The sequence below is a fragment of the Neofelis nebulosa genome, chromosome X (assembly GCF_028018385.1).
Source record: "Neofelis nebulosa isolate mNeoNeb1 chromosome X, mNeoNeb1.pri, whole genome shotgun sequence".
NCBI classification, from domain to species: domain Eukaryota; kingdom Metazoa; phylum Chordata; class Mammalia; order Carnivora; family Felidae; genus Neofelis; species Neofelis nebulosa.
In genome coordinates, this window is record NC_080800.1 from 97,861,798 (window position 1) to 98,003,222 (window position 141,425).

The 141,425-nt window shown below is 49.0% G+C and overlaps 3 protein-coding genes, 3 long non-coding RNA genes, 1 other non-coding gene and 1 pseudogene across 10 annotated transcripts in view; 4 read left to right on the forward strand and 4 right to left on the reverse strand.

The window, feature by feature from the left end:
- Window positions 1-2,033: 2,033 nt before the first annotated feature.
- Window positions 2,034-2,137, forward strand: LOC131503310 (U6 spliceosomal RNA). Its single transcript, XR_009257403.1, has one exon. It is a non-coding gene; the product is annotated as a U6 spliceosomal RNA (small nuclear RNA).
- Window positions 2,138-34,870: 32,733 nt separating this feature from the next.
- On the reverse strand, window positions 34,871-35,917 carry LOC131502610 (large ribosomal subunit protein eL34-like; annotated as a pseudogene).
- A 25,346-nt stretch (window positions 35,918-61,263) lies between these two features.
- Window positions 61,264-67,381, reverse strand: LOC131503044 (uncharacterized). Of its 3 annotated transcripts, XR_009257296.1 has the most exons (4): window positions 67,363-67,381; window positions 66,526-66,658; window positions 63,698-64,030; window positions 61,264-61,725 (listed from the first exon to the last, which is right to left on the reverse strand). It is a non-coding gene; the product is annotated as an uncharacterized LOC131503044 (long non-coding RNA). The 3 variants fall into 3 exon arrangements; XR_009257295.1 differs by lacking the exon at window positions 67,363-67,381 and having other exon boundaries at window positions 63,698-63,903; window positions 66,526-66,851; XR_009257294.1 differs by lacking the exon at window positions 67,363-67,381 and having other exon boundaries at window positions 66,526-66,851.
- SLC25A43 (solute carrier family 25 member 43) lies at window positions 67,093-102,094 on the forward strand. Of its 2 annotated transcripts, XM_058714377.1 has the most exons (5): window positions 67,093-67,367; window positions 75,449-75,690; window positions 78,288-78,460; window positions 98,836-98,970; window positions 99,801-102,094. In XM_058714377.1, exons 1-5 carry the CDS (start codon window positions 67,093-67,095, stop codon window positions 99,999-100,001), a joined length of 1,026 nt encoding a protein of 341 aa, XP_058570360.1. In that variant the 3' UTR covers window positions 100,002-102,094. The 2 variants fall into 2 exon arrangements, with proteins under 2 accessions (XP_058570360.1, XP_058570361.1); XM_058714378.1 differs by lacking the exons at window positions 98,836-98,970; window positions 99,801-102,094 and adding an exon at window positions 83,451-84,926.
- A 9,149-nt stretch (window positions 102,095-111,243) lies between these two features.
- Window positions 111,244-114,399, forward strand: SLC25A5 (solute carrier family 25 member 5). The gene is made up of 4 exons (XM_058714379.1): window positions 111,244-111,442; window positions 112,485-112,971; window positions 113,186-113,326; window positions 113,991-114,399. Exons 1-4 carry the CDS (start codon window positions 111,332-111,334, stop codon window positions 114,146-114,148), a joined length of 897 nt encoding a protein of 298 aa, XP_058570362.1. The 5' UTR covers window positions 111,244-111,331; the 3' UTR covers window positions 114,149-114,399.
- Window positions 114,400-117,674: 3,275 nt separating this feature from the next.
- Window positions 117,675-120,742, reverse strand: LOC131502740 (uncharacterized). Its single transcript, XR_009257153.1, has 2 exons — window positions 120,639-120,742; window positions 117,675-120,135 (listed from the first exon to the last, which is right to left on the reverse strand). It is a non-coding gene; the product is annotated as an uncharacterized LOC131502740 (long non-coding RNA).
- Window positions 120,743-136,767: 16,025 nt separating this feature from the next.
- Window positions 136,768-141,425, forward strand: part of LOC131502349 (uncharacterized) — a 7,447-nt gene continuing 2,789 nt past the window's right edge. Inside the window, exons 1-2 of the long non-coding RNA XR_009257018.1 lie at window positions 136,768-137,218; window positions 138,016-138,102. This is a non-coding gene — a long non-coding RNA (uncharacterized LOC131502349). The remainder of the gene's footprint in view (window positions 137,219-138,015; window positions 138,103-141,425) is intronic.
- Window positions 141,010-141,425, reverse strand: part of STEEP1 (STING1 ER exit protein 1) — a 57,489-nt gene continuing 57,073 nt past the window's right edge. Inside the window, exon 9 of the transcript XR_009257016.1 lies at window positions 141,010-141,240. The gene's annotated coding sequence lies outside the window, so the exon portion shown is untranslated. The remainder of the gene's footprint in view (window positions 141,241-141,425) is intronic.

The following is a 141,425-nucleotide window of genomic DNA, read 5'->3' on the forward strand; positions in this document are numbered from 1 at the left end:
GCTCTGTGGGGACAGCTCGGAGCCTGGAGCCTGCTTTGGATTCTGTGACTCCCTCTCTCTCTGCCCCTCCCCCACTCATGCTCTGTCTCTGTCTCTCTCTCTCTCTCAAACATAAATAAAAACATTTAAAAAACATTTTTAATAATTAATTCTGGGAGCGCCTGGGTGGTTCAATTGGTTAAGCGTCCAACTTCAGCTTGAGTCATGATCTCACAATTCATGAGTTCGAGCCCCACATTGGGTGCCATGCTGACAGTGTGGGCCTGCTTGGGATTCTCTCTCTCCCGTTCTCTCTCTGCTTCTCCCCTATGCACGCACATGCTCTCTCTCTCTCTCAATATAAATAAATAAATTTAAAAATATATATATATATATATCCCCCAAATAATAAATAAATAAATAAAATAATGAATTCTGGGGTGCCCATGTGGCTCAGTAGGTTAAGCGTCCGACTCTTGATTTCGGCTCAGGTCATGATCTCCCGGTTTGTGAGTTTGAGCCCCACATCAGGCTCTGTGCTGACAGCACTGAGCCTATTTGGAATTCTCTCTCTCTCCCTCTCTCTCTCTGCCCCTCCCTCGCTCACACGCTCTCTGCCTGCCAAAACAAACAAATAAACTTTAAAAAATAAGAAAAGATAAAATAATTCAAACAATATAGGCCAAAGGTGGAAAATACTTCCCCACTGTCAGTCTCATTCAGAATCAAGAAAATGGGCCTGAGGGCTTAAGGATGGATCGCTAAGGAAATACGAGCCTCGGCTTTACTATCCCTTACTCAGCTGGGAAACCCCAAATACACATGTGTAAAAGAGCGTTTTTGTGCTGCTTAGGTTTGTTCTCGTTCATCGGGTTTCTTTTTGCCAAATCAAGCTCCCCAGAACATCTTCCTCAGAGTCACCTTGAGACGCTTAATAAAAAAATGCATTCAGACCTGCTGAATCCGAGCCCAGGATTGGAGACTTGGAACCTACATTTTAACCAGCATCCCTTGTCCCCAAGAGAGCCTGATGTACCCTCATATTTGAGAACCACTGATGTGAGCCAGCGGTAAAATTGCTGAAACAGACCAGGCCGAAGATGAAGCCTTATAATAGGCCTGGAGACTATCCTTTGGGAACTATTAATCATTAATCAGGGCCCCCTGGGCAGACTGGATTAACCAGTTCCTAATCCCCCCTCCTCGTCTTGGAGACCAGTCACTATTGTGTCGCTCCCACAAATAACATCTTGAAAGTCCTCAGCTAACATTTTGCCAGATTTCACTTGCTCCCTACTGCCGCTGCCCAGACCTAGCATTCTAGGAAACCGATCAAAGGTAACGAAACTAGTCTGACAGGGTTTGTTCTCAGGGAACTCGTACTGGGTCCAGTGAACAGAAACCATGCTTCAAACATAATCCATTTTGGGGCGCCTGGGTGGCTCAGTCGGTTAAGCGTCCGACTTCAGCTCAGGTCACGATCTCGAGGTCCATGAGTTCGAGCCCCGCGTCGGGCTCTGGGCTGATGGCTCAGAGCCTGGAGCCTGCTTCCGATTCTGGGTCTCCCTCTCTCTCTCTGCCCCTCCCCCGTTCATGCTCTGTCTCTCTCTGTCCCAAAAATAAATAAACGTTAAAAAAAACAAACAAACAAACAAAAAACATAATCCATTTTAGATTGTCTCCTGGAATCAACATCAAGTTTACCGATCTGTCCACGGCCGCTTCTTTCCGGTTTTGAAAACCCACGATCACATTTGCCTGTCTTCAGGCTTCTGGCACCTCTCCTACTCTCCACACTGATGAAAACAACTGTATCCCCAAGAGTGGTCTCAAGGTCTCATTTGCAGGCACTCCCAGGGCTCTGACAGAGGCAATTTGTCCAGACCAGAGACTTGAACCTGGTTACAACAATGAAATACTCTGCAAGACCATTCGAACCGCTTTTTCCACCCTGGGCTTTTCTTTCCTTAGCGCCGCAGCATCACCTGGGATCTTGTTAGAAATGCACGTTCCTGGGCCCCACCCAGACCGACCAAATCAGAATTTCCATTTTAAGTGACCGCGTTGGCAAGACACTGAAGTTGGGATCGATGCAGAGAAGATTAGCATGGCCCAGTGCAAGGCTGACACGCAAATTCATGGAGCAGTCCATTTTTTTTTTTTTTTCAAAGAATCTCCAGGGGCGCCTGGGTGGCTCAGTTGGTTAAGCGTCCGCCTTTGGCTCAGGTCATGATCTCATGGTCTGTGGGTTCGAGCCCCGCATCAGGCTCTGTGCTGACAGCTCAGAGCCTGGAGCCTGCTTCGGATTCTGTCTCCCTCTCTCTCTGCCCCTCCCCACTCATAATCTGTTTCTCTCTCCATCTCTCTCTCCCTCCGAAATAAATAAACATTTAAAAAAAAAAAAAGGAAAGGAAAGCACTGGGCTAGACTTTGAGTATGAAAATTTCTCCTTGAAAGAAAATACAGGTGTAAAGTGACAGCCGGGGGGGTGGGGAGCTCTGGTCTGTCTTTATCATCCATCACTATGTCTTTGTCAAGTGCATGCTTTCCTCCATTGTCTTCTAGCCCTTAACTTATGAAAAGCTCCTTCTGTTGCCCTTACTATGTGGTGTTAAGTCTTGTGAACGCCGTTGTTACAGGTCTATACCAGCCTCCCGCATGTGTCATTGGCCTTGCGTGCTCCTTTCCAAATCTAACCTGCTAAGAACTGACGGTAAGGGATGTTTCCTCATCGAGAAGCTGCAAGGCACAGGGGCGCCTGGGTGGCTCCGTCAGTTGAGGGTCCAACTCTTGATTTCAGCTCAGGTCGTGATCTCACGGTTAGTTCATGAGATCGAGCCCCACATCAGGCTCTGTGCTGACAGTGCAGAGCCTGCTTGGGATTCTCTCTCTGCCCACCCCCCACCCCTACCCTGTTTGCGTGCTTCCTCTCTCTCTCCCTCTCTCTCTCTCAAAATAAATAAATACTTAAAAAAAAAAGAAGAAGAAGAAGCCACAAGGCACAATAATTCTCTGCGTACAAAAATCCGTTGGAGCCCAGACAACACACAAGCCAAAAGGAGTTGCTATGTTTCTCTTTCTGCATAAGCCCTCAAGCAACCTTTAGACTATCAAGTGTCCTGAAAACTGGCCCCTGGAGGATCTTGTTATTTATTCCAGAACAGGAGACTATGCCACCTGCTACTCTCGGCAAGTTACCTACGGTTCTTAGTTAAGTATCTGTGCAAGAGTAAGACCCCACATGGCTCTCCAGCGCCCCACCCCATACCATTTACTTCTGGGAGCCCCGCCCTCCTTGCCCACACTCTTCCAGCGTCCGACTGGTCCATATCTTCTGCTTGCAAAGCTCCTTACAGAAATCTGATTGCTTACTGTCCGTAATGAAATACCAGCGTCCATGCTAACTGTGCCTTCTGTAGCGCCTCCGGGATTAGAAGGGTATCTTCCCCAGTTCGTGCCGCACGCACTCTGTCACATGGGTTTTGCCCTAAGCCTGCTTTTGTTCAGTCTCTCAAAGCCTCCGTGGGCGGGCCCAGCAGCACATGGTTTCTCATTTGCTTGACCACCGAAGCTACAGGTCTGGAAAAGGAATCGACCCCATAGTCCCCCCTTACAGCTTCTCTTCTCTTCTTCTAGCCCTTCTCGCCACCAAGAGCTCTTTCCGTCTCTCACGGTGACGGAGCAAATGAGCCCACAAAAAGGGATCGATGCAAATAGACACTGATGTGTGCTTGGGGGAGAGAGAGGAGGAAGAGAAATTGTACACTTTCGGAGTGACAGGCCTCCCGTTAAGTCATGCAAAAGCGCCGTTATCGCTGCAATTGGTTAATCTCCCCACATTTAGGGAATTTCCCAGAGAGCTTTCTTTCTTTCTTTCTTTCGAGTTTAGTTTTTTGAGAGAGCTCAAGCGGGGGAGGGGCAGAGAGAGGGGGACCGAGGATCCGAAGCAGGATCTGCGCTGCCAGCAGCGAGGTCGGATCCCACATCAGATGTGGGACTCGAACTCGCGAACCGCGAGATCACGACCTGAGCCGAAGTCGGACACTCAGCCGACTGTGCCACACAGGTGCCTCCCCCCCCCCCCCAGATAGCTTTCTGATTATTGATTTCTAATTTAACTCTTTTATGGTCGGTGACACTTCTTCACGGCCCAGCATAAGGTTTCTCACGGTGAACGCTCCGCACTTGAAAGCGATGTGTGTTTTGCTATTGCGGGGGGGGGGGCGAGACCTGTCAGTATCCATTAGGACAAGGTAATTGACGGCGTCTTAATGATTGTCTACGTGTTCTACTGATTACTGAGAAAGGAGTATTAAAGTCTCCAAGTGTAATTGTGGATTTCTCTCTTTCTCCTCTAAATTCTACCAGTTTCTACTCCACATATTTTGCAACTCCGTTTCTAGGCACGTACACATTTAGCATCGTGCCTTCTTATGCATTGGCCCTTTCATCATTACAAAATATCCCTCTATATCTCTGGCAATACTCCTTGCATTAAATTCACTTTATCTGACGTTAATATATATGATATATATAATAATATATATAATTATCTCCTATATTTTATATAGATATATACGCATACATATGGTATATATATCTAAAATAACATAGGGGCGCCTGGGTGGCTCAGTCGGTTGAGCGTCCGACTTCGGCTCAGGTCACGATCTCGCGGTCCGTGGGTTCGAGCCCCGCGTCGGGCTCTGGGCTGACGGCTCGGAGCCTGGAGCCTGCTTCCGATTCTGTGTCTCTCTTTCTCTCTGCCCCTCCCCTGCTTGCACTCTCTCTCTCTCTCTCTCTCTCTCTCTCAAAAATAAACATTAAAAAAAATTTTTTTTTCCAAAAAAAAAAAAAAGAGTATGTCTGTATAAGTGCAAGGCCAGGAACATTTAGGAGATACTATTGCAGTATTTACCTAGGACCCACCTAGGACCATCCCCCCAAGATAGGACCATCAAAATAAGCAAATAACAGTAACGAGAGCTATCCTTTATTGAGTGTGGACTGTAGGCCAGGCAGTGTTGGAAGGGTTTTACAGACAAAACGTCATAGAATCCTCGCCCCAACTCTATGATGTAAGGGCCATTACTGTCGATGAAGAAACAGCCACAGAGTGGTTAATGAATGTATTCCATGACATGAAGTTATAGTAGAATTTACATCCAGGTTCTTCTGACTTTGCTGCCCTAAATTTTTTTACTTTTTATTCTGAAAATTTTCAAATGCATACAAAAGTATGCAATAAATATTTCAGCGTATTTTCTCATGGGACGCTCTTTAAAAGCATAACCACGGGGCGCCTGGGTGGCTCAGTCGGTTAAGCGTCCCACTTCGGCTCAGGTCATAATCTCGCGGTCAGTGAGGTCAAGCCCCGTGTCGGACTCTGTGCTGACAGCTCGGAGCCTGGAGCCTGTTTCAGATTCTGTGTCTCCCTCTCTCTGACCCTCCCCCGTTCATGCTCCGTCTCTCTCCGTCTCAAAAATAAATAAACGTTAAAAAATAAAATTAAATAAATAAATAAAAGCATAACCACAATATTGTTATCACACCAAAAAATACTAACAGTGATCCCTCAACATCATCGAAGAGTCAGTCAGTATTTAAATATCCCTGATAGTTGCTTAAATGTTTACAGATTTTTTGTTGTTCACATCAGTATCCCCGTATTGCAATCAATTGCTATATCTTTTGAGTCTCTTTTAATCGCTAGGCCCCTCTGGCATTTCTTTGTTTTTCCCATTGGAATTTATTAATGCAGATGTGAGCTAGTTTTCCTGTAAAGTCTCCCACTGTCCATGGATTTTGGTGATTATATCCCGATAGTGTTTTTCAAGTAAACTGTTAGATCTAGAGACTTGTGAAAACCCGGGTTTGATTTCTCGGCAAGACGGTTTCATAGGTGATGCTGTGTTCTTTCATCAGAAGTGCGTAATATCTGACCGTCTCTCTACCGGCGATGTCCACAGACACGAGCGAATCATTGCCCAGATCCGTTGTTTCATTAGAGACTGCCAATGGTGATAGTCTGTCATTCCTTCTTCACTCATTAGCTGGAGTACCTCTATAAAGAAAAACTTCCCAGTATCAAGTTTTTAGTTACGCTGAGATAAAATCTGTATAGAAAATACTACAGTCGCTCCCTTGCTGGTAGACATCTCCATATACATAGACCTCAAGCTTGGGTTCCCCATGGTTATAATCACAACTTCAGCTTTTCTTTCCAAAGCGTGCGTTCCATGCTAGTGTGTCTGGGGCCAGCCTTGACTACAGGGAAATTGGGAGAAAAGTTGAAAAATATATAAAGTATTGGGGCACCTGGGTGGCTCAGCTGGTTAAGCATCCGACTCTTGATTTCAGCTCGGGTCATGAGCTCATTGAGGCGGGCTCTGTGCTGACAGTGTGGTTCCTGCTTGGGATTCTCTCTCTCTCTCCCCCCTGCCTCTGCCTCTCTTTCTCTCTCTCTCTCTCTCTCTCTCTCTCTCAAAATAAATAAATAAACGTTAAAAATAAAATGAAATCTTTAAAATATATATAACTTTAAAATATATATATATTATATAAATCTTTAAAATATATATATAAAGAATCAATCCAGGCAAGGCAACATCTATTTATATGGAAGTCCAGAAAGAAGGAAAAAAAAAACAAGAGGGGAAGAAGTAATTTTAAAAAAAGAAGAAAATTGTGAAAAAACTGACAGCTTTCCTCCTAAGCTCAGGAACACGACAGGGATGTCCACTCTCGCCACTGTTATTCAACATAGTGTTGGAAGTCTTAGCCTCAGCAGACAACACAAAGAAATAAAAGGCATCCAAATCGTCAAGGAGGAAGTCAAACTTTCACTCTTCCCAGAAGACATGATACTCTATATGGAAAACCAAAAGATTCCACCAAAAAACCGGTAGAACTGATTCATGAATTCAGCAAAGTCACAGGATATAAAATCAAGGCAGAGGAATCAGTTGCATTCCTATACACCAACAATGAAGAGACAGAAAGAGAAATCAAGGAATCAGTCCCATTTATAATTGCACCAAAAAACATAAAATACCCAGGAATAAACCTAACCAAAGAGGTGAAAAATCTATGCACTGAAAACTATAGAAAGCTCATGAAAGAAATTGAGGAAAACACCCAAAAATGGAAAATATTCCATGCTCCTGGATAGGAAGAACAAATATTGTTGCAATGTCAATACTGCCCAAAGCAATCTACATATTCAATGCGATCCCTATCAAAATAACACCAGCATTCTACACAGAGCTAGAACAGATAATCCTAAATTTGTATGGAACCAGAAAAGACCCTGAATAGCCAAAGCAATCTTGAAAAAGAAAACCAAAGTGGGAGGCATCACAATCCCGGACTTCAAACTATACTGCAAAGCTGCAATCATCAAGACAGTGTGGTACTGGCACAAGAACAGACAGATCAATGGAACAGGATAGAGAACCCAGAAATGGACCCACAAACGTATGGCCAACTAATCTTTGACAAAGCAGGAAAGAATATCCAACGGAATAAAGACAGTCTCTTCAGCAAATGGTGTTGGGAAAACTGGATGGCGACGTGCAGAAGAATGAACCTGGACCACTTTCTTACTCCAGACACAAAAATAAACTCAAAATGGATGAAAGACCTCAATGTAAGACAGGAAGCCATCCAAATCCTCAAGGAGAAAGCAGGCAAAAACCTCTTTGATCTTGGTCGCAGCAACTTCTTACTCAACACGTCTCCAGAGGCAAGGGAAAGAAAAGCAAAAATGAACTATTGGGACCTCATCAAAATAAAAAGCTTCTGCACAGCGAAGGAAACAATCAGCAAAACTAAAAGGCAACCGACGGAATGGGAGAAGATATTTGCAAATGACATATCAGATAAAGGGTTAGTATCCAAAATCTATAAGGAACTTATCAAACTCAACACCCAAAAACAAATAATCCAGTGAAGACATGGGCAAAAGACACGAATAGACACTTTTTCAAAGACATCCAAAAGGCTAACAAACACATGAAAAAATGCTCCACGTCACTCATCATCAGGGAAATATAAATCAAAACCACAATGAGATACCACCTCACACTTGTCAGAATGGCTAAAAGTAACAACTCAGGCAACAACAGGTGTTGGCGAGGATGCGGGGAAAGAGGGATGCTGTTGCATTGCTGGTGGGAATGCAAACTGGAGCAGCCACTCTGGAGAATAGTATGGAGGTTCCTCAAAAAATTAAAACTAGAACTACCCTATGACCCAGCAATTGCACTACTACGCATTTATCCACGGGATACAGGGGTGCTGTTTCGAAGGGGCACATGCACCCCCATGTTTATAGCAGCACTATCGACAATAGCCAAAGTATGGAAAGAGCCCAAATGTCCGCCAATGGATGAATAGATAAAGAAGATGTGCTCTATATGTGTGTGTATACACACACACACACACACACACACACACAATGGAGTATCACTCAGCAACCAAAAAGAATGAACTCTTGCCATTTGCAACAACACGGATGGAACTGGAGTGTATTATGCTAAGCAAAATAAGTCAGTCAGAGAAAGACAAATATCATATGACTTCACTCATAGGAGGACTTTAAGAGACAAAAGAGATGAACATAAGGGAAGGGAAGCAAAAACAATATGAAAACAGGGATGTGGACAAAACACAAGAGACCCCTAAATACAGAGAACAAACTGAGGGTTGCTGGAGGGGTCATGGGTGGGGGGATGGGCTAAATGGGCAAGAGGTATTAAGGAGGACACTCGTTGGGATGCGCACTGGGTATTATATGTAGGGGATGAATCACTGGATTCTACTCCTGAAATCATTATTGCACGATATGCTAACTGACTTGGATGTAAATTTAAAAGTAAATTTTAAAAAAAAGAAGAAACTTTTTCATAACTAGAAGCAAGATTTTAGTTTGAAAAGACCACTGAGTGGCAAGTAGAATGAAAGAAAAGAAGATTGGCCTCTAATAATACATTCTTGTGAAATCTTAAGATATTGACCATAAAGGGAGGATCCTTAAAGCTTCTAGAAGGGAAAAAAAAAAGCCTATCTACAAAGAAATAAGAATCCTCATTGGCAACACTTCGATGCAAAAAACAAAAACAAAAACCCCACGAGAATAATATCAGTAAAGATTGAGGGAAAATTACTTTGAACCTACAATTCTATATTTGTTAAATAGAAGAACAAAAAGAAACATTTTTAGACATGAGATAATTCAGAAATTTTACCTCCTGGTTGTCTTCTCTGAAAAAATTAACTAGAGGATATACTCCAACCATCAAAAAAAGAGGTCCAAGAAAAAGGAAGTCATGGGATCCAAGAAGCAGAGACACTAACCCAGGAACACGATGAAAAAAAACTAAGATAGCAGCCATTGAGGGAGGCTTTGAGTCAGTACATATCTGTGCATTTGACAAGCCATCTAATCAAACAACGGGAAGATAGCAGCAATATGGTGACAGAGAACCAGATATCTTTGGGCAACAACAACACAAAGAAGGATAATCAGTAACTCGAAGGAAAACGAACTTCTTCAAAAAGTCACCATCCACATATAAAACAATCTAGAATGTGGCATGACTAACAATTGATATTGGGAGTAATTTACTTTCGGAGAAGCTCCTGCCCTCAAAGAACTCACGTTGTGGGGAGGGGTGGGGTAAGCAATAAACAGGTGCTCTTCTCCTAAAAAAGACATGGTCGTTTTGGCCCTCTTGGCCCTCTTGGCCAGATTCCCTTTGTGCAGTGAGCAACCTGCACAACTGTACACAGCAGGCCTATAGAGATTCAACAGTAAAAAAGAGCTAGGTCACTAACCGGAAGCATTCTAGGTCACCCCAGGAAGGCCCATGGGACATCTACACTTGCCAATAATCGTATGTAGCTCTCCTCCTACACAATCTGCTCACCTGCCCCAATTACAGATTTAGGGCCACTCCCTGGGCCCAATCACCTTCCCAGAGATTATGAACCCTGCCACCTTCACATCTAGCTTCTCCCTTTCCGTGCATATCCACCTCGTCCTTCATCATGCCTTACTAGACCCAGCTGGCCTCAACCCCACCCAACACCCCACCCTGCACCCTACACCCTTAGGATCCAACGTTACAAAATTAGAAACCCAGAGACAAAATATAGGAAATTTTGGAGCGAGCCACTGCCTCTCATACTCATCTTACTCCACCGCATTTAGCAGGCAAGGGAGTGAAAGGAAGTCCAATGTGGGACTCGAGCTCATGAACCGTGAGATCATGACCTGAGCCAAAACCAAGAGTCGGATGCTTCACTGACTGAGCCACCCAGGTGCCCTGAAATTTTTTTAATGTTTATTTATTTTTGAGAGAGAGAGAGCGATGGCGAGATTGGCGGAGGGGCAGAGAGACGGGGGGGGGGGGGGGGGGGGACAGAAGATCTGAAGCCAGCTGACCGCACCGAGCCCTATGCGAGGCTCGAACTCGCGAACTGTGAGGTCGTGACCTGAGCCGAAGTCGGACACGCAACCGACTGAGCCGCCCGGGCGCCCCCCACAGAGCTTCCTTTTAAAACATTACATTCAATTTAAAGAAAAGATACTGGGAGCTCGGGCTCCTGAGTCGAACTGTCTGGGTTCAACTCTTCTCCATCACTTCCCAACTGAACTACAAAAAGGCCATCTGGTGTCACAGAAAACACAGACGGTCTGGACGCTTTGCCCAGCTTTAAATCCCCGCTCTCCCCCCTCACCGGCCGATCACCAGTGACCGGCAGCCCTTATGGCTTGTTTTCTCATCTTCGAGATGAGCGATAGAATCTTTACCTCGCGGCGTTGCTGCGGAGCTCACGTGAGAACGTGTACGGCCCGGCCCATAGTAAGTGCTCACTAAATGTCAGGCACCCTCAGTATTATTCCATTATGTGTCCCTTTCTCGTGCCCTGACAAGGGGGAGGGAAGAGGGCCGTGCTCTGCATAATCATGCAAGCACCGTCTCCTCGGTGAGCTAGGGAAGGAAGTCAGGCAAATTCTTGTCTCCCATATGGATTCAGGCTGCACCGTCTCGGAGAATCTGGTTTGCCTGGAAGAGATTTATGTGCGGTATTTATGTTTCGTCCAGCTGAGAACCATTGCATACCGGGAACAACAGGACAGTGTGGGTCTCTCTGTGACTCCCACTGATAGGGAACACTGGACGGGGATGACGTTTGGAGTGCCAACGCCCACCCCAGCCTGTCCTGCTGGCCGCCCCAAAGCGACGTGTCAGGCTGCAGAACTAAGACTGGGGCCAATGTGCCCAAGGGGGAGGGAGATTACACAGTCAATTTTACCCATTGTTTTCTCTATTACCTCTAGCTTTTTTTTTTTTTTTTTTTTTTGCAAGAGAAAGCATGTAAGCCCACGCACGGGCACACCCGCACACACACACACACACACACACACAGGCATGGGGAAGGGGGAAGAGACAGAGAGAGAGACAGAGAGAGAGAGAATGAGAATCTCAAGTAGGGTCCACGCCCCAATGCATTGGGAGCCCAACTTGGGGCTCGATCTCATGACTGTGAGATCATGAGCTGAGCCAAAACCAAGAGCCGGACGCTTAACCAACTGAGCCACCCAGACGACCTGCCTCTAGCTTTTGAATTATGCTTAAAGAGTCTTTCTTTGCACCAAGGTTAAAGGGGAATGTGCTCGGGTTACCTGTCTGGCTCAGTCAGAGGGAACATTTGACTCTTGATCTCAGGGTTGTGAGTTCGAGCCCCACACTAGGCATAGAGATTACTTAAAATAAATGAGTCATTTTTAAAGAGGGGGGGAAGTACCCCTGCTTTCTTTTTTCTAATGTTTTTATTATTTATTTTTGAGAGAGAGGGGGAAGTGGGGGAGGGGCAGAAAGGGAGGGGGCAGAGAGTCTGAATCGGGCTCCTTGATGACAGCCGAGACCCCAACCTGGGGCTCAAACTCACAAACCATGAGAGCATGACCTGAGCCGAAGTCAGATGCTGAAATGACTGAGCCACACAGGTGCCCCCCCACCACGTCTTCTTTTCATATTCGTAAGGTTTCATATCTTACGTTTGGATCTTTGATCCGCTGAGAGTTTAACTCCTGTATATGGTGTGAAAGTCGCATCTAACTTTGTGTTTTTCCACATGGCTAGTCCATACATCCAGAATCATTTATTTAAAAATCCATTTTTGTGCACCCTGGCCCAAGTCCAGTGCCGTGTGTTTATTCTTTTTTTTTTTTTTTAAAGTAAACTCTACGCCCCAAGTGGGGCTCGAACTTGCAATCCTGAGATCAAGAGCCCCATGCTCGGGGTTCCTGGGTGGCTGTCGGTTGAGTGTTGGACTCTTGATTTTGCCTCAGGTCATGATCTAACGGTTCCTGGGTTCGAGCCCCGCATCAGGCTCTGTGCTGCCAATGCAGAACCTACTTGGGATTCTCTCTTCTTTTCTCTCTGCCCCTCCCCTGCTCTCTCTCTCTCTCTCTCTCAAAATAAATAAATAACAACTTTAAAAAAAAGAGAGAGAGTCACTTGCTCTATCCACTGAGCCGGCCAGGCACCCCATATGTTTATTCTTTAAAAACTCTAGTGATAAGTAATCATATGTGGAATGTGAGAAACTGAACAGAAGACCGTGGGGGAAGGGAAGGGGGAAAAATACTTTCAAACAGAAGGGAGACAAACCGTAAGAGACTCTTAAACACAGTGAACAAACTGAGGGTGAATGGGGTTCGGGGGGGAGGGGGAAATGGGTGACGGGCATGGAGGAGGGCGCCTGTTGGGATGAGCACTGGGTGTTGTATGGAAGCGACGAATCGCGGGAATCTAGTCCTGAAGCCAAGAGCGCACTGTCAACGCTGTGTGTTAGCTAACTTGACAATAAATTCTATTTAAAAAAATAAATAAAAGCAAAGACACGAAGAAAGAAAGAAAAGAAAACAGTCTGGCGATAAGTAAAACAAAAAAGCAAACAAAAAACAAACCAAAAATCAGCAACAAAAATATCTCCCTACCAAATCACATCCTTTCCTCATGGATACGCACTCTCACTCTCTCTCCTCTCTCTCTTACAAGAGTGAGATTTTATACATGCCGTTTTTATCACGGACACCTTTATTCACACTGTTTTGGCCCCCATTCCTAGATATAATTAACAGCCTATAATTAACTGTATAATTAACATACACACGCGGGCTGTTTTTATTCGTTTAACAAAAACGGGATCACATTACATAATATTTCTCAGCAACCCATCTTTTCCTACTTAACACTTTTTTAAAAAATTTTTCTTTAACGTGTATTTATTTTTGAGAGAGACAGAGACAGAATGCGAGTGGGTTAGGGGCAGGGAGAGAGGGAGACACAGAAGCCGAAGCGGGCTCCGGGCTCCGAGCCGTCAGCCCAGAGCCCGACGCGGGGCTCGAACTCACGAGCCGTGAGATCATGACCTGAGCCGAAGTCGGACGCCCAACCGACTGCGCCACCCAGGCGCCCCCTACTTAATACTTTAAGGAATCTCTCTAAGTCAGCTGGTATGGACCCAATTCTTCCTTTTTAATGGCTAACATTCAGTGATGTGGATATGCCAGCTTTCTATGCCATTAAGCACTGAGGGGCATTGATTTTCTTTCCCTTTTTTCTCTACTGTAAACTGAGATCCTTGGACACGCATAGGAGTGTGTTTGTTCCCGGGTACCCTTCGCGTTAAACTCTTCTGTACTGCTTGGATTGTTACCATAAGCAACTATCGATTTATTTAAAACAAAACAAACCTGGGGCGCCTGGGGGGCTCAGTCGGTTGAGCAGCCGACTTCGGCTCAGGTCACGATCTCAGGGTTCGTGAGTTCCAGCCCCGCGTCGGGCTCTGGGCTGACGGCTCGGAGCCCGGAGCCTGCTTCGGATTCTGGGTCTCCCTCTGCCCCTCCCCTGCTCATGCTCTGTCTCTCTCTCTCTCTCTCTCCTTCAAGAATAAATAAATAAAAACATGAAAACAAATTAAAACAAAACAAAATGCACCAGCGCGCAGAGCTTCCTGAGTACTCTGCTCAATGCCCCAAGAATTACGAGTTTTTCCAGTCTGCCTGGTGGGAACAAGCATGATCTCCCTCTAATCATTGCAGATGGTTCTTTCCCCGGCCTCGGGCAGTTTTCGCACACGTATGTGCTACTCAGGAGATTCTCTCTCAGTGCAGCTCTTTCCTGTCCGGCGTCCTGTCCCCCCTTCATCTCTCTGGACTCTCCGCTCTGTCTCCTTGACTCGGGGGGTGGGGGGGTACCAAGCTCTGCCTCGGTTCTCTGCCGTATGTCGCAGCCTGAAGCTTTCACGAGGAAGTAAGGCTAAGGCGATTCTAGGGCCTTGTCTGATTCCCGTCTCGCTGGGATCACTGTCCTTCCTTGGCGAATGTTCTGTGTCTGAAAAAAAAACAATGGTATTTCGTGTACTTTTGTCTGTTTGTATTTATTGCTTCATGCAGGAGGGTGAATCCGGGACCTGTTATCTCATCTTCGCTCCGGACACATCAACCCCCCGGTATTTTCTCAGCCGGTAAAACAGAGGCCAAGAGCCCCAGCTGGCTTGCCCAAGGTCCTGCTAGAAAATGGAGGAGCCAGGGGCGCCCCGGGGGGGGCTCAGTCAGCGGAGCATCCGACTTGGTTTCGGCTCGGGTCATGATCTCACGGTCCGTGAGTTCAAGCCCCGAGTAGGGCTCTAGGCTGACAGTGCGGATCCTGCTTGGGATTCTTTCTTTCTCTCTCTCTCTCTCTCTCTCTCTGCTCCTCCCCTGCTCGCTCGCTCTCTCTCTCTCTCAAAATAGACACATAAATATTTTTTAAAAAAGGAAAAAAAGATGGGCATCATGCCCTGACTGAGAAGGACAGTAAAGGCAGGACACTGTCTCCACGTGGCCCTTGTTCAAATGCACTCACAACCTCGGAGGGTCCTTGGCTCTAAGAAAAGCCTGAGCCTTGGGGGTAGGGAAAGGAAACAGATGTCGCTTCCGGCCAGAGGGCAGACCTAGATGGCCTCTCGTGTGATGGAAGTCGTCTGGTGAGGAAGGTGTGGAAGAGGACACTCCCATTTCCTACCAGGTGCCATGACCAGGGCTGCCTCCACTGTCACATAGCAGAGACAAAGCTCCCGGGTAGATGGTTTTTCCTGGGAAATCAGAGGCTTCCTGCTTTCTTTACCTCCATGCGGTCCCCATCTAATCTTTTTTCAAAGCTTTCAACAAGACCTTCGCTACTCACTTTAGAGAAGATACCACATCGTTTTCTTCGACTTTGTTTAAAATGAAAATCCGAGTTAGTTAACGCACAGCGTAATAAGGCCTTCAAGAGTGGAATTTAGTCATTCATCACTGACATACGACACCCCGTGCTCATCCCAACAAGTGCCCTCCTTAATGCCCGTCACCCATCTAGCCCATCCCCCCACCCACCCACCTCCCCTCCAGCAGCCCTCAGTTTGCTCTCTGTAACAGTCTCTTGGGGCGCCTGGGTGGCTCAGTCGGTTGATCGTCCCATTTGGGCTCAGGTCATGATCTCACGGTTCATGAGTTTGAGCCCCCACGCCGGGCTCTGTGCTGACAGTTCAGAGCCTGGAGCTTGCTTTGAATTCTGAGTCTCCCTCTCTCTCTGCCTCTTCCCCACTCGTGCTCGCTCTCTCTCTCTCTCAAAAATAAACATTAAACATTTTTTTAATTTTGGGGCGCCTGGGTGGCTCAGTCGGTTGAGCGTCCGACATCGACTCAGGTCATGATCTCACGGTCTGTGGGTTCGAGCCCCACATCGGGCTCTGTGCTGACAGCCCAGAGCCTGGAGCCTGCTTCTGATCCTGTGTCTCCCTCTCTCTCTGCCTCTCCCCCATTTTCACTTTGTCTCACTCTGTCTCTCAAAAATAAATAAATGTGGGGCTCCTGGGTGGCTCAGTCGGTTAGGCGGCCGACTTCGGCTGAGGTCATGATCTCACGGTCCGTGAGTTCGAGCTCCGCGTCGGGCTCTGTGCTGACAGCTCAGAGCCTGGAGCCTGCTTCGGATTCTGTGCCTCCCTCTCTCTGACCCTCCCCTGTTCATTCTCCGTCTCTCCCTGTCTCAAAAATAAATAAAACTTTAAAAAAAAATTCAAAAATAAATAAATAATTTTTTTTTAATTTTAATAATAAAAAAGAGTCTTTCGGGGGGACAGGTCATGATCTCATGGTTTGTGGGATCGAGCTCCACCTCGGGCTCTGTGCTGACAGCACGGAGCCTGCCTGGGATTCCCTCCTTCTCTCTCTGCCCCTCCCCCACCTCAATAAATAAACAAACTTAAAAAGAGCCTCTCACAGGGGAAGGGAAGGAAAGATGTCACGTTATGAGACACACACACGCATGTTCCTAGGTCATGGCAAGCTGGGCTGTCCACTGGAAGCTGCAGGACAAGCACTCTAGCCCCTAGTCATTCAGCCCTTCTCTGAGCGTGGATTCAGGGCCTACTACCTGCCTGGAGTGGTGTTAGGGGGTGGGGACTCACAGGTGCTTGAGATCCACGGCCTGTCCCAGTTCATGGTCTAGAAGGGAAGACAGACCCTTGGATGATGACGACACAAGACGGCCAGTTCTACAACGGCATGAGAGCACTTTGTGCTATGGCATGGGAGAGAGAATTATCAGAGGGGCGGGGGGGGGGGGGTGAGGGAGGTGGGTTGGCACCTGGGAAGGTGCTGGAGAGGACGCATTTCAGCTGGGTCCTGAAGGGTCACCGGGAGTTTACCTGGCCGTAAAGCGGGGGAGGGGGAGGTCTCTGCAGGCGAAAGCAGCAGCCTGAACAGTGGCAGAGATGGGTGTGTGTGTGTGTGTGTGTGTGTGTGTGTACCTACCCAGGGAATGAAATGAAATGGCTGGAGGAGAGCACAGCAGACTGGGGCCATGAAAACCACACCTTAAGGGGTTTTTCCTTTACCCTGAAAAGTGGATCTTCCGGGGGCCCCCCAGGTGGCTCAGTCAGTTAAGCGTCCATGACTTCCGCTCAGGTCATGATCTCACGGATCATGGGTTCGAGCCCCGCGTCGGGCTCTGTGCTGACAGCTCAGAGCCTGGAGCCTGCTTCGGATTCTGCGTCTTCCTCTCTCTCTGCCCCCTCCCCCACTCACGCTCTGTCTCTCTCTCTGTCTCTCAAAAATAAATAAACATTAAAACATTTTGGAAAAAGAAAGAAAAGTGGATCTTCTGCCTCCCAAACAGATACTGCTTTCTGCCCCCCTTCTCACCCCCACTTGCCTGGGCGGTGCCCTCCCGTTCTCTTCACCTCTTATGCAAACTTGGCACCTTTATTGGTGAAATCGTGCACTTACACAGCCGCCGAATCTCTTGGTGGTGGGGGGGGGGGGTCTCCCAGCAAAGCAGTGCGGCGTCTCTTTACCGGCCTCCTTTATACCCCATTGCTTGTTGCGACCTGAAACCCAAAGATGCTGAAAGCGAGCCTCCCCACCATCACGCCTGCGCCTTGCGGGCTTTGGCCAAGACCTCTGGGAGTCAGGCCCCTCCCAAATGCATACGGCGTCAGTGTTCTGCCACATTTGCCAAGACTCGAGGTCACACTCAATACCGCGATTCTCACTAATTCCTTTTTGTTTTGGAAAATACAATTATTTTCATTAAAGTATGTTATTCATAGTAACATGTGATACATCTGTTATTTTTTCCGTTTCCCAGTTGTAGTAAATATCAATAGACAGAACTCACCTAAGCCAAAGTTCTTTAGGTTCCCGTACCTATAATTTTTATACATGTCAAGAAGTCCCGAGGTGCCTGGGTGGCTCCATCGGTTAAGCGTCTGACCCTCGATCTCGGCTCTGGTCAGGATCTCACAGTTCGTGGGTTTGAGTCCCCCTTAGGGCTCTGCGCTGATGGCACGGAGCCTGCTTAAGATTCTGTCTCTCTTTGCCCCTCCCCTGCTCTCTCTCTCTCTCTTTCTCTCAAGAAAAATCAGGGTGGTAGTTACTCTGGGGGAAGAAGGAGGGCGGTGGTTTAGGGGGAATCATGAGGAACATGAAGACACTGAGTGCTGTTAACATGTGTGTTCAACTGGCAATTCACTGATGTTTTATATACCTTTCTGTACGTGTGTTTTGCTTGCGTTTTGGTTTTTTTTTTAAACAGATTTTATTTTTTTAATGTTTATGTATTTATTTTGGGAGACAGAGAGAGAGAGCGTGAGCAGGGGAAGGGCAGAGAGAATCCCAAGCAGGCTCCGTGCCATCAGCACAGAGCCGGATGCGGGGCTCGATCCCACGGACCGTGAGATTATGACCGCCGTTTGACAGCTCCTCTGGACTAATGGGCATCTCCCACTTACCACGGGCGAGCCGAACGCTCCCCTCCCTTCTTCCTTCTGATTCCTCGGGCCCCAAACTCTCTTCCTGTCCCCCCGTGTACCCGGTGGCAGCTTTACCCGAAGCTAGTGTAGTTTTCGCTTCAGGGACCCTCGTGTTCCAAGGGCCTGGAAAAATCACCAGGAACACGTTCACCCCAACTTTCCTTCCATTGCATTTGCCCTTGTGCCGAGCGGTCGCCGAGCGGCCGCGGACGTTCTGGGGATCTTGCTCACGTAAAGTTGAGTTGGGCGTCCGCTTAGCTGAGCTTCGGCGAGATCCACTTATGTGCCTTGCCATCACTTCCCGGTGTCGTGACAGAAGAGCGGAGGTCCAGAAGTCATAGTGTGATAGGAATCCGTCCTGTGGTACTTGGCACCGAGGTACAGAGAGAGCCGAGGCGGACACGGCCGGAAGCTACTCTGCAGAAAATTCTCTCCAAAGCCTAGAACTGCACGCAGAGGACTGGGTTCTCATCGCCGCCTGAAGGAGAAAGAACTTTCTCCCTCGTTAAAAATACACTGGGTGATGTGGCACCCACGGTTATAAGTGCGGCCTACCCTTTATTTCTTGTTTGATGGAAATCGCGTTTGGTAGAATTGACCGGAATCCCTGTGTTTGCAGAGCACAAACCGGTGGCTGTGCTAAGGCGCTGAGTGTGTGCGTGTGAAGTCACACGTTTGTTTGCCGAATCCCAGCATACCGAATCATGGCCTAAAAGAGCTGATCCTTCTTGTCCTCGCAAAGTCTGCCTGGGTCATTGTGATTTTTTTTTTTTTCTCCCTGTAAATGCATACGCACTTCTGTCCTTACAATAGGGGCCCTTTTATCCTTGGGATGCGTTCCAAGACAACCCCCCCCCCCGCCCCGCCCCAGCGGCTGCCTGAAACCACAGAACTGAACCTTAGATGTCCTCTGTCTCTCCTATACATGCCCGCCTATAGCAAAGTTTAATTTGCAAATCAGGCCCAGTAAGAGGCCCAGTAAGAGGCGAACAGCGGCTAATACTAAAATAGAGCAATTATAAAAATGTACTGGAATAAAGGTTACGTGAATGTGTTCTCTCTCTCTCAAAATATCTTCCTGGACCGCACCCCGCCTTCTCGCGATGATGTGAGATGATAAAATGCCTACGTGACGAGATGAGGGGAGGGGAACGACGTGGGCCCCTGTGACAACGTGTTAGGCCACTGCTGACCTTCTGACGCCACGTCAGATAGGGGAGCATCTGCTTCTGGGCCTCGGGTGACCGCGGGTAACTGAAACTGGAAAGTGAAACTGTGCGTAAGGTGGAGGGGCTGCTATAATTATATATTAAAAGAAGAAGAAGAAGAAGGGGAAGAAGGAGAAGGAGAAGAGAAGGAGAAGGAGGAGAAGGAGAAGGAGAAGAGAAGGAGAAGGAGAAGGAGAAGGAGAAGGAGAAGGAGAAGGAGAAGGAGAAGGAGAAGGAGAAGAAGGAGGAGGAGGAGGAAGCAGCCTGGGGCACCGGGGTGGCTCAGTCGGTTAAGCATTTGACTTCGGCTCAGGTCACGATCTCGCAGTTTGTGGCTTCAAGCCTCGCATTGGGCTCTGTGTGAACAGCTCAGAGCCCGGAGCCTGCTTCGGAGTCTGTGTCTCCCTCTCTCTCTGCCCCTCCCCCACTCGTGCTCTGTCTCTCTCTCTCTCTCAAAAAGAAATAAACCTAAAAAAAACAAATACGTAAAAATAAAAAAAGAAGGCCCCACAAATCATATAAGCTTCAGGCTCTGCATGTAGAGTATGGCCCTGCTCACACTCTATATCCAACCAGCAAGTCCTGATGGCTTTACTTTCGAAATACGTTCATATTCCAACCCGTTCTCGTCACCCGGACGGCTACTACTCCAGCTCAAGCCGCCGTCACCTCCCCCTCGGATCTCCACACTAGCCTCCCGACCAATCTCCCTACGTACCCCCCCATCGCCCCACGTCCCCCCGCCCCCCTGCCGTCTATTCTCAACCACAGCGGAGAGATCTTTTGATGACATTAATGAGATCATGTGAGTATTCTGCTCAAACCCCTCCAACAGCTTCACATCCCAACTCCGAGAAAAGCAAGCTGTGAAAAGCGGCCTACCCACCCCTTCGTGATCGGGCCGCCAGGGGCCAAGTTCCACGATGCATCCCCTCACTCGCTCCACTCCAGCCACGCCGTCCTCCTCGCTGTTCCTCAAACACACCCCCACAAAATTTCCCCCTCGTGCTTCTTCCTCCCCCTAGAAAGTTCTTCCTCCAGACACCCCCCGTGGATGTTTCTCTCCCCTCCTGCAAGTCTTTGCTTAATTGCCACCCTCTCAACGAGGCTCACCTCCTCCCCGTTAAACGTTTCACCTCTGCACCCTCTTTGCACTCCTGGTTCCTCCTACTTTGCTCTCTACTGTTTCTTCTTATGTTCCCTAACGCTTATCACTTTCTAAAACGCTGGACAGTTGGCTTATTTATTGTATTTATCATTCTCACCTCCCTCCTCCTTCTAGAATGCAAGCTCACACACGCAGGCGTCTATTTTACTCACTGCTATATCCTCAGCACTTAGAGAAATGCCTGGCACCTAGTAGGCACCGAATAAATATTTGCTGAATGGTGGGCGCCTGGGTGGCTCAGTCGGTTCAACGTCCGACTTTTGGTTTCGGCTCAGGTCACGATCTCACGGTGGGTGGCTCTGTGCTGACAGGGTGGACCCTGCTTGGGATTCTCTCTCTCCCTCTCTCTCAGTCCCTCCCCTGCTCATGCTCGCTCTCTCTCAAAATAAATAAACAAACTTAAAAAAAAATAAAACAGAATCAGTCTAGGGGGCACCTGGGTGGCTCAGTCGGTTAAGCGTCTAGTTCTTGATTTCCACTCAGGTCACGATTTCGCGGCTCGTGAGTTCGAGCCCTACGTCGGGCTCTGTGTTGACGGCGCAGAGCCTGCTTGGGATTCTCTCTCTCCCTCTCTCTTTGCCCCTCCCCCACTCACACATGCACTCTCACTCTCTCAAAATAAATAAACTTTAAAAATAAATAAGTAAGTAAATATTTGTTGAATGAATGGATAAATGAATCAAGAGGATCCCAGCCAGAGGGAACAGCAGGTGCAAAGGTCCAGGGATGAAAATGTGTGTGGCTTATTCAAGGAACTCAAGGAAGTCCTCAGGAGAAAGATGAAGAGTGGCTCCAGTGGAGTCAGGCAAGGCAGACGGGAAGTAGGGGGTGAAGGACGCTATAGTCCAGAAAAAGGATATGGCACCTCAGAGCCAGGAAAATGCACTGAAGGGCTACTCACACCAAGGGAGAGGTGTGATCATAGTTTTGTTTTGTTTTTTTTTTTTTTGCGTCATCGTTGGCCGTTCTATAGGAAATGGATCAAGGTGGTGGTGGGGTGGGCGCGGGGGTGAGGGTTGAGGACTGGAGGCAGAGACACCAGTTGAGAGGCTTTGGGAGCAGTGCAGGCAAGAGGCGAGGGTCTCAGACTAATTTCGGCAGTGACGGTGGAGCTGGAGAGAGAGAGAGAGAGTGGAAAGGTCTTTTATGTGGGACGTAGACTCGGAAAGCTCTGACGTTGAGCCAAAGGGAGAAGGGCTTTTGATGAGAGGACCGTGGTCATCTGTGCTGGCTGTTGCCAGGACTGCGAAGCACCTGTTGGACTTAGTGACAGAGAAAGAGTTGGCAACCTTGTCAAGAGCATTTCCATGAAATGGCGACGGTCACAAGTCCACTTGCAGCACAAGTGACGAGCGGGGGTCTGAGGAAGCGGATGCCTGTCTACGTGTCCGCAAAGCACCCGACGCCTAGTAGGCTCTCGATACTTTCCTCCCGCCTTTCCCCGTAGTTTTTTTAGGTAAGCTCTACACCCAACATGGGGCTCGAACTCACGACCCCCAAGATCAAGAGTCACGTGCTCTACCGCCCGCGCCGGCCGGGGTGCCCTCTCCTTTCCCTGTATCAACGATGTTGCGTATCTGCAACAGTATTGCTGATTAAAGTCTCGGTAAAGGAAAAATGAAAATGATCCCAGCTCGTCAAATATTTACTGTTCCTTGGGCACTGGGTTTCTTAAGGTAGAATATTAAATTCAAATATTAACGAGGAAAACAGCTGGTGCTGAATATTCAAGCTCCCAGAGGAAGCCATTAATGAATCACTTTTAAAGCTGGACAGGTTCACGCTTAATCTGTTCAAGGAAGAGGAACGCAGTCATTTCTCAATTATTGTTTTATAAAATGAATATAAATTTCCGATTAGTCTGTTTCTGAAATGGAAACAGACTTTTAGCATTATAATAATGAATGTTTGTTATAGGAAATTCAGGCATTAACCTGGTGTATAAAGAAGAAAGGGGATACAGAGTTTCAGCGTTGCAAGATGAAGAATGTTCTGCGGAGGACGGTGGTGATAGTTGCATAGCAATATGAACGTACTTCATGTCAATCAACCGCACACTTAAAAATAGCTAAAATGGCAAATTGTGGGTTATATATATTTTACTCTTTAAAAAATAAACCATTTTTTTAAAAAAGAGTTAAAACGGCAAATTGTATGTTACGCTTATTTTACAATTTAAAAAATAAACCTTTTTTTTATTTTAAATTTTTTTTTTCAACAGTTTTTATTTATTTTTGGGACAGAGAGAGACAGAGCATGAACGGGGGAGGGGCAGAGAGAGAGGGAGACACAGAATCGGAAACAGGCTCCAGGCTCCGAGCCATCAGCCCAGAGCCTGACGCGGGGCTCGAACTCACGGACCGCGAGATCGTGACCTGGCTGAAGTCGGACGCTTAACCGACTGCGCCACCCAGGCGCCCCATAAACCTTTTTTTTTTAAAGAAGGGGATGGTTGGGGTGCCTGGGGGGCTCAGTCGGTTAAGTGTCTGACTTTGGCTCAGGTCACGATCTCGCGGTCCGTGGGTTCGAGCCCCGCGTCGGGCTCTGCGCTGACAGCTCGGAGCCCGGAGCCTGCTTCGGAGTCTGTGTCTCCCTCTCTCTCTGCCCCTACCCCGCTCGCGCTCTGTCTCTCTCTGTCTCTTGAAAATAAACAAACATTTAAAAAAAAAAAAAAGAAGGGGATGGTTATGGGGAGAGGGGGGCTGGGACGGATAAAATGGATGATAGATAATGAAGAGAGCACTTGTTGGGAGGAGCACAGGGTGATGTATGGAAGTGTTGCATCACTACACGTCCACCCGAAACTAATACAACACGGTGTGTTCACTAACTGACAGGAAAACACAAACTTAGAAAAATAAGAATGGGAAGATCACCCCCTAATGCACTGTGTAGGTTAGCATATTCATTATTCACTCACTATTCATTCATTCATTCAACAGATATTTATGGAATGCCTGCTCTACGCCGAGCATATGTCTAAGTGCTGAGAATATATTCATGGACAAAACAGCGTCCTTCCCCCCGTGGAGCTTACTTCTAATGGGGGAGGAAGAAAACAAACAGGGGAGAATGTCCTATGTCAGATGGTGGTAAATGATACAGAGAACACTAAGGCAGAGAAAAGGAGAAACAGAGTGATGAAGAGGTGGTAATTTTACACAAGGAAGGCCTCGTTGATGAGGTGACGTTTGAGCAAGGAGCTGAAACCAGAGCGTTCCAGGCAGCAGGAATAGCCAAGGCCAAGATCCTAAGGCAGAAGAAGGTTCGGCATGCTCAAGGAACAACAAAAAAGCCCGGGTGGCTGGAAGAGAGTCAATTAGGGATAGAGGAGTAAGAAAGGAACTCACAGAGAGGTGAGGAGGGGCACAGATCACGTGGGTCTCAGAAGAACCCTACAGGGCTTTGAAGTTTCCTCTGGGGGAGGATGGAAATCCCTCCAGAGTTTGAGCAGAGGAGGAACCTGACACCTTTTCAGGTTAAAAAAAAAAAAAAAAATCAGTCTGGCTGCCGCGTTGAGGTTAGACTCAAAGAGGGCAAGGCAAGAAGTAAGGAGGAAAATTAGGCTATTGCAATAATCCAGGTGGAAGTCATGGCGGCTGAGACCAACAGGGTGGCCATGAAGACCGTGAGAAGGGCTCAGACTGTACGTATATGGAAGGCGCAGCCAAAGGCATTTGCAGGACTAGACATAGGCGGGGGTAGATCTACGCTTTGTGTGGCCTAACGCTTATATAATTTGGGGGGCTCTCTCTTAAGAAGAAGGTACACGGGCACCTGGGTGGCTCAGTGGGTTAAGCGTCCAGCTCTTGGTTTCTGCTCAGGGCATAACCTCAGGGTTCCTGGGACTAAGCCTTGTGTGGGGCACTGACAGTGTGGAGCCTGCTTGGGATTCTCTCTCTCTCCCTCTCTCTCTCTCTCTCTGCCCCTCCCTAGCTTATGCGTTCTCACCCTCCCCCTCTCCCTGTCTCTCTTTCTCAAAATAAGTAAATGCCCTTAAAAATTTAAAAACGAGACAAAGCACGGACTGCCTGGGTGGCTCAGTTGGTTGAGCGTCCAACTCTTGGTTTAGGCTTAGGTCATGGTCTCGTCCTTTGCGGGTTCAGGCTCTGCACTGACAACACGGGGCCTCCCTGGGATTCTCTCTCCCTCTCGCTCTGCCCTGCCCCCACTCTCTCTCTCTCTCTCTCTCAAAATAAATAAATAAATAAACTCAAAAAAAAGGTCCAAAATTAGCTACAAAAGTGATTATCTATTTCATTTTTTTTCAATATATGAAGTTTATTGTCAAATTGGTTTCTGAATATCTATTTCAAACGAGACTAGAAGTCACAGTGTATTACAAATTTATAAAACCTGACAAATTCAACACACATCAGAAATTCAGAAAATAATATTAACTTCCCGACACGCCCCTACAAGGCCTTTTGCCTATCTTGCCAATTGCGTGCCATTTATTCACCTGTCCATACGACAATCTTACAATATTGTCTACAAAAGAATAGAAAGATAATTCTCTCCTCTAGCATGGCTGACCAAAATTTGCGTTTTATGATTGATACTTCAATTTCATTTTTATTGCTGGTGGAGTATTTAATTGCCATTGTGACAATAAGACAGGTTTTGACAGGCTAGCCTTTCTCTCGGTTTACATACTTCGCTTCCTCCCTATCATATATTTTTTTTTAAATGTTTTTTATTTTTTTTATTTTTGAGAGACAGACTGCAAGGAGGGGAGGAGAAGAGAGAGAGGGAGACACAGAATCCAAAGCAGGCTCCAGGCTCCGAGCTGTCAGCACAGAGCCCGATGCGGGGCTTGAACCCATGAACCGTGAGATCACGACCTGAGCCGAAGTCGGACGTTCAACCGACTGAGCCACCCAGGCGCCCCCTCCCTATCATATTTAAATTCTTGTTCATTAAAAACTTGCCCAAAACACACCTTTTGGGATGAGCACTGGGTGTTGTATGGAAACCAATTTGACAGTAAATTTCATATATTAAAAAATAAAAAAAAATTAAAAAAAAATTAAAAAAAAAAAACTTGCCCAAAACAGGGGCATCTGGGTGGCTCAGTTGGTTGAGCATCCAACTCTTATCTTGGCTCAGGTCAATATCAAGCGATCCAGCCCCACGTTGGGCTCTGCCCTGGGCACGGAGCCTGCTTAAGATTCTCCCTCCCTCTCCCTCCCTCTCCCCCTCTCCTGCTTGCGCGCTCTCTCTCAAACAAAAAAAAAAAAAAATTAACAAATAAATACATAAATAATTTTTTAAAATTGCCAAAACCACAAAATTGATCTGAAAATAAAGCATTTAGGGGCGCCTGGCTGGCTCAGCCGGTTAAGCGTCCGACTTCAGCTCAGGTCATGATCTCGCGGTTCACAAGTTCGAGCCCCCCCCCCCCCCCCCCGGGCTCTGTGCTGACAGCTTGGCCCCCGGAGCCTGCTTCGGAATCTGTGTCTCCCTCTCCCTCGGCCCCTCCCCCGCTCGTGCTCTGTCTCTTCCTCTCAAAAATAAACATTAAAAGTTGTTTGCGTGAGAAACAGGAAAATAAAGCATTTATACAGGCAATTAGAATGCATTTACAAATTGACACTGCATTGTAGTGAGCTATGGGTTGCATACTCAAATACTCTTAATATTGCATACACTGATTTATTGACTCATGTGTTTAGGCTTTCTGTGACTGCAACACTGTTTCCTCGGGCTAGTCCGCTGTGCCCGTGACACTTTGGTGTCCCATTTCGTCTGCGAGTGCCAGGCTCCATCAGAGCAAGTTGAGTCAGATACACTAGAATATGATCCCATATGTTACGGTGCACAAAACATGCAAATACACACATAGAGAAACTCACCATTTGCAGTACCGCGACAGACTTGTGCTCTGCAAACACCGGGTTTTGGATAAGTTCTAGTCCACAGGCTTCGCGCAAAAAATGTGCTGTAGCCACTGTGGAAAACGGTATGGCGTTTCCTCAAACACTTGAGAGAAGAACTACCACACGATCTAGCGATCCCACTTCTAAGAGTATATCCAAAAGAACTGAAATCAGGATCTCAAAGCACCCTCATTCACCACAGCCAAGATATGGAAACACCGTAAATGTCCACGGATGGGTGGATAAACAAAATGTGATATGTGCACACAATGGAACATTATTCAGCCTTAAAGAAGGAAATCCTGGGCGCCGGGGTGGCTTGGTCCGTTGAGCGCCTGACTCTGGCTCGGGTCGTGATCTCACAGTTCGTGAGTTCGAGCCCCACGTTGGGCTCTTTGCTGACAAGCATGAGGCGGAGTGTGCTAGGGATTCTCTCTCGCCCCCTCTCTCTGCCCCTCCCCCACTAGCACACAGGTGCACCGGCGCGCGCACGTGGACGCTCTCTCAAAAATAAATAAACCTTAAAAAAGAGAAGGAAACCCTTTCATGGGCTACAACATGGAAGAACCTTGACATGATGCCAAGTGAAATGAGTCAATCACAGAAAGGCAAATACTGCATGTTCCAACTTACATGAGGCCATCTAAACTAGTCAAACTCAGAAGCAGAGTGGAAGGGTGACTGTCAGGGACTGAGAGAGCGGATAATGGGGAGTTACCGTTCAATGGGGATAAAGTTGCAGTTGTACAAGAGGGATTAATTCTAGAGACCTCCTGTACGACACAGTGCCCGTAGTCAACAATAATGTGTTGCACGCTTAAAACTTTATTAGGAGGGTAGAGCTCCAGTCCGTTAGGCATCTGACTTCCGCTCGTGAGTTCAAGGTAAGAGGTTCGTGAGTTCAAGCCCTGCGACTGACTCCGTGCTGACAGCTCGGAGCCTGGAGCCTGCTTCGGATCCTGGGTCTCTCTCTCTCTCTCTCTCTCTCTCTCTCTCTCCGCCACAAGTGAGGGCAAGCCGTGTGAATATGTCTGATCAAACCCAAAATAAATGTAAACCTAGTTCAACCTCCCCTTTGTAGGACTCAAAATGCCCACAGCCGCCCAATGCCAACCCCGCCACAAGAGCAAGAATGACGGAGGGGAAGTTGGAGGGGAAGGAGACAGCTGTCCGAACTGACTGCAATTACTTATTAATTACTATTAAATTAAAAATGTTTGCCTACGGCAAATTTTACAAAAGGCACGTGGTCACGTGATCCCGCCGTTAGGGCCTCGGAAGAAGGGGCCGCAAATGCGGAACCTCTGACGTTTAAGCTTCGTGAACTTCACAGCGAACTTGGTGCTAGACGTGGAGCATGACAGAAAGAAAGAAAGGAGTCGGACTTGGCGCCCGGGTGTTTGGCCTGAGCAACAGGATGAACGGAGTTACCATTTACTGAGATACTATAGAAGGTGAAGAGAAGTTTTGGGGGTGAAAACCGGAAGTTTGGTTTGGGGAGAGGAGAAGCTTAAGATGTCTGCTGGCTAAGAGGAGCTACCGGGTAGGCAGAGATAGGAGTCTGGAGTTCGTGGGAGGGGGCCATCAGGGAGACAACAGCCCAGGGACTGTATCTGAAGCTGTGAGATCGGATCTGGAGTAAAGAAAGAGAGGCAGGAACGAGGTGGACCAGGATGGGGCCCTGGGAAACGCTCTCGGTGGGGAATTTGGCGAATAAGGAAGCTAAGAAGCCAATGGGGGCCAAAAAAAACCCTAAGAGAGGGCGGGGTCCTGGAAACCAAGTGAAAAAAGTGTTTCAAAGCAGGAGTGTTCAAATCTTTCAAGTAACGTGAGCACCGAGAATGAACCATTTCAGCCAGGATTGAACGTCCGCGTCAGTGATGATGGAGAACTTACCATGAGTTGTCTAGAGTGAGACAAGAAGATGGAAGGAGCAGAATCACAGACGTTCATCACACTTGGTGTTTGAAGACCTGCTTCTCTCAGTAAAAGCTCTTGGCATTACTCCCTATCAGCCCACACAGATCAACTGTATTGTTATTTTTAATATAATTTATTGTCAAATTGGCTCACATACAAATGTATACTGTGCTCTTGGTTTTGGGGGTAGATTCCCATGGTTCATCGCTTCCATACAACACCCAGAGCTCATCCCAACAAGTGCCCTCCTCAATGCCCATCACCCATTTTCCCCTCTCCCCCGCCCCCCTACTTTATTATTTTTTTTTAGTTATTTAGTGCAGGAGAGCCTGGCTGGCTCAGTCAGTGGAGTGTGCGACTCTTGATCTTGAGGTTGTAAGTTCGAGCCCCACGTTGGGTGTAGCGATTACTTAGAAATAATTTCTTTTTTTGGGGGGCGCCTGGGTGGCTCAGTCGGTTGAGCGTCCGACTTTGGCTCAGGTCACGATCTCGCGGTCCGTGAGTTCGAGCCCCGCGTCAGGCTCTGGGCTGATGGCTCAGAGCCTGGAGTCTGTTTCAGATTCTGTGTCTCCCTCTCTCTCTGCCCCTCCCCCGTTCATGCTCTGTCTCTCTCTGTCTCAAAAATAAATAAATGTTAAAAAAAAAATTAAAAAAAAAAATAATTTCTTTTTTTAAATCTTAAAAAAAAAAAAAGTTGTTTAGTGTAAGGATTCCTATATTTGTCCAGCTCGCCTTTGATGGGCAGTTAGGCCGTTAATCTTGGCGATTATAAATAATGCCTCAATGAATATCTTTGAACATACTTTTTTCTGCACGTGCAAAATATGCCTCTAAAATAGATTTCTGAATTCTGAAATTGCTAAATAAAGAGTATGCACATTTTCAGTTTTGATGCATATTGCCAAATTGCCCTTGATTGACTTTCTCATCAGTCATATATGAGAACTGCCCTTTCCTCACACCTTTAAAAGCATCGGATACTAATAATGTTTCCATCTTTGCTACTCTGATAGGTTTTTAAAATAGCAACGTTATTTTATTTTGCATGCCTTTGATCACCAGTAAAGTAGAAGAGCTTTTCATGTTTATTTCCGTTTGTATTTCTTCTTTTGTGTGACAACCGAGGCCTCTGTCCTTTTTTCTCTTTGAGCATCTGTCCTCTTTTTATTCCAATCATTTTGTCAGAAATGCTTCATATATGTTGCAAATATTTTCCCCCAAATGTTGTTTGACTTGCAACGTTATTTATGGTGGTTTTATAGAGTTTGGTTTTTTTCCTACATGGTCTAAGCTGTCATTGTTTTCTTTTAATGGTTGCTGCTTTCCCTATCACAGCTGATTGTTTTTTAACAAGAGCCACAGAAATAGATTTTAAGATTATTAACCCAAGGCTTAGAGAGAACACGTTCTCTTTTCATAGCTAATCAGACATCTGCAATGGGGACAAAATTGCCCCTCCCCACCCCCAACCTCAATCAAGACGTTTCTCTTTATATTATTGGCAAAAACTACTGCCTAATTGAGACTTCTGCGTATTCAATGAATGTCTGTGTATTTGGCCTCACAATGCCCAGGGGCTAATAGGACCATGTGCTTTCTCTAACAAACACGAGAACAGACATGAGTAAGACAGCCTATTATGGGCTTTTTCAGGCCTTTTGTAAAATACAACATTTGCAGCGTGCAAATTACATAAAATGGCAATAATGTGGTTTTCTAGGTGTGAATGCATTTCAGTTCATTCCATTTATAAAGCAGACTTGAAATAAAATAATGCCATTACAAATTTTTTTTTTTTTTTTTAGGCATGAGTTATCTTTAAAGCTCTTTAGGTGACATGTTTTTGCCTTACGTGGGTTAGAAACCACCACTGGTCCATTAAATGTGGTTTCCACATATGTGAATATTTTAATTTCATTTAGTGTCGAGTTTTTCTTTAAATTCCAGTTAGTTAACATATGGTGTACTATTGGTTTCCGGAGTAGAATTCAGTGATCGATCACTTACAGATGACACCCGGTGCTCATCACGTGTGCCCTCCTTAATGCCCATCACCCATTTAGCCCATCCCCCACCCACCTCCCCTTAGTGTGTTCTCTGTAGTTCAGAGTCTCTTATGGTTGGCCTCCCTCTCCGTTTTGATTTTCTTCCTTCCTCTATGTTCATCTGTCTTGTTTCTTGAATTCCACATAGGAGTGGAATCATGTGGTATTTGTTTTTCTCGGACTGACTGATTTCCCTTACCATACTACCCTCTAGTTCCATCCACGTCGTTGCAAATGGCAAGATTTCATTCTTTTTAACGGCCGAGTAATATTCCATTGTGCATACATGTACCACTTCTTTACCCATTCATCAGTCCATGGACATTTGGGCTCTTTCCATAGTTTGGCTCTTGTCCATAGCACTGCTATAAACATTGGGGTGCATATGCCCCTTCGAATCAGCATTTTTGCATCCTTTGGAGACATACCTACCAGCGCAATTGCTGGGGGGTAGAGTAGTTCTATTGTAAGCAAGTTGAACTTTCTTTACACCTGAAAGCTGACGAAAAAGAGTTTCGGCATGAACTAAATTATTATAACAATTTTCTTAATGCTTGACAGGCAGCTCAAAAAAGCGCTGTCAGCTACACAGAGAATAAAGAGCCCTCGATCTTGTTTCTTTCCCAAGGTAGCCCAAGGTGTTTGAGAGGTAAATTTTGAATTCAGGAAGTGTCCAGAGTCAGGGAAACTAAATGGAGCATGCGGACTTCAATCACTCCAAAAAAAAAAGTTGACAAAATCTTTGAGACCACCAGAAACTGTGAAGTTGTTAAAATATCAGAATGCAGGGGCGCCTGGGTGGCTCGTCGGTTAAGCGTCCGACTTCGGCTCAGGTCATGATCTCACAGTCTGTGAGTTCAAGCCCCGCGTCAGGCTCTGTGCTGACGGCTCAGAGCCTGGAGCCTGTTTCCGATTCTGTGTCTCCCTCTCTCTCTGCTCCTCCCCTGTTCATGCTCTGTCTCTCTGTGTCTCAAAAATAAATAAACGTTAAAAAAAAAATTAAAAAAAAAATATCAGAATGCAGAAACAGATACTCCAAGCACTCCTGTTAAGGAAGCAAAAGCCGGAGAAAGAATACTCTCTATTTTAAATGTTTTCCTCATACCTATCAGAGACAGCTGCTGATGAGATTATCATATAAAATTGATGATCAGAATTTATAATAGAAGACATTATCCCACAATAGTAATAAAACCCATAAAATATCTAGGATTAAGCAAAAAAAAAAAAAAAATGACCAGGAGGACCTCTATAAGAAAGAAACTATAGGGGGCGCCTGGGTGGCTCAGTCGGTTGAGCGCCGACTTCGGCTCAGGTCACGATCTCGCGGTCCGTGAGTTCGAGCCCCGCATCGGGCCCCTGTGCTGACAGCTCAGAGCCCGGAGCCTGTTTCGGATTCTGTGTCTCCCTCTTTCTGACCCTCCCCCATTCATGCTCTGTCTCTCTCTGTCTCAAAAATAAATAAACGTTAAAAAAAAAAAAGAAAGAAACTATAAAACTTCTATGGGACGTAAAATAAGACTTTAACAGGAAGACTCAACATTTTAACATTGTCAGTTCTCCATAAATTAATCTAGAAATCTAACACGCACACAATGAAAATTCTAGAAAGAAATTCGCAGAAGGGAGAGATGGGGAACTCGACAAAATGATCATAAAAATACATTAAAATTTAGAAAAGGACGGTAATAAGTAGGGATTAAGCCTATCAGACAGTAAAGGGTATTATCAAGCCACACTATTTCAAGAAGTGTGATGCAGAAATTGACAAGAATTGGCGATTTAAAGGATCAGAATGGAGTATAGAAACAGACTCAAATATATGGGAGGAGAACATAGTACTATATGATAAAGTTGATATGCATTCATTCAACAAATACTTATCGAGCCATATGTGATGCAGACATGCAACACTCAAAATTTCTGTCTTAAGTGGAGTTTAAATTCTCATGGAGAAAAAAAACCACAATAAATAAAATCTGTAGGACAGCAGTGATCAGTGCTATTGAGAAAACTCAGGCAGGAATCGGTGATGGGAGTTGGAAGGATTGTGATTTTCAACAGAGTGGTCATCTCTGAGAAGGTGACATTTCAGCACAGACCAGGAGGTGAAGGCACGGGCCATGTAGACATCTGGGGAAAGAGCAGACCAGGATTTTTCAACCTGGGCGATATTGACAGTTGGCAAGATAATTCTTCGTTGTAGGGGAGGCTGTGGTGTGAACTGTACAATGTTTCGCAGCACCGCCTGGCCTCGACCCACTGCATGCTCCCCCAGGGTGTGACAACCAACACTGTCTCCAGGGGCGCCTGGCTGGCTCAGTCGGCGGAGCGTGTGACTCTTGATCTCGGGGTCGTGAGTTCGAGCCCCACGTTGGGCATAGAGCCTACTTAAAAAATAAAATAAAATTTAAAAACATGTCTCCAAACATCCCCAAATGTCACCTGGGGAGCAGAATGGCCCCTGAATGAGAGCCTCTGCGTTGGAGGGAACAGTGAGGGCAAAGGTTTTGAGTGGCTGGCATGTTAAAGCAACAGCAAGGGAGCCACTGTGACAGGAGTGGAGTGAACATGGGTCGGGGATCCAGGTGGGGAGGGATGCTGGGAGGAGAGCCAGTAGAATATGAGGTAACATTTCCGAGGGAGCAGTCGATGGCAGATGGCACAGGGTCTTGTAAGGCACTGTGATGACTGAATCTCTTACGCGGGATGAGACGAAAAAGCCATCGGAGGATTTTGTGCCAAGAAATGATTTGATGTTTGGGGCGCCTGGGTGGCTCCGTCGGTTAAGTGTCCGGCTCTTGATCTGGGCTCAGTCATGATCTCACGGTTCATGAGTTCAAGCCCCGCGTTGGGCTCTGTGCTGACAGAGTGGAGCCTGCTTGGGATTGTCTCTCCCTCTGTCTCTTTACTGTTCGGGAGAAAACCTCGGCACTTGAAAAGATTTTCTTTTTTTCCAGCCTACTAGAAGAAACAGACGTATAAAGCACTGCTTTATACGCAGCAATAAAAACGCCTGTAGGATATCCAAATAAATGAACACAGATTTTATTTTTACGTCATCGCTACACCCAGTGCGGGGTTTGAACTCACAGCCCGGAGATCAAAGGTCACATGATCCGCCGCCGACTGAGCCAGCCAGGCACCCCAGGGCTTGCAGACTTTAAGAGAAGATTGGGAGTTGGGTTTTGGACACGTTGAACTCCAGTGACCTTTTGTCCATCAGAGTGGAGGGGAGGTGGTCAGTGGATATGTGGCTCTGAATTGCCTAAGAGAGGTCAGGGCTGGAAATATACATTTGAGGTCGTTAGCAGATGGGTGGTATTTAAAGCCTTGAGAGCAAATGAGATCACCATAGGAGTAAACTCAGACAGGAGCGCTTGGCTGGCTCCGTTGGTAGACTCTTGATCTTGGGGTTGTGAGTTGGAACCCCACATTGGGTGTAGAGATTACTTGAAACTAAAATCTTCCAAAAAAATAGGGGGGGGGTAGTAAATTCAGACGGAAAAAGATCTAAGGACTGAGCCCCGGGACAGACCAATGCCAAGAGGTCAGGGGGGAGCGGGAGGAGCTGGCAGAAGAAACTGAAAGGACAAGTCGGGAGAAATGAATGAAAACCAGCAGCGCGTGTGCGTCCTGGAAGCCGAGAGGAGAAAATGCCTCAAGGAAGCGGGAGTAATCGATTATGTCAAACGTCACGCACAGGTCACCGGATTTAGCACAAGGGAAGTAATTAGTCACCTTGATAACGGCGGTTTTAGCGGAATAGCCAGGGCGACTTCGACTTCTCCAGGGTCGGGGGGAGCCTTGTTTTAGCCGAGGAAGAGAAAGTAACCAGAGGAGGGAGTGAGTTCAAGAGAAAGATTCCAGAGGGGGGTCTAGAAGTAACATCTTGGCAGGCCTCTAGGAGAGACACAGTAAAGGGAGGGGCAGGAGGGACGGGGGCACTGCGGGAGTCAGGTCCCTGCGTAGAAGGGGGTGGAATCGAGCGCACACACAGAGGAAGCAGGTACTACCGCCAGAAATGCGAAGAGGTGTTTGGCTTTTATGAAAAGAGCTGCTACCGAACTATACCGTAGGGTCCTTCAGCAAAGCGACGTGGTCTCACGCAAACTTCTGGAAAGCAGGGGATACCTTTTGCTTTAGGCCGCTTCGGTTTACAAAAGGTTTCAAGGCAACACTATGCTTTCAGACAGTGGGGGGAACCTGAATACGGATGTATTCAAATGGTTTCTAGTAGTAGGATTTGGACGCACCCAAATATCTATCACATTGATTTTTTTCTTTTTTTTAAATACCGTGTATTGGGGCACCTGGCTGGCTCAGTCGGTCAAGCGTTCAAGTGCGGCTCAGGTCATGATCTCGCGGTTCGTGAGTTCGAGCCCTGCGTCGGGCTCTCTGCTGTCAGCACACAGCCGGCTTCGGATCCTCTGCCTCCCCCTCTCTCTGCCCCTCCCCTACTCTTGTGCTGTCTTTCTCTCCCTCTCCCTCTTTCTCTCTCTCTCTCAAAATAAATAAACCTTTTCCAAAAAGTTACTCAGGCGATACTTTCAGGCGGATAATTTAAGCGGAAACAGCAAGCTGCAAATCACATGGAAAAGATGATGTTGTTGTTGTTGTTTTAACAGAACAAGCCTTTTGATTTGTTTATCACTCAACAACCCTTCGTGGTTTTTTTTTTTTTTTTATTTCACTTTCTGACTCTGTGCTTTTGCCTTCGACACTTTCACCACGATTTTCTGCTCCTCGGTAAGGAAAGCATGTTTGATCCTGTCACGAACACACTTAGCACACGCAGAACCACCATAGGTCCTGCTGACGTGTGTTTTCGTCATAGGCAACCTCATAAGAACCTCAGGTCTCCCAGCACGAACTCCTCGAAGTCAGCCTGGGCACATACCACATGCTTTTTGGTGCCTTCTCACCCTTCTTGGTATAAAGGTAGACGATTCTGTTCCCAGGGGTTTGGGACAGCCTCGTTTTGTTAAGGGCTGTAGCGAACGATAGCCTACGACAGGTTGCCAAATGCTGGACCATTCTGAATGCCTACAGATGTCGTCCCCTGATCTTTTTTTTTTTTTTTTAAGAAGCAGGAGGGAGGATATTAAAGTATCAAGACCCGATGACAGCGGTTTCCTAAGGGCGGTGGGAATGGGGCAGGAAAGGGGGTCAGAAGGCTCTTAATTTTTACTCTATGCAGTTCTAAGTGACTTAGTTTCTACAACAGACATTTCTTTATTTTTTTTTTAAAGTTTTTACTTCTTTATTTATTTGAGAGAGACAGAGACAGCGCAAGTCCGGGAGGTGCACAGAGAGAAGGAGAGAGAGAATCCCAAGCAGGCTCCTCGCTGCCAATGTAGAGCCCGACGAGACTCGAAGTCATGAGATCATGACCTGAGCCAAAATCGGGAGTCGGATGCTTAACCAACTGAGCCACCCAGACGCCCCTACAACAGACATTTCTTAATTTTGTAGTAATTTGTATTTGTTTTTTTTAAATGTTTATTGATTTTGAGAGAGGGAGCATGAGCACGGGGGGGGGGGGTGCAGAGAGAAAGGGAGACAGAGAACCCCAAGCAGGCTCCAAGCTCAGCGCGGGCCCAAAAGCAGGGCTTGATCTCACGAACCGTGAGATCACGACCTGAGCCGAAACCAAGAGTCGGGCGCTTAACGGACTGAGCCCCCCGGGCGCCCCACAACCTGCTTTCCTGTAAACGTTTGGACAAAGTGGACCACAAGCAGTTTACAAAGGAGTCGTCAGTGATTCATTCAGTCGGTCACATGTTCATTTCTCCCTTCATGCAGCAAATATGTCTCAAGTTCGCGCTAGGCACCGGATACACCAAGATGCCCTTGGTGATGGACAGACACTGCTCCGAGGCAGCTCACTCATCCGGGCGGTTGCTAAAGCCAGCAGTCGCAGCCTGAAGTGACTGAACCACAGGAGCAGCTGATACGGCCCGAATCAATTGTGCATCATTAACCGCCACGAACAAAACAGGAAGTGAATGCCTGTCCCAAGAATGTCCCAAAGTAGAAGAGAACAGGACAGAAGCAGACATTTTTTTCAGTTTTTTAAATTTTATTTTTAATTTATTCAAGTAATCTCTACACCCAACGTGGGGCTCGAACTCACGACCCCTGAGATCAAAAGCCACATACTCCACCGACTGAGCCTGGCGGGCGTCCCCAGAAAGAGAACTTTTGAATCTAATGATGGGGCGCCTGGGTGGCTCAGTCGGTTGAGCGTCTGACTTCGGCTCAGGTCATGAGCTCACAGTCCGTGAGTTCGAGCCCCGCGTCGGGCTCTGCGCTGACAGCTCAGAGCGTAGAGCCTGCTCCGGATTCTGTGTCTCCTTTTCTCTCCACTCCTCCCCCACTCACACTCTGTCTCTCTCTGTCTCTCAAAAATAGGTAAATGTTAAATAAAAGAGCAAGCCACATTGGAAAAATCCAAGAAAGCAGCGTAGGCTGCCAAGAACCTGAATAGCAGGTCAAGTCAAAGCCCTCAGGAGGAAATGTAGGTGTGAACGAGACGAGTTGATCTGGGGCCCTACCAGATCCCAAGAACCCGAGGCAAGATCCAGGCTGAGCCAAGAATTTGGTGCTGTGTCTCCTCTCAGTTTGCCTGCCCCCATCTCTCTGAGCTGCTGAATTCCCTCCTCACGTTGCCCTTTCTGTCCTCCCACATCCTTTGGACTCAACGTGTGGTGTTGGCTTTCCTATTAAAACCTCGGCTCTTCTGCCCATAGCGCCTGGCTCTCGGCCCCAGGCTGCCGGAAAGTCCTGACACAACCCAGCCCCTGGAACCCTGCTACCCAGAAGTCAAGCCTATGGCCAGCACTCCCCCACCCCACTTGGTCCTAGTCCCTATGGTGGGGGGAGACCAGGACCCAGATACGGGCATGAGGACCTCACTTAAAGGACCCTTGGCAAGGCCCTGTCCGAGCGGCTCTCCCTTCCCGATACTGCTTCTCTTGGCAATACTTGTGACACTTGGCAGGTATGTTTTTCGGTGCAAATTCTCAGCTTGGTGTTCTGGACTAGCAATCAATCCCCTGCAAGTGTAGATAGGGCAATTCTGACCCTAGACCCAAACGCCCCTGGGGAAGCCAACAAGACAAAGTCTCTGAACCTTCAAATCTGAGAAACAGACGCCAGACCATTTCAGAAACAGACCCTAGGCCCCTGGGACGCCCTGTTCATACAGCCAGCTGGTTTCTTTCTTTACCACCTCATCATAGCCACAGGCAGAGTCCCAGGGATGATCCTGACACGTAAGACCCTCTCTGGGAAGGCAGGCTTAAGGAGGGCCTCCGGGAGAGCCGCTGGGTGTGCCGCGGAATAAAGGGTGTGCGAGCATATGGCAGTGAGGAGGGGCCGTTGGAAGATGCAGGGTGGCAAAGTAGTTAAGACTGTGGGTTCTGCCTGCGTTTGTGTCTCAGCCCGGCCACTTACAAACGGCGAGACTCGGGCAAGTTCATTAACCTCTCTGAGGCTCAGTTTCCTCATTTGTAAAACGGGATCACAGTAGCGTTTATGGCTACGTTATGCGAATGGAACGGGTAGTACCACGGAAAACATAGCACAGTGGCTCGCACAGAGGGAGCACTGAGTAAATGTCACCTGTTTCTAGAGGAGAGAGTAAGGCTAAGGAGGTTCCGACAGGGAGGAAAAGAGAAATGAAAGAGAGGTGACAAAGGCTCAAATAGACTTGGCCTAATTAATTCTCACTATTGCCCTAAGGCCAACCTTGAGCGTTTTAGGCACGTATGCAGAAACGCATTTGCGTGCTTTGTACATTACCCCGTCATTGCTGATTTCCAGCCCCAACTCTCTCCTTGTCTAGTTGCATGACCTTGGGCCAGTCTCCTGATTGTTCTAGGCCTCAGTTTCTCCAAATGGAAAACTAAACGGCTATTGTCGGAAAATGTTACGGTCGCCCATACTTTAACATTCTGGTTCTATCTTATGTTCTTGCCTTTCTCTCTGGGCAAGTGTTATGGGTTGAATTGTATCCCCCGAAAAGATGTGCTGAAGACCTAATGCCCGGTACCTGTGAACGTGACCTCATTTGGAAATAATTACAGATGGAATCGCGTTAAGAGGAGGTCATCAGGGCTGGCCCTAATCTAATAGGAGAAGTGTCCTTATAAAAAGAGTAGAAGACAGACAGAAACACACAGGGAAACATTTAGCCGTGGAAAATAGGTCAACAGGCCCATAAATTAAGTGCCGCATTCCATTTTTACACTCATAATCATGCTTCTAGAAACAACTGTCTTAAGCATCAAATAGTGTTCACGTGCAGATAGGGTGACCAAAAATACTTTTAAATATCATCAACTAAAAATAGAACTACCCTACGACCCGCAATTGCACTACTAGGCATTTATCCACGGGATACAGGTGTGCTGTTTCGAAGGGACACATGCGCCCCCATGTTTATAGCAGCACTATCAGCAATAGGCAAAGTATGGAAAGAGCCCAAATGTCCATCGATGGATGAATGGATAAAGAAGATGTGGTCTATATGTGTGTATACACACACACACACACACACACACACACACACAATGAGTATTATTCGGCACTCAAAAAGAATGAAATCTTGCCATTTGCAACTACGTGGATGGAACTGGAGGGTATTATGTGAAGTGAAATTAGTCAGAGAAAGACAAAAATAATATGACTTCACTCGTATGAGGACTTGAAGAGACAAAACAGATGAACATAAGGGAAGGGAAACAAAAATAATATAAAAACAGGGAGGGGGACAAAACAAAAGAGACTCTTAAATATGGAAAACACACTGAGGGTTACTGGAGGGGGTGTGGGAGGGGGGATGGGCTACGTGGGTAAGGGGCACTAAGGAATCTACTCCTGAAATCATTGTTGCACTATATGCTGACTAATTTGGATGTAAATCTTTAAAAATAAAAAATAAAATTTTAAAAAATCACCAAAAGAACTTGATATACCTTTCAAACTATGCATATCTGTACCATGAAGTAACATTTCTACCTTGAAATTTTCCCAAACTGAGAAAATACCCTATAACAGATTCTCTAGTCTCCTTTTTCTGACTTCTGGGGCAACGACAGCTATTTAAAGCCTTATGAGACATTCCTAAGTGTTTTATAGCAGCCTGCAAAATTTAACTTCTACTCTTTATTCATAAAAGAAACTTTCTAATAGACGCTAATGAATTTTGTATTTAAACAGTAGTATGTATATAAAATCATGCTGTTTCTCGGATTTCGATTGATGAGCTCAAAGTAAAGCTACCAGTTGGTAAATATAATGCATTTAATCCTTTCGTGCAATACAGAACCCACACCAGGGCATCTGGGAGGCAGGCTTAGTCCATATGCTTTTTTCTGACATAGTACTAACAGCAACCAAAAATTGTAACCCCAAGGAAAGCATAAAGTTTAGAGTGCCTTAAATTTTAATGTTTCCAATAAAATGACTTAATATATATGCCTTTGTTGGGACGCCTGGGTGGTTCAGTCGGTTAAGCGTCCGACTTCGGCTCAGGTCATGATCTCACAGTCCGTGAGTTCGAGCCCCGCGTCAGGCTCCGTGCTGACAGCTCAGAGCCTGGAGCCTGCTTCGGATTCTGTGTCTCCCCACTCTCTGCCCCTTCCCTGTTCACACTCTGTCTCTCTCTCTCTCCCTCTCTCTCAGCCCATCCCCTGCCCATACTCTCTCTCAAAAAAAAAAAAATAATAATAATGAATATGCTTAAAAATTAAAAAATAAAATAAAATCTTTAATATGTATATGTATTTAATAAAAAAGAAAAGAAAAGAAAGAAAGAAAGAAAGAAAGAAAGAAAGAAAGAAAGAAAGACAGACACGGGGGAAGACAGCCATGTGATGATACAAGAAAATGTGGAAGCAATGCATCTACAAGCCAAGGAACACCAGCCACTACGAGCAAACAATGGAAGCAGAGAGAGAGAGAGAGAGAAAGGAAGGTTTCTTCCCTAAAGGTTTTCAAGGAAGCAAGGCCCTGCTGACACCTTAATGTCAGACTTCCAGCCTCCAAAACCGTAAGAGAATAAATTTCCGTTGCTTTCAGCCACCCAGCTAGTTGTATTTGTCACAGCAGCCCTGCGAAACGAATTCAGAAAGTTTTCTCCAAGTCATGTCTATCTTCTGCTACCAAACTGTGATTTCTGCGGGTCCTGGCTGTTTCCGTATCTCCGTTTCCAATTAAAGAAAGCCTCCGCACAGCATTCTAAATTCCTGATTTAGTAATTTCATTAAATGATAGAAATTAATGCACGATAGACCCGATATTCAGAAAATGTAAATTGCCAGAAGATTGTTATAGCAACATCCATACTAATTATTGTGTCTTAAGAAAGGCCATGCATGTTTAGCAACTAATTAGAATCATACAATCAGAAGAATAAAGAGTACTTCCTCGGGGACATTAAATAAATAAATAACTACAATATTTTCATTAGGTAGTTGGCAATGTTCCTTGGAACCTATTTGAGTGTTAGAAATTGATGTACAAATGAAATGGTTTTATGGCTTAGATTTGATATTTAGAAGGGACTCAGGCCATTAGAGAAAACTGTTTGAAAACGTACCATGCGTTTGAAAAATGCCATGAGGTTTGTGATGTTATGTGAACAAAATCAACTGTAACTCATTTCAAATCTTGAAGAATGTTTTAGAGACTCATTTCCATATTCTTATAAGACCTGAAAAATTCTCAAAAGTTCAGAGAGAGGTTGATTTAAAAATGCACCAATGCAGGGGTGCCTGGGTGGCTCGGTCGGTTAAGCGTCCGACTTCGGCTCGGGTCACGATCTCACAGTCCGTGAGTTCGGGCCCCACGTCAGGCTCTGTGCTGACAGCTCGGAGCCTGGAGCCTGCTTCCGATTCTGCGTCTCCCTCTCTCTCTGCCCCTCCCCTGCTCATGCCCTGTTTCTCTCTCTCTCTTCAAAATAAATAAATAAAGATACTTAAAAAAATTTTTTTACAAATGCACCAATTCCTAGATCAGGGCTTGCCATCTATATAACCCACAAGCCAAATTCATCCCACCACTGGTTTCAGCCCATGAGTTAAGAATGGTTTCTTTAGGGGCACCTGGGTGGCTCAGTCGGTTGAGCGTCCGACTCTTGGTTTCAGCTCAAGTCATGATCTCCTGGTTCATGGTATTGAGCCCCGTGTTGGGTTCTGTCCTGACAGGGTAGGGCCTGCTTGGGATTCTCTCTCTCTCTCTCTCTCTCTCCCCCTCTCTCTCTGCCCCTCCTCTGCTCACTCTCTATCCCTCTCCATCTCAAAATAAATAAACACTTTAAAAAAAAAAAGAATTTTTTTAGATACTCTAATTTTTGAAAATATATATATATATATTTTTAAAATTATATATATATTTTTTTTAAATTATATATATATATATATATATATATATATATATATATATTTTATTAAGCCAACTCTATGCCCAACATGGGGCTCAAAGTCACAACCCTGAGATCAAGAGTCACATGCTCTACCGACTAAGCCAGCCAGGTACCTCTCTAATTTTTTGATACTTTATTCTTTGTTGAAGTATAGTCGACACACCATGTGACATTAGTATCAGGTGGACAACGTCGTGATGCAAAAAAAACTCTATATGTTTTGCTGTGCTCACCACAAGTGTAACTACCACCTGTCCCCATACAATGTTATTCCAATACCGTTGACTATATTCCCTGTGCTGTACCTTTGATCCCCGAGAATGGTTTTTACATATTTAAATGATTGGGAAAAACTCAAAAATCAGGGCGCCTGGGGGGGGGGGGGGCGGGGCTCAGTCAGCTGAGCGTTCAACTCGATTTCAGCTCAGGTCACGATCTCGCCGTGCCGACGGCACGGAGCCTGCTTGGGATTCTCTCTCTATCGCCCTCTCTCTCTGTCCCTCCTGTGCTCTCTCTCTCTCTCCCCCAAAGTAAATAAACTTAAAAACAGATAAAGCATAAAATAAAATAATTTTTTTAATAAAAATTTCTAAGCAGCAAAACAGACGCAGTCGAAGCCCCCATTGCACCCTTCTCTAATCCCATGCCACTCCCTTCCCGCTCCAGAGGCTAACCGCTACCCTGTGACCACCTGTTCCATCGACAACATATGGCCCAGTTTATCACGTCTTCAGCTTCCCATAAATGGAACTATACGCCACGTATTCCGCAATTTGGATCTTTTGCTCTGTGTACTTATGAGACTCATCCACACTGATGTGTGTAGTTATAACGTATTCATTTTTACCGCTCTATAGTGTTCCATTGTATGAATAGGCCGTGGTTTATTTGTCTGTTCGACTGGTGATCTACATTTGCGTTATACCCGGCTGTTTGCTATTAAAATGATGCTGCTCTGAATATCCTCGAGGAGCCTCTTGGCTCAAATATGAAAATTTGGCTCTTGTGTGTTCACCTGGGAGTAGAGGTTCTGGGTCTTGGGGTATGTGCATGCTTTTATTTATTGGATATTACCAAATCCTCCTCCAAAATGGTTGTGCCAACTTATACTCCAACCAACAGTGAACAGAGTTCCTTTTTCCTCCATCCTTCCCAACAATTGGCATTATCAGACTTTTAATTTTTGCCAATCTCTCGAGTGTGAAGTGGTGCTTCCTTATTGTTTAATTTTGCAATTTCTTGATTGCAAATGGTATTAAATATTTTTCCATATTTTTATTGTCCCTTCAGGTTTGTGCTTTTGTGAACTGCCCATTCATAGCCCTGATCGATTTTCCTATTGAGCCGTTTGTTCAAATATTTCTCTTTTTTAATGTTTATTTATTTTGAAAGAGAGAGAGAGAGAGCATGCACGAGTGGGGAAAGGGCAGAGAAAGAGAGGGAGAAACAGAATCCCAAACAGACTCCACACCGTGAGCGTGGAGCTCGACGCAAGGTTCGATCCCACAAACCGTGAGTGAGATCATGACCTGAGCCGAAATCGAGAGTTGGGCGCTCAACCGACTGAGCCACCCAAGCACCTCATTTATTCAAATATTTCTAATTGATCTGTAGTTCTTTACATACCCTGGATACTAGGCCTTCATCATTTATATTCATCTGATAAATATTTACTAGGATATGCCATGTGCTAGACATCGGTTGAGGGCCAAGAAATATGGCAGCCAACAGAACAAAGTCCCTGTGCTCAAGGAGCTTGAAGTCGAGTGGAGAGGTGGGTAGTAAATAAATGAGCAAATAGACGTAGAATATCAGGTCGTAGTAAGTGGTACATAGGCAAAACAGATGGTGAAGTGATGGAGGTGTTATTTTCAAAAGGGAGGTCAGGAAGTCCTCTCTGAGGAGGAGACACCTGGACGGAGACATGACTGAATTGAAAGAAAGAGCCAAACGTGCGTTTGAATGAAGACTGTTCCAGGCAGAGGAAGACCAGATTGCCAAGGGTCTGAAGGTAGGAGCCAGGACATCACAAATACCTTTCGCTGGTCTGTGGTCTGTGTTTTCATTTTGTTCATGGTTTATTTACTTGTACGCAAATTGTACATTTTCAGTGTAGTAACACTTATCCAGCTGACGCTTACGGTTCATCTATTGACATTTTGTTTAAGACATCCTTCCTTCCCACAAGATCATAAAGATACAGCGTGGGGTCAGGGTGTAATTCTGGCTTGGGTTTTGTTTTTCCACGTAGATAACCAACGGTTCCAGCAACGTGTATTAAGTAATTCCTCCTCTCCACCCTGGTCATGTATCAAGTTTCCATGCATGCGCGGGTCTGTTTCTGGGCTTGCTGTGTGGTGACACTGGTCTATTTCTTTTTCTCTGCACTGTCTTAATTACTACCACTTCTGAAACGTGTTGACATCCGCTAGGGTATAGAGTGCCGCTTCAGTATCGCCTTGGCTATTCTCGGTCCTATTTAGAGAGACTTGGTATGATTACTTATTAAGTTTCCCTCCACATGAACATGTCTCATCCGTCCGTTAACTTCGGCTTTCTCTAATGTCATTCAGTAAAGGTTTGCGCTCTTCTGCATACAGGTCTTACACATCTGTTGTTAGATTTGTCCTTGGGGGACTTTCAGTGTTTGCTCCTACTGTAAGCTCTGATTATGGCACTACTGACTTTTTCGTGCAGCTCTTACATCCTCAAACATTGCTAACCGTTGCGAATTTGTCAGTATTTGTATATTCTCTTGTATGTAGGCAAGCATGCCATCTGCTAAGAGCCCCTTCTGTTTCTCCCTTCTCAATCCTGACTTTTTATTTACTCTCCTTTCTTTGCTATACTGATGGTGACTTCTAGTGCAACACTGAATAGACGTGATCGTTTCGTTCCTTGATTATTGTGGTGATTTAATAGATTTTTCTTTTTAAAAAAATTTTTTTTAATGTTTATTTTTGACAGAGAGAGAGAGAGAGAGAGACAGCATGAGCGGGGGAGGGGCAGAGAGAGGGGGAGGCACAGAATCCGAAACAGGCTCCAGGCTCTGAGCGGTCAGCACAGAGCCCGACGCGGGGCTCAAGCTCGCGGACCGCGAGATCGTGACCTGAGCCGAAGTCAGACGCTCAACCGACTGAGCCCCTCAGGCGCCCCTAATAGATTTTTCTACTGTTAAAACATTCCTATTACAGAGATACATACAACTTGGCCCTAATGTATTCTTACACGTTATCGTTTCTGATGGCTCGTTTCACTTGGTTTGGCATGACAGTTACGTTAGCCTTGATAAAACGAGTTGAAAGGGATTTACTGCAACAGTTTATATAGTATTGAGATTATCTGTTCCCTGAATGTTTGATGAGCTCATCTGTACAGCCAGCTCTCTAGGGGATCCATGGTGAGTTGCATATTTGCTTGTCGGCTGGTTGGTTGGTTGGTAGATTGTACCCACTGCTTCAATTTCATTAACAATCATAAGTCAGCTCAGCTCTCCCATTTCTTCTTGAGTCAGTTTTGCTAAATTGTAGTTTCGTATAAAATGAATCATTTCGAGGGCACCTGGGTGGCTCCGTCAGTGAAGCGTCCGACTCTTGACTTCAGCTCAGGTCATGATCTCCCGGTTCGTGAGTTCAAGCCCCGCATCGGGCTCTTTGCTGAGAGCGAGGAGCCCCTTTGGGATTCTCTCTCTCCCTCGCTCTCCCTGCCCCTTCCCCAGGTGCACCCCCGCATGTGCTTTTCTCTCAAGCTAAATAAACTTGAAAAAAAAAAATACAATTTGTCAGTATATGTGGTAGAACTTGTAAGTTTCATGTGTTTACACTTTCACTGCGAGTTTGTTGAATTTCTTCCTATCATCTTGATTTGTGCTTTCTGCTTACCCTACTTTTCTTTTTTTCCTTTGTTTGCTATTTCTTGGTGCTTGTGGTATTAGTGTTATCTTCAATCTATGGCACGGGGACATGGAGCAGAGGAGTCTTTATTTGTTTTTACAGGAATCTTTTTAATCCCCATGTACATTTTGTACGTGTTAGTTTAACTGAAACAAGATCATATTATCCATGAATTCACTTGACTCGGCACAGTAAATGTGTATTTCTTTTTTTTTTTTTAACATTTATTTATTTTTGAGAGACAGAGAGAGGCAGAGCATGAGCAGGGGAGGAGGAGAGAGAAAGAGAGAGAGATACAGAATCCGAAGAAGGCTCCTGGCTCTGAGCCGTTTGTTAGCACAGAGACCGACACGGGGCTCGAACTGACGAACTGCGAGACCGTGACCTGAGCTGAAGCCGGAAGCTCAACCGACTGAGCCCCCCAGGCGCCCCAGTAAATGTGTACTTCTTTCAGGATACTTTGCATCCTGCCTCTGCCACCAACTGTCACAATAAGGTGTCAATATATGTCCTAAATATTAATGTCTTACTTGATGTCAATATATGTATTAAATATTAATATCTTACTTTCTGGCTTAAAAAAATGAATATATATTCTAACATTTTTATACCCCTCCTCAAAAGGATTAGTGTTATGGGTTGAATTTTACACATACCCCCCACAAAGATATGTTGAAGTCCTAGCCCTATAGCTCAGGATATGACCTTGCTGGGAGAGAGAGTCTTTACAGAGGTAATCAGGCTAAAATGAGGTCATCAGGCTGGGCCCTAATCCAATATAACTGGCATTCTTTAAAGAGGGGAAATCTGGGGCGCCTGGGCAGCTCAGTCGGTTAAGCATCCGACTCTTGGCTTCAGCTCAGGTCATGATCTGATGCTTTGTAAGATCGAACCCCACATCGGACTCTGTGCTGACAGCACAGAGCCTGCTTGGGATTCTCTCTCTTTCTGTTTCTCTCTCCCTGCCCCTCCCCCGTTCACGTGCGTGTGCACTTGCTCTCTGTCTCTCTCTCTCTCTCAAAATGAATACTTAAAAAAAAATAAAGTTAGGGGCACCTGGGTGGCTCAGCCAGTTAAGCGTCCAACTTCAGCTCAGGTCATGATCTCGCGGTCTGTGAGTTCGAGCCCCGCCTCGGGCTCCAGGCTGACCGCTCAGAGCCTGGACCCTGCTTTGGATTCTGTGTCTCCCTCTCGCTCTGCTCCAACCCCCCTCTCACTCTGTCTCTCTCTCTCTCAAAAATAAATGAACACTAAAAAAAATTTTTTTAAATAAAAATAAAAAATAAATTAGTATTAATATTAGTGTTACTGATGTGGTTGCGAAGCACTGGTCTTTTTTCTTTAATGTTTATTTATTTTTGAGAGAGAGAGACAAAGCGCGACCGGGGAAGGGGCAGAGAGAGGCAGGGAACGAGGATCTGAAGCGGGCTCTGTGCTGACAGCAGCGTGCCACATGTGGGGCTCGAGCTCATGAACTGTGAGATCATGACCTGAGCCGAAGTTGGATGCTCAACTGGCTGAGCCACCCAGCCGCCCCATTGTTTTTTAATATTTTTATTTTTTTTAAGTAACCTCTACACCCGACGTGGGCTTGAACTCACAACTCCAAGATCAAGAGTCACATGCTCTACCGGCTGAGCCGGCCAGGCGCCCCTCTAATACGCTTTTATTCGATGATAGAGGACAATAAATTGTTGAAGATATTTTTCACTCACGCCTTCGTTCAACAAATGTCAAACAGGGACTTCCGGGTGGCTCAGTCCGTTAGGCGGACAGCTGACGGCAGCTCAGGTCTTGAACTCATGGTTCGTGAGCTTGAGCCCCGCATCACTTCAGATCCTCTGCCCCTCCCCCTCAAAAATAAATGAAACCTTTTCAAAACTCTAGTCAGTCTTCAAGTGGGGGTGTCAAGTGGGCAATTGAATATGTAAGTTTGGAGCTCAGGGGAGAGGTGTGGGTTGGCCTTTTTTCTTTTGAGTCATCAGTATCCGTGATATTGAAAGCCATGGGATTACGAGGGATTGTCCAGGGAGTAAGTGTAGCTAGGGAAGGGAAGAGGGCCAAGGACCCAGTCCTGGAGCATCTGACATTTAGAGATTAGATTTTGTCAGATCAGCATTACAGTCTGAAGACTCTCCCTTCCTGACTCTGTGGCCTATTCCCTCCCTGTTCACAAGTGACAGGTCTGTGGTCTGGCCTGAGGCATTTCCTGCCCACTCCTGCTTCCTCCCCCTTTGTTGTTTTGGGGTTTTCTTTCTTTTTTTTTTTTTTATATTTTTTTCCTTAACATTTTAATTTATTTTTGAGAGACAGAGTGTGAGCAGGGGAGGGGCAGAGCGAGAGGGAGACACAGAATCCGAAGCGGGCTCCAGGCTCCGAGCGGTCAGCACAGAGCCCGATGAGGGGCTCGAGCTCACGGACCGTGAGATCGTGACCCGAGCCGAAGTCGGACGCTTAACCGACTGAGCCACCCAGGCTCCCCTAGTTTTTTTTGTTTTTTTTTTTTAACGTTCATTTGTTTATTTGGAGAGAGAAAGAGGAGGCATGCGAGCTGGGGGAGGGGCAGAGTTGGGGGGGGGGCGGAGAGAGAATCCCAAGCAGGCTCCACACTGTCACGCAGAGCCCGACACAGGGCTCGGTCCCATGGACGCTTAACCAACTTAACCAATTAAGCCACCCAGAGGTCCCCCTCCCCCTTTGTATTTCACAGGCAAAACTCCCGAACTCCGAGCTGTTTCGGTATCTGCTCCCAAGAGGACCTAAAGTGGCACCATTTGTACTAGGATTGGTCTGAGAAGGCAGAGCTAAGGTGGGGCTGTGGGACCGGATCACTTACCACCTGAACTGACATGAGGACTTCATCTCAGGTGATACAGGAGGCCAAGAATAGTCCTTCGTACAAGGTGGTGGCCCCGTGGCTAAAACTTGCACTGGCAGCGAGGTGGGAAAATGTCGTGGTGAAAGCATGATGCTCAGAGGCAGCTGAAATGAAAAGTGGGGGCAGACAACATTACTTACAAGGACAGCGGAATCGGCTGGCTGTCATTAATCGGCATTGACACCCCACGGAAAGAGAATGAAACCGCTGAGGGCAACTGAGAATAGAAATGGGCTCCTGGGTGGCTCGGTCCATTGAGCGTCAGACATCAGGTCAGGTCATGATCTCACAGTTCATGAGCTCGAGCCCCACGTTGGGCTCTCTGCTGTCAGCACGGATCCCGCTTCTGGATCCTCTCTCTCTCTCTCTCTCTCTCTCTCTCTGCCCCTCCTGCACGCGCTCTCTCTCCCTCTCTCTCAAAAATAACCATTTTTTTTTAAAAGGTGTAATGGCCAGAGCACCTATTTGGTAGCTCATGAAGAGGTCCTTATCCCCTTCGATGGGAGAGCAGAAAATCCTAAAAGCCAAACTCAGAACTTGATGACCAGAGTCATCAAGCTTCAAAGATGACTGCTTATCCAAGGCAGCTCTGTTCCACCAAAGTCAGGGCCCCAGTTGGGGAAACCCAGGAGCCTGGCAAATGGCATGGGGACATCTAAGTGGATGCGTCCAAAGAGCTTTGGCTCCCCCGACTGCTGGACCCTCAGAGCCTGCAATGATAACCCACCCCTTCCTATTAAAGGCTAGCATCCACCCCACCCCTTAAGGGAAGACAGTGGAAAGGTCTCTCCCTTGTAAGGCAGTAAGATCTGCCTCGACCTGTTCTCCTGGGTACTAAGCCATTAACTCGGGTTAAGCCAGGGTATAACCCAGCTAGGGATGTGCTGGGCTTGGTGAGAAAGAAAAGGGTCTATGTGTCAAGGGGCTGTAAGCCCTAGCCGACTGTGTGATCAGTGGGGCTAGAACATAAGACTAGGTAACGGAGAGTTTGTTGACGTGGGGGTGCTCTCTTGAGATACAGGACTCAAAACCCTGGCCAGGACCCTAGGGGTAGGTACAAACCCACTGTTATGGTGGCTTCTAGAAGCCTGGAGAAAGTGATGACCCATACCGGGTGAGGTTAAAATGCCTGAATTGCCACAGCAGATGGTAAAGAAAAGAATTAAACCCCTCAGAAGACCCACCAGAGAGTGACGTTGCCTGGGAAGGTTTCCAGAACCTGTGGTGGTTCTTCTCTGCAGGCCAGTGGGCACGGTAGGAGAGGCAACCACGGAGTTGGGTTCATTAATAGAGACCAAAGCAACAAGGATTAGGCAGCTGGGTTTAACTGCCCGAAGCCAGGAGGCTACGGTAACCATACTGGCTGGCAAGGGCCGAGGGGCAGCCAAGGGGGCTTGCCCCTCATGGAGTCAAGAAGATTAAGAGAGTATGGTGTCCCCAGGAGCAAATAGATGGACAGCCAACAAGGATATTGTTTAATTATATCATTTTTTTTTTTAAAGCAGCAATAGAGAGGCGCCTGAGCGTCCGACTTTAGCTCAGGTCATGATCTCGCGGTCCGTGAGTTCAAGCCCCGCGTCGGGCTCTGTGCTGACGGCTCGGAGCCTGGAGCCTGCTTCGGATTCTGTGTCTCCCTCTCTCTCGGCCCCTCCCCTGCTCACATCCTGTCTCTCTCTCAAGAATAAATAAAGATGAAAAAAAATTTTTTTACGAAGCAGCAAGAGAAAAGAGGCTGAGGGTAACACCGTGAAAATCCTAGAAGAGAGCACCAGCAGGGATATTTCTGACACTGGCCGTAACAACATTTTTCTTTTCTTTTTTTTTTTATGTTTATTTATTTACTTTGAGAGACAGAGAGAGACAGCGAGCAGGGGAGGGGCAGACAGAGAGAGGAGAGAGAGAATTCCAAGCAGGCTCTGAGCTGGGAGCACAGAGCCCGATGCAGGGGCTTGAACTGACTAACCGTGAGATCATGACCTGAGCTGAAATCAAGAGTCGGATGCTCAACCAACTGAGACACCCAGGTGCCCCCGGACTCTTTTTTTTTTTTTTTTTAACGTTTGTTTATTTTTGAGACAGAGAGAGACAGAGCATGAATGGGGGAGGGTCAGAGAGAGAGAGGGAGACACAGAATCGGAAGCAGGCTCCGAGCCATCAGCCCAGAGCCCGACGCGGGGCTCGAACTCACGGACTGCGAGATCGTGACCTGAGCCGAAGTCGGACGCTTAACCGACCGAGCCACCCAGGCACCACCCCCCCCCCCGGACTCTTAACTATAGACAACAAACTAATAGTTACCAGAGGGGAGGTGGGTGGGGGATGGGTGAAATAGGGGATGGGGATTAAGGAGGGCAGTTGCCGTGATAAGCACCAGGTGATGTATGGAATTGTTGGATCCCTATGTCATACACCTGAAACTAATATAACCCTGCATCTTAACTAATTGCAATTAAAACAAAAACTGGAAAAAACAAAACAAACAAAATTTAACTTCATCCAGAAACACCCTTAGGAACATTCGGAAAACAAAAAAGAGGGGCACCTGAGTGGCTGAGTGGGTGAAGCATGTGACTTTGGATCTCGGGGTTGTAGGTTCCAGCCCCACATTGGGGGTGGAGATTACTTAAAAATAAAATCTTCAGGGGTGCCTGGGCAGCCCAGTCAGTTGAGCACCTGACTCTTGGTTTTAGCTCAGGCCCTAAACTCATGGTCGTAAGATCGAGCCCCGAGTCGGACTCCCATGCTGAGCGTGGAGCCTGCTTAAGATTCTCTCTCTCTCTCTCTCTCTCTCTCTCTCTCTCTCTCTCTCTCCCTGTCCCTCTCCCTGACTCGCTTCTTGCTCTCTCCCAAAAACATCCACTATTATAACTGGAGATTTTCTCCAACACACCCTTTGGTTGGCAATTGATGGATGGTGGACAGAAAATCAGTACAAGTCTAGAAAGCATATTGGAGAACAGAAAGGTGAGGACCGACAGTCGCAAGCCCTGAGAGCAGCTGCGGAGAGGTGTGGTGCTTCTCACTCACCTCTTCTTCTATGTTTCTCCTCAGGGAGAGAAGCCCACGGGAGCACTGAACAGGCTCGGAGAAGGGGGTCCCTGCAGCGCCAAGGGTGGACTCCGACAGCAATGGAGGTGCACGCTCGATCTCCCTTCGGGAAAGAATTTGCCACGTGTCTCTGAGGAGCGCGGTTAGCCCACAGCCTCCCACCGCAGCACCTTGGGAGATCAGCTGCAGCACCCTCAACAAGGCCATGTTTTCTTGGGGAAGATTCTAGCCAATGACCGAGCGCAGCAGCAGTACGAGGGCCTAGCCCCTTCGGCCCAACACGGGGCTCTTCTAGCAGGAAGTCTTTCCTCCGGAGCTCCCCACTGGGTTGGCCAAAACTTTGTCACATCTGCCTGGCAGTCTAAGGAAATTCTGCCCACTACCCGTCCTTCCCCTCCCTTTCACGAGCGTCAGAGCTGCGTGATGATGTAAGGGCTTTCCCCGCCCATTCTTGCACCCTGCCCTTGTACCTTTCGCTGGCATCGTCCCCAGTCAACGGCTTGCATTCCCAACTCCATATTAGCATCTGCTTCCTGGAGGACCCAAATTGGCACAATTAGCCACTCACCACTGCCATCCACTTTGGAGAAATTCTGCAGAAGACCCTTAATCAAGCATTTCAAGAGTCTCTTCATTATAATCAAAATGTTGGCAGCAGGCTTCTCTGTCGAATTCAAAACTAGGTAATTCCGACCATGAAAACCATTGAATACCCCAAACTCAACAATCTCCATCAAGGCATATACGTGTTACAGCTACAGTTTTTGCGACCGTGTCATTGGGTTTCTCGTGCACTGATGAAGCCTGTCATGAATTTGGGTTGTTCCAAGTCAATCCTACTCGTGCTTATGATCGTTCGGATTGAAGATGTCCCCCCCCACCGCCGCGCCCAGAAAGACACAGATTTTTTGTAAAGTTCAAACAGTCAGGTGATGACTTCTCCTCGTGAAGACCAGCGCAGAAATAGTTATTTATAGTCCTTGCCCATCTCTTCATAAAGCTGAGGGGAAAAATTCTTGACGTAACTGGCAAGTATTGAGCGCTCCTCTCCTATCTTCGTTGCAACTCAGGCGCAGAGGGCTTCTCTGTGGACGACCATGGGGAGACATGTTCGTCAGGGTAGATGAGACTCTGCTGTGGTAACAGATCCACCCCCAAAATGTCAGTGGCTTAACACAAAGGCGGATTTCTCACTCGCACAAAGTCCCATGAGATGGTTCCAGTCTGAACAACTCTCCCAGGTGGGTTTCCTCAAAGCGGTAGGCTCGAGGGTCCAGGTTCCTTGAGTTGCACGACGCCCTTTTAGAGTCCATCACTTACTGGCACTTATCAATCCCGTCCGCATTCCACTGCTGGAAACGAAGCCGCATGGCTTCACTTGGCTAAAAGGAAAGTTGGGAAATATGAGTACACAGGTGCTGGTGTAGTCTCGGCCATAACAGACTTTGCTTTTGGCGTAACCGCTTGAATATATGGAACGAGCCCTCAAGTTGGATTTACCATAGCTTGAACGTGCTTCATACTTTATCTTGACACATCACCTTCAGCCTAAATTATTCTCACGAAACCATCAGTGAGCTTAAAGTCCTTCCCTATCTCAGTTACTTGCAGCGCCACCCCCACCCAATGAGTCAAGTCCAAACTTTAGACGTTCTTTCCTCTACATGGAAACAAAACACGAGAGAGCCAAGGAGCCCAGTGCAAGGGCGATTCCAGAAAAACTTCCATAAATATTACAGTCCAATAGGAAGGCGTATTCCCGCAACAAAGATGGGTTGGTAGCATTACCTGTAAAGAGTATCCTAATATTTCCCTAACTTCTCACTGTAGCGGGAGACTCCCCTAAAGGAAAGAGGGTGCCCTGAATATACAATGTGAATATTCAGGTCCGCTTAGCGGTCATATTTCTCACAGTAAGTTAATAAACAGACATTCTAGGGGAGCCTGGGTGGCTCAGTTAAGTGTCCAACTCTTCATTTCAGCTCAGATCATGATCTCCAGGTCGTGAGATGGAGCCCCACATCTGGCTCTGTCCTGACAGGCCAGGGCCTGCTTGGTATTCTCTCTCTCTCTCTCTCTCTCTCTCTCTCTGCCCCCTCCCCCACTCACGCATACTCTCTCTCACACATGCTCTCTCAAAATAAATAAACATTTTTAAAAAAACAGACACTCTGGGGCACCTGGGTGGCTCAGTCGGTTAAGCGTCCGACTTTGGCTCTGGCCATGATCTCGCGGTTCATGAGTTCCAGCCCTGTGTTGGCCTCTGTGCTGACAGCTCAGAGCCTGGAGCCTGCTTCGGATTCTGTGTCTCTCTCTCTCTCTGCTCATGCTGTATGTGTCTCTCTCTCTCTCAAAAATAAACATAAAAAAAAAACAGGCATTCTGATTTATATATCAGTATCTTAAAGTAGGATCATTCTAATATATATATATATATATATATTCAACAAATATTTATGTATATAATGTATAATGCATATATATAATGTATATATGTATATATATGTATATTATATATTATACATATATTCAACAAATATTGATCGAGTGCCTACTAGCCTACTATGTTCCACAGCAGTGTTCTAAGTGCTAGAAATATGGAAGTACAGTTGACCCTTGAACAACACGGGTTTGAACTGCATGGGTCCACTTATATGCAGATTCTTTTCAATAAACACAGTACGGTACAGTAAATGTGTTTTATCTTAGGATTTTCCTAATATTTTCTCTTCTCTAGCTTACTTTATTGTAAGAATACAGTATTTAATACACATAACATACAAAGTAAGGGGCACCGGGCTGGCTCAGTCAGTAGAACATGTGACTCTTGATCTCAGGGTTGTGAGTTCAAGCCCCATATTGGGCATGGAGCCCAAAATTATATTTAATTTTTTAAAAAGATAAAACTGGGTATCAGGCAGACTACAAGTGTTTTGGCCTGAGTTACCAAAAGAACGAAGTTTCCACTCACGAAGATGGGGAAGACCAGGGGTTTGGTTTGAGACACATTAGGTTTGAAATGCCCATTCGATGTCCATCCAAGAGGAGCTGTTAAAGAGGCATCCGGGTATGAGACTCTGGAGTTCGGGGAGAATTCAAAGCTGGGGATACACATTTGAGAGCCGTCAGGACATAGATGGTATTTAAAGCCATGAGACTAGATGAGATCCCCATGGAATTCAGCGTAAATAGAGAAGAGGTTCAAGGATTGAGCCTGGAGGACTTCAATATTTAGATAAGGAGAAACCAGGGGCGCCTGGGTGGCTCAGTGGATTAAGCCTCCAACTCTTGATCTGGGCTCAGGTCATGATCTCTCAGCTTGTGACTTTGAGCCCCACACTGGGCCGCGCGCTGATGGAGTGGAGCCTGTCTGGGATTCCGTGTCTCCTCTCTTTTCCTCCCCGGCTTGTGCTCTCGCTTGCGCGCTCTCTCTCTCTCTGTCTCTAAGTAAATAAAGAAACTTTAAAAAAAACTTTTAAAGAAAGAGATAAGGAAGAACCAGCAAAGGAGACTGAGGCGTGACCAACAGTTATCAAGAGTTGACTCACTGCACCAGTTCACTGCTGGGTACACTCCTAAAGCGGAATTTCTGGATCCACAAAGCTAAGGCATAGATACCGGGGACCCCCACCAAGGTATTGCCGTCCTGTGAAGTCTGACTCAGTAGCCGGGCAGCCTTTCTCTTTGACTTCTTTTCAGCGCAACAAACCTCACGCAAATCATAGGGAGAACAGCAGCAGCAGCATGGCGATACCTTGGTAGGTCTGGCTGGCCTCTAACTGGGACGTTACACACCAGCTCCATGCATGTCCTACTTGCGGGGGGGGCTCGGCCCTGTGACCTCCCCCACGCCGACTAGGCCCTTGGGCCCGATCTTGGGGAACACCCAGAAGAGACGCTGGAAACCATTCCCAGTGCCCCAATAGCGAAGGGCCAACATGGCTCATTGTAGCCAGAAGGCGAGGGTAAGGGTGAGGGTGAAGGTGAAGTCAGGGTTAGGGGCTAGGTTAAGGTTAGAACTGCCAGGCTGTGATGGGCCAAGTCCCTCCAGCCTCGAACCTCTCCTCAGCACGTTCCCTCCACATCCCGCTGTAATTGAAACCTTGGCGGTCCCCTGACCCCTCTGAAGACCAGGCTGTCTCTTCTCTGTCTCGTAGGCATTTAGATGCCTGAAAGGGTGCACGGAGTGGAGGGGGGGCTCTCCCTGCTCCCCAAGGCCGCCTCAGCTCTTAGCCAACGACCACTACCGTGTGGGGAAGCACTTCACAACCCCAGGCTGGAGCACTAGCATGGGCCCTTGTATCTTGAGGGTCCACAGACCTCAACACGCCATTGCCGGAAGCTGACAACCCAACCCTTCGTACAGGAAGGAGGAAAAGGCGTGTATAATTTTTATGAGGAATTAGGCCAGTGCTTCCTTCTTCTGCTTTGTTTTCTTTTTTTTTTTTTAATGTTTTTATTTTTTAAAATTGACAGCCAAATTAGCATATAGTGCAGCAATGATTTCAGGAGCAGATTCCTTAGTGCCCCTGACCCGTTTAGCCCATCCCCCCTCCCCCAACCCCTCCTGCAACCCTCAGTTTGTTCTCAGTATTTACGAGTCTCTTCTGATTTCTCCCCCTCCCTGTTTTTATGTTATTTTCGTTTCCTTTCCCTTATGTTCATCTGTTTTGTCTCTTAAGGTCCTCATATGAGTGAAGTCATATGGTTGTTGTCTTTCTCTGACTAATTTCACTTCGCATAATACCCTCCAGTTCCATCTACGTAGTTGCAAAGGGCAAGGTTTCATTCTTTCTGATTGCTGAGTAATGCTCCATTGCATATTACATACCACATCTTCTTTATCCATTTATCCATCGATGGTCATTTGGGCTCTTTCCATACTTGGCTATTGTCGATAGTGCTGCTATAAACATGGGGGTGCATGTGCCCCTTCGAAACAGCACCCCTGTATCCCGTGGATAAATGCCTAGTAGTGCGATTGCTGGGTCGTAGGGTAGGTCTATTTTTAGTTTTTTGAGGACCCTCCATACTGTTTTCCAGAGCGGCTGCACCAGCTTGCATTCCCAATTCTGTTTTGTTTTCTTTTTTTTTTAATTTTTTTTTCCAACGTTTTTTATTTATTTTTTTGGGACAGAGAGAGAGACAGAGCATGAACGGGGAGGGGCAGAGAGAGAGGGAGACACAGAAGCGGAAACAGGCTCCAGGCTCCGAGCCATCAGCCCAGAGCCTGACGCGGGGCTCGAACTCACGGACCGCGAGATCGTGACCTGGCTGAAGTCGGACGCTTAACCGACTGCGCCACCCAGGCGCCCCTTCTATTGAACTCAACATGGATCAGTGGTTACAACTGGGATTTTAAAGTTTAACAGCAGATGAAGATCAACCCCAGCAACACCAAAATACATATTCCCAAAGTTATTCATTGTAACATTGCTTTTTTTTTTTTTAATGTGTATTCATTTTTGAGAGAGACAGAGGGAGAGCGGGGGAGGGGCAGAGAGAGAGGGAGACACAGAATCCAAAGCAGGTTCCAGGCTCTGGAAGCTGTTAGCACAGAGCCTGATTTGGGGCTCAAAGTCATGAACTGTAAGATAGTGACCTGAGCTGAAGTCAGACGCTTAACCGACTGAGCCACCGAGGCGCCCCTGTAACAGTGTTTATAATTGCAAAATATTGCAATATAAGTATGAAATGTCCATACTTGGGAGTGTGGGTGAATAAACAGATACATCTATACAATAGAATACTATGTGGCCATTAAAAAAAAGTGAGAAAAATGTCTATGAACTGAGTCGGAGTGACTCCTTAGATATAGTGTCCAGTGTAAAAAGCCAAGTGCCAAAGGCTACATCCATAGAATGCTACCCTTTATGTAACAAAAGGAGGTATTTTCTTGTTTACTTTTTTTAATGTTTATTTATTTTAGAGAGAGAGACAGAGCGCGAGCAGGGGAGGGGCAGAGAGAGAGGGAGACACAGAATCCGAAGCAGGCTCCGGGCTCCGAGCTGTCAGCACAGAGCCCGACGCGGGGCTCGAACTCGCGGACCGTGAGATCATGACCTGAGCCGAAGTCGGACGCTCAACCGACTGAGCCACGCAGGTGCCACTAAAGGAGATATTTTCAGACAAACGCCTGTACAGAAATGTTCATGGCCGCTTTATTCATAATAGCCCCAAACTGGAATCAGCCCAAATGTCCACCAAGGGACGAGCGGGTAAACCCTGTGGTGGGGTCGCACAACGGAACACGACTCAGCGATAAAAAGAACAAATCACCGAGGAACAACCAGAACAGGGATGAATCGCAGAAGCATCAGGGCCAGTGGAAGAAGCCCGTCCCGAAAGGTTACCGGCCGTACGCTTCCATGTATGTGACGTGCTCAAAAGGCAAAACTAGAAGGCCAGAGAAAAGATCGGCGGCCGCCCAGGACTGGGAATCGGGGAGGCCCTGACGGGAAAGGGGCGGCACAAGAGCATCGCGGGGGCAGAGGGGCAGTGGCTCGGTCGGTTAAGCATCAGACTCTGGGTTTCTGCTCAGGTCACCATCTCAAGGGTTCTCTGCAAACCTTGTAGGATCAAACACTCCCTCTCGCGACCTGTGGGAGGAGTGCCCCCAAATGATTGGAAGCAGCCTCCAAGAGAGAGGACCCTGTCCCAGGCCCTAGACCGCCCCCCTCACAGAAAAGGAAAGGACCCTGTGCCCTCAGGGCAGTTGCCGCCTCGGGGCCTGCCAGCTGTCCCACCTTAAGTGTACTGTCACTAACAAAGCTGCTTTCTGCGTTCACTTCGGGCGCCCGGGCTCTAATCCCTTACTGTGTCCCTGCTAAGAGCACAATGCTTTTTGCACTGGGGCGCCTGGGTGGCTCGGTCCCTGAAGCGTCTAACTTCGGCCCCCGTCCCGAGCTCATAGCTCGTGAATCCGAGCCCTGCATTGGGCTCCCTGCTGTCGGCGCAGAGCCCGCTTTGGATCTTCTGCCCCTCGCCTGCTCTCTCTCTCTCAAAAATTAAAAAAAAAAAAAAAAATTTTAAAACAGTGCGTTTTGGGGCGCCTGGGTGGCGCAGTCGGTTAAGCGTCCGACTTCAGCCAGGTCACGATCTCGCGGTCCGTGAGCTCGAGCCCCGCGTCGGGCTCTGGGCTGATGGCTCGGAGCCTGGAGCCTGCTTCTGATTCTGTGTCTCCCTCTCTCTCTGCCCCTCCCCCGTTCATGCTCTGTCTCTCTCTGTCCCAAAAATAAAAAAATAAAAAATGTTGAAAAAAAAAAATTAAAAAAAAAAAACAGTGCATTTTACGCCGACACGGTACTACAGATGTATCACTCTATCAACCTGGACCATCTCTGAGTTGTAACCTACCAGCAGCCAAGAAACTAAAAGTATCATGTGACTATCATAAAAAAAAAAAAAATTGAAATTGGGATTACTGTGGCCCGGTCACGGGAGCTAATTAAATTCCATGAGGTCACAGCATAGTTCCTGATATAGAGCAAGTATTTGTTAAATATTTGTGGAATGAATAAATGAGTGATTGAATGAATGAATGAAAACCTCACCTAGTTTTCACGCGAAGGCTTCCTGCGTCAAACATCATCGAAACTTCTGAAGCGGAGCGGAAGGATGTCCAAGCATCGCCTAAAGTTAAATACCGCGTGCCAAGGGATAAAAATGCCAAAGCCATGGAAGCCACATTTTATGGTGTTTATATTTCACTGCGAAGGTTTTGTTTTTTAATTTTCTTAATGTTTATTTATTTTTGAGAGAGAGAGAGAGAGACAGGATGTGAGCAGGGGAGGGTCACAGAAAGGGAGACACAAAATCCGAAGCAGGCTCTGGGCTCTGAGCTGTCAGCACAGAGCCCGCCGTGGGGCACGAACCCACGAACCGGAAGATCACGACCTGAGCCGAAATCGGATACTCAACTGACTGAGCCACCCAGGCGCCCCCTGAAGTCATTGTTGACACGTCTGCCAAAAAAACTGCCACGGAAGACAGGGTGACGGTGAGGACTGGGGCTAAAGCCAAGTGTCCCTGTCAAGTATCAGTTCACTTTAGAATTCCAGATGCAGCTATAAACGTAAAATGGCAAATATCCAATTCTGACCAGGCCGAATATCATCCAGTGCAAATTGAATCCACTGATCTTGTGAATTCAGCTAATCTTCTGCTATTTATCACACATGACCTAGAAACTTTCATGAAGACGTTGTGTTTCGTTCATCTTTGCCCAATCGTACAGCGGAAAAAGAGGTTTCCTTCCTCCCTTCCTTTTGTTTTTTCCTTCCTGTAACTAATGATGGCAGAGTTGATGTGCGTCAACCAGCGCGGTGGGGGACACAGCTGTGAACAAGCGACAAGATCCCTGCCCTCATGAATCTTACACTCTGGTAGGTGAAAACACAGGCAATCAACCGAGAAAGAAAAGTGGCAGATCGGGACAGATGCTATAGGGAGAATTGGAAGGCGGCAAAATGTGGTAGAGTGAACAGGGCCTCCGTGGAATGGGTAGGAAGGCCAGCGCTCTGGGCGCCTGGGTGGCTCGGTCGGTTAAGCGTCCGACTTTGGCTCCGGTCATGATCTCGCGGTCCGTGGGTTCGAGCCCCGCGTCGGGCTCTGTGCCGACAGCTCGGAGCCTGCAGCCTGTTTCGGATTCTGTGTCTCCCTCTCTCTGACCCTCCCCTGTTCCTGCTCTGTCTCTCTCTGTCTCAAACATAAATCAACGTTAAAAAAAAAAAATTAAAAAAAAAAAAAAAACGAAGAAAGGCCAGCGCTCTGGGGAGGTAACGTTTCGGCTGAGCTTTGAATGAGCCGAAGGAACCAGCTCCTCAAACGTCTGAGGAAAGAACTTTCCAGGCCGAGGGAGCAGCGGCGAGAGCACGTGGTTCTCAAAAGGAACGGCGCTGGCTTCTAGGGGGGCGTTTTGAAAATTGGGGCGGGGGCCGCCTCACCAATTGCGGTGCTCTACTGGCAATCAATGGGCAAAGGCCAGGCCTCTGCGATGCAGGGGAATGTCCTGCCTCCTTCATGACTTCCATAGATCCTACCAGACACTCGTGTTAATAATAATCATCCGAGTTGAGGGCTTAACTCTGCTCAACTCAAAGACGAACCGGCTTTTGCACGGTTTCCTGTGCATGAAATTTCCCAGGAACACAACTACCACGTAAATGGAAGGTAGGTCGTATTTTGTTGCGTTCGGACCTTCAGCAAGAGCCGGTCAACATTTTGAAACCAACCCCTCCTGAGGGTAAAGCCAATGTCACAGAAAACACTGTACCGAACGGGAATGCTTCAGAGGAAACTGATGGCAGATGAGAGCATTTTTTTAATTGGTAGAGATTTTTTTGTTGTTGTTAAATTGGCAAAAAGAGCGAGGGAGGGAAACAGTACTGTGAGGAAGGAAAAATTACCTCTGCCCTCCAGGATTCTTCTAGCTGGAGTAAGAAGCAAATGGACCGGAGACAAATTAACAGGAGAAAATCAAATTTAATTTCAGGGGCACAGGGAATCCACACACACACGTAAGATTCCAAAGACAGCCAGGCAGTGCGAAGTCACCCTGAACTAAGGAGGAGGAAGGAGTCTGAAACTACAAAGGGAAGGGGTGCTCACAGGAAGAATGAAAAAGAGCGAACGTGGTAAGTAAATATTGACTGGGTCATCCAGAAACAATGGGACACAGGGAAGATTTTGATCAACCAGAGCTTGCTGAATTCCTCGCTCTCTACCACACCTACTTCACATTATAATGTAGGTAAATATGGCAACGGCTCCCTTCCTGGAGCACGTCCCCAATCTCATTTCTTTGAGGCGGTTTTGGGGGCAAGGTCAAAATTTCTCCCTGCGTCTTCTGGGCCTGGATTGTTTTCAGCTCGGCATAATCTGCGTGACCAAAGTGGCACGTCTTGGGGGCAGTCGGCCTTGGCCCCTACAACACAAAAGGGCACAGTCAAAACTCAATCTCCCTTGCACCTCTGTTCCCAAGCTTCACGTTTCCCTTCCTTGAGGGAACCTGTTGAATAGCTTTTTGGATGTCTCTCCAGAGGAATTATCTCGCTTTTGTTTAAAAGAAAGGCTGGCATGGGGCGCCTGGGTGGCTCAGGTCATGATCTCCCAGTTCATGAGTTTGAACCCCGTGTCCGGCTCTGTGCTGGCGGTGAGGAGCCGGCTTGGGATTCTCGCTCTCTCCTCTCTCTCTGCCCCTCCCCTGCTCGTGCTCTGTCTCTCAATAATAAATAAACACTTAAAAACGAGAAAAAAAAGAAAAAAGAAAAGAAAAAAATTCAACTGAGTAAATGTAAAGATCACATTGCCAGCACTCCGTCTAGCAGATAGTAAGGAGCTCCACTGAGCTGCAGCCGAGGGTTTCAAAGGTGGGGGTGGGTGGGCCGGTATTCTTAGCAAAGAATGCATTGTTTTAGGCAAGGTCACCCCCCTAAGGGGAATGGGAGGGTCCAGCAGCATTACCTCCAAATGCTGACCAGAAAAGTCCCAGGTTGGTTAAGGACCACATTTCTGGGAGAAGCTGGAAGCTGCAATTAGCCTGGGTACTAAGTTTTGGTGGGGTTTAACGTAAGCGACTCCATTTTTAACAGAAGGAGGGAACAAAGGGAGGGGGAAACCCACATAAAGGAGTATCTGAGCGTGAAAAAAAAAATGCAAGGAAAGGTGCACAGATGCCTGCCAAGCTCTTACCCCTGAGCGCCTCGAAGCATGTGCAGGGGGCGCCTAACTCTCTTTAATACACTTCTGTACTGTTTGTCCCAGCTTCTGACAGGTATGTACTACTTCTGTAATTTGCAAAATTCCACAAGGCTAAAGAATAGAAGACAAATTAAGAGAGCAGGCATCAACTAACTTTGGTATAATCATAGCAAGATAGGGGTGCCTGGGTGGCTTGGTCGGTTGAGCATCCGACTTCGGCTCAGGTCATGGGTGAGTTCGCGTCCCACGTCAGGCTCTGTGCTGAAAGCTCAGAGCCTGAAGCCTGCTTCGGATTCCGTGGGTCCCTTTCTCTCTGCCCATCCCCCGCTCATATTTTCTCTCTTTCTCTCTCTCTCTCTCTCTCTCTCTCTCTCTCTCTCTCTCTCTCTAATAAACATTAAAAAAATTTTTAAAAATCATAGCAAGGTACACCATAATCTGAGAAACATCAACAAGTCAACTAAAGTAATTTATTGTTTTTTAAAAAAAAAAAAAGCCCAAACTGGAGTCACTTGCCCCCCACCTAGGACAGCAAGCCGAGATTTAGTTTCCACCTCTCCCAGGAATGTGACTTTCTAACAGTCAACCTGAAATGTTTCCCTCAGCACTTGTCATGTAATCTGCATGATAAACACCCTGCCATTCCCTTCCGGCACTGCCCACCTGGCCTACAGCAATCCTTTCTTTTCTTTTGCTATTAACAATCCCAAGGAGGCTCCAGGCTCTAAACTGTCAGCACAGAGCCCTATGCGGGGCTCGAACTCACGAACCGTAAGATCATGACCTGGGCCCAAGTCAGAGGCTTAACCGACTGAGCCCTTCACGCGCCCCAATTTTTATTTTTATTTTATTTATTTTATTTTTTAATTTTTTTTAACGTTTATTTATTTTTGAGACAGAGAGAGACACAGCATGAACGGGGGAGGGGCAGAAAGAGAGGGAAACACAGAATCGGAAGCAGGCTCCAGGCTCTGAGCCATCAGCCCAGAGCCGGACGCGGGGCTCGAACTCGCGGACCGCGAGATCGTGACCTGAGCCGAAGTCGGACGCTTAACCGACGGAGCCACCCAGGCGCCCCTATTTTTATTTTAAAGTAATCTCTACACCCCACGTGGGGCTCGAACTTACAACCACGAGATCAGGAGTCGCAGGCTCCACCGACTGAGTCCCGCCTCCTCTTTAAAAAGTAACCATACCTTTTTAACAGAGAATTCTAGTTTCACATCACGTTCCTTTTCCAAAGTTGGGGATCCTTAACCTGCTAGTGCTTCTTCACAGACGTTTCAACAAGGGTGCAACAGAAGCAGTAACGTTAGCTTGAGTCTACAAGGCCCCGTGCACATCCAAGACACCGTCAGAAACTGATTTATGGTTAAGATCAACGCACACCAGGTTGTCAATCCTAGCGAATGAATGGGCCGTGGCAGAGTAAAAAGAAGAACACAGCTCATTGTGTTAGCACCCTATCGCGAAAAGACAGAAGGACAGGCAATACATATTCCTGTTCGTCATGTTACCGTTTAACGCACCTGCAGTAAAAAGAAACATAGACTTTTTTACTTTCCCGGTTAAAATAAACCGTCGGCTGGCGATTTCTCCCAGCTCCCAGCTACGAAAAGTGAAACACTTGTTCCTGCCTCTGGCTCACTGGAGCATCTTATTCGTGCTGGGGACAAAAAGAACAGCAGTGCTGGAGACAAGAGCATGTATGTACCCTGTCGTCAGGACGGGTGCCCTTGTGACGCTCACGCAAGCTGCCTTAAAACAAAATGAAAAACAGGAGCGCCTGGGTGGCTCAGTCGGTTAAGCGTCCGACTCCGGCTCGGGTCATGATCTCACGGCTCGTCGGTTCGAGCCCCACGTCGTGCTCTGTGCTGACCGCTCAGAGCCTGGAGCCTGCTTCGGATTCTGTGTCTCCCCCTCTCTCTGCCCCTCCCCAGCTTGGTCTCTCTCTCGCTTTCAAAAATAAATAAAACATTAAACAAAATGAAAACCAGAGGCACCTGGGTGGCTCAGTCAGTTAGGCGACTAACTCCACGTCAGCTCAGGTCTGGATCTCAGGGTTGTGCGTTTAAGTCCCGCAGTGGGTTCACATGCTGGGCACTGGGCGTGAGGCCTACTTAAAAAAAAAAAAAAAAAAAAAAAAAAATATATATATATATATATATATATATATATATATATATATTTAGATGCCTTTTAGAAAAGGTTTCTTTATTGTCCTGTGTGTCAGTAACTCGTAGAAAATAACTGTATGAAGGACGCCTGGGTGGCTCAGTCAGTTAAGCATCTGATTTGGGCTCAGGGCGTGATCTCACAGTTTGTGGGTTCGAGCCCTGCATCGGGCTCTGTGCTGACAGCTCAGGGGGCCTGGAGCCTGCTTCGGATTCTGTGTGTGTGTGTGTGTGTCTCTCTCTCTCTCTGCTCCTCTCCTACTCATGCTCTTTCTCTCTCTCAAAAATAAAAAAGGGGGGTCCCTGGGTAGCTCAGTCAGTTAAGCATGCAACTTTAGCTCAGGTCATGATCTCACAGTTCATGCGTTCAAGCCCCGCGTTGGGCTCTGTGCTGACAGCTCGGAGCCTGCTTCGGATTGTGTCTCCCCTCTCTCTCTCAAAAATAAACACTAAAAAAAAATGTTTTTTAAGAAGTAAAAAGAAGAAAAAAAAGAACGGAATGAGCCTAAAAGCAACTGTGTACCTGGGATGTTTTACCCTAAGAGACTACTGACTGCCCCTTTCCTTTTCACTGTTATTATCAATGTGGCTTTTTAAAAAGAGGGACAGGGAGAAATTTGGAATTCTTTTTAACTTAAGAAAATTCTTCTTAAAAACAAAAAAAAAATTCTTCTTGGGTTCTGGCCAAATCACTCTTAGCCTCCATTCCTTGCCCTCTGAAGCTTACAAAACCACTGAAATGTCCCTATTTGAGGTACACCCTGCAGTCATAGCGGACGTGTAGTGTAGCTATTAGGTGGCCTAAGACTGACCTAGATTTGAATCCCGCCTGCCTCCAGCAGCTGTGACCTAGAGCAGGTCAACCTCCCCGTCTCGGTTTCCCCTTCTGCAAAATAATACCTAATCGTAGCACACACAGTGCCTTCGGGGGCGTGGACAGGCTGTCCCAAGATGGACCACTTCGGCAGGCCAACTCTTTGGAGCTGAGACAATCGAGACCCCGTGAGCTCAAAAGAAACTTTTGCCCCTCCCTTAACGACACAAAAGAATTTAAATTGAGGGTCTTTTCCTGAATAAGGGCTATTACCAGAGATAAATTTTATCTGAGTGACGCATCTGTCTGGTAGGACAAACATCTAATTACCAAACATCTGCTCTTACTGCCCCGTGAGCTGCATTCCTTTCAAGTCCCAGACCCTACCCCCTTCTGAGTTCAGGATGACATAGATCCCTTGTTTTGCCTGTCTTTGGAATTTCCACGTGTGTGTGGTTCCCTGTGTGTACAAAATTGAATTTGATCTTCTATTAATCTGTCTTATGTCAATTTGATTCTTTTGTTTAAGTATACTTATTTCTTTCTGACAGAGAGAGAGAGAGACAGAGAGCAAGCACGAGCAGGGAAGGGGCAGAGAATCCCAAGCAGGCTCTACAATGTCATCCCGAGCTGGACTGGGGGGCTGGGGGGAGGGGGGCGGGGGGCAGGGAGCTCGAACTCAGGAACCGTGAGATCATGACCGGGGCTGAAATCCAGAGTTCGGCGCTAAACGGACTGAGCCACCCAGGCGCCCCTCGGGTCAATTTGATTCTTTATCTAGAAGGACCTTGAAGGGGACAGGAAATTCTTGCTGCCCGGAGGTGCTTACCTGTGTCACTGTTCATTTAATCTTTACAACAACTCCTGGAGGAAGTAACTACAGATCGGGCAACTGAGGCACGGAGAGGTTGGACTTCCCCCAGGTCACACGGCTGGTAAACTGCGGAGCCGAGATGCTAAGGCAGGTTCCAGAGTCCAAACTCTAGCCACCACCACGTACAGCCTCTCCAAAGGAGGGCAGTAAAGGAGGACGTACCTGTTCAAGGATGATTTGAGGATTAAATGAGATCATGTGCGGGAGGGAACCCGATGTTTGACAAGGGCGACGGGTGGCAGCTGTGTGTAATCGGTTTCTTTTCCCCTTCTGAGTTGCGAAACTGGCCCGCCTTCTTCTTGGAGCAGAAAACCAGAGGTCGGAAGGAGGAGAGCCCCGGCCGGGGGAGGAAGCGGCCGAGGTGGAACGTGGAAAGGGGAGGGGGGGGGGCGGGGAGGAGAGGTAAACACGAGAGACGAGGCGGTGGGGGGAGCGCTGAAGACTTGGGAACCAAGCAGTGGGGGCGGCGGGGCCCTGGGAGCGTGGGGACTCTCAACGGCAAACAGAACCGGGCCCTCCGCAGCGCGCGCGGTGCAGGGGCGAGGCCTCAGCCCGGGGCGGCCTCCCCGCCCAGTCCCGGCCCCGAGGCCGGCGCGGGCGAGGACCCGGCTTCCCGTCCCGGCCGCGGCCCGCCCCGTTGCCGGGCGGGGCCCGATCCGCCCGCCGCGCCGGGAGCCGCAGCCCCGCACCACGCGGTCCCCACGGGCCGGGCCGGGCGGCCGGGGCGCGATGGCGACGTGGCGGCGGGACGGCCGGCTGACGGGCGGCCAGCGGCTGCTGTGCGCCGGCGTGGCGGGGGCGCTCAGCCTGAGCCTCACCGCGCCGCTCGAGCTCGCCACCGTGCTGGCCCAGGTCGGCGCCCGGCGGGGCCGGGCCCGGGGGCCGTGGGCCGAGGGGCTCCGGGTGTGGCGCGCCGAGGGGCCCCGGGCCCTGTGGAAGGGGAACGCGGTGGCGTGCCTGCGCCTCTTCCCCTGCAGCGCCGTGCAGCTCGCCGCCTACCGCAAGTAAGCCGGGGTAGGGTAGGGGCGGGGCGGGCCCGGGAGCCGGAGCCGGGAGGCCGCCGCGGCCCGACGCCGCCCTGCTGCCCGGGCCCGCGCTCGGGGGGGGGGGGGGGGGGGGGGTGCGGCGCGCCCGGGGAGCGGGGGGAGGGGGCGCAGCCTCCTTCCGGATCGCGTGCGAGCCCCTCGGGGCACTTCGGCCGGGACGTGGGCCCCCGGGACGCACTCTGGGGCTCCCTGCCCCGCCAGGCGCCGTTCTGTGGGGGCGCGGCCCCCGCCCGGAGAGGCTCGCCGGTGTCGGACGGGCGAGGACGTGGAATGGGGCAAAAGCATCTCCAGAGAGGTGGCTCCAAACCATTCCCACCGTCCACCGACTTGGAAAGTTCCGTGCACCGACTTGCAAAGTTCGCCTTGGGCTGCCTTAGGAGAGACCCCGTGGAAGGGGTGTCTGCGCGGTGGTGCAGTTGTGAGCAAAGCCCGCCGAAGAAAGTGCTTGGTTAGGGGGAGGTGCCACAAAAGGCCACAGATTTCTGCCCGCCCCCGAAGCTTGCCTTTTGGGCTCACCAGAGGCTGCAAACAGGCCCCTCAACTTACTGTCTCGCCGCACCCTCTGCCCACCGGCCTCCTCCTTTGGGCTTTTTTTCACCTTCTCCAACAAGAGCTGCTTTTTTTTTTTTTTTTTTTTTTAAATGTTTGTTTTTGAAACAGAGAGAGCGACTCGGGGAGGGATAGAGACAGCCGGAGGAGACCTAGAATGTGAAGCACGCTCCAGGCTCTGAGCTTGTCAGCACAGAGCTGGAGGCGGGGCTCGAACTCCCGAACTGATCGTGACCAGAGCTGAAGTCGGAGGCTTAACCCACTGAGCCACCCAGGCGCCCGCAACAGCTGCTTCTTAAGGAAACTTATCGAAACATGTAAATACCAGATGAGTCTTCAAAGCTTCCTCAGAGCTCAGACATATTTGCATTTTAACTGAAAACAAGCTTAAAAGAATGAAATGGTACTGATGGAATTTCAGGAAGAGGGGATGTTTCTGTACTTGGGTTGGGATGGTCCCTGTGTTCCTCATTCCGTGGCGCACAGTGCCAACTCCGAAGACTGGCCTTGGCTCTGAGTTAGGCAAACAGCTCACAGTCTTGACCACACAGTTGAAGCCTTGGAGGCGAACAGCCAGGATTTTTGCCTTTTTTCTGGGAGGCCCGGCTTACCTGGCAGCTGACAAGCCAGATGGAATCATTCTTCTCATTGAGTCTCTAGCGTGCATGACCTAGGCTTGGGAGGAGTTACCTTCTCTTCCCCTGGGGAGGAAAGGTAGTGAGATCCTGGGGCATTTCTCTCAAGGCTCTCTTGCGACATCTGGCCTGATGTCTGTAAACAGTTCTCTGAGGGTTTTTTTTTTTTTTTTTTGTAAGTTTTATTTATCCTGAGAGAGAGTGTGCAAGGCGGGGAGAGAATCCCAAGCAGGCTCCCTACTGTCAGTGCAAAGCCCGACACAGGACTCGAACTTAGGAAGCTGGAGATCATGACCTGAGCGGAAGTCAGACACTCAACTGACTGAGCCACCCAGGCGCCCCAGTTATCAGAGTTTTAATGACTCCAGTCCTCCCTACTTCCCTCCATTCTCCACAAAGTGGTATGGAAGTCTTACTTTGGAATGTGTACCAAGAAGAAGGGGGTGGAACTTTGAAGGCTGGTTGAAGTATTGTCAGCTGTTCTGGGGACAGCCTTCCTCTGACAGACCTTTTCCTCTGTGGGAGGTTCTTCTAGCTGGACTAAGAAATTGACGTGAAACAGATTAAGGGGAGAAAGCCAAACTTAATTTCCTATGTATGTTCGGGAATACACACACACACACACACACACACACACACACACACACACACGAGATTGCAAAGACTGGCAAAATGAGGTAGAGATGTCACTCCGAACTAAGAAGAAGGAGGTGTAGGGGTCTGGGACTAAGAGTTAAATGTTTGGTGGGGCGCCTGGGTGGCGCAGTCGGTTAAGCGTCCGACTTCAGCCAGGTCACGATCTCGTGGTCCGTGAGTTCGAGCCCCGCGTCAGGCTCTGGGCTGATGGCTCGGAGCCTGGAGCCTGTTTCCGCTTCTGTGTCTCCCTCTCTCTCTGCCCCTCCCCATTCATGCTCTGTCTCTCTCTGTCCCAAAAATAAATAAAAAACGTTGAAAAAAAAATTAAAAAAAAAAAAAAGAGTTAAATGTTTGGTGAACAAGTGTTTGCTGGGCCACTCAGAAACAAGGGGACTTAGGAATTTTTTTTATTATTTTTAAAGTTTTTTATGCATTTATTTTTGAGCGACAGAGCATGAGTGGGGGGAGGCAGAGAGAGAACAGAACCTGAAGCAGGCTCCTGAAGATGGCGAAGTCTGCCCTTGGCCTCGGCACCACCTAGTGTGTATAGACATCATTGGATTTTTTTTAACAGCACCATTGAGATATTGACCTATAAAAAGTGTATATGTTTAAGGTGTACGACTTGATGTTTTGATGGACGTTGTGAAACGATCGCAATCAAGCTAACCAATATATCCATCACCTCTACATTGTGTGTGTGCATGTACACGCACACATTGGATTTCTACAATTCCTGCCTCCTGCCCCGTAAGGTCCATAAGGTGGGCAGCATTGTGCCCATTTTACAGATGCAGAATTGGGCTCAGACTGGCCGCACCACTCCTCAGTGATCGAGCGGAGAGCCCCGTCACCTGACCTTCTGCCTCCAGATCTATTACTCTATTACATCACGCTGCCTTTCTGTCTGCATTCATCTGACATTAATTTAGCCAGGCTTCATTAAGTACCCGCTGTGTGCGTAATGCTGGGACCACGCAAAGATAGAAGAGTAAGACTAGTGTGTCTGTAGCGTGTGGCTGACATGCTATAGAAATTCACGCTTCTGGGGCGCCTGGCTGGCGCAGTCGGTAGAGCGTGCAACTCTTGATCTCGGAGTTGTGAGTTCCAGCCCCACGTGGGGTGTAGGGATTACTTAAAAATAAAATCTAAAAAAAAAAAGAAAGAAAGAAAGAAAGAAAGAAAGAAAGAAAGAAAGAAAGAAAGAAAGAAAGAAAGAAAGAAAGAAATTCACACTTCTGATGAGGAGAAGCTTCATGTGAAGACTTCCCAGAGGAAGAAAGCCATCTGAGTTTGGCCTTGGGAGAACGAGGAGGAACCTGCTGGCAAAGATGGGGAGAAGGAGGTTGCAGGTCATGTCAGGAGCAAAGGCACAGAGGCGGGGAGGCATGTAGCGTGGCTGGGACACACGGTGGGTCTGTAGCAGTAATGGGAAGTACAGCCAGAAAAACAGGTTAGAATGAGACCTCAGAGTGCCAGGTTAAGAAGTCTGGTTCCGCAGGGCCAAGGTTAGGCGTGGGAGATTTTTGAGGAGGTGGGGGGGGGGGTGGTGAGAGCAACTCCACGGGAATTACTGTCACCTGGTGGCAGGACCAGTCAGGGACCTGTTGCACTAGTTCGTGTAGCAGCTGAGGGCACCTGAGACAGGCTGGTGACCGGGAGAGGAAGAAAGAGTTAGTTACCCGGGCTAAGTTTGCTAATAATTTTTCCTGCGCGATTATTTTCTTTCTGGAAACCAAAAGGAAGTGCTTCAGTGAGTGGTGGCTAGGCATAGAAAGCCAAGTGGTCGATTAATCATGGTGCCATCCTTCCTACACAAAGATGATACCTTTGGCCCAGCATCCTACTGACTCATCTCTACTCTTTCCTGGCCATGAGTTTGTGAAAGCAGTTGGCGGAGGTTAATGGTATAGCCTACGATCGTGGGTTTGAACGAAGCGTAAAGCATCCAGAATGTTCAGGAAATGGAGTGGTTAATTGACTTGCCCCCCGACAGAATTAATGGCAGAGTTGGAGCTTGAACCCGGGTCTTCTGGCTCCTTAGTCCAGGGCTCTGCCCACCATCGTCTGTCTGCTCACTTGGATTTCTGATCAAAAGTCCACTCCATGGTCTTTTAGGAGCGAGGTCCTTGCAATAAATAGTACGTAACACAGTAGATGGCTTTCAAATACATCAAATAGTAGATGCTCATCCAACTTTACTCCACGACTCCTCGTCTAGCTGTATAAACATTGGCCTGGGTCCCTGCAACACTGAAATAGTTCATAACCAACACCACCTCTTTATTGTAGAACCACGTCATGAGCTTGGGTCTGGCTGCTAAGCTACGTTAGGTTGAAGCTCTACCTACATATGTCCAGGGTGTGTGAAATATCGTTGCGGCTGAAAGGCAAGGGTCACTGCTGTTCACCAGCTTACCCAGTCTCCCTGGGAAAAGCTTCTGTGCTTGCGTGGGAAGCGAGCTAGGGGAGGAGAACAGAAAGGGGGCCGCTGCCGCCCCAGGCAATCAGACAAGAGCTTAAGCTGATGTCATCGATGGCCTATCAGGGTTGCCTGCCTTGACTCTGCAATTCTAAAGGGGAAGGATTGGTGGTCATTGCCTGTTCAGATGGTAAGAGTCTGAGAAGAAAGGACTCCTTCCTCTGGTTCCTTTTAATTTTGGAGATTTGAGAGGAAGACCCTCCTTTGTGAACCAGACTGATCAAAGACAAGGTTCCTATTCCTAGTCCGTCAAGGTATTCAGTGAACCAAGGGCCTGTTGCCCCGTGGGTCACTGCTTTGGCAGGACTGTTGAGCTCTGTTAGGACCTATGCTGGGCGCTAGCACCGTGTCTGGCACGTTGTAGATGTTCAATAAATGGGGAATGAATGAATTCAGGCCCCGGAAGTGGCCAAGTGGGATAGGGAAAACGGTGAGGCGATGAGAATGAATGGTGTTTCTTTTGGCATTTCAAACTCCCACCTTCGTCTAGATCCGTTCCAGCTTGCCGTGGGCCGCCCTTCCGGTCGAGCATTTCCATTTCCTCTGTCCCCCCCCCCCCGCCCCTCCTCAGGGTCCCCTCCAACCTGACTAGCCTGGGGAGAAAAAAAAAAAAAAGGAGGAACAAGGAAGTGTCCACGCCATGAAACAAGTCAATGGTCCCTTGGCGAATGCCTGCTGTAGTTACTGCGACTTTCAAAAGCAGCTGGTGGGGCGCCTGGGTGGCTCCGTCGGCTGAGCGCCCGACTTCGGCTCAGGTCATGATCTCACAGTTCATGAGTTCGAGCCCCGCGTCGGGCTCTGTGCTGACAGCTCGGAGCCTGGAGCCTGCTTCGGATTCTGAGTCTCCGTCTCTCTCTGCCCCTTCCCCGCTCATGCTCTGTCTCTCTCTGTCTCTCAAAAATGAATAAACATTAAAAAAAAATTTATACAAAAGCAGCTGGTTAACTCACGAGTGTTTCTTTTGTTTTTTACATTTTCCATTAGTACGGTTAAGGCAGGTTGACAAAATGAATTAAGACTTTCCTACAGTTTGAAGGAGATGCTTTTAATCAATGAGTGTTTACCTGGGTGCCAAGGAAACCTTCCTGGAACGTCTTCAGTGACTTCAGGACATGCCTCTTTGCAGGAGATTTAAAAGCCAAAGTACTGAGGATGCTCTCGTTGTTAAAAAGATGACAATAATTTTATTTTAGCCTAGCCCCGTTCACTTTCCTTTCAGTCAAACCCTTGATATTTCTCTCCCTCTCTCCTACCCCATTCTCTGGCAGAGAATATTATTTTTCCTGGTCTCCAAGCGCTTTTTGATTTTGTCCTCATCAGCAAGGAGTAAAATTCCTTTGCTTCCTGGCCAGGGAATGGGTTCTGTGTGAAAGTCCCTTTATAACCATTTCTGCCAAGGTAGGCCCTCATGACTAGGGGATGCACTGCTTCCAAAAAGGGGCGCCTGGGTGGCTCAGGCGGTTGAGCGTCTCTGACTCTTCGTTGCAGCTCAGGTCGTGATCTCGCGGTTCGTGGGTTCAAGCCCCGCGTCGGGCTCTGTGCTGACAGCGCTTGGGATTCTCTCTTTCTCCCTCCTGCTGTCTTTCTCTCAAAATAAATAAATAAGTTTTAAAAAGTTAAATAATAAACAAGTAAATAAAGGGGGGGGGGGAGAGAGAGAGAGACTGTAACACAGTGGCTTTCTGGTTGGCATTTGGAAAAGTCCACCCAAAGCCATTTTGGACTCCATTATAAAACTGTAGAGAAACACAAACCCCGTGTGCCTGCCGCGCGGAAGTAACAGTACGAGCGACAGTATGAAAGTATAAAAGATACTTCAAGTATCTTCTTTGTTTTAATACAAGAAAATACAATATTACAGAGAAAGCTGGAGTCCTGTTCATTCTCATTCCCAGCCCCTTCCCCCCCCCCCACCTTCCTGGAGGTCTATTTTACACATTTTTATATGTATCTACGCCTCTCAATGAATGATACAGGTATGATTTTCATGGGTGTGTTTTTCAGTGTAAATAGTTTCTTAATTGTCGTACACTGGAAGTCAGCCTGCGACTTGTGTTCTGCGCTCAACTTTATGCTTTCAGGATTATCCACATGAATACATAGTTGCAAAGTCATTTTAACTACAGTATCCATTGTATAAGCGTGCTAAAATTTATCTCCCTATGAATGGGCTTGTAGGTTGACTTTTCACAGCAACAGTGTCGTATGTGTCCTCACATGTACATGTGCAGGAGTTTCCCCAGGGGATGCGCCTAGAAATGGAATTTCTGGGGCGAAAGGCTTTCTTTCAGTTGTGCTAGATACTACAAAGGGGCTGTACCAAATTTACATTCCTTTTTAAAAAATGTTTATTTTCAAAGAGAGAAGAGGGAGAGGGGCACCAGGAGGGACAAAGAGAATCCCAAGCAGGCTCTGCACTGTCAGCACAGAGCCTGATGTGGGGCTCGATCCCATGAACCGTGAGATCGTGACCTGAGCCGAAGTGGGATGCTCAACCGACTGAGCCACCCAGGCGCCCCCCCCCCCATTTACATTTCTACCAGCAGTGGGTGAACATTCCTGTTTCCCCAGGTCCTCACCATCACTTCATATTCTCAGACTATTTCATCTTTGCCAATCTGCGAGGGGAGAAATGGTACCTTGTTTTTACTTGTCATTTCCCAGACAATGAGTGGGGTAACACATCTTCTCTTATAATTGTTCAACCAATACATTTTTTTAAATTTTTTTTTTAACGTTTATTTATTTTTGAGACAGAGAGAGACAGCATGAACGGGGGAAGGTCAGAGAGAGGGAGACACAGAATCGGAAGCAGGCTCCAGGCTCTGAGCTGTCAGCACAGAGCCCGACGCGGGGCTCGAACTCACGGGCCGCGAGATCATGACCTGAGCTGAAGTCGGCCGCTCAACCGACTGAGCCACCCAGGCGCCCCTCAACCAATACATTTTTAAAACTCAACTACAGGGGGCACAGGGGTGGCGTCTGCCTGGCTCAGTCGGTAGAGCGTGTGACTCCTGATCTCGGCATTGGAAGTTCAAGCCCCACATTGGGCACAGAGCTTAGTTTAAAAAAAAAAAAAAATCAACCACTGGGGATGCCCCAAGTTATCATTTCAAGGGATTCGTTTAAGTTTCAACAGAACCAAAGGGGCACATTCCAGTATTTACCAAATACTCCTATTCATTTACACCCCACTGGCAAGCCGGGGTTGACAGGCAGATAACAGGGGGGAAATGCTTAAAATGAAGTGGGAAGAGGGGTACCTGGGGGGGCTCAGTCAGTTGAGCATCTGACTTGATTTCAGCTCAGGTCATGATCTCACAGTTGGTGAGTTCCTGCCCCTCATCGGGGCTTGGTGCTGACAGCACAGAGCCTGCTTGGGATTCTCTGTGCCTCTCCCTCCCTCCCCACTCCCCGCCCCTGTCCCAACTCGGGCTCTCTCTCGCCAAATAAAGAAAGAAACTTTCAAAAAATAAAATGGGTTTTAAAAAAAATGAAGTGAGAAGAACTTAGGGTAGACGTCAAGAAGAGGGTTGGACGGCTCCTCGCAGCTAACTAGAATTCTACAGATATAGTAGAATCGGATGTGCTATTCATTCACCCTAATACGTTAGTATAGTACTTTTCACTTCGGAAAACCTTTCCAAATGCTGGGAGATAATGCAAGAAATTGTAGAGAGCACTCTAGCACAATCCATAGCCGACACTCTTGGGCTTTTCCCCCTTTTGTCTCCTAGGTTTGTCGTGCTGTTCACGGATGACCTGGGCCATATTTCCCAGTGGAGATCTATCATGGCCGGGAGTCTCGCAGGCATGGTTTCCACTGTTGTGACCTACCCTACAGACCTCATCAAAACCCGGCTGACTGTGCAGAACCTGCTGGAACCATCTTACCGAGGGATCTTCCATGCTTTTTCTACTGTCTATCAACAAGAAGGGTTCCTAGCCCTTTACCGAGGGGTTTCCCTTACTGTTCTAGGTAAGATGGAACTTTTCACCTTGTCCAAGAAAAGACTGCGTTCTGTGATATGTATGAGTGTACCGTATACCGTTGCTCGTAACCAGTTAAATGCAGCTTTTTGAGGTCGTGGTCACCCGGATCCAATCCATATAGAGCGGGAAGGAGGAGACAGTGGAGGTGGCTCAGCCCAAACTGATAGGAAGGCAACCGCACGCACCCCATCTGACTGCGGGGAGGCGTCTCAGCCTGCACCCATGGGCGCGCACGACCAGGGCAACAACTGGAGCTTCTGTGGTCTTGGGAACCTTTGCCAGGGCTACAGACGCACGAGTCGCCCGTGTCCCCCAGTTGCCAGACGCAGCCGACTTTCACCCATTATCTGACCTTTGTTGCAGCGTTCGAGGAGACTGGCCACCCCTTCTTCCGGAAACTTGGCTTCTAGGACCCTACCGGCTTCTGGGTGTCTTCCCCACAAGACACTCTCCCCGGGGCTCCTTCCTTACCTTTCTTTCCACCCTCCATCCCCTCCCCGGGAGGCCTCAGCTAAGCCAGCGGCTTAAACAGGCATCATGATACTCTAATGACCCCCAACGTCACCTCTGTAACAACAGAGACTAACGGTTCCCCTGCTGCTTCCTGTGGCTCAAGCGGGAAGAAATTTACAATCGAAGAAATTTACAATCGCCTCAGCTCCGCTCCTCTCACTGCTGTGGCTTCAGTCACCGCATACCGTCGACTCGACCCCTCCACTCTCAGTCTGTTGTCCCCCTCCTTCCCTGCACCCGCTGCGCTCATCCTCCCTTCCCCACAGACATGAGCAAGACGCTCCCACCTGGTCCCAGGCCCGGGTCTCTCCTGCCTACACTGAAATTAGCCCTTTCACCACCCCCATGCCGCTGTCCTCCTTTAGAGCCTTCACTGATGGGCGCCTGGGTGGCTCAGTCGTTAACCACCTGACTTTGGCTCAGGTCACCATCTCACAGTTCGTGGGTTCGCGTAGCACATCGGGTGAGCTCGAACCCCACTTCAGGTGAGCCCTGCTTCTCTCTCTGTCTCTCTCTCTCTGCCCCTCGCTCACTTGCGCCCCACCCCCTCTCAAATAAACAGATAAAGCCTTCACTGACTTCTGAGCTACAGGGGAAAGCCCAAATTCCTTATGGCACACCATCAGATCCTTCACACACACGTGGCCCCCACGGCCCATCCCACCTCCTCTCCTGCCCCGCCTCCACCTGCACTCACTCTCCAACCATGCAGAAAAACCTGCAGTTTCCTGGAAACCCCACTCCCTCTGTACCTGCTGTTCCCTCTGCCTGGACTGCCTGTCCTCTCTCCTGATGTCTGGCGAACTCCTACTCAATCCTCAAGACCCAGTGGAAAAGTTCTCTCTTCTGTGAAATCCTTCCTGATCCCCCTAGGCAAAATTACGAGGATCGTCATGTGCCTAAAGAACTTTGTATAGCCCACCACCACCCCCCCCCCCCCGCCCCACCCAATTATGGCGCATATCCGCTGCCTGTCCCCTCCACTAGAGGGTGAGTATCTCTAGGAATTAGCCTACTCTTTGTGTTTACTCCTCTTTGTATTCCCAGCAGCTGACATAGGGCCCAGCATATGACAAAGTCCACAAATATTTTCTGAATGAAGGTAAATGCGGGGTTGGTGCTTCATGTTTAATGTGTTTATTAAATAAATATTATTGCATTTTCCTAAAGGCAAGCAACCCCACTGATGCTATCCCTTCTTTTAAATCTCATTTGAAGGAAATGTAGTACCTCTGTAAACTTAAGATAGCTCCCAAAGTTTCTGGAAGACCAGTCCCTCCTAACCACTTCCAAAACCTGATTAAGTGCCACTCACTGACTTTTTCTTTAGGGGAGTGATTTTTTTTCCCCCAAGATTTTATTTTTAAAAATTTCTAACACCCAACCATCCAGATGCTACAATTAACTTTTTTGCTTTATCATCTATCTGTCCATCCCTCTGGCCATTCACCAGTCCATCTTCCATAATTTTTGATGATTTCCATGTAATTTCCAAACATCGAGGCGCTTGACCCCTCAACCCGTTCAACATTGTGTAATCATTATCTAGAGTTCAATATTCATTTGTGGTTCCTTGTAACGTAAAATTTACGTAAAGGGCGCAAACCTTTAGTGAACCATCCCATGCGTTTTGACAAATAACACAGCCCCTATCAAAATGTAGCACATTATCACCACCCAAGAAAAGTTCCTCCTATTGTTCTGGTGGGAGGGATTTTATTTATGTATTTAAAAAAATTTTTTTAATGTTCATTTTTGAGAGAGAGAGAGAGGTGCAAGTGGGGCAGAGAGAGAGGGAGACACAGAATCCGAAGCAGGCTCCAGGCTCTGAGCTGTCAGCACCGAACCCGACATGGGGCTGGAACGCACGAACCTTGAGATCCTCCTCCGTCATCTGAGCTGAAAGTCCGACACTTAACCAACCGAGCCAGCCAGGCGCCCCTGGTGGGAGGGATTTTAACAAGCCCAGGGCCATCCTGTTTACTTCACCGGGCTTCCCCACAGGCATTTCTGTTCTCATGCCAGTGTTGCCAGAGACAGAAGCAGCCTCTTCCTGGCCTCGTTTTGCAGGTGCTCTCCCGTTCTCTGCCGGCTCCCTTCTCGTTTACATGAACCTGGAGAGAATCTGGAATGGACCCCGAGATCGGTTCTCTCTCCTCCAGAACTTTGCCAATGTCTGCCTGGCCGCTGCAGTAACCCAGACCCTCTCCTTTCCTTTCGACACAGTGAAGAGAAACATGCAGGTGAGGGGTTATGTTGGGGGTGCGTCACGTACGAAGGGGCGCCTTGACGTGGGCTGCAAAGAACACTGATCCTGAGTGATGCCGGGTCTCCAGGGCGCTCGTCACCACTCACGAAAATCCTGTGCAACCCCACGCACCCTCCTCCCGGCATTTCTGCTACTAACCTCAGGGCTAGTGGCCCGAGCCAGGTCGCCTCCCTGTTCCCATACACTGCTTTTGTAGGTCTTTGTCAAAGCCTCCAGATGAGGCCCACTTTTCTTTCCTCTCTTCCTCAAAGCTGCCTCAATGAGGGAGACTGGAAAGAACCAAAATCAGTTTAGTTTAGTTTATTTATAATAATGCACATGGATTATAGAAAATTTGGGAGGGGCGCCTGGGTGGTTCAGTTGGTTAAGCATCCAACTTTGGCTCAGGTCACGATCTCATGGTTTGGGATTCTCTTGCACTCACTCTCTGCCCCTCCTCTCTCTCTCTCTCTCTCTCTCTCTCTCTCTCTCTCTCTCTCAGAATAAATAAACTTAAAAAAAAAAGAAAATTTGGGAAATACAGAAAAGTATAAAAAAGAAAACAATAATTACCTATAAACCCAGCACCTATGCACTATGATTAATAGTTTTCCTGCATGTTTGTGTGTGTGTGCATGTATATATGTGTGTGTATGCATAAATGTATATGATACATGTATATGGAAAGTTGGGTTTTTTTACAAACTTGTGTCCCTACCACATATAAAAATTAATATCCTGCTTTGTTCACTTATTATATAATGGATATTGCCCCAGGCCATCAGCTATTGAAAATGCCTTTTTAAATTTTCACATAATATTCCATTATATGGGAGCGCCTGGGTGGCTCAGTCGGTTGAGCGCCGGACTTCGGCTCAGGTCATGATCTCATGGTTCATGGGTTCGAGCCCCGCATCAGGCTCTGTGCTGACAGCTCGGAGCCTGGAGCCCGCTTTGGATTCTGTGTTTCCCTCTCTCTGCCCCCCCCCCACTTGTGCTCTCGCTCTCTCTCTCTCTCTCTCAAAAGTAAATAAAATGTAAAAATATTCCATCATGTGGATGTGCCATAGATTTTTTTTTTAATGATGATTTATTCTTGCAAAGTTCTTGAGGCTAGAATTTTAATATCAGGTTGATGCCAGGGCCAGGCCCCATTTGAAGGCTTTGGGGTGGATCCTTCCTTGTCTCTTCCAGCCTCTGGTCGCTTATTCCTTGGTCTGTGGCTGCATGATTCAATCTCTGCCTCCATTGTGCCATAAATAACAATTTCTTGGTTTTTAAATATTTAGGCTATTTCTAATTTTTCTGGGTGATAACGTTACAGTGAAAACCTTTGTATTTTTTTCACATCTGTGATGACACCCTTCAGCTCTATTCCTACAAATTGACTTACAGGTCTCACGATAAAAATAATTGTAAGGCTCTTTTGCTTTTTTAAGTTTGTTAGTTTGTTTATTGTGGGGGGGGGCGGGAAGACGGGGAGGGAGCATCCTAAGCGGGCTCCACACGGCCAGAGGAGCCTTATGTGGGGCTTGAACTGACGAACTATGAGATCATGACCTGAGCTGAAACCAAGAGTCAGATGTTTAACCAACTGAGCCACCCAGGTGCCCCCCCTTTTAAGTTTGTCTGTTTATTTATTTATTTATTTATTTATTCATTTATTTATTTTATTTTTAAAATTATTTTTATTTTTTTATACTATAAATCAGGGTAAGATGCACTAGAAGTAGGTCTTCGGGGGTAAACCTGATTATCTTTTTCCCTGGTATGGAAACCTTCTTGATAACAGATGCACAGAGCTTCAACAAGAAGCTTTAAAATAAACGCAAAGTCATGATGGTTATTGGAAAAAAAAAAAAATCCCAAAGAGGTAATTGCATGGGTTTCATAAAGCATGATCAGCATCCAGTTATGAATAACATCATAAATATCACCCAAAGATATAGGAAGTGAATTCTTAGGGTTGCGGTCAAAGTTTTATTTTACAGGCATTAATAAACATAATAATACCCGGTCCACCCTACTTAAAAAAAAAAATTAACTCCCAAGACAGAACCACAGGCTGCTGTTCCATGGCAACATGCATTGCTTCCTCTGGCCATTAGATGTCGCTGCAGTAAACGGGGCATTTCTGAGCACTCAGGATCTTAGCCTTGCAGGTAGTGATCTCTGTCCAGTTAACAACCTCCTAATCCCTGCTTGAAATCCACCTTCAGTTTGGAGGGTAGGGAGCCTAGAAACAACAGGCTAACTCGAAACTCTGTTGTGGTGGGGTTTTTCCTGCAAGGCACACGATCCACATTCTCCAAGACAAAGCTTCGGTAGCAGTCTCCCCCCCGCGGGAGCCTGCCAGTTTTGCCAGTGGAATTTATAAGGAGGGGACTTTGCCTGGGAGCCAGGCTGCCCTGAACTGAGGACACTTAATGGTAATGTTTGCATTCCGCTGGCTTTCCTCCTCGAGCTGCCTGTCAGGAAGCGAATCCACATCAGGTGTCTGTTAGATAACCAGCTGGATGGGGAATTTTCTCAACTCCCACACTTACTGGCCACTTTATCTGAATGTCTCGTTCTCCTAATATGCTTTTGTCCAGACACACACACACACACACACACACACACACACACAATCTGTGCATCTAATGCCATATCAGGTTGTAACGCTCTCGAACATTAATGAGAATGGTCAGAAGTCTCGTTTAACCAGCTGAACCCTTCCTTCACCATGCTTCCATTCATTTTTATTCCTTTCTCTTTTTCTCGCCCTGGCCCCTGGCTGGCATGCTAGGGAATGGAGAGGTGAATAAATTATGAATGTGCATGTTTTGATGCAGTGGTTTCTGGTGGGAAGGGGGGGGGGGGGTCAGCCCTGTGCACAAATGGCAGGAGGCGTCCCCCACCCGGCGTGCCGCCTGAAATCGCCTTGGCCACTCTTCAGTGCATCATGGCTCAAGCTCAAGGCCTGTCCTTTTCATCTTCATTCTCCCTCACGTGGCCCAGAACGTGGGCCTGAAATGTGTATTTCAAGGCAGCACTTAGTGTACTGAGAGAATAAGTGGCACAGGGAAGATATTGACAGAGACTAATCCGTCTAATTAATCTGTGGGCCCTTAATAAAGGCCAGGGACGGAGTCCTAAGCAAAAGGTTCTCCGGACAGGTGCCTGTGGAAGAGAGAGGGAGACCGGCTGCCCTGACACTCGAGGGAGCAGCTGAGAACATGGGAGCCTTGGAACCTGGCGGGCCCTCTGAGAGGGTCAGGTGGGAGGCACCAGGCACCAGCTTGGTGTCGCCCCCCCCCCCACCACCACCCCACACCCAGCCCAGAATCTCTGACACCCTCCCCCGAGGCCCATGTTAGGTGTCTCCGTTTCATCAAATATAAAACCGAGTGCCTGCCTGTTGCTCTGTACCCCAGGGGACTTTGACCCCATCAAGGCTCACAAGGCAAGCAGGATTGGGCCAGGTCAGCATTTGAACTGAAAGTACATAAACTGAAGGACAAAGGTGGTATCCGAGTGGCACAGCTGACCGAGCAGAATACACAGGGTCCCTGAGCGAAGAGAGGCCCCGGGCTGTTCAAACAGAGACGCTGAACCCACCCGAGATGCTTAACGCCTCAGGCTGCCTTCACCAAACGGGGCGCGCTGTCACTTGGTCCGTCCCCTCCCGGCACAGCCCTGTCCTCCAGGGTCTCACACCCAACTCCACGTGTTCAGCCCCGACCCACGCTCCTCGCTGCCTGCTGCGCGTGGTTATCACCTGTATACACTGTCGCCTCTAATGTAATCTGTATCAAACCGACCTCTCCTTCCCCTGCAACTTTGTGCCCAGGGCTTTCCATTTCAGTCCCCCCACCCCCCACCCCCAGTCACCCAGACTGGAATTCCAGAAGTTGCTGCTCACGCTCCCTCTTCCCCTCCCCCAGGCAACCTTGAGTCCAGTTGGTTCCCACCCTGGTCTTTTTGTCGCGGTCCCTGCCCTAACCTAGGACCTTGTCAGCTCCTGCCCAGGCTATGGCAGTAAATCCTCTAACTGGTCTCCAGGATTAAATCCAAAAATGGGAGGGCGCCTGGGTGGCTCGGTCGGTTGGGCGGCTGACTTTGGCTCAGGTCATGATCTCGCAGCTCATGTGTTCGAGCCCCGCGTCGGGCTCTGTGCGGACGGCCTGGAGCCTGCTTCAGATTCTGTATCTCCTCTCTCTGCCCCTCCCCTGCTCACGCTCTCTCTCTCTCTCTCAAAAATAAACATTAAAAAAAAATGTTTAATCTAAAAATGATCATAAGCATCGAACACTAACGTAGCAGGCACTGTGCCAAAAGTACTTCAGCCTCATTATCTCATTTCATCCTTAACAACGACCCTACGAGGTGGGTACTGTTCATATGAAGCCCATTTGACAGATGAGAAAACAGAGGCACTGAAAGGTCCCAGGGCACCTGGGTGGTTCAGTTGGTTAAGCGTCCGACTTTGGCTGCGGTCATGATCTCACGGTTCAGTTCGTGAGTTCAAGCTCCGCACTGGGCTCTCTGCTGTCCGCACAGAGCCTGCTTCAGATCCTCTGTCCCCTTCTCTCTCTGCCCCTCCCCTGCGTATTCTCTCTCTCTCTCTCTCTCAAAATAAATAAACTTTTAAAAAAAAGAAAGAAAGAAAGGTCCTGCAGCCTGCCCAAGTCACTGAGCTGTGATTGAAGACCAGGTAGTGGCTCAGTCGTGAAGCACCTGACTTTAGATCAGGTCATGATCTCACGGTTCACTCCCTTCTCCCTCTCTCTCCCTCCCTCTCTCTCTCTCTCTCTCTGCCCCTGGCTCACTTGCGCACCCCCCCCCCCCCCCCCCCGCTTCAAAAAAAGACCAGGTAGAGGTAGCTTGTCTCCAGGGTCAGTCAGTACTCATTTCAGTCCCTCCAGCCCAGCCCAGCCCCTGGCTCCTGCCAGCCCCATTTCCTTAAGATCTGCCTGTGTTCTGTCCTTCTTTATTGCCCATAGAGAACACAAGCTGAAGTTGAGCCCCTTGGCCTGGCCTGCTGCCTTTACCCACTTTGCCACCGCATTGCACAGAGGTCCTATATTCAGAGTTGCAAAATCAAATGCCAGCAGCAACTTGGAAGTAACATGGAGGAAAAAAAAAAAAAAAAAACCGACGCAGGGAAACCCAGATAACAGACACTCACCCACTAAAGACGGCTTTCAGAGGCTTTCTGAGCCATCACAGTCTTTTTGGCTTGCGAAGCATTTTGGAGAGCTAACTGGTTCTGTGCTCACAAAACGTGATTAGCATCTCAATACGGGTCGCGGGAGGGAATAAAGGAAGCCAGTGGAGGCCAAGGCGAGTTCCCCTTCTCCAAGGGTTGGATGCCATTTTGAAACGTGGGCCCAGTTTTTCAGGGGAGGCTACACTCCAGATTTTTATGTCAAAATCTCCCAGTGTTCCAATGTTGGCAAATAAAAACTGTTGAATCTTGCGTGGGCTAAATAAGCCCTGCCTTTTTATAACCTCTGCTCTATTCAAGCCTCCAGTTCCGTCAGAATGATCTTAGTCCCCGCCCCCCCGGGACCCCTAGAGAATAAATAAATGTATTTCACATTCCTGTCACCTCTGCCTGGACCATCTACCTGCCTCTTGAAGGCTCAACTGAGGTGTGTCACCTCACAATGAGGGTGTTCCAGACCACCACGAGGAGGGGATTGTGGGGCAGGAGAGGCAGAGTTCACTAACAATGTGCTCTACCAACAATTGCAGATTGGAAAGCACTGGAAGCCAAGGTTGCTTGGGTGGCTCAGTCGGTTAAGCGTCCGACCTCGGCTCAGGTCATGATCTCACGGTTCATGAGTTCAAGCCCCACGTCGGGTTCTGTGCTGATGGCTCAGAGCCTGGGGCCTGCTTCAGATTCTGTGTGTGTGTGTGTCTCTCTCTCTCTCTCTCTCTGTCCCACCCCTGCTCACGCTCTTTCTCTCGCCCTCTCTCAAGAATAAACATTAAAAAAAAAAAATTGCAGATACTATGTTTTCATTTTCACCCCCACCCCACCCCTGAGGGCATACTTATTTGTTTCAAGAGCTTAGTGGGTAACACCACCCCCCCCCCGTTTTTTTAAGGTTTATTTTTGAGCGAGAGTGCGATCAAGCAGGGGAGCGTCAGGGAGAGGGAGAGGGAGACAGAGAAACAGAGAATTCCAAACAGGCTCTGTGCTGACAGCAGAGAGCCTGATACCAGGCTCAAACCCACGAACCACGAGGTCATGACCTGAGCCCAAGTCGGACGCTCAACCCACTGAGCCACCCAGGCGTCCCCCCCCCCCGCCCCCCCGTAAGTAATCCCTTTTAAATGACGCCGTTAGTCTGTATGTGCCCTCTGAGCCAGCCAGTTGAATTTCCTTAGCGTTTCTCTACATGCCCCACCCTCTCCCACGTCTGTGTCTCCACCTCCCCCCCTATCAGGGCCACCTCCTCAAGCCTTCTGTCACCTCACAGCGGGAGTCTCCCCCTTCGGAATGCCCCATAGCTCAACTCTCCTTATGGCTCTCTCCTGGCTCGAAGTCACCTGCTTCCTTGTGTTATAACCTTCCGTGTCACGAGCCCCTCCATCCCCTCGAGACTGCAAGCTCTTTGCCTTCGGGAAGCAGGGCTCACACATTTGTGTGTCCCCACCGCATGTGGCCTCATGTGGCAGGCACTCGATACTTGCTGAAAAATGAATGAAGTTCAGGGCCGGCTTATGAGATCTCACTGCCCGTGAGCACAGAATTGAGCCTTAGCTGCCATGGGGTGAGCTCCAAGTCCTGTGCCCGTCCCTCCCCAGCTGTTCCCATCTGAAGACAGGTGAATATGCTGAAAGGCCAGCGTCGGAGAATTTGTATTTGTTAGTTTGTTGATTTCAGTAACTGTGGCCCAAGGTGAACGAACGGGGGGGTCTCAATCTGCGCTCTCTTGTGACGGGGGAGGCTTTTGTCAGGGGCAAGGGTGGGGACAAAAGTAGGTCAGGAGGAGGGAATGAAAGGAGAGTCTTGCCTGGGATTAATAAATTATAATCTGATAAGAACTACCATTTATTGGTCATGCAGCAGGGACGAGGCAGTTTATTATCCCACTCCATCCTCCTTATCGATCCTGTGAAATAAGTTTTCTAGCTGAAGAAAGGAGGCGCAGAGAGGGTAAGTTACTTGCCCAACAGTCACACAGCCAGCAAGTGGTGGGGCTGGGATTGAACGCAGGTTTCTCCTTCCTCCGGCCCATGCTCTATCTTCCAGGATGGAGTACGGGGCGCTTGTGCCTAGACACCAGGTAATCTGTCCGTTCCTTTCCGTTCCCTTGCCCTGGAGGCAGGAGTAGAGGATGAGGGCGGAGACCTGACCTTGACAACTGGGAGCTCACGGTCTCAGTACCAGAGCAGTTGAAACCAACAAACACAAAAACAATAACGTACACGCTCAGGAACGGACAGACAAGAGCATGGTTTGGGCCAGGGAATGGTTAACTCAAGTTAAAAGGGCGGGGAGGGGAGTCTTTAGAAAAACCGGGCTGCCCAAAGGCTCTCTTTTAGTCCCTGGCAGCCTGACAACGGAAGGCTTGAAGCCAGCAGATCGGAATGAGGAACACAGATGGTTCAGTAGCCAGGACCTCTGGTGGGCCACAAACTGACCAGGCAGGCACAGGCGAGCAGGGTTTTCAGGTCTTCTGTCCAGTTCAACACTGCTTGCCTGACACAGCGTCTCTTCCCAGCAGGAACAGAGCTGGAACAGAGCTCGCTAGAGCCACCTCACCTGTCCAGTGGTGCAAACACTGTTGAGTTCTAAAGCTCTCCGGGTAGTGGGAGAGGACGGGAACGTTGCCTTTACTCTGTTGCCATTTTCCGCTCCTGGCTGTCTGCCGGCTTACTCTGGGGTCTGGCCCCTTTGGGGACTAACTTCTGCCTAAGTCAGTAGCATTACCTTGGCAGTCTGCCAAAAAAAAAAAAAAAAGAAGAAGAAGAAGACACTTTTCGGATCCAGGTGGATGTCCAGACATCCCTTAGGCAAGATGGCTTTGGTTGAGCATCGTTGTGCTGGTGTAGGGGAAGGAGAACTCTCCCCTGGGTTTTCCCAAACGGTGTAGAGTGCCCTAAATACTTTAGGGATGGCAGTTGTTGGTCATGGAAACAAGGCTGGCCCTAGAGGCAGGCGAGGAGGCAGTAGGGAGGGGCCTGCCTCATTCCACTCCTGTAAAATCACTCTGCCCTTTTCCTCTGACCTGAGCTGGCTTACTCTGGGAATCAAAATGGCCGCCCTGTGCTAAGCAGGCTTCTCTGAGCTCCAGCTCAACAGTAACAGCAGCTCTGATAGGCGCTGACCGCCCCCTCTACTCCACAGCAGGGGTGAAGAAGGAGGTAGGGGAGAGAGAGAAAGAGAGGTCCCAGAGAAGGCCTGCTCTCAGCCAGGAAAGACCACAGCCCCTGCTGTCAGGAGGAGGCCAAGACCACAGCTTGCTGACCTCTCTGCTCCCCCCACGGAGCTGTTGCTTGATTGGTTTTGACAGCTACGTTCCTCTTAAAGCCATAATGGGCAGACTCGCTCAGTGGTCAAGAGTATGGGCTTTGGGGGCCACCTGGGTGGCTCAGTCAATTAAGCACCTGACGTCGGCTCAGGGCGTGACCTCGTGCTCTGAGAGTTCGAGCCCCGCATTGGGCTGTCTGCTGTCAGCACAGAGCTCGCTTGGGGTCCTCCGTCTCCCCCTCTCTCCGCCCCTCCCCTGCTCACGCGCTCTCTCTCTCTCTCTCTCTCTCAAATATTAAAATTAAAAAAAAAAAATTCAGAGCATGGGGTCTGGATGCCGGCCCTGCCCCCTACCCCTCTGTGAACTTGCCTAAGGCGTGCGGCCTCTCTGAGCCTCGTCTTCCTCGTCCGTAAAACATGGGGATAAGCATAGTGCCTGACTCATACACCCGCAGAGAACACAGAATTGGGTTAATGCAGATACAGAGCCGGGCACGCGACAGATCGTCAATAAAACTGAGGTGCTATTTGTTATTGTTTTTGAAGCATCTCTTCAGAATCTATGCGTGGCGTTGGAGGCCCGATTCGAACTATAAAAGCCTGTCCAGGTGTGTTTCCGTGTGCTCTGTGATTGTCATACACACACAAAAGGGCCAGCTAGCCTCACAAAACCTCAAAGGAAAGGACCCTCGATCTCGAGAGAGAATGGGGAGAGAATGGGGAGCGGGGACGGTAGGAGGGTTAATGATTCATCAGGTTGGGTGCGCTTGACAGGCATTTACCTAGAGGCCACCGTGCGCCAGCACGGCACAAATCTGTAGACTCCCAGCCCTCCGAAAACCGCTTTCTTGATCTTTCCCCTCAGCCCCATCGGGGTGACGCTAAATTTGGCTCTTCGGGGCCACTGCTGCTCCGGGCGCTGCTCCCAAGGCCTCAGCCGGCTCCACGCCCCTACATCTCAGTCCCCGCGAGTCGGGCCCAGCCGCACCTCTGGTTTCCCCACCCCCACCTCCCGACCCCGCACCCAGGAACTCACGGTTTCTCTTCTCTCTTGCCAAGCGCAATACTAACCCGCGGTCCCTTTGCCGGCTTCCCCGCCATTCCCGCTACCTCGGGCTTTCTGGACTGCTAGCGGCCCCCCTGGTCTGCTGAGAGGCGAGGCATGCGGGTAGGGGTGGAGGGTAGCTTGTCGGCGGCCGTGATGAGGCCAGCTGCCCACACCCACTGTGCGGACCTCCCCACGGCAGAGCCGGGCGCTCCCCAGCCGTATGTGGACGGCCCTTGGGGGTCAAGGTCTGCCAAGAGCAACCTGGGCCACGTGGTTCACAGGACCATGAAGGTCCTTTTACGCCCATACGGTGGGCTTCTTTTGTCGCTTGGTTATTGGAGACGGGCCAGAAGACAAAAGCTTCCTACCACGACTGCCTTCCGCGTCTATACGTCCTCAGATGGTGTAGGGACGGGACAGCTTGGTCTTCAGGTTGTGTCTTAACGTGTCCACGGAAGATAAAAGTTGTTTCCAGTAACAGGCCAAAGGTTCTGAGCTCCCGTTTGCTCCAAGTACAAGACCCTGCTTCTTTTTTCCTTTTCTTTCTTTTGTCCCTCCTTTTACATACTCTTTTTTTATAGTTTTTTAAAAGTTCATTTATTTTTGAGAGACAGAGACAGGCCGTGAGCCGGGGAGGGGCAGAGCGAGAGGGAGACACAGAATCCGAAGCGGGCTCCAGGCTCCGAGCTGTCAGCACAGAGCCCGACGCGGGGCTCAAACTCACGAACTGCGAGATCATGACCTGAGCCGAAGTCGGCCGCTCAACCGACTGAGCCACCCAGGCGCCCCAAGAGAGAGAGTGAGAATCTTAAGCAGACCCCACGCTCAGTGCAGAGTCCAACACGGGGCTCGATGCCACGACCCGGGGATCACAATCTGAGCTGAAATCAAGAGTCGGGACGCTCAACTGACTGAGCCACCCAGGCACCTCATTTAAATATTCTTTTTTTAAATCAAGAATTTATTTTTTTAGAGCAGTCTTAGGTTCAGAGCCAAGTTGAAGGAAAGGTACAGAGATTTCCCACACGTCCCCCGCCCCCACACGAGCCCGTCTCTCCCCATTCTCACCACCCCCACCCGAATGATACACTTGTTACAATTGATGGAACTCCGCACGGGCACATCATAATCACCCAAAGTTTGGACTTTACCTTAGGGTTCACTCTTGCTGTTGTACATCCTATGGGTTTGGACAAATGTATAATGATGTATCATTATAGTATCCAGAGTATTTGCACTACCCTAAAAATCCTCTGGGCTCTGCCTATTCACTGCCACCACCCCCCCCCCCAAACTCCTGCAAGCACTGATCTTTTTACAGGCTCCAGAGGGTCATATATTGGAGGGGGAGGTGAGGGAGGTGGGTTGACACCTGGGAAGGTGCCGGAGAGGACGCATTTCAGCTGGGTCCTGAAGGGTCACCGGGAGTTTACCTGGCAGTAAAGGGGGGGAGGGGGAGGTCTCTGCAGGCGAAAGCAGCAGCCTGAACAGTGGCAGAGATGGGTGTGTGTGTGTGTGTGTGTGTGTGTGTGTGTGTGTGTTTAAGTAAGCTCGAGGCCCAACGTGGGGCTTCAACTCCTCACCCTGAAATCAAGATCCCATATGCTCACTGACTGAGCCAGCCAGGCACCTCTACAATACAAGGTTGTGGGGTTTTTTAATGTTTATTTATTTATTTTTTAGAGAGAGAGAGAGAGAGACAGAGAGAGAGAGACAGAGAGAGAGAATCCCAAGCAGGCTCCATGCTCAGCACTGAGCCCGACTCAGGACTTGATCCCATTACCATGAGCTGAGTCTAAATCAAGAGTCAGATGCTTAACCAACTGAGCCACCCAGGCGCCCCCTAAGTTTTTTAAAAAGACAGGTAGGGGTGCCTGGCTGGCTCAGTCAGGAGAGCATACGACTCTTTTTTTTTTTAATTTTTTTTAATGTTTATTTATTTTTGACAGAGAGAAAGAGAGACAGAGCATGAACGGGGGAGGGTCAGAGAGAGAGGGAGACACAGAATTCGGAACAGGCTCCAGGCTCCGAGCTGTCAGTACAGAGCCCGACATGGGGATTGAACTCACGGACCACGAGATTATGACCTGAGCCGAAGGCGGACGCTCAACCGACGGAGCCACCCAGGCGCCCCCACAGCATATGACTCTTGATCTCAGGGTTGTGAGTTCAAGTCCCACATTGGGTGTAGAGATTACTTAAATAAATAAATATTTTTTTTTTAATCCTCAAAAAAAAAAAAAGAGAGGTAAAGTTTAAGAAAAGAAGAGAGAGAGGGAAGAAGGAGCTGGGAAACAGTTCCAATTAGGGAATTTACAATTTTTTTAATTAAGTTCATTTATTTATTTTGAGAGAGAGAGAGAGAGCACAAGTGGGGGAGGGACAGACAGAATTCCAAGCAGGCTCCGTGCTGTCAGCCCAGAGCCCACTGCGGGGCTCAGTCTCACAAACCTGTGAGATCTTGACCTGAGCCGAAATCAGGAGTCAGATGCTCAACCGACTAAGCCACCCAGGCACCCCCGGGGAAAGGAGCCTTTTAGTATCTAGCAAGAGTCCTTTTTTTTTTTTTTTAACGTTTATTTTTGAGAGAGAAAGAGAGCACAAACAGGGGAGGGATGGAGAGACAGGGAGACAGGGGACCCGAAGCAGGCTCTTCCCTGACAGCACAGAGCCCAGTGTGGGGCCTGAACTCACGAACTCTGAGATCGTGACCTGAGCTGAAGTCGGACGCTCCACCGACGGAGCCACCCAGGTGCCCCAGCGACGTTGGATGTAGAGATTACTTAAAATCTCTGGGGCGCCTGGGTGGCTCAGTCGGTTAAGCATCAGACTTCAGCTCGTGTCACAATCTCATGATCTGTGGGTTCAAGCCCCTCATGGGACTCTTTTCTGGCAGTGTGGAACCTGCCTGGGACTGACTCTCTCTCTCTCTCTCTCTCTCTCTCTCTCTCTCTCTCAAAATAAATAAATAAACTTTAAAAAACAATAAAATCTTTTTTAAAAAGTTGATCAAGCTGGATTAATGAGGAAAGAGACAACGATGTCTCATATAAAATGAAGAACTATGGAACCTTATTCATTTGCACGGCATTAAAATTATACTAACATCCCAGGACTCGGTAAGGAAAATAATAATATAAACAGCATAGGGCGCCCGGGGGGTACAGTCCATTAAGTGCCTGGCTCTCGATCTCGGCTCAGGTCGTGATCCCACAAGTCTTGTGGATTCGAGCTCCGTGTTGGGCTCCGCGTTGACAGCGCAAAGACTGCTTGGGATTCTCCCTCTCTCTCTCTCTGCCCCTCCCCTGCTCACCCTCTCTCACACTCTCTCTGTCTCCCCCCAAATAAACTTAAAAAAATAAATAAATAAATCCCGTTTTTGAAATGAGGAAATTGAAGTTCAGAGAAATTAAGGAACTTGCTTGCGATCACACAGCTAGTGACTGGCAGAGAGAAGGGTTGGAATCCAGGTCTGTGTGACGGTAAAACCCATGCACGTGACCTTTGCGCCCCACTTGGACTTCCCCACACGGCTCAGCTGTCTGCGATTGTAGGGCCCGGAAAGTTTCTCTACTAGGCTGTCCTTCGTTAACCTACTTTCAGTCATATATAATAAAACAGAATATCCTTCTAAAATTTCGTAATTTAGGTGTCACTAATTTAAGTGAACCCCCCCACTCCCCCCCCCCGCCCGCCACACACACATAACACGTTGGAATTAGTGACGTTTTTCTGTATTGTGTATTATATGCCCTTGTGGTGGGGGTTCACGAGAGAGGCTAAAGTCTAATGATATAGAGGACTGCTGCCATTGCCAGGGGGGTTGCGACAAGGAGCGGGGTGGGGTGTCCTGCAAGGACACAAGTGAGGTACATGTTGCGTGCAGCACACGTTGTCATTTTATGTCTTGGAACTTAACGCTTTATTTATTTTTGAGAGAGAGCGCGAGCAGGGCAGGGGCAGAGAGAGGGGGACAGAGGATCCAAAGCGGGCTCCATGAGACAGCTTCGAGCCTGATGCGGGGCTCAAACCCACAAGCCACGAGATCATGACCTGAGCCGAAGTCGGACGCTTAGCCGACTGAGCCGCCCAGGTGCCCCCATGTCTTGGAACTTAGAGGCCAAGGTCAGGGAGTCCCTGGGAGGCAGGTCCTGGAGGGCAGGCCGCAGTGACCCAGGAGGCAGAGCACCTGGCTTTCGTCCCGGTCACTCTTCCGTTCAAGATCTTGAGTTTTCATCTGTCAAATGAAGTCCTTGGAGAGGAATATCATTTTTTTTAAGTTTATTTATTTATTTGGGGAGGGCAGAGAGAGGGGGGAGAGAGAATCCCAAGCGTTGACAGCGCAGAGCCCGATGCGGGGCTTGATCTCACGAACCACGAGATCATGACCTGAGCCAAGATCAGGAGTCAGACGCTTAACCAATCGAGCCACCCAGGCGCCCCGGAATATCATTTTCTGAAGATTTTATTTTTAAGTCATCTCTACACCCAAGGTGGGGCTCCAACTCACAACCCCAAGATCAAGAGTCACACGTTCCACTGAATGAGCCAGCCGGGCGCCTCCGTTGGACTAGAATATCTTAAAGTCCCTTTAAGATCTGAGTCTGTGGTTTGGGGATTCGGGGTTATCGGGGCCCAGAGTAATGAAGATCTGGGAACCAGAAGGAGAGCAAGACAGGGCCAGGCTTTGTGGTCAGAGACAACAGAAATCTACAGTCCCCGAGGCCTGACCTTCTTGGTAGTTTGTTTCAGTGATTAAACTTGAGTTTGAGCGCTGCTTCTCTGGCTGTAATTTGCTCGTACATTCTACGGAGATTTATGGAGGATGGCGGAAAGAGGAGAGTAAGACGTGGTCTCAGCCATCAGGAATTACGGTCTCCGGGGGAAAGAACACGAAACAACGAACGAACAGAAAACAGAATAAAATGTCTTATGGACTAGCCGTGTGACCTTGATCAAATCACTGAACCTGTCCCCAGGCCTCAGTTTCCTCACCTGGAACAGGTGCATACGCGGTCAACAAATGCCTGTGGATTAGTAGTAGGACTACGACCATTATTATGCGCGACGGGTGTGCTTAGCAAGATAGAACTATCTACACAGTGTTGCAAAGGGAGAAACGAAACCGCATGAAAGTTGATCCTGGTTTTCTCAAAGGATTCCGTATCATATTGGACAGTTTTTGAGCCACCGTCTTTGTAACTCGTGCCTAACGTTACGCCAAAACGCTTTAAAAACTCCAGACCACTCCCATCCTGAGCATTTCAGGCATTTGTTCAGCAAACCGTTCACAGAGCCCCGGCCACGTGATACAGAACTGAACAAGGCCAGTCCCTACGAGTGCACAGCCCCCTCCGAAAAACGGACATGTGAAAGAGTTGTTTGTATTCACTGTCTCCAGTCTTTCTCTTCCCATCTCTCTTGAATGATGCCCACCAGACTTTGGCCCTTACCACCCAACAGAAACTTCTTTTCTTAAGGCAAGCAGTGACCTCCGTGTCTCTAAATCCAGCGGTCGGTACTCAGGCCTCATCTTCTCGGCTCCCTCTGATTCGCTCACTGCCTGCACTTGGCTTCTGAGACACCACCCTGGCCTGCTGTCCCTTCTCAACACCGACAGCCCCTTCTCGGTCTTCTTTGCGTGACTTCTAAATGCGGGGGTATCCCCGGACTCGGGCCCTAAGTGATCTCATCCGGTCTCCTGGCTTTAAATACCATCCAGGTGTTGAGGACTCCCAAATTCTATCTCCAGCCCTGACCCTCTCTCCTGAGCTCCAGACTTGTGTGGCCAGCTCTCGGTTTCGGCTCAGGTCATGATCTCACAGTTCGTGGGATCGGGTCCCACGTCGGGCTCTGCATTGACGGTGTGGAGCCTGCTTGGGATTCTCTCCCCCTCTCTCTAGCCCTTTCCCGCCCCCCCCCCCCAAAATAAACATTTTTATGTCACTCTCCTATTGAGAACCCCCCAGCGACTCCCATTCTCACTCAGTAAAAGCCAAAATACTTAAAATGGCCTACCAGCCATTATTACTGCCTTGTTCATTCCATTCTCACCACATTGGCCTCCTTTTTGTCTCTCTAACGCCCTAGGCGTGCTCCTGCCCCAGGGCCTTTTTTAGATAGCTGCACAGGGGCTCCTGGGTGGCGCAGTCGGTTAAGCGTCCGACTTCAGCCAGGTCACGATCTCGCGGTCCGTGAGTTCGAGCCCCGCGTCGGGCTCTGGGCTGACGGCTCGGAGCCTGGAGCCTGTTTCCGATTCTGTGTCTCCCTCTCTCTCTGCCCCTCCCCCGTTCATGCTCTGTCTCTCTCTGTCCCAAAAATAAATTTAAAAAGTTGAAAAAAAAAATTTAGATAGCTGCACAATTCAAGTCCTTCAGATCTTTCCTCAAAGGTCTTGGTGAGTCTCCCTTGACCACCCAAATAAGACTTCAACACCCTCTAGGCACTCCCTGTATCTTTTCCCTGCCCCTATTTTCTTCAGAGCACCCCGTGCCTTTTAATATTTGGTATAATCATTTACCTTCTTTGTCTAGTCCTCTGCCCCAACTAGAATTTCAGCTCTGTGGGAACAGGGACTTTCATCTGTTTGTTCACTGCTGTATCCTCAGCGCCTGGCACCTAGTGGGTATGAAATAAGCATCTGAATAAATGAAAAGTCTTCAGAGGGGATAATGAGAGCTAATGGAAGCACAGAAAGATTGCTAAGGAGTGCAGGGGGTGAATGATGCTTTTAATGCCAGGAAAATTGTTATTTAAGGGCCTTGTACGTCATTCTAAGGAGCTTGGATTTCCCAGGAATCCCAGGTTCCTGACTTGGGGCAGCAGGTTGAATGGTGGTGACATTCACTGAGTTAAGAAATACAGAAGAGGCCGGGCGCCTGGGTGGTTCAGTCAGTTAAGCATCTGACTTTGGCTCAGGTAATGGTCTTGCAGTTCATGAGTTTGAGCCCCACATCAGGCTGCCTGCTGTCAGCACAGAGCCTGCTTTGGATCCTCTGTCTCCCGCTCTCACTCTCTGCCCCTCCCCCACTAGCATGCTTGTTTTCTCTCTCTCTCTCTCTCTCTCTCAAAAATAAATTTAAAAAAAAACAAAAAAGAAATACAAGAGTAGCCGAGTGGTTCGGGCAGTCGAGTGTCGGACTCTTGAGTTTGGCTCAGGTCATGAACTCACAGTTCGTGAGATCGAGCCCCACATCGGGCTTTGTGGTGAGAGTGCAGACCCTGCTTGGGATTCTGTCTCTCCCTCTTTCTCTGCCCCTCCCCAACTTATGCATGCGTTTTCTCTCTCTCTGTCTCTCAAAATTAAGTAATTAATTAATTAAAAAGAAATACAGAAGAAAGAATAAATTTCATGGGGCACCTGGGTGGCTCAGTCAGTTAAGCATCCAACTCTTGATTTTGGCTCAGGTCATGATCTCACAGTTGGCGAAAATCAAGCCCCACGTTGGGCTCTGCCCTGACCGTGTGAGGAACCTGCTTAGAATGTTCTCTCTCCTTCTCTCTCTGCCCCTCCCCTGTGCTCAACCACTCTCTCTCTCTCTCTCTCTGTCAAAATAAATAAATAAACTTAAAAAAAGAAAGAATAAATTTCATGTGGTCAAGGTGAAAGTCAAGAATGGGTTCTAGGAGTGTGAAGTTTTGAAAACCTGTCTGCTATCCAGGTGGAGATGTCCAGTAGGCAGCTGAGTGCTTGGTTTGGGAGCTCAGGGTGGGAGGTCAGGGCCAAAGAGAAAGATTTGAAAGTCATCTAGCTCTAGATGGTGTTTAAAGCCATGGCTATGGTAGAATTTCCTAGAGAAGTCGTATAAATTGAGGAGGGCAAAACGTTACTGGTTATTAATGCCAAATACTGCTCCAAAATCCAATAAGAAAATACCAAGGGTGCCCGGGTGGCTCAGTCAGTTAAGTGTTTGACTCTTGGTTTCAGCTCAGGTCATGATCTCATGGTTCTTGAGCTCCACGCTTCGAGGAACCTGCTTAGGATTCTCTCTCTGCCCTTCCCCAGCTCGCCCTCCCTCCCTCTCTCTCTTTCTCTCTCTCTCTCTCTCTCTCAAAATAAACTTAAAAAGATATTTTTAAAAATCCTACTGAATTTGGCAGTGAGGAGGCTCTAAGTGAATATATTCATTTATTCAAATATTTCTTGAACATTTGCTCTGTGTCAAGGATACAGAAGATACCATAGTGAACCAAACAGGCAAAAATCCCCTTTGCTCCAGAACTAAAATTCTAGTTGAGAGGAACAGACAAATAAGAAAAGAAATAAGGGGCGCCTGGGTGGCTCAGTCGGTTAAGTGTCCGACTCTAGAGTTTGGCTCAGGTCATATCACGCTTCATGATATCACGTGAGGTCATGGGTTCAAACCCCGCATCAGGGTTCACACTGATGGTGCAAAGTCTGCTTGGGAATCTCTCTCCCTCCTGTGTTTGCCCTCCTCTGCGTGCTCTCTCTCTCTCTCTCTCTCTCTCATACAAAATAAATAAACTTGCAAAAAAAGTACAAATGAAAAGGGAAAGGGACGTCCATTAACAGACGAGCGGGTAAACCCTGTGGTGGGGCCGCACAACGGAACACGACTCAGCGATAAAAAGAACAAATCACCGAGGAACAACCAGAACAGGGATGAATCGCAGAAGCATCAGGGCCAGTGGAAGAAGCCCGTCCCGAAAGGTTACCGGCCGTACGCTTCCATGTATGTGACGTGCTCAAAAGGCAAAACTAGAAGGCCAGAGAAAAGATCGGCGGCCGCCCAGGACTGGGAATCGGGGAGGCCCTGACGGGAAAGGGGCGGCACAAGAGCATCGCGGGGGCAGAGGGGCACTTCTGTGTCCTGACGGTGCTGATGGTCACACGAAGCTCTACGGAGGCAGGAGTTGTTGTCTTTTTTTCCTTAAGAGAACTTTTTTTTTTCTTTTTTTAATGTTTATTTATTTTTGAGAGAGAGAGAGAGAGAGAGGCAGCATGAGCGGGGGAGGGGCAGAGACAGGTTGAGAGGGAGAGAGAGAGAGAGAGAGGGAGAGAGAGCACCCAAAGCAGGCTCCGCGCTGACAGCACAAAGCCCAGCACAGGGCTCAAACCCGTGAACCGTGAGATCATGACCTGAGCGAAAGCGAGAGTCAGACGCTTCACCCACTGAGCCACCCAGGCGCCCTGAAGCGAGCTTTCTATGTAATAGTAAATAGCAACGCCGGCCCATATTTATTGACCCTCCCCATGTGCAGGACACTGCTGAGTGCCTTCCACGCACCCCTCGTTTAATTCTCACGGAAGTCCCATGAAGTGGGTACTACGAATAAGGAAACCAAGGCTCAGGAGGGCTAGGTAAGTGCCCAGGGTCACATGGCCAGCAGGTGAGGCGGCCAGGATAGAACCTGACTTGTCTGACTCCAGAGATTCTGCTCTTCTGACTGTGAGACTCTATCGCCTCGCCCGCGTGGAAGATCGTTTCTGTTGCGTGTTTATTTATTTGCTTATTTATTTTTAAGTAATCCCTACAGCCAAGTTGGGGCTCGAACTCATGACCCGGAGATCAAGAGGCACGTGCTCTTGTGACCGAGCCAGCGGGGCGCCCCTCCCGCCTGGCAGATCTGGATTGCACTCCGCGAGAATGCCATGCGAGCCTCAACTAGACATTTCAGAAACAAACCAAAGTAGGCGCGACGCTCAGTGTGACCCTGACACCATTTCTGAGCGCCAGCTGTAAGGGGCCGTCCCCCTCACGGTGGCCCAGAGCCGTCAGGTGCGTATGCAGATGGTATATAATGAGAAGTCCTTTCATCTGGTCCCTGAAACTGTTTTACCAAAGGACAAACATGTGACTTTCAGGGAGGGAGCATTTTGGTGATCGGCCCGGACGGTCCTCGGAGTAGCGATGAAGTCCGTGAACGTGGCCAAAAGTGGTGTAAAAGTAAGGATCGCCGAAGTCGAGGTCCAGAAACTGGGTGCGGGAGGGGTTTGTCTTACGGATGCCGAAGTTCCCTGAGATGGGGTTGAACCTGGAAGAGGGGGAGCCCCCGGGGGGCACGGTCTTCAGTGAACATGGCAGACCTTCAGGAGGTCAAGAGACGGGAGCAGCAGCAAGGAGTGTGGTCCAGTGACACGAGCCCCTGCCGAGAACTTGTGGCCGTAGAGCCAAGGAGTCAGGGTCCGGGGACGGCGAGACGGATCTGCTCCTCGGCCGGGGACATCTGTGACGTGGAGAAATGAGCGGCCCACACCTGAGAGCTTCACAAGGGAGGCCTCAGTTAAGACAGGGAGACGGAGGGGCGCCTGGGTGGCTCAGTCAGTTGAGCGTCCAACTTCGGCTCAGGTCACGACCTCACGGCTCGTGGGTTCGAGCCCCGCATCGGGCTCTGCGCTGGCTGCTTCGGATTCCGGCCCCTCCCTCTGTCTGCCCCTCCCTGGCTCTCTCTCTCTCTCTCTCTCTCTCTCTCAAAAATAAACATCCTGGCTCTCTCTCTCTCTCAAAAATAAACATAAAGGAAAAAAAAAAAAAGACAGGGAACCAGAGGAGGGGGGCATTTAAAGGTTAAGGGCCTGGGAGAATGTTAGTCACGTCCAGAGGGCATAGGTAGGGAAGCCACGTTAAGTATGACGTTTCCTTTGTCCTGAATGGTTGCTTCCTTCCGAGCAAAACAAGCCGCAAAAATGTGAACGGGGCGTCGTGACTTTACTGCGTGTTGATGTTCATCCTGAGCCCATCGAACAAGAGGCCTGTGACAGCCGTTCTTGGCCAGCCTCTTGACCAGGAGCATAGCAACCGGGGCCCGGACTGGAGACGCTGGCTTCTCTGGCTAGAACATTTATTTCCCGGTGACTGCGTCACCTCATCCCATCTTCTCGATTTCCCGCCAGGCTCAGAGCCCGTGCCTTCCGCACCGTGGAGGAGTGGACGTCCATTTCTCAGGAGCGGTGGACTGCTTCCGGCAGATAGTCAAGGCCCGAGGGGTCCTGGCGCTCTGGAACGGACTGACACCCAACTTGCTAAAGGTGAGAAGGGCGGTCAGTCTCTTCTTCCCCACCTCTTCCAATTCTAGCCCGTTCCCTTGCCGCTCCCCGACAGGATGTATGGAGACACCCTGTCTTGTGCCGACGGTCGCACGAGACCCAGGCGTGGAGGCTGGCAGTCAGCCCCGAGAGAGGGGACCCTGTGCGGCGTTGGGGCATCTGACACCCCACCCCCGAGCAGCTGAGCACTGAGTGCAGAGGCTCCTCCCATGGGGGGCTCATGGCCTCCTAAGGGGAACCTAACCCCCCCCTCCCCGCCAGCCTAACATCGTTTGCAAAAAAGTGTACGATGTGCCTGTGTGCCTCTCTCTGGGGAGAGGATCCCAAGCTTTCATCGTATTCCCAAAGTAGCTCATGACCCTCCCCACCACCACCACTGAAGAAGGCAAAGAACTCCGGACTGATCTTGCGTGAGCTGACACTTAAATGATTCCGACCAAGACTAGCATACGTCGCCAGCTTTCATTCTGTCATCTTCCCCGATTCCGAGAATCACGTCAGGTTGACTGCAGACGCACTGTTTTCTGCTTAAAATTTGAACATGCTTGGGGCGCCTGGGTGGCTCAGTCGCTTAAGCGGCCGACTTCGGCTCAGGTCATGATCTCGCGGTCCGTGAGGGCTGTGAGTTCGAGCCCCGCGTCGGGCTCTGTGCTCACAGCTCGGAGCCTGGAGCCTGTTTCAGATTCTGTGTCTCCCTCTCCCTCTGCCCCTCCCCTGTTCATGCTCTGTCTCTCTCTGTCTCAAAAATAAATAAACGTTAAAAAAAAATTAAAAAAAAATTTTGAACATGCTTTCCATTTCTTTTTACACAGATAGTTCCATATTTTGGAGTTATGTTTGGCACCTTTGAGTTCTGCAAGAGAATCTGTCTCTACCAAAACGGTTACACTGTGTCTCCTCTGAGCTATCAGCTGACCCCAGGGGTGGATCAGAGTTTGAAGCCCCAGGAATTACGGGAATTTAAAAAGTTCTTCAAAACCAGACAGCTGAAGTCTAAGAAACCAACTCTTTAAAACCGAATGGAGCAAGAAGGGCACTGATTGAAGGCGGGTTACAGTCACAGAAAAGAGGTAGCCTCGGAATTGCGTGTGCGTGGAGCGACAAGCGGGTCCTCCTGTCTGCTGCTCTCGGAAATGAGAAGGTTGAGGCGCGTATTGCCTCCGAGATCCGATCTGATGTCCTGGTGAACACCTGTGCCAAGGGAAGTTTCCCAACGTGACTGTTTTGTGGCAGCATTCCACCCGATTTCATAACAAAACGTGGCTGTAGCGAAATGTGCAACGTACACGTGCAACTTACACGACACCAAAGAAATGGCACCGCCGTGACCTCAAAGCAAAGTGTAGTTGGAGTGGCTGAGCGGATACACACCACACCGTGAGCTTAGCCGCAGGGTCACAGCTTGCACTAAGCCACACTGGCCTAGCTTTGCTCCATTTGACCCGAGACTTCCCAACATAGCTGCTCTGAAACTCCCAATCCTTGCTGACTCCGGAGTGCACACGCTATAGCATAAATTACACCTTCTCAGAAACTAAATTAAAACGTTTAACATTTAAAAATTATCACTGCCGTAGTAGAAGCATCCTTGTTTATTTAAATTTGAAGTATCTTGGGGCGCCCGGGTGGCTCAATCGCTTGAACATCCGACTTCGGCCCAGGTCATGATCTTGCAGTTCACGAGTTCAAGCCCCACGTCGGGCTCTGTGCTGACAGCTCAGAGCCCGGAGCCTGCTTTGGATTCTGTGTCTCCCTCTCTCTCTGCCCCTCCCCTGCTCGCGCTCTGTCTCTCTCTGTCTCTCTCAAAAATAAATAAACATAAAAAAAAATTTTTTAGGGGCACCTGGGTGGCTCCATTGGTGAAGCGTCCGACTTCGGCTCAGGTCATGATCTCACGGTTTGTGAGTTTGAGCCCCGCGTGGGGCTCTGTGCTGACGGCTCAGAGCCCGGCGCCTGCTTCAGATTCTGTGTCTCCTCCTCTCTCTGCCCCTCCCATGCTCATGCTTATGCTCTGTCTCTCAATAATAAATAAATGTTAAAAAAAAAAAACACTAAAAAAAATTTTTTTTTAATTTAAAGTATCTCAAGCTGAGGAATTTCAGGAATCTTGTTTCAAGAAGGCAGTTTTTACTGTGACCGCTTAATTATACCCCAAAAGAACTTCTTCCAGTTGGAAGTCATGTGCAGGTGAAGGGGCCTGAATTCTCCACCTTTTTAACTTGCTTTAACTTGCAAGCTTACCCTGGAAATAAATTAGTCACGTTATTCTCACAAGATGTCCCCGTTGCCTAAAAAGGATCAAATAGAACATTTGACACACATATCAAAAATACATATATAACTGAACAAAACCGCTTCAGGCTAATCATCTCTACTAGATTTTTTAAAAATCACATTTCAGATTATTCCACTTTAAGGACTCCATGTCAAGTTTCTATAGCTGTACTTTCCAATAGTGCCTATGTATGCATTAAAAAACAGTAAAATTGTTAATTTACACATGCATAAACACACACACACACACGCACACACACACACACGGGCTTTTGGTATGTTGAAAGTATTTGGGGGGCGCCTGGATGGCTCCATTGGTTAAGCGTCCGACGTCGGCCCAGGTCATGATCTCGCGGTCCGTGAGTTCAAGCCCCGCGTCGGGCCCTGTGCCAACAGCTCGGAGCCCCGGAGCCTGTTTCGGATTCTGTGTCTCCCTCTCTCTCTGACCCTCCCCCATTCATGCTCTGTCTCTCTCTGTCTCAAAAATAAATAAACATTAAAAAAAAATTTTTTTTTAAGTATTTTGCCCTATTAAATTTATTTCCCAAAGAAAAATGTGTGGTCATTTGTTACTAATGTGAGTTGTAGCTGTAGCCCGGTCTGTTACAGTTTGGAGGGTGGCAAATTCTTTCCCCACAGGGAGGCATATTTATTACTCTTCGTTTTCCTGGAGGTGAACAATTTTGTTTTCACTTGTAAAATCTACAAAAAGAAATTATTTTTTTTACTCGATCTAAAATCCTAACCTCAGGGTACTTACATCATGTTAATATCCTCTGTGTATTTTTCCACAGGGTTGACTTTTTCAATAAAGTTACGTGGTGAAAAGGAATGCCTCATTGTTCTAATTTCGGGACCACTCTTAAAACTCTAATTTGGGGGCGGGACGCCTGGCTGGCTCAGTCACAAGAGCATGTGACTCTTGATCTCGAGATCATGAGTACGAGCCCCCTGCTGGACGCAGAGACTACTAAAAATACATTTTTGTAAATCCCCCTAGTTTTGTCCTAAAAGAAACTTCCAGCTTATTTTCATTTTCTCAGGGGTGTGAAGGGAGCCTTCTGCTTTTCTGCTTTATGGCTGGCAGGGTGCACCAAACTGGGTTGGTTAAACGTCCGACTTCAGCTCAGGTCACGATCTCGTGGTTGGTGAGTTTGAGCCCCGGTCGGGCTCTGTGCCGACAGCTCGGAGCCCGGAGCCTGCTTCGGATTCTGTGTCTCCCTCTCTCTGCCCCTCCCCCGCTCATGCTCTGTCCCTGTCTCTCTCCCTCTCAAAAATAAATAAAAGATTTTTAAAAATTAATGTGGTAGCAGCCGTGTATAAGACTGCCAGGGGGCTCCCTGTATAGCCACCGAATCAATGATTAAAGGAATCATCATAGATGAGAGGAGCCAGTAATGCATCTTGAAGGAAGGGAGAGGACATTGGGGGGTGAAGAACAGGTTGGAGGTAGGTCAAGGATAGGTTACCGGCGGAAGGGGAGGCCCATGTGGTATCGCAAAGAATGGAAGTAAGCAAACAGTGGGGTAGAGTAGGAAGACTGACTTCCACACGTCGATGCAACGGCTGTCGGACCCCCTGTCCACAGCGGTAACGCAAGGTGGACAAGGTCCTTGCCCTCTGGGGCTTTCTAGTAAGGGTCACAGGCAATAAAAAAGTAACCTGCAAGTCAGGTCATTACAGATTGTAATGTTATGAAGGGGATAAACAGGGAGCTTCATCAGAGACTTATGAGGGGGCCAGGGAAATAATGTTGCATCACAGAATCAGGGAAGGCTGCTCTGAGAGCTGACATTTGAGATGAGGCCTGAAGGAAGAGCATTCTGGCAGAGGGAACAGAAGGTGCTAAAGTGAAAAGAGACCGGCGAACCGCGGAGAGGTGAGCGTGGCCTGAGTGGGCTGTGTGAGCGGGAGCGTTAAGAGCTGAGGTTGGACAGAGGGCCGGATATGTGGCCGTTGGGGCCATAATGAGAAGTTAGATTTTATGCTTTTTTTTTTTTTTTTTTTTTTTTTACGTTTTATTTATGTTGAAAGAGAGAGAGAGTACATGAGCAGGGGAGGGGCAGAGAGAGGGAGAGAGAGGATCCCAAGCAGGCTCCGATGTGGGGCTCCAGCCCACAAAGCAAACTGCGAGATCATGACCGGAGCCAAAATCAGGAGGAGGACGCTCAACCAACTGAGCCACGCGGGTGCCCCTCAGTTGGATTTTATTCTAAATGCAGTTGGAGGCCATTGAAGGTTTTTATGTACACAAACGATATAATCTGATTTTCTTTTTCAAATATCCCTCTGGGGATGCCTGGGTGGCTCAGTCAGTCAAGGGTCCGACTCCTGACATCAGCTCAGGTCACCATCTCCCGGTGCGTGAGTTTGAGCCCCAAGTCGGGCCCAGCACTGACCCCATGGAGCCTGCTTGGGAATGGGTTCAAGACACATTTTGGAGTTGAACTCAGCAGGATGTGCTGCACAATTGAATGTAGGCAACAAAAGGGTGGAATCAAGGGCACATGGGTGGCTCAGTTGCTTGAGCATTCGACTTCGGCTCAACTCATGATCTCACGGTCGGTGAGTTCGAGCCCCACGTCGGGCTCTGTGCTGACAGCTCCGAGCCCGGAGCCTGCTTCCGGTTCTGTGTCTCCCTCGCTCTCTTGCCCCTCCCCATCCGTGCTCTGTCACTCTCTCAAATAAAAATAAACATTAGAAAAATAAATACAATAAAAAAGAAAACGATGGAATCAAAGGTGGTGCCTAGGTTTTTCGCTTTTGATTTGAATAACAAGGTAGATAATGTTGCCATTTGATAACGTAGGGCAGACTTTTGGTAGGGAACGGGGCCCCTGGCTGGCTCAGTCGATAGAGTACGTGACTCTTGATATCAGGTCGTAAGTTCGAGCCCCATGTTAGGTGTAGAGATTACTTAAAAATAAAATCTTTAGGGGTGCCTGGGTGGCTCAGTTGGTTGAGTGTCTGACTCTTGATTGCTGTTCAGGTCACGATCTCCTAGTTCATGAGTTCAAGCCCTGAGTCAGGCTCTGTTCTGACAGCAAGGAGCCAAATGCTTGAGGTTCTTTCTCTCTCCTCACTCTCTGCCCCTCCCCACTTATTCTCTCTCTCTCAAAATAGATAAACATGACAAAATTAAAAATATCAGGGGCGCCTGGATGGCGCAGTCGGTTAAGCGTCCGACTTCAGCCAGGTCACGATCTCACGGTCTGTGAGTTCGAGCCCCGCATCAGGCTCTGGGCTGACGGCTCGGAGCCTGGAGCCTGTTTCCGCTTCTGTGTCTCCCTCTCTCTCTGCCCCTCCCCCGTTCATGCTCTGTCTCTCTCTGTCCCAAAAATAAATAAAAAACGTTGAAAAAAAAATTTTTTTTTAAAAAATTAAAAATATCAAACAAACTAAAATCTTTAAATGTTTATCTATTTTGAGAGGGAGCAAGCATACGCACGCTGAGTGTGGAGCCTATCTCGGGGCTCGATCCCACAGCCTCGAGATCATGACCTGAGCCGATATCAAGAGTCAGTTGCTTAACTGACTGAGCCACCCAGGCGCCCCTAAAATAAAATCTTAAAAAAAAAAAAAAAGACTTTTGGTGGGGAAGGAATTAAAAGTTCTCTTTCAGACATGTTTAAATTCGAAATGCACATGAAATACTGAAGTAGAAGAGTCAAATAGACAGTTGGCTGGAGCATAAGCTGTCCATGTAACTGCCCAAACCAGTTGCGATGGACAGAATAATGATCCCCCCACCCCCAAGGGTATCCACACCCTTATCCCTAGAACCTGTGACTCCACCTTATATGGCAAAAGGGACTTCGCAGATGTGATTAAGGTTAAGGACGTTGAGATGGTCAGGTTATCATGGCCTATCCAGGGAGGGCCAATCTAATCACAGGAGTCCTTACAAGTGGAAGAGTGGGTCACAGACACTCAAGGATGGAACACGAGGCAGAAGAAATGGGGCATGAGAAGGACTTAACTCATTTTTGCTGACTTTGATGACAAAGGTGCCCGCGAGCCAAGGGATAGGGTGGCCCCTAGAAGCTGAGAATAGCCCTCAGCCGACTGCCAGCAAGGAAACAGTCTCACGACCGTGGGGAATTGAATTCAGCCAACACCCTGAATGAGCCAGGAAACTGGTATCCACCTAGGGCCTCCAGAAAGGGACGCAGTCCTTTGGGCCACCTTAATTTTAGCTCAGTGGAGTACCGTGTCAGACTTCTGACCCACAGAACTGTGAGGTAATAAATTTGTGCTGCTTAAGCCACTGAGTTTGCGGTCGTTTGTTACAGCTGCAACAGGAAAGTCACACACCGGAACGCTGCTAAGAATTATATCCGAATAATACACAGAAATCAGGACTGTCCTGGGCGAACCTGGACAAGGCTGGAGTTCAGGGGAGAGTGATGGCTGGAGACAGAAATCTGGGTGTTATCAGCAAATAGACGGCTTTTAAAGCCAAGAGACTGAGGGGCTCCTGGGTGGCTCAGACTGGAAATGTTGGACTCTCCCGTTGGGGATGTAAAACGGTATAATCATTTGGGAAAACAGTCTGATAATGCCACTTTCTAGGTTTAAACCCCAGAGAAATGAAAGCAGGCCCACACAAAGACTTGTACAGGAATGTTTAGAGCAGCATCACTCATAATAGGCCAAAAGTGAAAATGAGCCCAGAAGGATCTCGAAAATATTGATAGATACTGATATATTGATTTACATAGATATATATATCAAGTGAGAGAAGGAAACCCCCCCAAAAGGGGAACATGTTGTATGGTTTCATTTATTTTTTTTTAAGTTTATTTTATTTAGTGATCTCTACCCCCAACAGGGGGCTTGAACCCACAACCCCAAGATCAAGAGTCGCATGCTCTTCTGATGGAGCCAGCCAGGCACCCCTGTAGAATTCCACTGACAGAAAATTCTAAGAAAATGGGAACTATGGTGACAGAAAGCCGGTCAGTGGTTGTTTGGGGCAAGAGGGAGAACATTTAGTGTGGTGATGGAAATATTCCCTATCTTAATTGTGATGGCTTCACAGATGTTATACATACATAAAAAAACTTACCAAATTGTAAACTTTACATACTTACAGTTTGATTGTATGATAATTATACCTCAATAAGATTGGTTTTTGCTTTTTGTTTTAAAGGCAGCGGGCTCCCGGGCTGGAATCCACCAAATGCTTTCTAAACACACCCGGAGGGGCCAGAAATAAAATCCTTGGTGGGGATGGGAGACAAAAGGGCTTCAAATGCTAAGCTGAGGAGTTTTAGTTTGAGCAACCAAGCAAAGAGGGAGGGATCACTTGTTTCTTGAGCAACCCAAGGGACCGTGGTGAAAACTGGAGGTGAGCAAGACTGTTCCAGAAGCTGAAGGGGTAACGGGAGACTAGAGACAAGAAGATTGCCGCCGAAGATCAGCATTGTTTTCTCCTCAGTAGCTGCAGGACAAACCCTGGTGTGATGTTACAGTCTTCCGTGGTGCACGCCAGGTTGGCACACAGAGTGCTTTTCCTGGGTACCTCTTAGACACTCAAATCCAGCTTCAGTGGTCACTGATAGGGTTGCCAGATTATAGGTAGGGTCCTCAACCTGGTGCTGAGAACTGGCTTACCACCTTGCTTAAGTAAGGGCGGAGTGATTTGTCCATTAAAACTCAAGAGTTGGTCAATCTAAGCTAATATTTGCCTCCGGATACTTTTTACCTTTTTTTTTTTTTTTTTTTTTTTTTTTTTTTAATGCAAGCTCCATGCCCAATGTGGGGCTTGAACTCCCAAACCTGAGATCAAGAGTTTCATGCCCCTCGGACTGAGCCAGCCGGGCACCCCCATGAACACAGTTATGATGTCCCTCCTTCACCCAAAGCTCTTCCCTAGTATCTCTCATTCATTCAGCCATTTCTCAAACAACATGATTTACAGGAACTTCACCTTCCTGATGCCTTCTTTGAATATGTTCCAGTTTGTCAATTTCCTCTTAAACATGGCATCCAGAAGTGAGCATAAAGCTCATAAAGACTCATTGGCCCTTTTTTGCGTTGCCAACGCACAGTGAGGACCCCCCCAGTTCTTTATCATACATGCTCCCGTTTAACTCCTCATCCTTTTTTAAAAAAATGTTTATTTATCTTTGAGAGTGGGGGGCAGAAAGAGAGGGAGACAGAGAATCCCAAGCAGACTCTGGGCTGTCAGCACAGAGCCTGATGCAGGGCTGGAACTCACGAGTCCTAAGATCATGACCTGAGTTGAAACCAAGAGTCAGACGCTTAACCAACCGAGCCAACCTGCTGCCCACTCTAACTCCTCATCCTTAAATGTCCTCCAATAAATAGAACACTGGAACCCTACATTGTGGTCCATCCCATTTTATAAGCCGGGTTTATTCTGGACTTCAGCCCTTCTGACTCAGCTCCTAGAGGTCTGTGATGCTCTTTGGTCTTTGTCCTCGGAAGTCCAGCCCTCCTGTCATCTATATATGTACTTCTAAAATCTGAGCTTATCAGAGAATAATCTGGAAGGACATTTACATTTATAAGTATCTCTCCCTTTGTAGTTTCACATTGGGATTTTTGTAAATTGTACAGGTTTGAACTTTATCTTTGGAATCTTTTGCCCCCTTGAGCGATCTTTCTCTTTTGGTATTTTGCCAGGACATCTATTTATCTTTTCCCTGTGAAGTCTATCCCCTACACACACACATACACACACACACACACACACACACACACACATATACACACACGCACACATTAGTTAACCTATCTGACCATGCCCAGCATTCTTTTGCTGAACAGATCCAGATGGCATTGGCATGGTCAGTTTCCCCAATATTCTTGTCACTTTCACTTTGCTAACCAGATCTTCCTTATTTCTTATCAGGATGAAGCCCCATTTAGCAATTTACCTCACTGATTCTTTAGACTTCTGAGAACTGTAATTACCAACCAGAGAGTCAAGAATGTATCCAATGTGTTGCTATCAGAATAATGAGACTACCAGCAGGTGTTCAGATGGTTTATGCCTCTGGTCACCATCTCTCGCCTATGTGATGGTTTTATGAAGTATTATTCACAGCTGTTATCTAACCAGGCAGTTCCTTGTATCCTTCCACAACTACAATCACTTTCATTTCTCCCTTTCATTTCATTTTCACCCTCCAGCCAATGAATTACTGATACATTGTTGCTGCATTGTTACTACTCAGCTGTCCTTCTACATAGTATCTCTGTGAACCAGGTTTCCCCTTCCTTTTCCAAATGACAGTCAGAAGTCCTACTCTACCAAGTTTGAACAATGCCTGTAAAATTGTTTTCTTGCTTGTATCAACATTTTACATTCACTTTATGACCTATATTCTGGGTGTGTTGGGACATAGGTAACTGAGGCCTTAAGTATCATTTCTGACCTTCTTCCTAGTTTCTTCTTGAGAATTACTAGGCACTGCCTTAGCTTTAGCTCCTTTTTCTTAATTATACGTGTATTGTAAAGAGCTTCCAGAACTCACAGTAGTTACTAACACAGAGCCCCCACTAAGGCTTCACTGGATGAATTAGTTTTTGTGTGTTTTGTTGTTGTTGTTGTTTTATTTTTCTTTATTATTTATTTTTGAGAGAGAGCACAAGTGAGTAAGGGGCAGGGACAGGGAGAGAGAGAGAATCCCAGGAAGTGCAGAGAGAAAGGGAGAGAGAGAGGGAGAGAAAGCATAGAGCCCAGAGTGGGGCTCAAACTCACAAACCCTGAGATCGTGACCTGAGCCGAAGTAGGATGTTTAACCGACAGAGCCACCCAGGCGCCCCTGGTTGTCTTTTTTTTTTTTTTTTTTATAATTTATTTAGTCTTAAAGTTTATTTGAGAGAGAGTGAAAGAACGAGCACTCAGGCAAGGGGAAGAGAGAGAAAGGGAGAGAGGGAATCCCAAGCAGGCTCTTCACTGTCAGTGCAGAGCCCGATGCAGGGCTCGAAATCACAGACCGTGAGATCATGACCTGAGCTGAAATCAAGAGTCGGACGCTCAACCGACCGAGCCACCCAGGTGCCTGCCCTCTGAATATTATTTTGAAATGCACTCTAAAAACCACCTCCCTCTAAATAAAAGGCTCTGTAGATTTTTGTTTTAGCTGTTAATTCTCTCACCAGTAAAGGTAAGAGGAGTGACCATCACTTTCAGAGAATATACTTCATCACTTAAACTCTACAGTAAGGTCATTTCGGTATCCAGCTGCGTCACTGTTATAATCAACTAATGAGAACTGGAGCAGCTTCCAAGAACACAGGTCAAAGATGTCACCCAGGATCAACAAAGCTGGAATCAAAACTTCTCTTCTTTGGGGGCACCGGGGTGGCTCGGGCGGTTATGCATCTGATTCTTGATTTCAGCTGAGGTCATGATCTCCCGCTTGGTGGAAATCAAGCCTGGAGTTGGGCTCTGCACTTGACAGCATGGGGCCTGCTTGGGATTCTCTCTCTGCCCCTCCCCCACTCACGTTCTCTCGCGCGCGTGCGCTCTCTCTCTCAAAATAAATACATAAATTTGAAAACAACAACAACAAAAAACTGCTCTTCTTTGAACACCTCTAAGGTGTCCCAGGAACACCTCTTCCTGGGACGACTTAATGGATTGCAAAGTATACTTAAATGAAGGACCTGACAATCCTGGAGGAACCCCGAGAATTGGGCCCTTCAATGAGCAGATTCGGAGAAGCTGGGAGAGGGCGGGATAGGAAAGCGAGGGATGCACACCCCTGTGTCTTCATTGTGCTGGGAGCTTTGGATCAGGAGCAGTTACAATTTACAACAATGATCATTTTTGTCAACATTCTTGTGATTACTTAGACGTATGATATGTTTTCATACTCTCCTGTCCCGTTCTGAACCTGAGAGCCCACTCAAGCTAGCAAGTAGGTTTTTAAGGACTTGTCTGGCAAATGCTTACCCAGAGCAGGGATTAAGGGACTCAGTAAGCACTTGTCCATTGAGACAATGGCTGTAAACCTAACTCAATTGATTCCTCTGAAAGCTTCTGGAGTGAGGAATCTACTCAATCCAAGAGTACTTTACTTTGCATCCGAGGAGCCAAATGCCAACCTAGTTCACACAGCCTCTCAACCTTCCTGGTACAACCTCTTTATTTGACCCCTGGCTAAACTAATTTCCCTACCCCCAGCCGAGTTCTTTGGAGTCTCCTCTGCCAATTCCCAGCAAGATCTTTGTTAAGTCGGTTTTGCAAACCAGAGTCGGGGGCACGCTGACGGTGTCCCGACTCTGCTGTTCCCCCAATTTCCTCTGGCTTCACCGGGGCAGCTCCAGAGCAGAGCCAGGTCTAGCTGCGAGGAACGAGGCACCCACCCTCGCTTAAGGGGCGCCAAACAACTCAGTAATCAAGACCAACGATCTGTAATGCACTATTTTTAAAAAGGCCAAAGTAATGCAAAGGTCTATGATGAACAAATTATCCAAACTTAGAATAAAGACAGGATGCCACCCTGCACTTCCATGACCCTGCCTCATCCTCCTTACCCTAATCCCAACCCTGGGGCTCCGATTCAACTTTATTTACAAAAACAGGCGACCGGGCCAACGGGCCGTAGTTTGCCCGTATTACTTGTTTTTTAATATTGTACTGAATATTTATCTTGATTATAGGGATTTTTTTTTTTTTTTTTTTTTTTTGGATACTCGGGGAGTTTCTAACCAGGCACACCATGAGCTCACTCGCCCTCCCCACTCGCGCGCTTTTCCCAAGAGTCCAGCGGCCCCGGGCCTAGGTATTCCCTGGGGTCGCCCCTTCCTCCCGCCAGGGCAGGTGCGGCGGGCAAGCGGCGAGGCGCGGGGGGCGGCCCCGGGCCCCACCCCGCGGCTCCGCCCCCCGCGCGCTGAGCCACTCAGCCGCCCCGCGGGCCCGCGCGCCGGGGCTCAGTGCCCGCCCAAGGCCCGCCTCCGACGCCGGCCGCCCGGGCTCCGGCTCGCCCTATATAAATCGGCCATTTGCTTCGCTCCGCCCCGCAGTCCCGGAGTCCCAGCCGGTTCCTACCGCAGTCCCGCAGTCGCCCGGCGCCTCTTTCCTTTCAAAATGACAGATGCCGCTGTGTCCTTCGCCAAGGACTTCCTGGCGGGTGGAGTGGCGGCGGCCATCTCCAAGACCGCGGTAGCGCCCATCGAGCGGGTCAAGCTGCTGCTGCAGGTAGGTCCGGGGGTTGGAGAACCCGACCAGGAAGTGGCGGGGGGTGGGGGGCGGGGGAGGCGCGGAAAGCCTTGCGCCAGGGGTGGAGGGGAGCCAACTCTTCAGGCCGGTCGGGGGAAGTGGCCGCGTGCGGGCTGGGGTGGCCGCAGCGGCGGACCCACAGGCAAACTCGAGGGAGGTGCTTTAGTGACCTGAAGTTGTGGATCTAGGAAGGGGTCGGGGCGGAGGGAGGCGAGGGAGACCAGGGCCTTGGCATCCCGGAGGCGGCGAGCTCGGAGGGGGCTTTCCGGGAGTGGCAATCTCCCCGGGGCCTGGAGGTCAAGGGCGAAGCCTGGAAGCCGGCGCTGGACGCAGGAACGCGTGGCCGTGGCGAGGGCCTCAAGGTCGCGGCAAGGAGATAACAGCCTTGCGGAGGCCACGCGGCAGGTCGAGGGACCGCGCCGCCCGCGGACGCGCTCTCACCTCGCCGGGCCGGAAGCCGGCGCCGGGAAGCGCGTGTGACTACTGCGTCCGCCCCCGCGCAGCCGCCGGCGTGTCCCCGCCGCCTGCCTCCTCGCGCCGCGCTCTCCCGCTGCGGCTCTAGAGGGCGCTCCCGGCCGGGCATAGGGGTGGTGGCCCGCGGGTCACCTCTAGGAGAGGAGTGGGGGCGGAGCGGGAGAGGGAAGCAGCCCCGGAGACCTGAGGCGGAGGCCACGGTCACCAAGGTGACCGCGCCCTGCGTAAGACAGGCCCTACCTAATGCCTCCGAACCAGGATCTGAGGTAGTGAGTGACCTTTCTCCCGGGTCTAAAGGGCACGGGTCCACCTGAGGGCGCCCCCTCCCCACCCAAAGGGGTGGAGGCTTAGTGCCTTCTAAGGGTGCCGACCTCCCTTCCGCTGCTGACAACCTCAGGGTTAGGAGGGTCCATCCTGTGTGACCTAGAAGACTAGATTTAGGAAGTAACTAACCTTAAAGCGCCCTCAGTGATCGGGAGGATGTATTGTCTTCCTTTTTCCCTCCTCCGCGGTTGTAACTCTCCCTGTTGGCCTCCTTGTCAATCAGGTGCAGCATGCCAGCAAGCAAATCACCGCAGATAAGCAATACAAGGGCATCATAGACTGCGTGGTTCGTATCCCCAAGGAGCAGGGAGTCCTGTCCTTCTGGCGCGGTAACCTGGCCAATGTCATCAGATACTTCCCCACCCAGGCCCTCAACTTCGCCTTCAAAGATAAATACAAGCAGATCTTCCTGGGTGGCGTGGACAAGAGAACCCAGTTTTGGCGCTACTTTGCAGGGAATCTGGCATCGGGTGGCGCCGCTGGGGCCACATCCTTGTGTTTTGTGTATCCTCTGGATTTTGCCCGTACCCGTCTAGCGGCCGATGTGGGCAAAGCCGGAGCGGAAAGGGAATTCCGAGGCCTTGGTGACTGCCTGGTTAAGATCTACAAATCTGATGGGATTAAGGGCCTGTACCAAGGCTTTAATGTGTCTGTGCAGGGCATTATCATCTACCGAGCTGCCTACTTCGGTATCTATGATACCGCAAAGGGTAAGTTCGCTGTGTGCTTTGAAGCTGTGTTCTTTTCATCTAAAAGATCAGTAATGCCAGCCTAATTTTCCGGAGCCCGAGATTGTCTGTGATTGCTAGAGGAAGCCGTGGTTGTCTAGTACAAACGGGATGCACGAGGGGCTGGGGGTGGGGTGTAGAAAACAAGCCACTAAAACTCTGCTTTCTGGTCAAAGTGTCCCTTTCCTGTTACCAGGCATGCTTCCGGATCCCAAGAACACTCACATCTTCATCAGCTGGATGATCGCACAGTCCGTCACAGCGGTTGCCGGGTTGACTTCCTATCCCTTTGACACTGTTCGTCGCCGAATGATGATGCAGTCGGGGCGCAAAGGAAGTAAGTTCCACTTGAGCAAAAGAGAGAGGGATGCGGGCACGGGACAACGTGTGGCCACCAGCTAGCGATGCCTGACTTTACAAATGCAGTCTAGGGGCGCCTGGGGGGCTCAGTCAGCTGAGCGTGCGACTCTTGATTCCGGCTCAGGTCATGCTCCCAGGGTCGTGGGACGGAGACCCGAGTCAGGCTCCGTGCTAAGCGTGAAGCCTGCTTAAGATTCTCCAAAATGAGGAATGCAGTCTCTTCTGGTCAAGGGATGGGGTTGATTGTATCTGCCTTTGAGCGGGCCCTTTGCATGCCTATGAGTGAGGGCGCTTAAATGGTATTAGAGGTTAAGACCAATGGGTAGTGTACCTATCCCTGTTGTCTTAGTCACGGCATTAATATTTCAGTATCGCCCACACAAGCGTGTAACCCTTGGATTTTCCAAAAGTGCGATTAGCTCTTAGAGGTGGGACTGCGAGCAGGGGAGGGACAGAGAGTCCAAAGCAGGCTCTCCACCCAGGCAGCTCGGAGCCCGATGTGGCGCTCCAACTCCCGAACCGTGAGATCATGACCTGAGTCAGGACGCTCAACTGACAGAGCCCCCCGGGCGCCCCTGGTTTAGTGTCGTAAGTCTTGGGGAGGACTTTGGCCACCAACTCCATGTCTTTATTCTTTGCAGCCGACATCATGTACACAGGCACGCTTGACTGCTGGAGGAAGATCGCTCGTGACGAAGGGGCCAAAGCTTTTTTCAAGGGGGCGTGGTCCAATGTTCTCAGAGGCATGGGTGGTGCCTTCGTGCTTGTCTTGTATGATGAAATCAAGAAGTTCACATAAGTTATTTCCTAGTTTCTTCCCCTGTGAACAGGCATGTTGTATTATATAACACATCTTGAGCATTCTCGACAGACTGTTGGCTGTCTATTTATCGACGGCAACTATTGACTGGTTGAAAATGGGAAGCAATAATGTTCATCTGACCAGTTTTCTCTCAAAGCTATTTCCACGATGACGGGACTCAATTATATTTTTTATTTCAGTCACTCCTGACAAATAAATTTAAAGAAATAAACACTATCCGAAACATATTTTTGTTTGTGACTTCTCGTACTTTAGGAAGTGCTACGTTTGAGCACATGTTCCATGTTTCATAAGTGCTACAGGATCTCCGGAGATGAGCTTTCTTTTCAAGGCAGCGGCTGGCCGTTCACTTCTCAGAGCCGCTTGGTGTGGTGTAACCCGTCCATTTTCCCAAGCCAGAAGCAAAACGAAATTCAGGCACACTGCATCTAAACACCACTGGTCCCTTCCCTGTGGATGGTGCTGACTGAATGCGCTTTCTCCAAAAAGCACCATGTAGCCCATCTTCCCTAATCCCGTGGTTCTTAAGAACCATAAACTTGATTATTTGTTTTAATACTTTGAGAGAGAGCCCGTAAGTGGGGGAGGGGTGGGCAGAGTGGGCGAGCGGATCCCAAGCAGGCTCCACGCGGGGCCCGATCTCCCAAACCCGTGGGATCATGACCTGAGCCTCAGTCAAGACTGATGCTAAACCAACCGAGCAGTCCAGGCACCCCTGAATTGTTCACTTTAACGTGATCATTGGGGGTGCCCGGATGGGGCCGTCGGTTAAGCGTCCGACTCCCGATCTAGGCTCAGGTCATGATCTCACAGTTCGAGAGTCCAAGCCTGCTTGGGATTCTGCCTCTCCTCTCTGACCCTCTCCCGCTTGTGTGCTCTCTCTCAAAACAAACTTAAAAACCTCTTTAATGGTTGCTTCTTGTTACACGAATTTAATCTCATTGAGACAAAAAAATCCTAAACTACAATGATTCCAGACTTCCGTCCAGTTGCCTTCCCTCATCCACCTGGCCCAAGCCATCTCCTTTCAATCGCGTTCAAAGCAGAGGATTAGAGCTGGCAGTTAGTGCTGGGATTGCTGGGCCCTTTAAGATTCTAGAGGGAGCCAGACACCTGCTACGACCTCAAAACTCATTTTATTAAAAAAAATAAAAAGGAAATGTAGCATCTGCCACCTTTTGTCAAACATGCTAATAATAAGCCCAGTCAACGGAGGACACTTATGTTTCTTTTGAATAATCCCTTATTTGGGATCCACATGAGAACGTGTTTACAGTTTGTGCAGCTCTTGGCTAGGCCTCAGAAATCCAGTGGATTTTGCCTGTGACCCAAGACTTGAGCAATAAAGCACCAGGGCTGACAAGCCACATCATTAAGAGTAGAAAGTGATCGGTGATCCACATGCACGGGTGAGACACCTGAGGGACGTCGCACACCCTGGGGTGTCTAAGTGCAGCTCACACACGGGGTCTGCGGGGGGGGGGGGGGGGGGGGGCCGTGGAGTAATGCCCTGGGGACCTTAGGGTTTTGTTACATGCCCCCTGGCAAAGCACCAGAATCAGAATATCGCTTAGTTAAGAACACGTCGTGGCATATACAGGTATCAAAACATCAAGTCCTAACCTTGAATATATATCTTTTTTTTTTAAGTTTGTTTATTTTGAGAGCACCAGTAGGGGAGGGGCAGAGAGAGAATCCCAAACGGGCTCCACATTGTCAGCACAGAGCCCGACGCGGGGCTCGAACTCCCAAACCGAGAGATCATGATCTGAGCTGAAGTCAAATGCTTACCCAACAGAGCTGCCCAGGTGCCCATTAAATATATACCTTAAAAAAAAAATTTTTTTTAATGCTTATTTATTTTTGAGAGAGAGAGTGAGCACAAACGGCGGGAGGGGGGCAGAGAGAGAGGGAGACAGGACCCAAGCAGGCTCGAACTCAAGAAACGTGAGATCGTGGCCTGAGCCAAAGTTGGACGCTTAACCGACTGAGCCATGCAGGTGCCCCTAAATATATACCATTTTTATATGTCAAAGATATCTCAAAGTTTTTAAAAACCCAAAACTCGGCCGTAGTATCAGAGAAGCCTGGATTCTGCTGTTTGCTTTTGCTGTTAGGGAAGTTAACTTGATTTCTCTAAGCCCTGGTTTTCTCCCTCTATAAAATAGGGGTGATAACGCCTGCCTCAGAAGGTTGTTACAAGGATCAAAGAATTTAGGCGAAGCATCCACCATAGAACATACATAATAACCACTCCATAAGTGGTGACTATGACAATTATTAGGAGACAGTGAAGGTTTCAGGGGCTCCAGAATCGGAAGGACTTGGATTTGAGGGGCTCCTGGCTGGCTCAGTTGGTAGAGCATGTGACTCTTGATCTCAGGATCGCGAGTTCAACCCCACCTTGGGCATAGAGTTTATTTAAAATAAATAAGCTACATTAAAAAAAAAAAAGTACTTAGATTTGAGTCCCAGCTCTGCTGCTTGCTTAGATGTATGACCTCAGGCAACTCCGTTCTCCCGAGTCTCAGTTTCCTCATCCATAAAATGGGGATATAATAGTGCTAGCCATATTTCCTAGGGGTGTTGTGAGTGAGGATCACGTAACATAGAGCATAAAGAACAAGTATAGCACCTGGCATCTAGTAAGCATTCCAGTGTGAATTTTTCATAATTAGGCTCCATTCGGTTGAACGAAGACTTGCCCAAGCAGGGCACAACTTAAGAACGAATTCAATCAGGGGCGCCCCGGGTGGCTCAGTTTGGTCGACTGTCCGACTCTTGATTTCGGCTCAGGTCATGAGCTCACGATTTGGTGAGTTGGAGCCCTACATCAAGCTCCGTGCTTGACAGTGAGGAGCTGTCTTGGGATTCTCTCTCTCCCTCTCTGTCTGCACCTCCCCTGCTCACGCTATCTCTGTCTCTCTCAAAAAATAAATAAATAAATAAATAAATATGTATGTAAAGAATGAATTCAATCCACAGACGCGTGAGAAGAGGCTCAACATCCCTCGTCAGCAGGGAAATGCAAATTAAAACCACGATCAGCTATCACACCTGTTAGAATGGCTATTATCAAAAAGACAAGAGATATGAAGCGTCGGCGAGGACGTGGAGAAAAGGGAACCCTCGTGCCCCGTTGGTGGGAAGGTAAATTGGCGCAGCCGTTATGGAAACGCCGTATGGAAGTTTCTCAAAACATGGAAAATGGCAATTCCGTGTGATCCAGCAGAGCCACTGCTGGGTGTTTACCCGAAGAAAATGAAAACACCAATTCAAAAAGGTACGTGCACCTTATGTTTATTGTAGCAGCATTGGCGATAGCCAAGATATGGGAGCAGCCTAAGTGCCCATCGATGGATGACTGGATAAAGACGATGTGGTGTATACGCGGAGTGGAATGTTACCCATCCATAAACAAGAATGAGCTCTTGCCGTTTGCAACAACACGGACGGACCTAAAAGGTATTATGCTAAATGAAATAAATCAGAGAAAGCCAAATACCGTGTGATTTCATTTACATGTCGAATCTAAAAAGCAAAACAAGACAAACGAGCCCACAAACACACCCACCCAGATGGAAACGGTCTCAAATACAGAGAACAAACTGGTGGAGGGGATGGGCCAAATAGGCAGGAAGGATTTAGAGACACTAGCTTCCGGGTATACAATAAATAAGTCACAGGGATGAAAGGTACAGCATAAGGAATATAGTCAATAGCATTAATAGATAAACATAAAGCAATGTAAGAAGACTGAATTCAAGCCCACTTTTCTTCTTCTGCAACAGCCGAGAGATATTATATTGTGTAGCATTTATATAAAATAAACTTCAGCCGAGGTCTTTTTCAGTTACAGGTTTTGATCCTGGAAGCGGATAAGGGGCTCGCCGCGCACGCCGCAAACCACAATACAAGGGAACCCAACCCCCCTTGATGGTCATTACGATGGATGTGGACTCCCTGATCTGGCAGCTATTAGAATAAACCTGGGACCGGGCATTAATGATCAGAAAGCAAGAAGCGGTACATCCTACAATTGGGCGGCTGACATACACAAGGGGGTGTTGTTGTTGTTCTTTCCATTCTTGTTGCTCAATGATTTTTGAAATTTAATTTAAAGACAAAGTGGTTTTAATCTCTCCAAGCTGTGCAGGATAGTGCTATAGAATTCATTATGTCCATTATGCTCACGCGAACATTGATGGTACACAATCTTAGCAACACCCTAATTTATGCCGTTGTTTTGTTGCTATTCAATGCATAACAGGATTCGTAGAGCCCGATTCCAGGTGAGAGAGCCAGAATACAGGTCAGCTCGCTCACAGCAGCGCTTCCCATTCTGGGGGCTCTTCACTCAGTCACTGGAGGCGGCGTGCGGCGTGTGCTCCGGGCCGCTGGAGAAAGAAACCAGGAGTGTCTCCCCGCAGGGGCAGTTTTCGTGGACGGTAAGTCATTTATGCTATTATTTTCATATTGAAAGCGACGCAGATATGCTAGCGAGTCTATGGCACAATTGCAATGCATTTTAAAAACATAAGCTGCAAAGAGAGTTCTTGTGATACAGAGCACCCTTTCTCACGCTGGACCCAGACCCCTGGGAGAACGTATTCAGCCCTCCTCTGCCATTATGGGTACTTTGGTAGAAATGTTTCAAAAGTACTGCTGTACCGGGGTGACAGATTTTCAAGCGTCAGCGTTACCGCGTTCAATTTCACGTCTCCTGTGAAGTTTGCGAGTTACGGTCTCTCTAATTCCTCTCTGCCCTGCCTCTCCCATCCCCAGTGGCCCTCCTCAAAAGTGGCCGTTACGGGCCAGGGTCTTGTGCATCTGTCTCCTCCAGAATTAACGCAGATTGTCAGAGCAGCTGGTTTGTTTTTATCGGAATCATATTCTGACCGCCTGGATTCAAAATGGCACGATGCTTCCAGACCAGTACCAGACGGTGGGGAATGCCAGGACTCACAGGCACGAGCCTTGCGGAAGGGATAGCTCCTGGACTCTGAGCGGGGATTTCTAAGTGTGACCCTTTATAAAAGCCCCAAGCTAGTGCTTTCCTTTCAGGTTTCAGCTCTGGTTGCTGAGCGACCCCGGGGGTGGGGGGTCGTGACAAGCCACTTCCAACCTCAGGGGTTTAGTTTCTGCTGTTGGGTCCCTTTGAGTTTCAGATGTTCTCAGGCTCCGTCATTTTTACATAAAGCAGAATCAGTGAAAAGACTGGGGAGAGGTGATTGAATCCTTCCAGAGGACATTTTTCAATGTCTAACACAGAGTCATTTGCAGACCGTGTGGGCGGGTCGGCATTGGCAAGTGAAATCACAAATGTAAAGATTTACATTAATTTCGGGACCAAGAAACTGAGCACCAAAATTACAGCTCGGAGTCTGGGTCAAAGGTGGCCTGATTTACCTCCAAGTAATTAACAACTGTCTTTTCAACGCCCGATCTCGCGTATAATGCGCACTTCGGTAGGCAGGTGGAGATTTATTTGAACAACAGATATCGGATGCTGCGATTTCTGGACACAGAAAAATGCCTTGTATGCCACTTAAAATGTTTGGAGGATCTTTCCCATCATTTCAGCCATTATTTGCTTTATGTGCAGGTGAACAAGTTCAGATGCATGGTGCTCTTCTGAGCCAAAGGCTTAAAAGAGCCTTTGGTATCCTGGCAACAAATATAAACAATGTTCAAGTGACAGATTGAGTGGTTGTTTTCACTGGACCCTCTTCAGAGACAAAACTGAGATAAATTAAAAGAGTCTATTAATTCATGCCTTTTCCACGACTGTCAAAGCAGGGGACAGTGGAAGCGAGGTCTTATTCCGATGGCGAACATTCATCCTGGGATTTCATTTCCTTGGGCAACTTTTGCAATGCAGGCAGGAAATTTAGGACTGTGGAGATTAAGCCAAATTTGATCACGGGATGTATTTTACGGACTCTGATGTTTTCACTCCTGACCTGCAGATATAACGCGAAGGGCATATATGAACGTGAAGACATAACCAGAGCAAAGTCTGCTTTGCTGTTGACAGATGGACTTTCCCAGGGCCTTGTGTTGGGGAGTGAAAAGGAAAACTCTGTCAAAATGAGATTCCAGTGCCCTGCTCAGCCAGGAGCAGAGACATCTCACGGGCAGAGGCAGAGGCACTGTGATGCTAAGAGCCGTCCCTTGCCCGGGACCCCTTCCCACCCCTGGAAGGCACCATAGCAACGTAGTCCTGTGGTCACGTGGTTTTGTAAAATGTTCACAGGGGAGATACGCTTGTGTATTTTAAAAAGAGGGCTCCAAAATCATGTAAGCTGCTGGAACTGGAATAGAGAAAGGAATGTGGGGCTAGGCCTGTACAGCAGGGCAGAAGCCTGACCCAAGTCTGGGACTTTCTTATCACTTGAGCCCCCCCTCCCCCACCATTCCCCATTTTCCCACCCAGGGCTCACTGTCAAACACCAAACTTTCTCACCTGACAACTTTCCAACTTAACAGCTCTGCTCCTCAGTTTCCCCATCTGGCATATGTGAATAACAACAGTGCCCACCCTGTAGGAATACAGGAAAAGAGTTAACATGTGTGAAGTGCTTAGAACAACGCTTTAAATTCTTTTCATTTTATTCATGGGATTTATCCCTGCCCTCCAGATTTTCTAAAATAGTCTCAAGAAAATGCCACAGGTTCTACAGAAAGTGAATCTCACACACACTCACACACACACACACACACACACACACACAAGATTATAAAGAAAGAAAGGGGGGCGCCTGGGTGGCTCAGTCTACTAAGCCTCCGACTTCCGCTCAGGTCATGATCTCACGGCCCGTGGGTTCGAGCCCCGCGTCGGGCTCTGTGCTGACAGCTCAGAGCCTGGAGCCCGCTTCGGATTCTGTGTCTCCCTCTCTGTCTGCCCCTAACCCACCGGCATTCTGTCTCTGTCTCTCTCAAAAATAAATCAATATTTTAAAAAATTTTTTTAAAAAGAAAGAAAAGGACACTCTTGGACTGGACTGAATAGCCGAATAGGAACATATGTTTATAGTGAGAATTCTGAGCTCTGGCTCAGAGCACTTAGTTTATTTACAACAACGATCATGAAAGGGAGCAAACGCCAAAAAAATCCGGCCTGCCTCACACCCAGACCCCACCGCACTGCTCTTCCGGTGGGCACCGTGTGATTCCCCAAGGCTGCCTTTGCTCTGGTAGTAGCTCAGTGAATCCATGGGGTCCCAGCCTGACTTCCCAACCCTCTGACTTCCCTCCCTAGGGAAAGAAGCTGCTGGAAACACACCTGTTTTCACTTTTGCAATTAAGCTCGGACTCAGGAGTGGACTTATTCTAAAAATCGAGCCTTGCAGTGGGTTTACCTTAGAAGTGAAGGTCAGGGGGTAAAGGTGCTTGGGACCCTGGGTGAAAGCATGCCATTTGCCAGTTAGGATAGGAAGCGGGACATCTGGCCAACTGACATCGTCGTCCTCCACCAGCTCCATGCTTCTCCGGGTGTCTTGGGTCACATGACACTTGGTCTGTCCACCAGGAAAGCTGGAAATCAACTTTTCTTGTTTAAGTTACAATATCATGTCTTCATTCTTCTACTAGGGGCTGTGGCCCTTGGCAGAAATTCTAGAGCGAGGCAGATCGGATTAAGTGAAGCCTGCTTCTTCGGAGAAAACGACTGCTACCACCAAATAGCAGCGATGTTTCAAAAAGTACAGAATCAAGAGCATAGCGATTTTGACCTCTGCTATGCCAGACGTTGTGCTAAGCACTTCACGGGACACAGATGAACACTCTCCTGATCCTGTCAACAGCCCTGAGAGATAGGAATTATAATTAATTCCATTTCAGAGCTGATGAAACTGAGGCTTGGAGAGACCAGGTGTCTGACCCGATAGGAGTTTCAAAGGAACTTTAAGATGATCCTGTCCAACTTCTTATTGTGGGTCGCGAAATGTGTTAAAATAGGAAAGCTGGCTAGCTTCAATACCAAAAGACAAAATCCACTTGACAAATATTAAAGAGAAATTGTAATAACTAAAGCACCGTTTACAGAATCCATTTTTAGAGGAGGAGTTGTTTTCTTTTCAGCCGATTTAAGAATTATTGTTGTAAAAAAAAGTCACTGGAACCGGGGCGCCTGGGGGGCTCAGTCGGTTGAGCGTCGGACTCTTGGTTTTGGCTCAGGTCATGATCCCAGGGTTGTGGGATCGAGTCCCGCAGGATCCAGCCCCGCATCGGGCTCCTTGCGGAGCGTGGAGCCTGCTTGGGATTCTCTCTCCCTCTGCCCCTCTCCCCTGCTCTCTCTCTTTCTCAAAAAAAATTTTTAAATCACTGGAACCTAAAGCTCTAGAGTGAAATTTGACTTGATTCAAGTTTCGTTAACTTTCCAGGACAGACCTTCCTTCTAAACAGGTTTTTTTTTTTTAAGTTTTTTTATTTTGAGAGAGTGTGTGCACGCGCGCATGCATGGGAGAGGGGCAGAGAGAGGGAGTGAAAAATTCCCAAGGAGGCTCAGCGCCCCCTACGCGGGGCTGGATCCCATGAACCAGGCTGAAAACAAGAGTCCCATGGCTGCTCAACTGACTGAGCCCCCCAGGCACCCTAGACCTTCCATCTAAATGATGGCTCTTAGTAAAGAACGCTGAGCCCCATAAATCAGCATGCCTCGGGGCTGGGATCATTGGGCCCTTGGGTAAGTTTAGCCCAAGCGACTAACACAGCCACCTGGCCAGATGGTGTTGGGCGCCCCCTCGCCTGTCCCCGGCGTTGGGTCTCAGCAAAGTGCCGAGACTCAGCCGGGCCTCGGTCTGCTGTATTTGATTGCACCTGACCTGGAGAGCCAGTAACGAGCACGTCGTGTTCTGCTACTCTTTCCATTCAGGCTGTGCTGGTCCCCAACCAAGCCACTTGCCCTTCCCTAGTCACGTGGCCCGTCCACTTTCAGGTTGCCGGGCATGTTTGTTGTATTATTACTTCCTCCACCCCCCCCCCCCTCACCCCCCACCCGGCCCGGGGCCCCAGCCTCCCTCTTGGCCCGGGACACAGTCCCTTAAGACCCAGCTGAGATCACACCTCCCAGACTCTCTGCCCTCTTCTCTGAACTGCGAAAGTAATCTCTTTACTCCAGCTCCATGAGTGCAGTGATCTTGTCTGTTTAATTCATGCTTGTATCCCCTGTGTCTAGAACAGTGTGTGGCACACAGTAGGCAGTCAAGAAATCATTGTTAAGTGATTGGCTTATAATGTTTATTTCGTAGGATGGCAGCTACGTGTTTACTCGTCCGTTTCCGTTAGGGGCTATGTCGTGTTCCTCTTTACATTCCTAACACTGAGCACAGAATCTAACACATAGTGAACGTGTAGGAAATGGGCATTGGAGAGAGAAATGAATGAGAGAATGAATGAATGAATGAATGATATGTGGAGTTCGGTCCTTTGGTTATAAATCGGCATGAATGAATTTTGGCTAGATGCAGCCTCTTGCTCCCTGGGAACAATTCTGCAGTAATAAATTGCATGGGGGCCTTCCTGACTCGCATCTGATGTTTGCCCAGCTCCTGGGCTTACGGGGAGGATTTGGATGCAGCGGGGGTTTGGAAATCCTGCTCTACTGTCATATTGCCCATGCTAGGCAACTAGAGGGCCAGGGGCTGGGGACGCCTCCCTCCCCAAATCTGGGTGAAAACAGGTCCGAGTCCGCATCAAGGGCGCTCCGACCATCCTGTGACTTATATGCTGCCCGTTTGATCCTAAGTCCCTAACACAGAGCCCTTCATATGCTAAAGACTTGATGGCTTATCTGACTGTGATGGGGACAATGCCGAACACTGATTGTTACACAAGATGACTCAGGCCACTCCAGGGGAGAGGAACAGACATGTTATTGGGGCACCTGAGGACGCTGCCATCAGAGCTGTACCGGCTGCACACCCACGTGACATATTAGGGCTGATTAGACCAGACATACATCTGTGCCCAGGCCTGATGTTCCCAGCTCCTAAGACAGCGTGGTCATTGAAAGCGGGAGAGTCGATGTGCCCCTCTTTGACCTGCTCTGGAAGTAAGTGAGTTTGTTCTTTCCCTTCCTCCCCCTCTCCGCCTTGCTCTCTTCCTCCATCTGTCTCTCTGTCTCCTCTCTCTCTCTCTCTCTCTCGTGGATGGGAAGCCCCTAGGGGTGCCAGGGTCTTGGTCTAGTCGTTTCTTGAGCTCTTGGCTACGGGCCAGGCGCTCTTCTAATTGTGTGCGGATTCTCTCATTTAATCCTTTTAGCAGCTTTATGAGGCAGGCGCTAGGAGGACCATTTCTCAGGTGAGAAAAACTGAGGCACCTGGCAAGCCACATAAAGCACCTGCAGCTGAGAGCCCTGAAAGCGGAGGCCCCGGCTTAGAGAGGGCCGGGAGGCAGTGCAGGTCAGTGCGGGGGCTGGAAAGTGACCAGGGAGAGCCGAGGAAGAGGAGTGGTTCAGTCTGGGCACCATCGGCCTGTCTGGGGACTGCTCACCTCCAGCAGCAGCCGCGTGAGGAGAGGCACTTGAGGGAGTGCTTCATCAAGAGCATGACTCTGCCTCTTTCCGGCTGCGAGACGGCGGCGGGCAAGGTGGTAAGCGCTCGGTGCCTCAGCTTGCTCAGCTGTGAAATGGGGTCAAGAACAGCACCGCGGGGCGGAGTGAGCGTATTCCGGTGTAGAGCTGGGCACGGGGTGTGTGCCGAAGTGGGGAAGGACCGCCGGGCTCGCGCAGAGGCAGGCCAGCCCCGTGTCCGTCTAGAGGCCGGCTTTCTCAAGGGAAACTTTGCAGGGGGCGCTCTCAGCGTGTCGGCTGCGATAGCCTTTGCTGCCAACCCGGGAGTGGCGGAGGGAAATGTCCCCTCCCGCCACGGGTGCAGCTGAGGGCAGGTACCTAGCAGAGAGGAGGGCTGGGCGCGCCCTGGGGTGGGGGGTGGGGACAACGGGGTTGTCGTGGGCCTCGTGGCGACTGAAAGCCTCTGGAAGCGCCAGGCTGGGTGAGACACGCAGGCTGAGAAAGCCCCAGCCGCCGCCGCCGCCGCCGCCGCCGCCCAGGGCGGGCTCCGAGCGCCTCCTCGCGGCTGGCGGCAGAGGGCGCGCCCCCGCGCCCCTGCGCCCCGCGCTGCCGCCGGCCGGCTCCGGGTGCGGTGCCCTCCACGCGGGCTGCTCCCCGCCGATCTCCGGCCAGCCCGCCTCCTCCAGGAAGCCCCCTCTGACCGCTGCAGCCGCGCGCTTCCGACCGTGAACCCCCAAAGTGTCCGCGCTTGCATAATTTAGAACTTGGTTACGTGCTGGCTGGTTGGCCGAGTGTGTGGATGGACCGGGCAAGTCTGGGCAGCAGAGCAATAGCAGAGCTGGTGTGCTCCCCCACCCCGTCACACACAGCCCCTGGCACACTGGCAGCGAGTGCCCAGCAAATACTTGACTTGCCTTTGTGAGGTCTTCTTGTAGAGACTCCCAAAGGAGACTCCCGGGGTCCCTGGTGTCACACAGCCCCGGGGGTAGCGGAAGTGGCGCCTAGCAAGATGCACGTATGGCCTCGGTTGTCACTTTGAGCCTTTACCAATCGGGTAGGACGGGGAGGCGATGCCTTGGTGTAGAGGAACCCCGTCTGCAGAAGAGCGCACGGAGGTGGAAACATCTGCTGAGCCCCCGCTTGGGTGCAGAGCCCTGTGCCGGGCACCCAGAGCGCAGGTATAAACAAACTCCTTGGCCTTTGGGGGGGGGGCAGTGTGAAAAAAATAGAAAGGAGAGATTTAGAATCGGAAAATCCCCCCCCACACACACACACACACACTGGCTGTGTGACCCTGGCCACACCGTGTGACTTCTCTTAGCTTCCGTTTCCTCACACACATCTCGGAGGGGGTTCTGGAGTGGGATGGGGTGGTCAGAGAATACAGTAGCCAGATCTGTGCCTTCATTTTCACGAGAAGGATATATTTACCTACTAAGTAATTTAAATTACACAGCATTATTATTTGAGATTTTATTCTTTTTTAAAGTCCTCTCTGTACCCAACGTGGGGCTCGAACCTACAACCCCGAGATCGAGCCAGCCAGGCACCCCTAAATTACATTTTATAATCGAAAAGCTAAACGGCAGCGGTAGCATTTTGTGGCGGTCAGACGGTGAAGTATTTATGAAAGCTCTTGGTTGATCCGAAGAGGGTCCACAAAGGTCCGTCAGTTTTTCCATTGCTAAAATACATGGCAGGCACTTGGTGAACTGCTTCTTGAGGAGAAAGGAAACGTTTACTGGGTGGTGATGTGAACCGTAGTCAAGTGACAGGACCCGTACACAAACGTGGAAGTGAAGGGTGCAAGAACGTCTGACATGTGTCACCTGACATGTCCAGACACTTGACTTGTCCAGATGGCGAATGCTGGATGACTTCAGAGCCAGGGGCAATCACTGTGTGCGGGCGGGTGGAGCCTCCCTCATGGAGGCAAGACTCCAGACGAGCCTCGAGGATTGGACTGGATTTCGGCAAAGGGGCACAGGGAAGGGCATCTACACAGAGGGAATGGCATGCCTAAAAGTGCAGAGACCAGAAGGTATGAATAGCTAGGAGCTGCAGGTGCCAGAGGACAGGGACCTCGGCTTTGGCTCACGCTCGTATCCCAGGGACTAGCACATAGTAGGCTCTCAGAAAGCGTTTGTGGAAGGAACAAACGAATGAACGAATGAATTGGGCCAAGTTGAAGTCGGAGCTTCCCAGAAATTGAGAGAGTCAGGGCAAGCAGACGAACGGAGATCAGAACGACGCAGTGGGCTGAAGCACGAACATTTCCTCCTCCGTCGGATTGGAAGCTCCCAGAAGGGGGGACGGCACGTAGAAGAAGCTCTATAAATATTTGATGAAGAAGTGAGGGGGTGGAGGAATGCGGCAGTTGGCGAAAAGGCATAGGCTGTGGAGTCAGAGAGCCCTGAGTTTGAGTCCTGGCTCTGCTCGTATGGCTTGGGTGACCTCTGACAAGTTGCCTAACGTCTCTGTGACTCATTTTCCCGTATTTATTTATCTTTTAAATTTACTTATTTCTTCTGAGAGAGAGAGAACAAGCAGGGGAGGGGCGGAGAGGGAGAGGGACCGAAGATCCGAAGTGGGCTCCGTGCTGACAGCAGACAGCCCGACGCGGGGCTCGAACTCACGAACCGCGAGATCATGACCTGAGCCCAAGTCGGATGCTTAACCGAGTGAGCCACCCAGGCGCCCCATCCCTTCTGATGATAATACCCACCTCACAGGGTTGTCCTGAAGGTTCAGTGACATCATGTGTATAAAGTGCCTGCCTCAACCCACAAGGACATTTCGTACACCAGTGATCACAGCCCTTCAGCTGGAGCGGATTTCCGTGTAAGGCGCGGGCAGCAGGGAAGAAGGAGAGAAAGGGACGAGGGGAAAAAGGAGAATCAAGGGGACTTGTTGAAAGGAGACGGCAGGGACACGCCTGTAAACGGAAAGGGGAGGTAGGCGTGAGCTCAGAAAGATGCAGCGACCTGCCAAGCGGGCTTTGCTGCCGAAGAGCGGGGAGCTGAGCGCTGTCCGGAGCCCCGAGTCAACACGCAGAAGAATCCAGAAGACTCACCAGGGCTTCTGCCGTCCCCGGTCAGTGAAAGTCACAGTGGCCCATTCCCGGACCCTGCAAGATTTTCAGGCCACGGTATTTTTCCAGGAATTTTAGAGACTGCGTGTATTTTCTTCTCCTCTTCTCCCCAAATGTCAGAAAAGGACAGTCCACAAGGGGGCAGATGCTATCTGGCCGAGGCCAACGACCTTAGAAATGAGGTGCTAGTAAAAGGCCGTCTTCACTCAGAGATGCTCCAGCTCGGGAACAAGCACGAGCCGGACGGACGTCGGTGGCAGTCCCTTCCCCTGCCTCGTCGGCACGGGTGTGCGCGTGTGGGCCGTGGCCGCGAGGTGAGCTCTGGGAAGGCGCGGAGCCCTTGCCTGCCTCCAGGGCACACGGGTTATTGCTCAAACTCGCTGCTTCCTGCTTCTCTGCTAGCTCCTGGCCGCCTTGCTGTTGGCACCTCCCTCGCAGGGCCAGGGAGGACCAGAGTCTGGTGGCCAGCAGGCCTGATGGTGTGGGCAGAACTCCTGCAAACAGATCGATCTGGCACCCGCGCGCCCGCTCCACGCAGGACCCGGGACTGGGTGTCACGAGGAGGAAATCCGGAAGAGAACGAAGATTCTTTTTTTTTTTTACGATTTTATTTTTCCGTGATCTCTACACCCAACACGGGGCTCGAACTCGCCACCCTGACATCAAGAGTCGCATGCTCTACTGACTGAGCCAGCCAGGCGCCCCAACAAAGATTCTTTTGAGAAACTGAATGTAACGGAAGAGAAGAGGCAAACCCACACTGAACTGGAGAGCAGCTCTGGGATCAGAGAGACCTGGGTTCAGATCCCGGCTCTACCAATTCTTAGCTACGTGTCCTAGGACAAGCGACGTAACCTCTCCAGACCTCAGTCTCCTCGTCTGGACAATGGGGAGAGTAATAACAGCACGCACCTCCCAGGGTCGTTGTGGGGTTGCAACGGGATAATGTATAAATGAGCTAGTGCCTGGGCAAGCAGTGCTCAGTAAATGGTAGCCGGAATCCTTGTTCCTGTTGGTAGTAACAGTAAAGCAATATGGCGCATGTCGAATATAGAAAAGACTTTGGAAGACACAGTGGCAGGTGGGCAGGAGGTGGGTTTTACCCTGAGTTGCGGAAGGTGAAGAAGCGGGAGTTGTGAGCGTGGAATGAGGAGGGCATCCAGGTGGAGGGAAAGGAGGGGAATGTCTTTGGGTTGGCCAGTGGCTTCACTTGGGTGGCCCGCTGGGTCTGCATTGACAAGGATGGAGCTGCCTCGGGGGGGGGGGGGGCGAAGCTCATCATAGCATTAGGGAGCTGGGGAAATGACCCGAGGAAGAGAGTGTCTCAGGTGACTGTTAGAGAAGCCTCTTGGTGTCTAGCCTCAGCCTTTTAGAAGAGGAAGACAAATCCGTGAGAGCAAGTGCATTAGAGTTCTCTAGAGAAACAGCACCAATAGGAGCGATAGATAGATAGATAGATAGATAGATAGATAGATAGATGATAGATAGATAGATAGATAGATAGGTGATAGATGATAGATGATGATAGATGATAGGTGATAGATGATAGGTGATAGATAGATGATAGGTGATAGATGATACATAGATGATTGATAGATATTATAGGAATTGGCTCCTGTGATTATGAAAGCCAAGAAGTCCCAAGTACTGCCATCTGCAAGGTGGAGACCCAGGAAAACTGGTGATATCAACTCAGTCCGAGTCCGAAGTCCTGAGAACCATGTGGCTGATGCCATAAGTCCTGGTCCAAGTCCAAAAGCCCAAGAACCAGAGGCATCAATGTCTGAGGCAGCAGCAGATGTCTCAGCTCAAGCCAAAAAAAAAAAAAAAAAGCAAATGTGCCTTCTTCCTTTTTCCTTTTTGGTGAATGCCCACCTGCATTGGTAAGGGTAATCTTTTTTTTTTTTTTTTTTTTTTAGAGGGTGAGGGAGGGAGCACGAGTGGAGGGAGGAACAGAGAGAGGGAGACAGAGGATCAGGAGCAGGCTCTGAGCCATCAGCACGGAGCCCAGCGAGGGTCTCAAACTCATGAACCGTGAGATCTTGACCTGAGCCTAAGTCAGATGCTTAACCAACTGAGCCACCCAGGTGCCCCCACCAATTCACACACGAATCTCTTCCAGAGATACCCTCGCAGCTACACCAGAAATAGTCTTTTACCAGCTGTCTTTGCACCCCTTACCCGAGGTGACACATAAAACTGACCATCACAGCAAGCCAAGGAAGAGTCCCCGTGTTCCCACAGCATGTGCAGACCCAGGGGGAATAAACTGAGAATACAGAATAAAGGAGTCAGGAAGTTTCTTTGTTCTGGACCCCAAACACGTATCCAGAATTTCAACACGGTGACCCAGTAGGACCTAGAAGTCAGCTTCTACCCACAAAACCCACAGCTGTCAGCTGCAAAATGCTCGTCCCCAGGCAGTGCTCCCCTCTCCCCTCCGCAGCCCAGGGCAGTAAGTTGGAAGGAGGTTCCTGACATTTTTAGTCCCAGGGCCTGGTCTAAGGCTCTCATTTCCATGAGACTTTCTAAGCTTAACCTTCCCTGTTAGCGGATCTTTTTTGGGGCCTGGACCCACAGGACCCCTGGTTACACAGGCCCTTGGGGGAAGCCTCAGCCTAAATAGCCCCAAACAAGAGATCATTGAAGAGCCTTTTATATTTAGCTTTAGGATATCATGAGTGATGTTTGGGCAGGACATTTCCCTTCCTAAATAGGGTTGGATTAGGCTGAAATTCGAATTAACTTTATGAGGGGCAGTACAGCAGGGTGGTTAGAAGCTATAAACAGCGGTTATGGGCTCGTAACCACGTGTTCCGGTTTCCATTCGGCCACCAGCACTTACTAGCCGTTTTGTTTCTCTGAGGCTGGGTTCCTTCGTCTATAAAACAGCCAGAATACTCCCCTTCGCTGCCCGGTTGTGAGGCCAGCTTGACCTACCATGCGCGTAAAGCACTTAGCTTGATGCCTGACTCACAGAAGCATTCCGCAAACGGTAGTGATCATCATTATTATCACATGGTTATTACTTCCCCCAGCAGATCTGATGGGCCCCGCAGAGAGGAAGCCTGGAGGTAGCCTGGGGGGACAGGTGTGCCAAGGGAAAACCGGACCAGGATTAAAAACCGTCAACATGCAATCCAGAAAAAAAAAAACAAACAAACAAAACAAAAAAAACACTCCACCCTGGAAAACTGACAAACTGACTTGTCCCCTTGTCATGGCAAAAACCACCAGAAGCTACCTTCCCGGCCCTCGTTCTCAGCTCGTGCCAGCTCCTTCGCAGGTTGTGGCCGGATCGAGCAGGAAACATGGTCCTGCCATGGGCTCACGTTGGCCGGCGCCCAGCTGGACATTTCTCTGTGCCAGGGGGGCAGTCCCGGCGGGTGACGGGGGCATGTTTGCAAGGTGAAGAGCCCGTGGTAGGACAAACTCGTTTCTGCCTCCGCATTCTTGCCGGCTTATCAGTTTGCTCATGTCATGTGCTTGGAAAAACGACTAGAAAGCACACGGCTTTTCCCCTAGCTAGGACACGGGAAGACAAATTGGTAAATTCTGCCGATACGTCCTGGTTCTTTTATTGTCAACAACCCCAACGCTTTTTTTTTTTTTTTTTTTTTTTTTAAAGTGGGCTCCATGCCCAGCCTGGGGCTCGAACTCCCAACCCTGAGATCGAGAGTCACGTGCTCTTCCGGCCGAGCTAGCCAGGTGCCCCTCTTTTATCCTCTGCGTAGTGGCGTTTTTACTCCTATTTGTATTCCCTGGGCTCAGCAGAGTGCCAAACGCATCCCCTCCCCCCTCTTTTTTTTTTTTTTTCTTTTTAAATGCATCTCCCTTGAAAGAAAGTCTGGCGATTGAATGTCCGCCCCAAGGTTTCCTGCCCTCAGCCCAGCCCTGGGCGTCCACACCGTCTCGTCGATATTTCCGCAGGCGTGTCGGCGCATTACGGCGTGTTGGGGCTTGCCGCTCTGGCCGTACTCTCCTGGGACAAAGATTTATAAAGAGGCCACCAGGGCCTTGCTCACTGTAAACAGCTTGTTATCTACCCTGACGTGCTTTCTCTTCCGGGCTCCATTCGGCGTCAAGCCAAAAAGCTTCGTTCTGACGGCTCTTTGGTGGTGGTTCTTGCCTGAGACCAGGGTTAAAAGGATTTTGATTCCATGTTCATCTTTGGGTTGTCTCCAGGCACACTCAGCTCAGAATTTTGGCTCAGGAAATAAAACGCAGAGGTTTCTTTTTATTTATTTATTTACTTACTTACGTGTTTATTTATTTATTTATTTATGAGCGCGAGCGCAAGTGACCGAGAGAGAGAGAATCCCACAAGGTGCAGAGAGGGGGAGAGAGTGCGGAGCCGGAGTGGCTCGAGCTCACCCGATGCGGGGCTCGAACCCAGGAACCGTGAGATCATGACTTGAACCGAAGTCGGACGCTTAACGGACTGAGCCCCCCAGGCACCCCGAAAACGCAAGAGTTGACTTTGCCAGAAGCATCCACGCATCCAATGTCCTCATTCTCCTTGTCCCTCTCTCTGTCTCTGATGTGACTAGGGGACAGGCTGGACCCTTGCACCTGGTCCATATAAAAGGGCCTAAGGAAGAAAGGAAAAGGGGGAGTGGACAGGTCACTCCTTGTCCTGTTGTTCTCACAGGGATCGTATACCCAAGGAGGGCAGCAGGACTGAATAGCCAAGAGAACAGAGTCTGGGGTTCACGCTACCTGGGCGGGAGTGACTCTGCCGTTTATTAGCTGCGTGACCTTAAGCAAGTCATTTAACCTCTCTGTGCCTCAGTTTCTTCAACTATAAAATGGGGCTGATAACTGGCCCTCCTTTAAAGGGTTGTTATGAGAATTTAAGGAGTAAACAGATTGCAAGGCATTTAAAATAGGGCCTGGCATGGGGCGCCTGGGTGGCGCAGTCGGTTAAGCGTCCGACTTCAGCCAGGTCACGATCTCGCGGTCCGTGAGTTCGAGCCCCGCGTCAGGCTCTGGGCTGATGGCTCAGAGCCTGGAGCCTGTTTCCGATTCTGTGTCTCCCTCTCTCTCTGCCCCTCCCCCGTTCATGCTCTGTCTCTCTCTGTCCCAAAAATAAATAAAAAACGTTGAAAAAAAAATTAAAAAAAAAAAATAGGGCCTGGCGTATGGTAAATGCTATAGAAGTGCTTTTGAAGTACAAATTAAAATTTTCATGTTCGTGGTCCCTGTGTTCGATCCATTTCCCCCTCCCTGGCTGTAAGTTTCAAGGCTTCCACGTATGGATCTGGGGTCCCTTGGTGCATTTTTTTTCCTACAGAGAAGAGCTGAATGCCGTGGTGTATGGTCTATCTCTGACAGAGAGGGAAGCCTGAAGAATAGCCTCTATGTAGACGCAAAGTCCTGTGTAAAGGCAGGATTGTGGGGGCGCCTGGGTGGCTCCGTCGGTTAAGCGTCCGACTTTGGCTCAGTTCACAATCTCGCGGTCCGTGAGTTTGCGCCCCACGTGGGGCTCTGTGCTGACAGCTCGGAGCCTGGAGCCTGCTTCGGATTCTGTGTCTCCCTCTCCCTCTCTCTGCCCCTCCCCCGCTCATGCTCTGTTTCTCTCTCCCTCTCTCTCAAAAATAAATAAACATTAAAAAGATTTTAAAAAATAATAAAGGCAGGATTATGATGGGGCACCTGGGTGGCTCAGTCAGTGAAGCGTCCGACTTCAGCTCAGGTCATGATCTCATAGTTCGTGAGTTCAAGCCTGCTTGAGATTCTCTGTCTCTCAATTTCCCTCTTTCTGCCCCTCCCCCACGCGTGCTCTCTCTTGTCTGGAAATAAACAAACTTAAAAAAAAAAAAAGGGCAAGATTGTGCTAGCTAAGGTCCCATGACACCGACTTTTGCCTGGGGCTGCCCCGGGGGCCCCCCTCCATCTCTAGAGGGCTTAGAAGAGCCCTCCCAGGAGTGTCCCCAGCCAGCGCCTTCTGGGAGGGGTAGCTCTGGTTGCTGAGCTGGGCTGAGCTCTCAGCCTCCCCAGAGAGGTGCATGTTGCCATGGCAACAGGCCTCTGCCCCGCGGGGCTGCAGAGCAAGACACAGCCTGGAATCCAGGACCGGGTCGGTGGGTGTCAGAGTTCATTCTGCCAGGTTGGCAGGCCGGGCTCCAGACAACAGAGGTGCCCTGTGCTCTTCAAGGGGCTGGCTTATCGGCCCCGGGCTCCTCCTAGGACTTCTCTCCAAGCCTCTCGTTTCTGTCTTATCCCGACACAAGCGGTGTGCCTTCCAAGTGACCTGGCGCCAGAAAGGCTTCCGGAGTCAGCTCGGCGGGGGGCTCCTGGAGAGTTCTGTGGGAAGTGCCAGGGACCGTCATCTAGGAAGGCTTCAGGACCTCAAGGCTGGGTCCCGGACAGCCCTCGGTCACCCTCGGAGACTCACTCAGATGCTGGCATCCCTCAGTAAGGGGAAGTCTAATGACCCTGACCACGTACACCTACATTTCCTGTGTCTTTGTGCTCAGGCAGGGCGGGGCCCAACTGTGCCAGAACAGCAGGGGTTCAAAGGGCGCACCACCTGCTCCCCAAGGGTCACCCAGAGTTTAGTGCAGTTCTCTGGAAGGCGGGAGGAAGCGTATCCTTATCAACCGATATACACCCACGGACTCATTCAGCCAAACTTTGCTGAGTGCCTGTTATGAACATGGCCCTGTGCCAAGTATTGAGGGTAGGGGGAGAGGATACAGAGATGAATTAAGTGTGGTTCTTGTCCTTAAGGGCTTTGTCCTCTCCCGGAGAAGCCAGCTAGCTAGCTATAACTATCTATCCATATCTGTATCTCTGTCTATCTAACTCTCTAACTCTTGACATGAGACCAAACTCATTTACTGATTTGACATCTGCTGAATGCACAATCGGGGCGGGGCACAGCAGAGAACAGGAAGAGGAAAAGGCTGGCCCTTAAGGAGCTTATATCCCAACGAGGGAGGTAGGGAAGTAAGACCATCACAACATAGTGTGACCAGGGAATTGATAGGGGTCCGCAGACAGAGCGTGGGGAGCAAAGGGCATGAATGCCTAGTCGGCACTTGGGGAATCTGGGAAAGCTTCCAGGAGGAAGCTTCCTCTAAACCAAGACCCACAGCTGCCACTTGGCTCGGTTGCACTGTGAAGGGCGCCCCCTGGAGTTGGGCAGCGTTTGTGGCACCCCAGGCTGAGGGAGTCAGCTAAGAGCACTCGGCAGGCGCGGCGCGGCAAAGCGAGAGAGGCTCAAATTAGCGACAGTGCAACATAAATAATTAAATTAATATAATATACAATAAATATAATACATTAAGTATAAAAACATAGCTACAGGGGTGCCTGGGTGGCTCAGTTCGTTAAGCGTCTGACTTTGGCTGAGGTCAAGATCTCACGGTTTGTGGGTTCGAGCCCCGCATCGGGCTCTGGGCTGACAGTGCAGAGCCTGGAGCCTGCTTCGAATTCTGGGTCTCCCTCTCTCTCTCTGCCCTGCCCCCACTCGTGCTCTGTCTCCCTCTGTCTCAAAAATAAATAAACATTAAAAAAAAAATTTTTTTTTAAAACATAGCTACAGTGCAAGGGCCAATCAGTGAAGTCCGAATCTTGTCATTTTGCCGCTATAAATGCAGTGGGGATCTCAATGAGAAGCAGGATATTTGACGGTGTTAAAGTGTCTCCCCACAGACTGTTTATTATATGCAAGGGAGAAGAAAAAAAGTAGCCGTTAGAACTTGCGCACCCCCTTGAACTAGTAATCAAAATTAGCATCACTAATGGGAGACAGATATACACTGAGTGTCCCCAGATCGGGCACCAGATCACCTACACGGTGTGCCAGCAGAGACGTGGACCCCCACTCTCCTCATGAGGAAACACCAGGCAAACACAGCACGAAGAGCATTCTGCTTTAAAATGTTGGCAGGAAGGGCGCCCGGATGGCTCAGTCGGTTAAGTGTCCGACTCTTGGTTTCGGCTCAGGTCATGATCTCACGGTGTGTGAGTTCAAGCCCCACATCGGGCTCCATGCTGACAGGGTGGAGCCTGCTTAGGATTCTATCTCTCCCTCTCTCTCTCTCTGCCCCTCCCCTGCTCTCATGTGTGCTCTGTCTCTCTCAAAAATAAATAAATAAACTTAAAAAATTTTTTAAAAACCTTTAAAAAATTTTGGCAGGAAAAAAAACAAAGTAAAATAAAATGAAATGAAATGAAACGTTGGCAGGAAAGCAAAAAGCAAATTGGCAAAATGGGGAAGTGATTTCTCCAAAACTAGCAAGGTCATAAAAGACCCGACGACGCTGTGGGATGTTCCGGATTAATGACAGCTAAATAGAAAGAACAACTCAGCGCAATACATGACTCTAGAGTAGTACAGAAGGGAAGACATGTTCTAAGGGACATCAATGTGTCACTTGATAAAACTGCCATATGGACCTCAGACTAAAGTATTGGAACACTGTCCGATGGGAGAAACTGATGGCAGTGCCCTGGCCTTGGAGAGGACATCTCTACGCTGAGGAAATTAATTCACTGAAGTGGAGGGTTAAAGGATCATGGTGTACACAACTTACCCTCCCATGGCTCAGAAAAGAGTGTACAAAATGGATATACAGAATGTGTTCATATAAGGCGTGTATGTGTGTGCGTGTGTGTGTGTGTGTGTAACGTATGTACATAACGTGTGCCTGCGTGCGTGTGTATGTGCGTGTGGAGAGAGAACCCAAATGATAAATAGGATAAAAGGTTAACAAGAGGCGAATCTGGGTAAAGGGTATACAAGTGCTTTTGGCCCTCTTTTTTGTTTGTCCAAGGTTTTCTAAATTGGAAGTTCTTGCCAAAGAAAAAGTTACAAAATGATGACCAGGTGTCAGGTACACAGGAATGGGGGTTGGGGGGAGCAGTGAGAGGTGAAAAGAGCAGCCAGATCTTTGTTTTCTCAGCTTTCCTGAGCTGTCATTCACAGGCAACATTGTATCCTTTGAAGCCCCTGGGACGAGATGGTTTGATACACTTGTCTGTTGCAAAACGATTCCCGCCATAGCGTTAGCTGGTATTTCCGGCCCCGGGCGGGCTCGCCGTTTCTTTTCTGTGCTGCGAACATTTAAGACCGAGTCTCCTAGCAACTTTCCAGTACATAATACGGTCTGATTAACTGTAATCACCGCGCTGTACCTCAGATGTCTAGAACTTACTCACACGCGCAAGTTTCTACCCTTTGACCAGCGTCTCCCCAATTAGCAGCAGCCAGATCTCGAAGAGGCTTGCAAAGTACGACAGGACTCTGGACTTACTTTCATCCCGAGCACAACGAGAAATACACAACCCATATACGTAGGAAAAAAAAAAAGACCTCACGCCACCACGTTGACTCACGGTTCGTTTCGTAATTCGCAGCGTGGGTAGCTTACGGGTCTGGAAGCAATGTCACCTACAGTGAGTCACAGGGCCGCAGGGCTGAGAGACGTCAAAGGTGTTATGCCCAACGAGTTCCCGGGAGAGGAATTGGCTTCCGAGAAAGAGCGACAATGGAGGGAAGACCGGCCCATTGCGGGCTGAACAGGGAGCGGCATGGGGGTAACTTTCTGAGCCCCTGTTATGTTTGGGGGGGCGCACTTCACACTGGGGGGACAAAGGTGAATGGGGCCATTGGAGGGCGCGGGCTTGCAGGACTGTGGAGGGGGACTGTGGAGGGACTCTCCGGAGGGCGACAGGACGGGGGTGGGGAAGAGAGACTGGTGTCTTGTGAAGAATTACCACAGAAGGCCAAAAAGCCTCCTTCAGGGTCCGGGGAGGGTCAGAACCCACCCGCCCAGAGCAGAAAGGCGGGGCTCTGTCGTCTCTTCGGGTCAGAGGTCTCAGAGGGGAGAACCTACTTCTACAGCTCCTAGTTGCCTCCCCCCCCCACCCCGTTTCCGGTTTCTGCCTCCCTTCTGGGAGGAAGCTCAGACCACATCCTGGGAGGTGTTAGCACTCTCCCTCTGGGAAGTCGTCGATGGCTCTACCCCCGAGAGACCCTGAGAAGGAAGCTTCCATCCAGCCGTCAGGCCACTTGAGACCCTCCCCTCCCCAGGCTAATAATGCCTTCCTCTGGACACTCTTTCTTCTGGGCGGTCCCTTCAGGACCCAGCCCCCATCTTTTCTGGAAGCCACTTTCCTCAAATCCTGGGAATCCCCTCTAGGCACATTACCCCACTCGGGGACTTCCCCTGACTTCCTCCTTGGCCTCAAAACTGACTTCTCACCTCACATTCCTTCCTTTTTGCCCAGGAAAATTCGATGCCAGGAGGACAAATCGGAGAAGCTCAAGGGGGAGCTAGCTAATATGCCAGCACATGTCCCCGAGAACTGACTGAAGTACGGGGACCTTTGGGTACCTACAAGTTTGGAGAGAAAGATGCATTTGGGCAGGTGGGCCTTCTCCCTGCTGCTCTGGGCACATCGTTCGGGGCTGGTTCAGGGACAGGGCTGAGGCAGCGCAGTAGGGCTGCACCTCGAGGAGATGACGGCCTGACCTAACGTCTTGACAGGGAGCGCAGCTGGCTTGATGACGCAAAAATGTGCAGGATAGAGCAGGTCTGACTCGGTGACCCGGGACGGTGTGGAGGTGTGGGGTGAGGGAGGGCCCAGCTTTCCCGACTGGCCAAGTAGGTGAGGGGCAGTGCTATTTCTTGAGGGAGGGATCGTGGGACAGGACGGACTGTGGGCTTGAGGGGGAAGGAGAGGACGATAAGCGTAGGCCATGTGAAATTTCAACCGCCTGTGGGGCATCCAGGTGCCACGTGGACTGGGGGGTCTGGAGCACGGGAGCGAAGTCTGGTCTAGAAACAAAGTTTTAATATTTTTTTTTAATGTTTATTTACTTCGAATTTATTTTTTTTAACGTTTATTTATTTTTGAGACAATGCGAGAGACAGAGCACAAGCGGCGGTGGGACAGAGGGAGATCCAGAATCCGAAGTGGGCTCTGGGCTCTGAGCTGTCAGCCCGGAGCCGGACGTGGGCCTCGAACTCACGAACCGTGAGATCATGACCTGAGCCGAAGTCAGACGCTTAACCGAGCCGCTCAGGCGCCCCCTATCTTCTATCTTGAGGGAGTGTGTGTGTGTGTGTGTGCACAAGTGTGCAAGGGAGGGGCAGAGAGGTGGGGGGAGAGGGAATCCCAAGCAGGTTCCGCGCTGTCAGCACAGAGCCCGAGGCGGGGCTCAAACTCACCAACCGGGAGATCATGACCTGAGCCCAGAGATCAAGAGTCAGATGCTTAACACACACGCACACACACAACACGGACGCCAGAACTTCCAAGCTGGTACACTCACAGGGGCCGGCCGCCCAGGGCACGTTAACAGAAGGTGTGGATGTGCTCCTTGGAGAGGACAGGCATAGACCCTCCCTGCGCAGGGACTTTACGATGCCCCCTTGTCAGCCTGTGAACGGGGTTGTCCGAAGGCGTTTGCTGGAGGACGCGTGTGTGGATGCCGGTGTGCGTGCTGGCCAGGGCGTGGGGGTGGGGGTGCTGGGCGTGGAGCGGACCGCTTGTAAACCTGTCCAGTTGGATCCCTCCCCACTGCGAGTGTACTGAGCCGGCGATGTCTGCGTCCTCCCTCTGGTCACTTCCCAACCCGCGTAGGACAGGGAATGGTGGCACCCGGCCTCTCCGATGCACAGGATGTTCTCGGGCGGATGCCAAGAAGGAGCAATCGCTCCCAGTCAGGACTTCGGCCAGCAGCTTCCTTGGTGGGGGGCGGGGGGAGCCGCACACGGGGAGGTGGGGGTGAAGGTGACTTTCCTGTTAGGCTGGAAGGAAAACAGTTGGCATCTGAACTTCCCGGTTACAGAACAGCTAGTGGGTGAGAACCTGTGTGTGCGTGGGGGCGGGGGTGGGGGTGGGGGGCGGGGTTTGACCTCCCCACCCCTGCCACCAAGCGTCCGCAACAATAAAGGATGCTCCTTGTACACGCTGGGAAAATGAGTGTTTCCACACAGGCCTCCACACTGTGCTTCTGTTTCACCAGGGAGAAATCTTGAATGTCCGCCAGGCTTGTACTCATTGATTCATTCGGTCCCCGCGGGCTGGTCCTTGTACTGAGTGCGGGGCGGGGTGGGGCTGGGGCCCGGGCCCTTGGGCAGCCGCCAGCCTAGGTGCAAACACAGGGTCCCCATTCGCGCGGTTCATCCCAGCATGGCCCAACTGTACGGAGCCGTCGGACCTGATAAGTTGCCTGGGGGGTGGCCTGGAGAGCAGAGGCACCTGGAAAGAAACAGGGTTGATCCGTGGCCAGCGCGCAGAGGATGGCCCAGAACGCAGGGCGGGCTTTCCCCAGAGGGAGTCATATTCCACAACAGCCCCAAAGTCACTGCCACCGTCTCCTGCGAAAGACGAATGGGCCCCGGATGTAGACTCCAAGAGCAGACAAGAGAGACCACCCGCAGGCTCTGGCTGACATCCTGGAGGCAGGAGCGAAGGGTTGCGCGCCCCCCCCCCCCCCCCCCCACGGCGCCGCCTCGTCTCCAGCGTCACCAGCCTTTCTGGAAAGTCTTCAGCAATAAATTACAGCCTAGGAGTAGAGCCAAATGGACAGAGGGCTGAGCCCGAGCTCCCCTGCCCTCACTGCTTCATCCCTCCTTTTCCTCTTAGTCTTGAGTGCTTGCCAGATGTGCCTTCCGGAGTCACCGTGAGTGTCCCTGGCTGTCTTCCACCTCTGCATTTTTTTTTTTTCAGGCAGAAAGAGGCCACCCAGCCATGGAAAAGCCACCGTTGTCACTCTCTCCAGTGCCTTCATTCAAGGTGGCCGCTAGGGTTAGCTCTGGAACCCGGGAGCTCCCCAGCTGTGGCGGTGGGCTGGGAGGTCCTCGAATTAATGGCAGAGGGGAGTGGGAGAAGGGATGAGGGTCATTCAGGACCTGGAAATCTAGCCAGGCCCAGGGAGCTGGCTCCTCCTGGCCCATGAGAGCCAAATGCCACCTTGTCACAAATGTGAGCTGGTTGTTAAGGTTATAAAGAAATATAGGTAATAGGGGCGTCTGGGGGGCTCGGTCGGTTAAGCCTCCGACTTCAGCTCGGGTCATGATCTCGCGGCCCGTGAGTTCGAGCCCCGCATCGGGCTCTGTGCTGACAGCTCAGAGCCTGAAGCCTGCTTCCGATGCTGTGTCTCCCTCCCTCCCTGCCCCTCCCCTGCTCATGCTCTGTCTCTCTCTGTCTCAAAAAATAAATAAAAACATTTAAAAAAAATTAAAAACTAGGTAATAAATAGCCACAAACTCATCACTCCCTAACCATTTTTACTCTATTTTACTGTGACCCGTACACGTGAGGTGACGATCTCCCACATCCGGGCGGCTGAAATACCGTATGACAGTGGGCAGTTGCACATCTCTTCCCAATGTCACGGTGAGGCTGGGGACTTGCAATCAGCCATGCGCTGGGTACTCGTAATGCAGAGATGGGTAAATGCTCTTAATCAGGCTTCGATTCATTGTTGTTGTTGTTGATTTTCTAGACCGGAGAAAATGAGGGGGAAAATGTGAATCATGCAGATCAAACTCAACAGTGAGTCAAGCCTGCAACTGTCACATTGCGAATGATGCCAGATAATGAGGAAATCACCTTCTAGTATCTGAGAGCCAGTATCCTACTCGTGAAAGACGTCGGTCTCCTCGAGGATGAATTAATGAAGTTGT

Bases quoted from the DNA above. Each gene is read 5' to 3' on its own strand.
- SLC25A43 (XM_058714377.1), top strand. From the start codon at position 67,093: ATGGCGACGTGGCGGCGGGACGGCCGGCTGACGGGCGGCCAGCGGCTG. The intron at 67,368-75,448 runs GTAAGCCGGGGT...TTTGTCTCCTAG, and splicing joins CAGCTCGCCGCCTACCGCAA to GTTTGTCGTGCTGTTCACGG. The intron at 78,461-98,835 runs GTGAGGGGTTAT...ATTTCCCGCCAG, and splicing joins CAGTGAAGAGAAACATGCAG to GCTCAGAGCCCGTGCCTTCC.
- SLC25A5 (XM_058714379.1), top strand. From the start codon at position 111,332: ATGACAGATGCCGCTGTGTCCTTCGCCAAGGACTTCCTGGCGGGTGGA. The intron at 112,972-113,185 runs GTAAGTTCGCTG...TCCTGTTACCAG, and splicing joins TATCTATGATACCGCAAAGG to GCATGCTTCCGGATCCCAAG. The intron at 113,327-113,990 runs GTAAGTTCCACT...TATTCTTTGCAG, and splicing joins GCAGTCGGGGCGCAAAGGAA to CCGACATCATGTACACAGGC.